Here is a 115419-nt window from a genome sequence, read left to right as displayed (position 1 = left end):
TTTTCGCAAAGGAGCTGATAAGAGATCGGGAAGGAAAATCCCGCCATTGAACTTCTGGATTTTTTTTCTTTTTTTTTCAGGAAGAGTCAGTCATTAAGGGATTACAGTAACGGCGTCATGACGCTTTATTAAAAAGCCCATAAAACATGTCTGTTCAATGCCTCCCGCCTACACACCTAATCCCTCTGTTCATAAAAACCAGTTTGATCTTTCATTAAATCACATTCAGCGTTGATCATAATATTCACTCTTTGTAATAACTCATCATATTGACCCTCAGGGTTTAGCGTTCCTTGAGGGAAATCACAGAAAAATTAACATCACGAATATGAAAATGTTCCAGTTCAAGGAAGCGGACCTGAACGATATTAATACGGACATTTATACCACCGTTTTTTTATAATAGGACATTCAAACTGCAGTGCAGACTCCAAATGAGATGCTAATGTGAGCCTCTACTACCCTGTTCTGTGAAAGTTAGCAAGTTCAAAATTTAGATTACTATGTACTGAATTTGTATACCATCATTTCCAGGAAGCATTTTTTCCCTCAAATTACCACCCAAAACGTTTTTCCTGAAAAGTCATTTCTGGGAATACAAGGTTTCCGACCGACGCTAGAAATATGTAAAAACTAAATATTCAATTCAGAATCTAATGCTAACACCAGCATGTAGCCATGTGAAGTGAACGTTAGCAAGTTCAAAAGTGTCATTAGCATGCATTTATTTTACTAGATTGTATGCTAATGCTAATGTTAGCAAGCGCCAAAGAGCTGCATTACCGTTTACTGCATCTTCTTAGCTGGTATGGCATGTAGATTTCCAAGCTCCATTTTGTCCCTGAAGTAGTACTACTTATAAAAAAGTATCCAAATTCCAAACGTAATGCTAATGTTAGCATCTATCCCAGTTTCTTCTTCTTCTTCTTCTTCTTCTTCTTCGTCTTCTTCTTCTTCATGAAAGTTAGCAAGCTTAAGAGAGCTACAGGACATTAGCTTTTACGCCATCTCATTAGCTTGTATGACATGTAGATTGGTGTAAATATGTACATTTTCATTCCCAAGGTCGATTTTGTCCCTGAAGTAGTACTACTTATAAAATGTATCCAGATTCCAAACATAATGCTAACGTTAGCATCTAGCCCAGTTTCATGAACGTTAGCAAGCTTCAGAGAGCTACAGTACATTAGCTTTTACGCCATCTCATTAGCTTGTATGACGTGTAGATGTCTGTAAATATGTACATTTTCATGCCCAAGTTTGATTTGGTCCACGAAGTACTAGAAAATAAGGTATCCAGACGCCAGACGTACCGGTATTGCTAATGTTAGCATATAGCAAGTTGTTTCCTCAATTGCTCCTCTCGTGTTATGTAAGAAGACGTTAACCTGTGTGTTTTGGCCGCGTGTCTGTGTGCGGTGCGGCCGCTCAACTGCTCCATTTAACTTGCGGTCGTAAATTCGCCCGGCGTGTCACTCTCCTTCCGAGCAGTTAAACGTCTTCTAGGAAAGAAGGAAACGGTTATAGAAAGAAAGAACCAAGTTCTGTGGGCAAAAGAACATGTCGCAAGCAAGCGTACGCAGCCTGCTAGCCTCGTTAGCCAGTTTGCCATCTTTTCGCTGGGGGATGAGGACCGATCCGTGCCACAAGTAGCAAAAAAATCGCGGGTAATTAAAATAGCACACTAAAATCTTTAGAATTGCCGGAATTAATAGTTTAAAACTGTGTTTCTCAAAGTGCGGTTCGTGTACCACCAGTGATACATGGGCTCCCATAAGTGGTACGCGAATGAATCATTGAATTAAATGTTCAAACTATGCATAATGTTATAATGACTTGAATGTTTGTTTGTTTTTTAATTCTGTATAGTACGTTTGTGAAGTGCTGTTGAGTTGTAGTTAACTTTTTTAAGTACAATGCCTTTGCATTTAATCTCTCAGAATAGTTTGTTACCATCACATTTTTTTAGGTACAACCCATGTCCAATACATTTTACTGCATTTGAATCATTTAAGTAGTTTCTTATTTTCTTAAATGTAAGCAAAATATTGATTTTCAAAGTGTGCGTGTAACAGCGGCTTAAAATAAATATATCTTTTACTTCATTTTTGATAAACTCATAGGTCCACTGCACTACTGTATTTTAGTGTCGATTCATTATGCCGATACTTGAAGAGCAAAGTATTTTTTGAGGTAGTAAAAGTTTACTTGGTGTAAAACGTTTGAGAGCCACTGGTTTAAAACACAAATGTACCAACCGCCTTAATGTCATTAAAAAGACTTGAAATAAATGGCAAATGACTATTTGATTTTGGGAAAAATGCACTGGAAGTTGCATATACATGCTCATTCAGTGAAGCTTCTGTGTAATTTCCACTAACAACCCTGGCGAAACCGACTACTCCCCAACATACATTAAAGAACTGGTGTTTATAAAGTGTAATGACATACGTACTGTGGTATTTTTGTGTGCCTTTAAGGAGCTGGAGTCTGGTTGGGTTAGTTTGTATCTGAGCGTGAGGTGTTTGGTACAGCTTTGCGAGTGTTGTCATTTTGTGTATTTGTGTGTTTGACTTTTCGTCTCGTCCAATAAAGTGCCTCGGTGACTGCGGCTCTCCTTGCCCACGTGCGAGGGCATTACTGTACCCTAATTGCTCCGTTTTTCTCACTTCACTCGGCAGCGTTACGCGGGGGATTACTGTATATTGCGTATCTCAGAGCGAATTGGCTATGCCAGTGGTTCTCTAACTGGGGATCCGCAAGCTGTAACTTTGGGTGTACTAAATAATTTGCAAGAAATGACAATGTCATATCATTTTTAAAGGGTTTGGGCTAAGCTCTGATATCATTATGATGGATCACATAAATCTGCATGCATGCAGCGTTGCCTTCCACTGGGCTCCTTTCTCAGAAAACAATGTGAAAATGATTCCGCTCATGCTGTGTGTATTTCCTAAAGGGAATTAAAATGGCTCTTGGCTTGTTGAAAAAATAGTCACGAGAGTAGTCGGGAAAAGTCGCAACCATATCGCTAAATGCGAGCTTTTGAAAACTAGGTTTCTCTCAGTTCACAGTCACATTGCTCGTGTAAGTGGTGCACGTCAGAAAATCCTAAATATAAGTGAATTGATTTCCCTTTCGATTAAACAGGTCATGACCATTTTGATTGAAACGATCCATAAAATAATTCCTATAGTATTTAGGGGTGCACTAGCTGTTTAATTGGTGTAAGGATTATGAAAAGGGTCAACGGGGGGTAAAAATATCCCCTTTACCAAAAAGTTTGAGAAACTATGCTTCATCCTGAGGCTGCGTTTATCTGGGTTAGTTTTGGAGTAACGTGTACCGTGTGACGCTCCGTCACAAGTGTGGGTCACGTTGTTTTGGCCATAAGACTTTTAGAGTCTATAAATGCTGGCTCTTGTTGCACACAGACTTGTCCTGCATTGACATAAAGTCAACGTATAGGGGGGAAGGGAAAAAAAAAACTGTAATATTTGTTTTTGCATGGCAAGATGGAGGCCGCATATGGCTTTGTAAATGGGTCACTTCCCATTTTTTGCTCAAGCTGCTCAGGAAACTGTGACCTGTGAGGTGCTGCTGTGGCTTGGCAGACCTCTAGAGGTGGTAGTTAAGGGGATAGGGGGGGGTCTACCCGGGGTATACTGAGAGGGGGCTTCTGTTTCGGGAAGGGAACGGTCCCTTAACAGATGGCTGCCACGATGACGCCGGTGCGAAAACCACGACAAGCCGCCTGATCTGTGAACGAGTGATTGGAAGGCACGTTTAATGCAGTTGGGAACAGTGTTACGAAGATTACTTTGGAAAAGTATGTAATAGTCGTGTCACTATTTCAATTACTTTCTCAAAGTAATTTAACTAATTGCATTTGATTACATTTTAATTACTTTTCGTAATTTTGACTGAATGCGTCAATAGGACCTTTGGATGTTTCCTCCCCCAAAAAAGTGCATTAAAAGCATAGATCATTATTTTGGAATTAACCACATATTTGTTCATTACACAAATAATGAACAGATAAAAAAACGTGAGGAAGTGTTAAATACATAATGAAAAATGTATTTGTTGCATGTGGAAATTTTTCACCTAATGACAAGTGAGCACAGTTTGTACAATTTAGACAATTTCGCTTCATGTGACAACCCAGATAAGTGAATGTTCCATTAAAAAGTCCAAAATTATAAAGATGAAACACTTTATAAGTAATGTTCCTTCATGTGTTCAAAGTATAACAATGATAAATGTTATTGTTTACTAGCTATCATTCATTCTCATTTAAAGTTTCATTTTGCCCTGAAAACTGTTTACATTTTGTTTGTTGAAAAGTAGTGCAATAAAAACACAGATGTTTTCCCTAACATGAGGAATAATCATGATTAATAATCATCATTACAATATTGATCAAAAATAATTGCGATTATCATTTTGTCCAGAAATATGCAAGCCTACTTTGGGTCATGAGCTTTTCACTTCAATAGATAAATGTCTGATACATGATGTGGTATGATTTGGGCTCATAGATAGATAGATAGTTGCCATTCAGTTTTTTTGTTTTGTTTGTTTTTTTTTGTTTTGTTTTTTTTTGCATTTGTAACAATTCTCAAATTTAGATCTGAGATTACAATCATTGTTTTTAGTGGAGACATTTTTCCCACTCAGGCTTGTGCAAAGTAGCCTACCTGTATATTGCCCGGACGGAAATTAACAACAGCGTGCATGTGGAGCTCACTGAGTTCTATTGTGGTGTGCACATACAAAGAAACCGGAGATTAAAAAAAAAAAAAAAAAAAGAACTGGATACCTCCACGCTCAGCCTCAATATTTGATGAGTGGACAGGACAGGACAGGTGATAGCCTCTTGTCCAGTGGAAATTGCCTCAAGGGACACACTGACCCCAGGGCATGGCTTGTGCTGATGAGTCAAAGTCGTTCCATTAAAGAAAGTTCTACACTGTTTTTCCAGTACACATGATACATATGCAACATATCAACACTATAAATTATATTCCCAACAAATATGCATCGCAAGCGAGGGGCGAGGAGGGAAGCCCACTCTCGTGTTTTTCATATTTGACTGTAATTGAATGCCAATTGAAAAATGCATGACCGTTGCTGGCTTTTTCAAACGCATGATTTGTAAAAACGTACGGTAATAACATGATTGCTTTCAATTAAAAATTACCCATTTTTGTCACACATTTCTCATTCAATTCAATGCACATTGTGCTGTTCATTCTAGTGCGTGCACATGTATGAAAGCAAATTCATACTTACTTCATGCTCACTTTGTTGTCTGGATACAGCAGCCAATCATATTGCAGCGGGCTGTGTCCTGCCTAGAACTCAAGTGGAATTCATGTCGTCGTTCTTCGTAGAGGTTTAAAAAAATACAGTAGATGACTGAGCACTGTTAAATTGTATGTCTACTTGTCGCTGCACTGTTTATGTTCAAATATCCGTTGTGCTATAACATAACCGCATAAATGCTAATGAGTGCCTATGTTAGCGTTAGCCTTAAGCTAGCAGACTAAAGGCATGGTACTACCATTCATTTCAATGGGAAAATTTGCTTTGAGATGTGAGTGATTTGTGTTGTGAGCGTGGAACGAATCAAACTCCTGCGTGAAGGCGAACAGGAAAGTGAACTGACTGAGCACCGGTGAAACGAGAGCAGTCGTGCGTGTCGTTTGTCCCCTAAGTCGCGGACGGCTCGCGGCAGGGTCGCTCGGCCTCTTCTTCGCATATGGTGCGAATGAACGAGTCAGCGGGGAGCAATGCGTCACGGACGTGTGAGGAAGATCTACTTTGGTCCAGATACACGCCAGAGCGACCCGGGCCCTTAAACTCCACACCGTAATGCAATTATGGCGTTATTTTTTTTACTAATCCCAGTCGCTCGCCTCGCTTGTTTGGCTGATGTTGGCCTGAAGGAAGTGACTTGGAAAAACAAGTTAGGGAATGAAATTGAACTGAACTGCATAGTGATTACGTGCATGCGTGCTTATTTGAACGTGAGCTGTAGTTTAACCCTTTAGAAGGCATTGCTCGCCCTTTTCATACTGCCAGTAAAAGTATCTATCTATCTATCTATCTATCTAAGGTCATAAACCAAGCCATACCACATCCCATGTCATACATGAATGGGAAAATCGCATGATCTTCTATCTCTATGCAGGTGTGTCAAAAGAAAATTTGGTTAGAGGCCACAATGCAGTTACGGTTTTCCTCAGAGAGTTTTACTCATTGTGATTCTGAACTCATATAAATTTTCTCTCGCATCATATTATTACACAACAAATTGATGGATACCTAGTTTTGACTATTGCTCAAGTTAATGGTTAAAGGTGTTTGGAAACAAAAAATGCTTGCAATTCTTATTATTATCCATCCACCAGGATGAAACCTCTTCAAAAAATATATTTGCGTTTATGAGTATGGAAAATCCCTCAATGAATGGTAAAAAGTCATTTCAACAGGGTCTTGGCACTGCATGTTCGGGCCCTTATTGTTGACACAAACATGAAGAATTAGATCATGGATTGGATGCTCGGGTTGTGGATGGCGTGCGTCTCAGTGTCTGATTCCAGCCACGTCTCCCCAGTCTTCTTAAGGCTTTTCCCTAATCCGGCCGTTGACCTCCACTCGAGGCTGCATGCCAATCCCACTTTGATGAAGGTTATTAGGAGGGATTTCTCAATGGGATTACAATGAGATTTCATTTAATAAAGGAGACATGCACCATCGAATTAAGTTGCAAAAGGTTAATTATACTGTCACAATGCAATTCAATTGTAGTGATTAATCTACTGACAATTGCATGGTTGGGAGAGTGTTCTTTTCTTGTGTTTTATTGCGTCCTGTGATGTTATGCAACAATGTCACTCTAAATGATGTCACACTTTGACGTCATACATGATGTCACTATGAGGTTGCGCTATGTCACTTGATGTTGAGCAATAGATGTTGAGCTATAATGTCGCTCTCTGATGTTCTGCTATGATGTTATAACATGATCTGATGCTTTATTCTCGATAAGATGTCACGTGATGATGTCACACTGTCATTCTGTGAGTTTGTGCTATGTCAGTATATGATGTCATGTTATGGTGTCGTGCTATAGTGTCATTCTATGATGTCACACTATGGTGTCACACTATGATGTCACTGTGAGGTTTTGCTGTCACTTGATGATGTCACTCTATTAGTTTGTGCTATGATAGCACTCTTTGTTGTGATATGATGTCACTATAATGTTACATTATGATGTCATGCTACAGGCTTAATGTCACTCTATGATGTCACAAAACAATCTCATGCTACAATGTCACGATGATGTCACACTGTGATATCACACTGTCATTCTGAGGTCATTTTATAATGTCACTGTAGGCAATGCTGTGGTATACTATAGTGTCACACTATGATATTGTGCTATGTAATTCCTCTAAAATGGTAGATTAAAACCATACATCATTATTTTGGAATTAACCACATATTTGTTCTTTATACAAATAATAAACTGATAACAAATATAATATAGGTTTGTCATGAAAATATTGCTGCATTATATGTGTATAGCACCACCGTAACATGTTGACCTAATGACAAATGTGCACAATTTAGAGAATAGCGCTACATATGACCACCCAGATAAGTGCAAGCTACATTAAAAAAGTCCAAAATTATGATGAAACTGTTCAAACGTCAATGTTCTTTTATGGCTTCAAAAGTGTAACTATGAGAAGTTGTCAAAATCTCAAACTAATGCATCAAGGTGGCACTTCGAGTTCATAGTTGGAAAAATATGTCATGTTTGAGACTACAGCAGAATTGCACATGACCTGAGAGGGCCAATCACAAGCGTCGGCTTCAGAAGGAGGACGCGGAAAATGTAACAAAAATTGTTATCTTGGAAATTTCCAAAAGTAACAGTCATTTAATGACACATTTTCTCTCAGTCATGTAATGGATTACAATGACATAAGTGTTGTAATGAAATAAAATAATGTAATTTGTTACTGAGCAACACTGACTTGTCTATTGATGTCACGCCATTGCCACACTACGATCTTACACTATGATGTCACGCAATGATACAATATTTAAGTTATGGTGTTCTTTTAGGATGTCACGCTATAATGTCATTCATTCTGTGATGTCACACGCCATTAAAGAGCGATCCAATGGAACATGTGCTGATTTGCCCTAATTTGATCATGGTCATTTAGTTTTCCACTTGTCCTTTGTCCTTGTGCTGCTGTCGTCATTTGAGCGCGCACGCACACACACACACACACATTAGACGGCCACACAGGCTGCGACCTAATGACGTCCTGTGCCGAGCAGCGATAACGTGAGAGGTTTTCTGACTTCCTGTCCAGCTGCACTTGACCAGCATGACAACAACAACACGCACGCAGGAATTAATTATTCATCACAGCCGGTGACATACACCCACTAGCCACGCCATTAGGTACACCTGCACCACTAACATCAGTAGAGGGACACCTTTGGGGGTCAAGGGCCGCATTTGATATACACCGGCTGAAATAAGTATTTAACACGTCACCGTTTGTCTCGCTAAATATATTTCCAAAGGTGCGATTGACATAGGTGTTGGGAACAACCCTCGTAATCCGTATAGACAAAGAAAGTAGAATAAATAAGATCAGAAATAAAGTCGTGTGTCATGATGTGAACTGACTGACTGTGAACAGGGAAAAAATATTGAACATATGAAGAAAGGGAGGCGCAAGAAGGCATGGAAAGCCAAGACCGCACCTAAAATCTATCAAACAGCAATCCAGCCCCTTGTCAGTGCAAATGAATATCAGCCGGTTCAGTCCTAATTGATGGCCTCCAAAAAGGTCTCATTGCCAAGGTGTGAGTCAAGACATATCGCATGATGGGTAAGAGCAAAGAGATGTCTCAGGATCATCGCAAACTAATTGTTGCGAAACATAAGGCGGGCATTGATTACAGGTGCATATTTAAGCTTTTGAAAGTTCCAGTGAGCACGGTCGGGGCCATAATACGTAAGTGGAAAGCCAATCCTATTATTGGATTGGCAATAAAGAACCAAATGTTAAATTTACTGTATATGTGAAATTGTTAACTGATATTTAGATTTTTTTCTTTGATGGGATTAATGAATAAACCATCTAAATAATGAACAAATACAATTCATCAAACAATTTGAGGAGCGAAAACAACTCTTGACTATGTAAATACTCAGTGAACTGGATTAAATAAACTTTGCCTGCCCCTGAGGTAAGTCATTTATTTCATGTTCATTATTGTGTACACCACACCAGGCTGTAAGTAGAAATGTAGAAGTAGTCGTAAGAGAATTAAGTGTGTAACTGTTTATGCATTTTTGAGTAAGAAAAAGCTGTCCAAATTATTTTGTACCAAATTTGGTCCAAGAATAATACGAACTACGAAGTAATTTCAAGAGGTCCTCCTAACGCCCTGCTAAAATGTCCACGTCGTGCGTCTTTTGGGGCATTGGTTTGTGGTTGTACTTACGATAGATATTTCTACCAAATTTCATGTTGCTACATCAAAATGGCTGTGGGGGGCTGAGTTTTCAAAGAAATGTTGAAAAAGTGTCATTTTAGATACATACACTATGCTGAGCGCCGTTTTTAATATTTTGGTGACATCATTTCGCTACATGAGAGAAGAACGGCTCAGTATCCAGAATAATTGGAAGATACTTGGTGGTACACACTGGTCATTACAACCATGCATTTCTAGATACAGTGCAGTATTTGTGAATTTTTGCAACAGTATTGAATGTGCGTGTGTATTTAATTGCATTTCTAGTGGATTCAATGAGGTGTTTACCATACGTTGAAGCCAATCAATTTAAAAATGATCATATAGCACCGTAAAGTACCACCTTAAAAAATACTTAGCTCTCCAAATACCACCATCATGACCAACATAAAAAAAGCAGCATGGTAGGCCTAGATGTTCATCAAAACCAAGGCAGAGGTCTTATTCCTAAAATGTTAAAATTGCTCAAATTATTGTAGTAGTCCACTGTAACATAAAACGCCTCGTATAATCTTTTGTTTTTGATGCAAGGATAAGAAAGTTGACTGTGTTCCTCTGTCTCTGATATTCATCACTTGTCTGTGGATGGGGGAAGCGGCGCCAGTTGCGCGAGACAGATGATAACTGCCTTTCGTAAGACATTGCCGAAGGAGAAATAGCCAGACACTCCTTAAAGCAATCACTTTTTTATTTATTGGCTCTGTCTCTTTGGATGCATGTTTTTATTGAATTGTATCTCTCGTTATTCTCACAGTGCTTGTCCTGTCTCGTCTACTAAAGGGTTAACATTTTCCCCCCGACAACATGAAAATGCAAAAACGACTTATATCATGATGACAATTAAAATCTGTTGCACATACTGAGTAAATGTTTAAACACAAGGAATTGGAGTTCTTATTGAGATTAAATGCAAATGAATTGGACTTAAAAGTTAAATACAACTGAACTGTACATTAAAAATGCACTGAACACGAAAAGTAAAACATGTACTGTAGTGGATTTTTATTATTTTTTTTTTTTTTAAAAAGAATTTCAAACATGTACTGCTGGAGAGAGCCAATAGGAAACCCAATTGCCTCCATTGAATTTCTATGGATTACCATGACCTGCCCTGGATGTCTAACAATTTTCACATTATCAGAGAACCTTGTAACCAATGCTAAATACTGCGCTCGTCCACATCTATTTATATCTCCTGATTTATATTGGTGGGAATCAAGTTTTGGGATGTTCGGCTTCCTTTCCAAGCTGAGACGGAATCTCTGTTCAGTGAGGCGTATCGCCGCTCGCCTCCACCCATCACACACCTGTCTCCATCCCACTGACAGGTTAACATCATCACCTTTGCGTCACAGCATCAGAGCCGCTCATTAGTCATCCGTCGTGTTGTTTGTGGCAGGAAGAGGGCGGAACGACGCAAGTCAATCACTCAGTTGGCGTGAGATAGCGAGGAGATGGGAGGCGTCCCGATGACAGACAGCCATGACGGGTGTCTGGTGACGCCTGTGCACACCTGTAAGGTTAAACTACCTCCGTAATCAGCACTTCTTTTACTCTTCCAACCCTGATTTACGTCTATGAAGAAGGGTTGGAATACAAGCCCACGTGCCACAACATAAGATTCACCTGCGGAATCAAACACAAGGGCGTTTTGAAAATTCAGCCCCCGAACCCAGTTGCACTTAGTAACATGAAATTTGGTAGGAATGTCTATCTTGAGTGGACTCACGAAATAGTCTCAAGAATCAAGTCGCAAAAGGACTCGGGAAGCAAATGGCAGTGAATTTACTTAACTGGCCTTAATCCACAAAATTGATATGCCCGTTTCTTGTTTTGGTGGCAAGTCATCAAATTTGTCCGCCGTGCACAATGTCAAAAAAAATTATCTAATTCTTTCCAATTTAGTGTTTATTACAGGGGCTTTGGGGGCTGAATTTTCAAGAAAAAATGATGACTCTAAATTACAACCACAGTAGAATGCGTATGTTGTACAGGCTGTCCATCATGGAACCTGTTGGAGCTGGAATTGCTCTGCAGTCACCGAGGACTCTCACACCAGAACACTTTAAGTGGCGGTCACGGCGTGACGAACGTGTACATGCTAACCCTTGCGTGTGCTCGGCAATCTTGATGTGTGTGTGTGTGTGTGTGTGTGTGTGTCTGTGTGTGTGTGAAGAAAAAAAAACAGAAACATGAACTGCATTGTATTGAATTTGGTCACACTTTCCCATGGCGCTTTTCACCAGCCCACACTTTGTTAGTCGTGAGAGGAAATAAACAAAGTGGGCCAACATTGTTTTTGCACAGCAAAAACATGTGCAGCTGCATCGACGTAATAATGTGCGTGTCCGTGTGTTGATGTTGCACAATTAGTTATTATTATGTGATACACCAAAGCAGGAAGCGCCGGCCACAACGTCCATTCACAAATTTCTTGCCGGGGTCACGCAACTGTCAGGATGTCATGACCACACTGATTGGTTTCTGTTACTGAAAAACATTTTCTTTTTTAATTCCAAAGATAATGACACTAAATTCTGTATTTAATCAATTGTGGTTATTTTGCTACATAAGAGGATCAATGTTGTCAGAAGACCTAAAGGAGCCGTGTTAAGGAATGGGTAGTGGTACTACCACCACTGATGGAAACCCCCAACTCCTACAGCAGGCATTTGCGCGAAGCAAAGGAAAGTCTATCCGGAGAACTGCTCTGGAATTCAGCATCAACGAAAACTCGATTTAGCAGATGCTTCGGAAAGCGATGAATCTTTACCTGTACGGACTTCAGGTTGCCGAAGCGTCATAACCTTGCGCTTGAAGCCCCAAACGCCTGCTCTGGGAGTTCAGTGATTTCATCTGTGCTGGTAGTAGCAGGTCTTCCGCTGTGTGGTTTGTCAAGTACAGATCCCGTTTCAGGAAATTTGCCATGGAAAACGTAAATTGTGCTGCACGTCAGAGCAGTGTTAAAAGCTTCTTAAACTGGTGCCGAATTGCAATCGAGGGTGGAAAAACGGCAATTTTGCATTGCTGCTCTGTGCTTACGAAAGCTCCGAAAACTAAGCTGTCAAATACAACTGATTTCCCGTCTATCTAAATGATACCTATAACAATACATGCAATGACAATAAAGAGCTGTTGCCGTATCATACGGACCAGTTCATTTCTGGTTCTATGTTTTTTGTAAAAACATTCAATGGGGACAAAAATCCAAAGAATAAGCATTATTAATCCAACATTTGAAACGAGCTGTTTCATTGGTGTTTACAGTAGATTCCATTTGGGAGAGAGTCACATGTGTCTTTGAACCCATCACGGGCGCCGACACGATCGCTAAAGTGTTAGCTACGAACGTCAGCCTACCGACTGACTGGCTGACAGGCTTGTACTAGCGACCTTTACATGACAAATTGAGATAAGGCAGCCGGGGGGGGGGCTGCAGCACACCTGTCAATCAAATCTGTGTTCATGCGTATGTGTGTGCTTTTGTTTTTCTATGTTCGTCCGGAACAACCATAAATGTCATTAGCATAATAGCATACATATTTGAATGTTTTTGTAAAACGAGTTTTTTTTTATTTTATTTTATTTATATTTTTTGTTACTATGCATATTGTATGTTTTAATTATTTGGTAACCAGAAAAAAAGTTTACAAAAAAAAAAATACTAAGGTATTTACGCTATTAGGATAGCGATGTGTGTATGTTTTCTCGTCTTTCTACCTTCATGCGCCACAACCCACCTTTATTGCATACATTTGAAGTGTGTGCGTGTGTTTGTGCATGCGTGCTCTCGTCTTACTATGTTCATGCGGCACAACCCTTCAAATACAGACGTGAGCGTGTGTGTCCTTGTCTTTCTTTACAACCCTTGCATGTGTGTATGTGCATTCTTTCGTCGTGTACCAGCCCTCCCGTCCCCACCCCTTCTTCCAGCGTAGATTCATCATCACTCATTTTCTTCCAGGATTAGGAGACATCCTCTTTCCAATATCCCAGATTTTTTATCTCGTGAGTGGCAACCCGCCACCGCCGCCTTGGCCGTCTGACGACCTAACAAGACGGCTGACAGCTGCAGGTGTGCGTTTGCCTGTCAGTGTGTCTACGTACGTGCATGCAGATATGTCAGTGATGTGATCAGACAGGTGAGTGGAAAGAGCAGAGTGACGGTGCACCGCGTGATCCAGCAAGACACTCAAAAGCTTGGAACCTTACGACGGGGCGGTGCCCCGACAAGGTTTTGACAGCAAAATACCTGAACCATCCCTCGGAAAAATTGCCCGTAATTATCCTGACGTTACATTTATGTTGGTTGTTCTTTGATGCACACAAAGGAGCTCCTCCAGCAAAAGGGAGGCAATTATAGCCGCCTGAAAAGTCGCTGTAAACGTTGCATATGCCACGATACAGATCACTGTCATCACTTCCGAGGATACACGGCTGGAAATTAAATAGAATTTACCGAGGAGATCAATTTTTATCTGAGAGGAGACTGTGGGCAGAGAGAAACCAGAGCAGGACAGCGAAGTGGAGACTGTGGAGTGTCCCAATTTACTAAGGAGACAAATTTTATCCGAAAGGAGACTGAGGGCAGCGAGAAAACGGCCCGCTGCAGTAAATTGAAGACTGTGGACTATTATTTGTTAATGATATACATTTTATCAGAGAGGAGACTGAGGGCAGCGATAAAACAGATGAAATGTGTATTGATAGTAAATACAGGTGCTCCACGGTCTCCGCTTTGCTTCACCATGCTGTTTTCTTGCCACCCTCTGTTTCTTCTAAGATGAAATGAATCTATATCAACAATACAGGTACTCCACAGTCTCCAATTTGCTGCACCACTCTGTTTTCTTGCTGTCCTCAGTCTCTTCTCAGATACAATTAGTGTCCTTAGTAAATACAGGCACGGCAGTCTCCACTTTGTTGCAGCACTCCATTTACTCACTGCCCTCAGTCTCCTCTCTGTTTCCTTGGAAATCTTGGGTCAAAGTGCTCCACTGCCTCATAAAAGCAGATAAAGGGCAAGGAGATCTGGCTGGAACAGGATGTTAGACAGACACGCACTAAAAGGAAACACCAAAAAAACGACACCACAACGGCAACTTTCTTGAATCACTTCTTTGCGTGTGAATGTAACGCACTTTTTTTTTTTTTTACCACACCTCCATCTTCTGGATTTAGGGGGACACTGCACCTCGTGCCCTACTTCATGTGTGACCGCCATTATATCATGACTGTCATGATATTATCTTTCTGTTGTTTTTCTCCCCCTTCATTTTGAACATTGTTTTTTTTTTTTTTGTAAATTTCTTAGTAATTTTTCCTCCGGGGATTGGCATTTCACCTTTAGCGACTTTTAGCAATGGGTGTCAAAGAACGCTTTTGAAATGATAAAAGATTCGGTTTGTTGGCTTAATTCAGTTCGTATGTTTCTACATTTACTCATGTTGTTTTTTCACTCCAATTTCCACGTTCTTGTTTTTGTTATAATTTTTTTTTTTTATTTATTTATGCTTTTTGGGACTTTGACCGAAATGTATTCATTTATTTATTTATTTATTCACAACTATTACTTTTAATGTAGTGGATTAAAGAACGTTTTGATGCATGACAAGCAGCCCTTAACACCCAAAAAACAATGAGAACAAATGCAGTTTCTTAACTTTATTCTTTTTATTCTGAAGTAGGACGTTGGCTTATGTCATTATATATATATATATATATATATATATATATATATATATATATATATATATATATTTTTTTTTTTTTTTTTTTTTTTTTTTTTTACAGGAGGCAGAATATAGGGATTTGATGTTTTTCCGCTCAGATATTTAAATATGAAATATTCAACCCTTTAGTGTTGTAATCCTCACCGAGGGATGTCCTCCATGTGATGACATCCTTTGTACCACAGAGGGCAGTCTTGCTTTTCACTGCGTGACAAGTTGCTGTCGTTTTCGTTTTCTCTCTTAACATTCAGGTTGATTTTCTCCAACCATTCGCACTAAAATTTTGTGCTATGTATTCTTAATTCAGGTATGTATGTATAACCATAAAATTGCCCAAAGCACACTGAATACAATTAAAGGCCCTGGTTTCTGGTGTTAATGTCTTCATTATTAGTGTCACACACAATAAAATGATATGTAAGACAGTAATATTACATGGGGGGAAAAAAAGTTATTCCATTACATAACTATCATTCTGCAACTGTAGTGCTACTTTGTGGCAAATCATACATGTCGACGCACGTAAAGGGCTTCTTAAAAAATCTAGGGAGAGTGTTTAAGTATGTGTGCGTGTCTGTGTGTGTGTTTGAGGTTGTCCTAAATTATGTTGCTGACAGTCTCTAGTAGTACGACGTGCTATAATTAGCAGTGTTTCGTTGTATGAGATGGCAGACAAAACGCACTAGTGGCACGTTCCCACGCGCCTTCGTCCCTCGTCAGCCGCTCAAAGGCTGAGAGGCGACGTCAACGCTCATTCTTACAAGGCGGGTTTGTTGAAAAGGGTCAGGCTGTGTTGACATGATGTTCCTGGCAACCGGGGGCAGCCAGCCGCGTTTTAGCCCACCGTGAACGAAAAACGGGATGACGGGCCGCGATTGCCGCGCCATTCGGGATGACGACGAGAAACCTACTCGGCCGTGGTAAGACGGGGTGCGTGCAACTCAATTTGGCAGTACGTAAAAGGGTGAACTCAACTCACTTCAACACAAGCAGCACTTTGGCAAATAGTGAGCAAGGCTTCGAGCTGTTTAATGCCACTCGCAGTTGACATTTACAGTCAAACTAAACAGAAAACCAAGACAATTACACCTTGCACCCCGCGAACTTAATGCTAACATGTAATAGAAAACACCATCGATATGCTAGGAATTAGCATCGACAGCATTTTTTTTTTTTCATCTTCTGCGAATATTTTATTATTATTATTATTATTATTATTGCACCTTTATGAGTCACTGAGAGTAGTGATGACTCTTCTTTGTTTGTCTGTATCAATGTATTATACTGCCCTGTGGTGGCCCAAGCGGGCACACCAGAAGGAGCAGCACAATGAATTGAATTGAAGCATTAAATCGTGATACACAAACTGTTTAATTCTTTACATTATTTTTACTGATGTTCTTACTCTATGTTTTTATAAAGTATAGCATTATAGAGTGCTGTTTTCCTTATTTACATATGCCTCAGATCAAACAGGAAGTTAGCGAAGTTTGTCAGAAGCAATCGTTTTGGGTTCGTAGCATCCAAGCTTGGCATCGAAGTTCGATGATTCTCGGAAGGTTAGTAAAGATTAGCCGCTGACACAAGTTTGACGTATATCGACGCCAGATTTTAAGGACATTCATATCATAACAGGACACACGAACAAGTCTCAAGAACCCATGGTCAAAATCAAACAGGAAGTTGGCTATTTTGGTGTGACGCAGCCATTTCAGGCCAATTGCAGGCCTCCCACTGAGAGAATGGTAAAATGTCACTGAAATAGAATCAATCTGGATTATCCGCTTTTTGTTATTTATTTTAATGTCCAACACTTTATTAGTGGGAAAACCCCAATGAGTTCATTTTACAAAACTAGTTACATGAATTCTCTGGATAGCATATATACTGTAATTGCGGGTACGAATAAGCGACTGTACCCAAAGAAGAGAACTGCCTCCAGTGCCAAACAAAAGCATTCCGTGTACTGACGTCACAATCTCCAAAATCTGCGGCGACGTTTCCTGCCGTACAGGAAGCGAGCGCTCCCGTTAGCTTACTGGGTAAACACGATAGCCGGGATAGTTTACACCCTCTCGTCAGTCAACCCTCATTTTTGTTCCGGTTGATTTACGACGCCAACAACAACAACACTGCAGCGCTACTTATTGTTCAACATAACACTGTACAAGACCGGATGGTTCCGAGGGTCAGACGGGCGGCGTGCTGTAGCGGATCTCCGCGCCAAACTTGGGCACGGAAAGCACAGGAGAAGGCTTCTGCTTCTTCAGGAACATGCTGTGCTTGACAATGGCCTCCTCGTTGGCGTAGACCGGCGCGTCGGCGTCGTCCGAGTGGTAGCCCGACTGGTAGCCGCTCGTCTGGTTGGACGATTCGGACGCCAGCGACTCTTTGCTTTTGCAGCGTAGAAGCTGGCTGGTTGTGAGGAAACCACATGACATGCTGTTGATCAGTCACAAATCTTGAGAAAGCGAAGCCCTGTTTCTCCCGGGGGATTTGTTCCAGACCCACGCGCAATACATGAAAATCCACGATATAGAGGGACATGTTTTTATTATTATTTTTTTTAAACATCGGAACGTATCCTCCGCAATAAACTGACGTTCACTACGCTGGTAACTTTGAGACTTTTAGGACTCAATCTCCTAAAATATTTTTCAGGTAATATTTTGAGAGAGTCACAGTGTTTCAGTAGTGTGTGACTGAAAAAAAATCTGCTGAGGATGTGAGAGCATTTTAGTAGTGGGTGTGAGATTCAATTCAGTATTGCATATGAGTGGGAAATTTGTAATGTGTGAAAATATTTCTGTAGTGTGCACGAGAGCACTTCAGGTGTGTGAATGAGAGCGTTTCAGTAGTGTGTGAGCGAAAAAACAGTTGCGCCTGTGAGAACATTTTAGTAGTGTGTGTGTGAGAGCGATTCAGAATTGTATCTGAATGGGGGGAAAAATCTGTGATGTGTGAGAGTATTTCAATTGTCAGTGTGAGAGCATTTTATTTGCGTGTATGAGAACGTTTTAGTGGTGTGTGGGTGAGTATTTCAGTAGTGTGAGAGAGCATTTCAATAATGTGTGTGTGAGTGAAAACAAATCTGCAGGTATGAGAGCATTTCAGTTGTATGTGTGAGAACGTTTCGGTAGTGTATGTGAGCAAACAAGATTTCAGTAGTGTGTGTGAGAGCGTTTTAGTCGTGGGTGACAACTTTGTTCCTAAAAAAGAAAATTCTCATAATATTGCGACTTTATTCTCATAACTTTGCTACATCTTTCTCATAAAATAAAAATTGTATGCATCGCAACCTTTTCCGGCGAATATTAGCACTGAATCTCTTTTAGACATTTTTCATCCACGCAAAATACATAGGATCGCAAACTATTTTTTGTTGTTGTTATATCACCATTTGTAGTATCACAAAAAAACAAAAACAAAATCCCATCATTTTCAACCGCGTTCTTGACTTTGCGACTTTCCGTTCGTAATTTCATGACTTTTATGACGTTTATTCTTGTGACGTTTTTTTCGAATCAATTTGGAAGCAGTGGGTGGTAGATTGTCGTACTCACCTCAAGCTGGGCGTCGTTAGGAGCTGTGGACTCAAACGTTTTGCTTCATCGGGTGAACAGTCCAGGTGACCCTCCTGTAGGAATCATTAAAAAAAATATATATATATATTTTTTTTTTTGCTCCAGTAACCTGGATTATTTTCAATACGTACATAAAATATTTTTTTTCAAATAAGTAATATTACGACTGTATTCTGGTATCTTTAAGACCTTTTTCATCTGATATCCCAACTTGATTTTCGTAGCAACATGATTTAATTCTCGTAACTGTGACTTTTTTTTTTTTTTTCCTAACTTTATGCTCAAAACATTGGGACATTTTTCATGTACTATTATGACTTTATGGGGAACATTATGATGTTATTTTCATTATTTTACAATTTTATTTTCGTATACATTGGGACTTTTTTCATGTAATATTACGACTGTTCTAAAAATATCCACCACTTTATTCTCAGACTTCATTTAGTAAAATCACAACTTTTTCTAATCATATTACCGTTTGAATTTATTTCTTCATATTTAAAAAATGTAATTTATAGACTTTATTCTTTTTTTTTTACTTTGAAATTTGTTACTTCTCTGCTAATTTTAATAATTTATTCTCAGAAATTTGAAACATTTTTCCTTTTCAATATTTTGTCATGTTCCAACTTAATTTCTTGTAGGATTAAAAATTAATTAATAATAATTTAATTTTTTTTAAATTTATATTTAATTTAATTTTTTTAATTTACAACTTCATTCTCCTGTTTTTGTGACTTTTTCGTCCAAGTTTTACAACTTTATTCTTGTAACTTCAAGACGTTTTTAATGGAAGATTAAGAAATTCTTTTGTGAATATTACAGCTTCATTAGTTGTAATATTACAAATTTATTTGAAAAAACTGTATTCTTGTAATTCATTTCACGACAACACAACCTGCTCTCGTCACATTCATTTATTAATGTTAATGATTTATTTATTTCATTGTTGACTCTAGGATGTTTTTCAATCTGTAACATGACAACTTTTTCTTGTCACATTACAATGTTATTACATTTATTTATATTAGTAATTTATTTATACATTTGTTGACCTTATTATCATAACTGTAAGACATTTCTCATTAAATAGGAACATTTTGGCGAAACACTCCAACACTCCACTCAGCACAACATTTCCATGTAATATTACAATGTCTTACTTGTAATACTGCAATAAAAGTTGGTTCCCAGAACACTACAACTCTTTTTCTCAGAATATTCCTATTTATTTCTCATAAAATTAGGACTACATTTATTAAAACAAATTCCCTAGTATTTATAATTTATATGTATCAGTGATAGGAAGACTCCCACCATGACACTGCTGTGCTCCACGGGGACGTCGTCAAACGTCTTCACGCTGAGCCTCCGGCTGCAGATTTCGCCCTGCCTGGACCCCGAAGACACACCCTGACGTCAGCAGACGAGCACGCGCACCACGGAGGGATTGGAGGATTTCGAGGATACATTACGCTGACCCGAGAGACAGAGCGTTGTCGTAGTGCGGCTGAGCTTCCAGGATGTCTCTGCTCTGAGGCGTGGCGTAACCCGGAGCTCCCGCCACGTCGCCTCCTGCCGTCAGCGGGATGTAGTCCTTGCCGTCCTGGAGGGGAGAACGCCTTATGTTATGCTGAATGCGAAAAAGTTGTAAACAGCCGGGGAAATGACGACCGGTGTTAGGCTAGGTGCGTCAAACGTACGGCCTGCGGGCCGAAACTGCCCTGTCCAGGAGTCCCAATCCCGCTCGTGGGGATAGAGATTTTTAGAGATTTTTCAACAAAAGTAACTGTTGTTGGTAATTTTGTCCACTAGAGGTCGCCCTGATGACCATTTGAATGACCACTTACCACTTAAATGACAATCGGAAATTGGCCGGTACTCAGGATTTGTTGACACCTGATGTTGACGCAGTTGTGAAGGCAAAACAATTTCAGGCGCGAAGTAAGCTTACTTCATATAAAATTCTGTTCCACATTCGCACTACAGTTCTGTGAACATGAATCCCTCCTGTAGAAATATTTTAAGACACTGAATGTTGCAAAATGTCAGTCAACAGTTTCAGTTTAAAAGAGGTTGGTTTGGTAAAACTTGTTTTTTCATGCACTGTAACAACTTGCATGTATAAACCCAATTCCAATGAAGTTGGGACGTTTTGTTAAACACAAATAAAAACAGAATACAATCATTTGCAAATCATGTTCAACCTATATTTAATTGAATACACTACAAAGACACGATATTTAATGTTCAAACTGATCAACTTGATTGTTTTTAGCAAATAATAATTTACTTGGAATTTTATGGCTCCAACACGTTCCAAAAAAACTGAGACAGGCGGTAAAAAAAGACTGCGAAAGTTGAGGAATGCTGATCAAACACCTGTTTGGAACATCCCACAGGTGAACCGGCGAATTGGGAACAGGTGGGTGCCATGATTGGGTATAAAAGGAGCTTCCCTGAATTGCTCAAGTCATTCACAAGCAAAGATGGGGCGAGGTTCACCTCTTTGTGAACAAGTGCGTGAAAAAATAGTCGAACAGTTTAAGGACAATGTTCCTCAACGTACAATTGCAAGGAATTTAGGGATTTCATCATTTACGGTCCATAATATCATCAAAAGGTCACGGACATTCAATGTCCGTGACCTTCGATCCCTCGGGCGGCACTGCATCAAAAACAAACATCAATGTGTAAAGGATATCACCACACGGGCTCAGGAACACTTCAGAAAACCAATGCCAGTAAATCCAGTTGGGCGCTACATCCGTAAGTGCAACTTGAAACTCTACTATGCAAAGCAAAAGCCATTTATCACCAACACCCAGAAACGCCGCCGGCTTCTCTGGGCCCAAGCTCATCTAAGATGGATTGATGCAAAGTGGAAAAGTGTTCTGTGGTCCGACGAGTCTACATTTCAAATTGTTTTTGGAAATTGTGGACGTCGTGTCCTCCGGGCCAAAGAGGAAAGGAACCATCCGGACTGTTATGGACGCAAAGTTCAAAAGCCAGCATCTGTGATGGTATGGGGCTGCGTTAGTGCCAATGGCATGGGTAACTTACACATCTATGAAGGCACCATTAATGCTGAAAGGTACATACAGGTTTTGGAGAAACATATGCTGCCATCCAAGCAACGTCTTTTTCATGGACGCCTCTGCTTATTTCACCAAGACAATGCCAAACTACATTCTGCACGTGTTACAACAGCGTGGCTTCGTAGTAAAAGAGTGCGGGTACAAGACTGGCCTGCCTGCATTCCAGACCTGTCTCCCATTGAAAAGGTGTGGCGCATTATGAACCGTAACATACGACAAAGGAGACCCCAGACTGTTTAACAGCTGAAACTGTACATCAAGCAAGAATGGGAAAGAATTCCACCTACAAAGCTTCAACAATTAATGTCCTCAGTTCCCAAATGTTTATTGAAAGTTGTTTAAAGAAAAGGTGATGTAACACTGTGGTAAACATGAGCCTGTCCCAGCTTTTTTGGAACGTGTTGCAGCCATAAAATTCTAAGTTCATGATTATTTGCTAAAAACAATAAAGTTTGAACGTTAAATATCTCGTCTTGTGTATTCAATTAAATATAGGTCGAACATGATTTGCAAATTATTGTATTCTGTTTGGCGGCACGGTGGGCGACTGGTTTGAGTGTCTGCCTCACAGTTCGAAGGACCGGGGTTCAATCCCCGGCCACGCCTGTGTGGAGTTTACATGTTCTCCCCGTGCCTGTGTGGGTTTTCTCCGGGCACTCCGGTTTCCTCCCACATCCTAAAAACATGCGTGGTAGATTGATTGAAGACTCTAAATTGCCCGTAGGTGTGAATGTGAGTGCGAATGATTGTTTGTTTATGTGTGCCCTGCGATTGGCTGGCAACCAGTTCAGGGTGTACCCCGCCTCCTGCCCGAAGATAGTTGGGTTAGACTCCAGCACTCCTGCGACCCTAGTGAGGATAAGCAGCTCAGAAAATGGATGGATGTATTCTGTTTTTATTTATGTTTAACACAACATCCCAACTTCATTTGAATTGGGGTTGTACTTTTATGTATTCATTTACAAGGCAAGGGAACAACTGCACCCTCATTGTGAAAAGTTTCCACTTTAGTTTGTATGGTGTATGATGAGTCAGTTGAGGTTGTCAAGATTTCCAGTTGGATGTGGAAATGAATGTAAATTTAAAACAATATCTAGATCTTAACAAGCTATTTTATAAAAGGTACACACATTATATAGATCCACTGTGATCTGAAAGTTGGACGCGTAAATGAAAATGCTGATTCATAATATTGTTGAAATTGCATTAAAAAAAATGTCAGCAAATTTCATATTTTCAACAAGCTAATAATCAATAAATGTTTCAAATTAATTTTCAAATTAATTATTTATTATATTTATTAATTTTCCAAATTAATTTTTCCCACCAAAATGATGGGAGAAAAACTCAAATTTTGTAAAGACTTTTCTAAAAAGAAAAATATGACAGTACTAGAGTTATTGTTTTTATCTGGTACAGTATTATTACTGGTTTTTTTTTTGTAATTTTACAACTTTATTCAAACATTTGTCATATAATTATACTAGAAAAATAAGTTAAAAAACAGAAGTTAGATGAAAAGCCAGTTTGTCTAATTATTTCTATTTTTTAACTAAGCATAATTGAGGGAAAATGACGATTCAAGTAAAATTTGTGTGAGTGGGACAACATGTTCATATTTCATCCATCCGTATCGATCCTGTACGGTAAGGGCGAACATGCATACCTGACGAGCGCTGGCCTGCAGCAGGTTGCCCAAATGCTCTACCAGTTCGGCGAAGGTGGGCCTGTCCGTGGGACGGTCCAGCCAGCAGTCCAACATGGTCTGATATCTGCCAACGCAAGTGGTTTTGCGCGTGTCTCAGCGTGACAAACAGATGTGAGCTGGTAATAACCATCTCCTCGTCACTCACATCTCCGAGGTGGCGTACTCTGGCGGTCTCATCCTGGTGCCTTCTTTAAGCCTTCGGCAGAACGTCTCGTCGATGCAGACGCCGGGATAGGGCGACGCTCCTGGGGACCGGATAAAAATTTTTTTCCAACAATAACATATACACTTTTTCGAGTTACGAGGCGTCGTGGATTTATTTGCAATGTGACTAGCCGGCCGACCTCACTCTAGTTCCTGATGTCACTCACTAGGCCACGCCCCTTAAAGGCACACATCCAACACATGAATACAACAGTATGTACGGTATTTAAAAACTTTATATTCATTCCCTGACTCCGACGACCCTCAACAGGTGTCACACGCATACAGTCACGGATACAGTACTGTAGAACATGAGGATGGCAATCCCAAGTGGACAAAATTAATACCTGGACCTCACACACATATTGGATTGGTATAATGCATAAATCTATATGCAAAGAGTAAAATATACGGTTGCCACTTAACGGATTTTGTCTATCGCGGGCGTGGTCTGGAACGTACTCCCAGCAATAGGCGAGAGATTATTACATACACAAAGCTTAATCAAGTGATGTGAAGAGACGCGCCTCCCGGGCACGCAGTAATCCGTCTTGTGTCACGTGAACTAGTTGGTTTACCCAGTGAGAAGATCTCCCAGAGAAGGACCCCGAAGGACCAGACATCACTCTGGGTGGTGTACACCCGGTCGAAGATGGTCTCCGGAGCCATCCACTTCAAAGGGAGTCGTGCCTACAGGGAAACCACAAAGATGTCAGTACCCACGTGTTTATCAGTGACGTGAGTAATACATCGGTGATAGTGACGAATTAAAGTTGATTTTGTCCGGACAATTTTGATACTTCTTAGTGGTTCAAAATGGGTTCCCGCTTACTTAACACTGCTTATGCTAACAAGATAATTGCAAACAGAGAGGAGATCAGAGTTATTCAACCGGTGATACATTGCATCATCCTCTCTCGAGGATTGAATTTAATATCTTGACAAACAGCCAGCACAAACGAGTCAACCTGACAGGGATAAGATTTGTCTAACGTGCCCAGATGAGGTGCAACAATTAATCGATTAATCGACGACTAATCGACGATCAAATTAATCGACAACTATTTCGATAATCGGTTAATCGTTCAGAGACATTGTTTAACTTAAAATTGCAATAAATATTCTATTTCTGACATCCTTCATGAAAGCAGACTGATTATCTCTGCGTTGAATCAAAATAAGACATGTTCTGCTTTTACTTTGGAAAAGAATGATCAAAGTGTTTGCTTATTTTCTTACGTTATGGACCAACCCGGTAACTGAATCATAATCACTTTACGTTTGTGTAATTTCTGCAGTCAATTTGAAATAATGTCCTGTTTTTTTTTAATAGAGGATGGAAATTAAAAACTTTTCGGATTCATCGAAAACATTTGTGACAGATGAATTTATTACTAAAATAATTGTTAGTTGCAGCCCTTAGTGCCCGATTATGCCTTACAAAAGCAGTAATTGATCCACATGTTGGAAACTTTTGTACACGTCGCCTTACCGCACTTGTACAACTATACATGAGAAAAAGCCAAACGAATGCTGGAGGCGATGTGAGACAGCAGGTATCCGGTTTGATGGCTCATTTTATTTTATGGATCGTGTTTGCATAAGAGGTGTGTCAGAAAGGCCCCAGGACTGTTGTCACAAAAGTTGACCGTTGTCACCCTCTTGAGCTTGGGAAACATGAAAAATGACCCAGAGCCAGGTCCAGTGAGTAGGGAGGTTGATCCAGCACGGCAATGTTCTTCTCAGCCAGGAACTGTTGGATGCCCAATGAATGAAGAATCTCTTTGTGGACGTGCTGGTTGATCGCCTGCCCCCCATTGAAGTGGAAAACTCATAGCTTCGGTTAGGAACTTTTCTGACACACCTCGTACATGTGAGTGACCGAAGGAGGAACTTACATCTCCCTTACGGACGTAGTCGGGGTCCTTGTAGACGTCCCTGGCCAGACCAAAGTCACAGATCTTCACCACATTGCTCTCAGAAAGCAGGATGTTCCTGGCGGCCAGATCTCTGTGGATGCACTGAAAGCACATGGAACCAGTTAGTTCTGATGTGGACAGAATCCGGATGGACATCCACAATGCTGGATGGTTCTTTCACCTTGCGAGAGGACAGGAACTCCATGCCTTTGGCCACCTGGAAACTGTAGCAGATCAGGTCTTCCATGGTCAGGTGGTCTTCGTCTGTGCTCTCTGCAATGCATGGTGGGTGTTAGGAACGGCAAAACCCAGGTGGAAGAGAAGACCAAATGGACATTCGTACCGTCCTGAGGATTCAGGTGGCAGCCTGAAGCTCTGTCGGCCGTTCCCGTGCAGATGTCCAGCTTTGCGATCTTCCCCAGGCCGAGATCTCCTTCGGTCACGTCGTCTTCCTCTGCAGACGTCCACCTCTGGCTGTCCATTCTCTTTCTCTGAGGACCACAGAAGAACAAGAATGAATATCTATTTTCAATCCTGTGCTATTTATGATCCATCTACCTTATATGGACTGTATTCTCCTCGCTTGCTCTTCAGGTAGCTGGACAGGTTTCCATGTTTGCAGTACTCCACGATGACCATGAGAGGGCCTAAAGCGGCGATGAAGCAAAGCAGAGCAACGGGTGTAGAGTTATTGCATATGTACCTTTCTCCTTGTAGCGTGCACCAATGAATCGCTTCATTTGGTCAAGCTATAACCATGTGGAGTTGATTTATTCATTGAGCTTGCCCACTATTCTCCACCCATGCCCAATCATGAAAACTAAATTATTTTGCAATTTATCATCGCCCATCTTTTTATAGATGGGTCAAATTTGGTCTCAATTGGACAAAATCTCATGGACAAGTTTTTTTTTTTGAAGGACTTTTGGAAATGGTAAAACAAAAAAAAATGACACTAAAATGGCTGTTTTAAAGTAAAATGGCAGACTGTCTGTGTCTTTTCAGGTATGGGTTCTTGAGACTTTTTTTGTGGAGCTACTCCTGATAGACATACCTACCAAATTTCATGTTGCTAAGTGTAATCGGCTTAGGAGGCTGAATTTCCCAAACAATTCCAGGTGGCACGACCAAGGCAATAGTTGGGGTTCACGAAAATTCCTCAAAATGATGATCTACCTTGCCTTAGATACGACACAACTTTAGGTTTGCACACTGCTAAAAATAGTTGCTTCCTTAGTTTTTTGGGGGCATGGGTTCTGGAGATTTTTTTGTAGGTTTAGTCATGACAGACAGCCCAACCAAATTTCATGTTGCCAATTGAAACTGGCTTCAGCTACTGAGTTTTTAAGTGCTACCAAGCCAATTTTGAGAATTTTTCACTTTATGGGCGCTTCAAACCGAAACGGCTGACTTCTTGTGTCTTGGACATGGATTCCTTAGACTTTTTTTTTTGGTCTCCTCACATTAGACACGTCTCACAAATTTCATGTTGCTAAGTTAAACTGACTCCAGGGGCTGAATTTGAATGATTATTGGATTCGGTGGTCATCAGTGGTGCTGCTGTAACCCTTGACGTCTGTTTCATCCAAAGTAACTTTGACCGTGTCTGAAAAGCCCGCCAATGACGGCACAATCAAACTGCACGGGAAGCCGAGACTTGAGCGGAAACCAATGTCACGGAGGGAGGTGTAATATATGCAGACTGAGTGAATGGACTGGTTACATTATAATATTATTAGAATATGAGTTAAATGTTTTTAGTGGTGCCTTATGCTACACAAAAGCAATAGTAATTCATTCATTGGTACTTGTGCTACCCCTGTAGCGCATTACTTCCATCGGTGGTATGCAACTACTCACCACCAGGCTTGGTGCAGGCTCCCAGTAGGTTGACCACATTGAGGTGATGTCCGATGTGGATGAGGATCTTCAGTTCCGACATCAAAGCTCGGTACTCGCTGGACGTGGCTCCCTCTGCCACGCCAGATCGGACCAACGTTTGACTTGCGTCTTTTACTGTATGCACCGTACGTCTGGGGAAAGACTCACCTTTAAGCATCTTGACGGCAACGGTGGTGCAGGTGGCGATTTTCTCGATGCCGAAGGCGGCGGCTTCCACAACCTGGCCGAACGCGCCTCGTCCCAGCGGATCGCCTTGAAATGCGTAACATTTATATTCACCTGTTTGTTTGATTGATGCTGTGTTCAAAAATGCTGGGAAATGTCACACTTCGAGCTTATAAGTCGACAAAAAAAATGACTGATGACCATCGTTGACTAGAATTTTATAGTCTGCAAGAAAATTTGATATCCTGACTCACTCATTTCTTTGCTTGACCCTGGCGAACATACTGTCTAATTTCTGTGGTTGATTATGGGAACATCCTGACTGATTTCTTTGGACGACCATGGGAGCTTTCCTGTCTCATTTGTTTGGTCGACTATGAGGAATATCCTAACACATTTGGCCAAACATAGGTGATATTAACCATCAAATAATTTATGTAAATCTGAGATCCTGACTAATTGCTTTGGTTGACCACAGGGAAATTCATTTCTTTGGTCAACTGTGGGGAATATTGATAATCAATTAATTGATTAAGCCGGCACGGTGGACAAACTGCCTCACAGTTCTGGAGACCGGGGTTCAAATCCCGGCCCCGCCTGTGTGGAGTTTGCACATTCTCCCCGTGCCTGGGTGGGTTTTCTCCGGGCACTCCGGTTTCCTTCCACATCTCAAAAACATGCGTGGTAGGTTGATTGAAGAGTCTAAATTGCCCGTAGGGTGTGAATGTGAGTGCAACTGGTTGTTTGTTTCTATGTGCCCTGCGATTGGCTGGCGACCAGTTCACGGTGTACCCCTCCTCCCGCCCTAAAATAGCTGGGATAGGCTCCAGCAGCCCACGACCCTAGTGAGGATAAGCAGTAATGAAAATGGATGGATGGATCAATTAATTGATTAAATCATGACATTATGGCTAATCTTTTTTGTCAACCATTGGAAATGTCCTGACTCATTTCTGAAAGTCGACCATGGCAAACAGGGAAAGTCCTGACTCATTTCTTTGGTCAACTCTGGTGAATGTCCTGATTAATTTCTGTGGTCAACTATGAGGAATGTCCCAACAGATTTCTTTGGTCAAACATGGAAAATTTTAACAATCAAAGAATTCATCAATATATGAGATCCTGACTGATTTCATTGTCAACCATGGGGAATGAGGTGATTCATTTCTTTGGTCAACCATAGGAATAAATCATTAATAATCAATTAATTGATGAAAATGTGACATTATGGCTAATTTTTTATCAACATAACCATCAAATAAATACATTTTTAAATTTCAATAATGTCTGTTCATATACCGAGCTTCAGCCTGTCCCGAGGGAATTCCCACTTGTTAGCATCATAAGTGAGCCGCTCACACTGCTCGTCCATGGGCACGTCTTCTGAGTCCAGGATCATGGAGAGGTAGCCCGTCTTTAGATCGCCACCGTTGGACTGGAACAGAACATAATTTGCATTACACTGCGACAGTGTGGCGTGTTTCCAGTGAAGCTCCCTTCCAGTAAAAAAAAAAGGAGGCCCATTGGGTGTACGTGACTTAGAACGTGTACGTGACGCAGAAAGTGACCCTGTTGTTCTTGGACACAAAAGACAGCGGTCGCTTCTAATCAGTCATACTGGTTTTATGTAAGTCTGTGTGTGCGTGCATGTTGTTTTCAACCATGTCCTCCAAGTGTGTGGGCTGAGGATATGATGAAGGGGCCACTTGGGACGTAAGATTACCTCTGACTGAAATGCTGTTATACATAGAACTGGAACACATATTCTATATCAGTATATGTTATGCATGTATTATGTGTGAAAAACAATGTGTAGCGTTTGTGAGAGCATTTCGGTAGCGCGTGAGAGAGAAAATCCTGAATTATGACAGCTCCGTAAAGGAGGAACTGCTTACTCTCTTTCTCCCGCGGATGACAAAGACGATCAGGAGCCAGAAAAACATGGCGATGACCACAGATCCGATGGGAATGATCAGCTCCACGTTGGTCTTTTCCTCCGCGCCTGAAAGCAGCGCAATCACACCACAAAAGTGTGTGGTACATTTGCTTATTTCACAACACCCCCGTTGCGTCGATGATGGGGAACATCCTGGCTCATTTCTTTGGTCGACCGTGGAGAATATACTCACTCATTTATTTGGTCGACAATTATTTTGGGTCAATATGACTGATTTTGAAAATAAAAATCAATGACTTGCTAAAAATACGACATCCTAACTTGTTTCTCTGGATGACTATGGGGAATATTAACATTAACAATCAATACATTTGACAAAAATATGACATCCTGACTCATTTCTTTGGTCGACATTGGGGAACATCCAGACTCCTTTCTTTGGTCAATCGTGGAGAATTTTACCAATCAATTAACTGATAAAAATGTGCCATCCTCGCTCATTTCATTGGTCGACTGTGGTTAACTTTCCAAATAGTTTCTTTGGTCAAATAAGAGGAGGCCCATAACGCATTTCTTTGGTTGACTAGAGAAAACATCCTAACTCATTTCTTTGGTCGACCATGGGAAATTTTAAAAAATAAAAAATAAATCAGTTAATGGATGAAAATATTACTGCACATTTTGACTCCATGCTTTGGTCAACTATGGTAAACGTCCCGACTCATTACCTTGGTCGACTATGAGGAATGTCCAGACTAATTTCTTTCGTCTACTATGAGGTACATCCTATTTAATTTCATGCAGTCTTTGTGTACAATTTCAGATCAATGCCCCTGTTCGCAATTGCCCTGTGATGAACTAATGATTATTTCAGGGTGTAGTCTTAATCCCCTTTCACATCTAAGCCCATCTAAGCCATCTTTTTTCCTGGCTCACTGCAATTATAGGTTGAAGCAGGTCAACAAAATTGACGGCTTCCGACATAGTAGCAGAGGCGGAACACCCACAACTCACTGCTCAGGTGCCTTTGTGCCGAAGCAATTGTGGCCGACGCAGCGGCAATTTACACTTTGTGGAGTTCTGTCTGAAAGGCGCAAGCTAACACATGCCGATACTACTATTTTTCCAGGATGGCCATGTGAAAAGGGGTTCGGCAACCGATTCAGCCTGAACGGGATACGTAGTGCAGAAAATGAAGGAATGGCGTTCCCTTTCTCATTGTGTTTGTCTCGTGCGTGTGTTTATGTCGGAATATTTCACATTTTCGCCAGCCGAAGTTAATTGTACAAAGAGCTGAGTATTGTTTTAAACGAGGTCTCTCTCTCTTTCACTAATTTGCGGTGTCTAACTCGTTAGCAGCAGCGGCGACCCCGTTCTATCTGGGCCCGCATTCTGCTGGCGAGGCCCGGGTCACGTAGACGGGTTTGTTTTTGTGATTCCCGGTGGTCGGCTTGGACAGGAGAGCTGAAGCGAGGCCCGCCAAAACCCCTCGTACACCCACCGCCCCTCTTTGTCCCCAAGTCCTTCTATTGTTTTGCATTTAGAAACTCCCGGGAGGATGTGCACAAACTGAGCCGGCTTCCTGTCATGCGGAAGTTGTCCTCTGTTTAAATCTTTGATATTCAACAAAAGTTAGCCTTGAGGCTAAATATAAATGAGATAGTTTAGCCAGGAGGTTTCGAGCTCAACAACAAATTCTTATTAATATCAGCAAACAGGAAATGGTGCATCCCAATCTGGAATGCTGGAGATACAATTATTCCCCCCAAAGCATTAAATGGGAGTAAATAGCGTGACACCATAGCAGCACAACATAGTGTTCCTTTTACAATCCACTTTTTGTATTATGTTTGTTTTTTTATTTTTGTCAGATTTGCTGAATATGTTTTGGTCATATTTAGACCTTTTTTGCCAGTATTCTCAGATTTTTTTTGTCACTTTTCTGACCAATTGTTGTTGCTTTTCTAGACTAAGATTTCTATCCATTTTTTTTTATCAGTTTTTGTCAGTTTTCTGCCACATTTTTGTCTGATCTATGCCAATTTTTGTCATATTTTGTCCATTTTTGTTTGTTTTTTGTTTTTTGTTTAACTTTTGTCTGATTTGTTCTGCTTTTTCCATATATTTTTTTTGTTTGGTCTATTTTCTTCCCAGATTTTTGTGTTGTTTTTTTTCTTTCAGTTTCTGCCATGTAAAAAAAAAAAGAAATCATTATTTTATTAAATTAGTCTTTGTCATATTCTGTCAGTTTTTTGCCAGATGATAATCTAATATTTGTCCGTTTTATCATATAGTTTTCCACGTTTTGTCAGATTTTTGTTCATTTTCTTTCTTTGTCATATTTCTGGACAATATTGTCATATTTTTGCCAAACTTATGGGGATTTTTCCAGTTTTTAAGTTCACGATCCCTATCTTAACATGACAAAAACATAAAACATTGAAATAGAATAAGTAATATTATATATATTATATAATATAATAATATTATTAAAAGTATTCATGTGTGCAGATCATTACACAGATCATTTGCTCTGTCCAACCAATCACAGAAAGGGTCAATGTTGATGTCATCAAGGGCCAGCACTCTGGCCCTATGAGGACCAATTTAGAAATCTGATTGGTTAATATATTAGCAATGGTTCCCATTGCTAATATAGTTGAAGTTACTCCGGCCACCGCTACTGATTCTGAAGGCCCTGGGCAGATTACTGTAGATTGATATGGCAACAATTTGAGGATAAAATCTGTTTGGACAAAACATTTATAAAATCAAACCCGTATTAGACGCAGTGCAGCCAAGAGAAGTTGACCAAAGGTTGAGCTTGCACACTGACCTTCAGTAGTCAAGAAGGCCTGTGAGGTGTCGCATCCGCGGCTGTTGCAAGCAGTGCAGCCATACAAGCCGCCGTCGTCCTTCTTGACGCGCTGGATGGTCAGCACGTGACCGCGCCGGCTCAAGATCACGCCTGGACAGATGTGCCCGATATAAGTCGAAAACGACTGAAATAATTCACAGAGTCAAAATGAACGCATGTCTTACCGGAGCCCTCCACCAACGTGTGGTTGTTTTTGGTCCACACCACGGTTGGGTCGGGCGTGCCGGCGGCGTCACACAGGAGCGTGACGGTGGCGCTCACGTTGACTCTTTGGTCGGTGAGATTGTTGAGGATGCTCGGAGCCTCGAGACCTGCAAAACATTTGCAATGCAGTGAACTGAAACTCCGTTCTTTTTTAGACAGCCACCCAAAAAGCCCTGTAATTCGCACTATAGGCCACAAGATGACGACAAAGCATTTTTTTGATTCTATTTTCTATTTTTTTCCTGACAAATCAAAGCTCCTCCCCTCAGTTCAACTGTTGAACAAAAACAGATGGCGCCAAAGCTTTGATATTAGACATGGCTTTGGCCTGAGCACAAAAACATACAGTGGAAAGTTCCATCCATCCAATATTTTTTTACTGCTTACGTTTTTAATTGCTTGTATACAAATACAGCAGCAATGTAACCCAAATTTGTTGTAACGCGATCATTGGAGGGTTTATTTGATTATGTCACTTTTTGTCATATTTTTGTTCAAGTATTGCCTGATTTTTGTCAGTTTGTGGAATTTTATTGTCACATTATTGTCCAAATCTTATTTGTTTTTCCAGTTTTGGGCGTTTTTGTCAGTTTTGTCAAATTTTTGTCCACGTTTTGTCAGATTTGTGTCAGGGTTTTTTTTTTTTTTATTTGCCTGCTTTTTGTATTTTTGTCATGTTTTTGACCAATTTCTGTTGGGTTTTTTTTCAGTTTTTGTAATTTTTTGTATTTTTGTTTAATCAGTTGTAGTCATATTTGATCAGTTTTTGACAGATTTTTGTCAGATTTGTCATGTTTTTGTCACAGTCTTATTCACAAATCAGATGTCTATAAGACAAAACTTTTTTGCCAGATTCGTGTATTTTTAAAAAATTATTATTTGTTCCATTTCAGTAATTTTTTAGTGTGTCAGATTTGTTTAAAATTACTTTTTGTCATATTTTGTCAGTTCTTGCTAGATTTGTTTGGGTTTTTTTGTTTTCAGTTTGACAAATGTAAATGCAGGATTGGTAGGACCATAAATTCAAATGATAGTGGCAATCATTTAAAAAAAAAAAAAAAAAAGGTCACAAAATGTCAAAAAAAAGGTCACAAAAGGTCATTCCACCTCTAAGCGACAGCAGGCGCAGCAGGCAACTCCTCTCCTTGGTCTTGATGTTTTCCACCTGGCAGGCGTACAGGCCCTCGTCCCGGTGGGAAGCGTTGGGCAACAGCAGCTCCAAACTCACGTTGGTGCCGTGCCCGCCGTTCGACCCGCCGAGGCGCAGCAGCGGCGTCGGCGGCAGCTCCAACGAGCGGCACGGCTGCACGGCCACAGCCCGCTCCCACCCGGACGCGTTGGTCACGCGGAACAAGGCCAGGTTGCCGTACATCAGCCCGTCGGCCTTACAGCGCAGGGTCACGCGTTCCTCCTCCAGGGGCTCGCTGGACGGCGACACGCTCAGCTCCAGGCCGCCTGTAGACAGAAGTTTTAAAAAATTATATATTATATATTTTTTTTAAGGTAAAAAGCTGCATATTTTTAAGGGGAAAAAAAAGTCAAAATATTACAAGCATAATATTGTCTTGTGTTTTTGTATTTTTTTTCAAGATATAAATGTTGATCAAAAGAGGTATTACAAGAATTAAGTCAGATATTGTGGAAATAAAAAGTGCTATACAGTATACAGTATTTAATTTAAAAAGAAAAGTTGTAATCAAGAATAAAATCATGTTTGTTTCATAAGAAGCTGTATATTTTTGTGGAAAAAAACAGTTGCAAAGTCTGACTTTTTAAAAAATAAAATGTGGTGTATTCTCAATGAAAAAAAATGTCATTTTACAAGAACAAAATTCCATTTTTTTTTAATATAAAGTTGTACATTTTCAATAAAAAAATACAATATTACAAGAATGATGTCAGATGTTTTGGAAATGAGGTCAATTTTAGGGTCAATTAAAACTTAGCTAATGCTAACAACTGGAAAAAAAAAATACACCAACTCACATAAAGTACAGATACCTAAAAACTACTTGAGTACAGTAACGTCGTATTTTGTACATCGTTACTTCCCATCACAGCCTGCGGACGATGGATGCCGAAATGTATCGTCATGACGATAATAGCGATGTCACCAAGCGAAAACTCACGAGTGACGTGGAAGAAAATGACCCGGGAATCCTTTCCCACTTTGTTGGCAGCCGTGCATCGGTACAGGGCGTGGACCTCGGCTTTCCGGAACTTCAAGGAGCTCACCATTTTCTGCCAACCAAAAAACATTCTTGTGGGTTTTTTTTCCTTGGCCCATGTGTCAATTGAGAGTACTGTGAAGATAAATCTTAATCTGGATCTTTATCGAAGATTCTTGCCCAAATTTAACTCAAAGGTTTTGCGGCGGTGTAAAAGCGGAGAGCGATTGTACCTTCTGGCCGTGATTGACATTAGTGGAGATCCGCTCCACGGGGTTGTGCGTGGTCCCATTGCCGATGTCGCGCCACGCTTTGCAGGAGACTATTTGCGCCTCAGACTTCGACAGTCCCGGCCTGTGTGACGAAAAACATGTAGGAGCAGGTGAGACGCTACAACACAAACTATTAGAAGTAAAACAAACAAAAAATTGGCCAGAAAAACTGACAAAAATTGGCCAGAAAAACACACAAATGTATACCAGAAAAATGACAAATAAGGTAATGATGAGTTAGACAGAACTTCAGCATCAACCAACCAACTGTAATTATGATTATACTACTGTGTTCGGTTTCGGTTAGTAACCAAGTACGAATTTGGGTTATGTCGGCCAAAAATTGCTGCCAACATTTTTTTTTAAATGGGCGGAGAAAAGCAGACATAAATGTGACAAAAAGCTGACCAAAAATACAAAACTGGCAGAAAAATAATTTGAAAAAAACATTAAGGAAAAAAGTGGGAAAACCTGACAGAAATTGGGGGACAAAACAGATTAATCGATTTGCCCCACCCGCCCCCAAAAAAAAAAGAACCTAAAAAATAAACTAAAGGAAAAAACTAACACTGCGATTGGCTGGCAACCAGTTCAGGGTGTACCCCGCCTCCTGCCCGATGACAGCTGGGATAGGCTCCGGCACGCCCGCGACCCGAGTGAGGAGAAGCGGCTCACAAAACGGATGGATGGATGGAAAAAACTAACAATAATGTGACAGAAAATGATCAAAAAGGATTAAAAAAGAATTTAAAAAAAGAAATCTGACAAAAAATATATCCCAACATTCAAAGAAAATAGAAAAAAAAGCTCAATTCTAGCACAGAAAAATAGACAAACATACATTCAGTGCAAAACTGAGGAACATAAAACTTTGGGCAAAAAAAATAATAATGTGACAAAAATAACTAGAAGGAAAGAAAACTGACAAAAAAGTAACAAAACATTATAAAAAAATTATTTAAATCTGACAAATGACAAAAAAGATAAAACAAACTCAAATTTAGCAAAACGAAAAATCTAGCAAAAAAATAAGCAACGATCTGGCCAAAATAGGGTGGGGGAAACTAAGAAACCTGACATAACACTCACCAAATTAATAATATGACAAGAACTGACAGCCGTGTGACACAACTTGGGCAAAAATTTTGAATATACTGATGAAATCTGACAACTGAAGTAAAAACAAAGGGGGGAAAAAACTAAACAATGCCTGAAAGTTGACAAGGTTTTTTTGGTTTGGCCCTCGTGTCAACCTTTTTGCAAGCCCCTAAAAAGAAGACATCAACAACCGACTGCTGCTTCCGTTCGATTTCATTTGAGTTCCTCGATTTCCTTGTTTTGCTACTTTGCATTTTCAGCTGAATGCGTCGCTTCAAGTTAAATCGGGTCCTCAAGGACGACCGAAAAAGAACACAACAGGAAAATTTAGCGCGGGACGGACACGAGGAAGCGGCGGGATGTGCGGACAGCAGATAAGGAGCGCTCTTCCCCGAGCTGTTGCGTAACCGCTTTCTATCGGATGACTGCTGGTCAAATCAAAATGGACGAGGTGCGGCGGTCATCTGCTCATTGTCTCCGACTACAGGTATGTTTTGTCAACATTCCCTCTCCCGGTGGTGGGAAGTAACAAAGTACACCGAACACAAGTGTACTTCTGCTTAAGTACACAGAGCGAGTAGTTTTTCTCCCCTCAAAGCAAACTCACACGAAGGCCTGCGGGCAGTCGCCCGTGGACATCCACTGCCATTGGATGTGCGTGGGTGTGGGGAAGCCCCGGGCGGTGCATCGCAGGACGGGGCTGCTGCCGAACAGGAACACGTCGGCGTCCACCACCACCACCTCCTTCTCGATGATATGAGGAGGAACTGAAAAAAAGTGAGAAAAGCGCAATTATGGACGCCGCCGCCGCCAACAGGATCGACTCTATCAAAGATTCTGATGACGACGTGCCATTGACCAGAAGCTGGAAAGATCTCCTCTGCTCGTCTTTGGTGATCTTGTTGCTGAGGACGATGGTGTAGTTCCCCGCGTCCGTTTCGGCGACGCCGCGTAAGATGAGGGCGTCGCTTCTCTGCTTGATCCGGTGCTCCTCCTTCAGGGGGAGGCCGTTTTTTAACCTGCAATGACGAACGCCCTCAGCATGAGTCCTCAAGAGGGGACTTGAGACATCTTGTTCCAGAAAATGTTGCATTCATCAAAGTTTTGTTCGACTTTTCAGGCTTATTGTTCCAGAAAACGTTGTTGCAACTCAAAAGTGTGTTTGGGTTTTCAGGTATATTGTTCAAGAATATTTGAGGTGAACGACAAGTTTTCTTTGCTTTTAAGGCATCATTTTTTTTTGGGGGGGGGGGGGGGGGGGGGGGCTTATGGGGCATATTTTTCAGAGAACATTTTTGTGAATTTCTGAATTTTGTTTGATTTATGAGACCTATTTTTTCCAGAAAATCTTGGTTGAACTCCAAGGTATATTTCAGAAAATGTTGCTTTTTTGTCTTTTGGGACTAATTGTTCAAGAATAATTTCTACTCCAAATTTTGTTTGACTCTTGAGGCCTATTTGTTCAGAAAATCCTGGTTGAAATCTAAATTGTTTGAGTTTTGAGACATAACATCTTCAGGATATCTTGACTGAACTCCAAGTTTTGAGGCAGATTGTTCCAGAACATTTCGGTTGAATTCCAAGTTTGGTTTGACTTTTGAGGAATAATTTCACAGGCTGAATTCAAAGTTATATGTTTGGTTTTTGAGGCACAATTTTCCAATACCATTTTGGTTGAACTGTACCACTTTTGGGGCATTAAACATTATAAAATAGGCAAGTTTTAATGACATCACACATGAAGATTGTTTCAACTCCCAAGTTCAGTTTGACTTTTGAGGCCTGTTTTTCCAGGTTGAACTCCAAATTGACTACTTTTTCGGGCGTTCCTGTGTCTTCTCCTCATTAACGTGGCATCAGTGTCATTGATTTTGTTTAGTAAAGCCTTTTTTTATTGGCCGGAGACTTAACTTACCATTTAAAGTCTGGTTCTGGGTAGGCCGAGTACTTGACGGGTATGGAAGTGGACATCAAGCCTCCCACATTTACCTCCCACACCTTAGTCCATGGCTCCTTTATGTCGATGAACGGCTTCTCTGGAAATGCTCACAAATTCAGCGCGGGAATCCTTTTCGTCGTTTTTTCGTTTGGAACAAACGTACCGTGGACCTTGAGAAAAGCCGAGGCGCTCTTCTCCATGGCTCCGCTGGAGGCGGTGCAGGTGTATTCGCCGGTGTGCTCCACCGTCACATTGTCCACCACCAGCTTGTTGGACAGCTCCAGCGAGTCCCAGTGCTTTTTCTTGTGCGGCGTCATGTGAGCCGCCCTCGAACCGTTGCCTGACGTCTGAAGGAAAGACACGTTGTCGACAGAAATAAGAAACGAGCTACGTGCATTCGTGAGAAACCAAACCACTAGCAGAGAGATTTGTTTCTAAATAACGTGTTTGAAGATAATTGCTGTCTATGTCATACTCAACAGCAAAGATATTCAGCTGTTTTTTACCATTTCAATTTTGCAGTTAGCTAACTACTTATGTTTGCACTCCGAAGATGTGGATAGTCCTCCTCTGGCGTGGCCACTTTAGAGTGCCCCATTGTAGGCTGTGAGTGCACGCATGTGCCGGAGAGAAGCCGGAAGAGTGAGGTTAAAAAAAATAAAATAAAGGAAAAGCCCGACATGACAGCCAGCGTGCCTGTGGACAGGGGCACTGCGCTCGCGTGGCCTTTTTAGCGCACCTAGTTGTCGTGGTGTGGAAAAGCCCGGCATCCTACTGTATTGTAATCTACTTTCATGAAAGTGAAAAAATGTAAAGTTGAGAATAAATTTTTCTATATTTTGACTGTGGAGAAAATCATTTTGAGTTACATCATCTGTAAAGGGGATACATTTGACAATTGTTTTAGTTACTGGGTTACTATTAGCCATTGGTAGTGGAGTGGTTCACATAGCAGTACAGAAAGCGCGTTTTGGTTGCTGACCAAAGGCAGGCCGGCGTGAGTCCAGTTGAACTCGATGCCCACGTTGAGTTCAGTGTACGCGGTACAGCTGAGCTCCAGTCGCTCCCCGACCGACAGCCTGAGTTGCCCGGGGATCAGGGTGAGGTCATAGATCTTGTATCCTGCGGAAGAGGGTGGGTGGGGTGTTAGGCTACATGCGAGCAGTCGGCGGGCTCGCCCCTTCCATTGTTCTCCCGGGACTTCAGACGCTTTATTTTTCTCACCGACGACAGCCACCACGTAGAGGGGGGACTCGAACGCCTCGTCGCCGATGCGAGTCTGGCAGGACACGATGCCGGCGTAGCTGATCAGATGGCTGGGAATAGTGAAGCCGGTCCTGGCGTCCCACATGGCATCTTTCCCGTCGGGATGGAACTCTTTGTTTGGATATTTCTAACACACAGGGGGGCGTAGAGTTTGAACAGAGAATAGATGAGGAAATAAAACAGAAATCCTAGTTGTCATATTTTGCAAATGGACAGCCAAGAATTAATAGTTACAAATAGTTAATAGTTACGGCACACAATGAAAAGCCTGTGTCACCGGTATTGCACAGTCTTTTTTTATATACATCAATGTGTGCTTTTCATTTGTTTTTTGTTTTGTTCAAATTTTTAAAAAATGTGAGGAACTCTTGCTACTCATTGGAACGCATTGAAAATCTATTATTATAATAATGATTAATTATTAATATATATTAATAATAATAATATATTAATTAATATATGACAAGAACTGACACCAGTCTGACAAATATATATATATATATATATATATATAAGTTTACTGTTAAAAACCACCCATCAGAACGGATTGGTTGGGGTGGGGGGTACTATATATATATATATATATATATATATATCCTAGCTTTCTTATTTAATATTTATTCACAATTTGTATTACCTTTTATATTTCATTTGCCTTCGGCTAGCTTATTGCTAACGCATGATACAAAACACCATAGACGGGCTAATGAACAGCATCGACAGTTGTTTTGTTTTAACATTTTAAGCAACAGATATTTGAACACAAATTGTGCAGCAACACACGGAGACAAACAATATACCAACACTCACAGGCCTATTTTCTTTATACTCTCTGGAAAACAACTAATATTATTGCAGTTTACTGAGTCACAGTAGTTGTGAAAGTCTTCTTCTTTTGTGTCTTCATGACTGTATCTTACGGCCCCCGGTGCCCGTGTCGCCCACACCAGAGTGTGTCACAATTATTGACTTGATTATTTACATTCTTTTTAATTATGTTATTACTATAAGTAAATATGTACAGTGCTCTTTTCCTTATTAAAACACATCACGAAAATCATTGTTTTTGGGGGGGGGAAGGAATGCATTAATGGCATTTCCATTCATTTCAATGGTGAAAATCATTTGAGATAGTTTTGAGTTAAGAGCCTGGCCACGGAATAAATTTTATTCCTATCTTAAGGCACCACTGTACAAAAATGTAAATGTTAGTGCCCCCTCAAATGACAAGAGAAGCAATCTCCTTACAATATGAAGTGTCACATTGAGGTTTTCCAGAGATCCTCGACACGGGATGACCACCCGCTCGCCTTCCCGGATAAACACCGGCTCGTACGCCTTCTCGGACGGAACAAACGGCACCCTGTCATCTGCAACCACAAACAGCTTGTCTCAAATGTTACGTTCAAGTACCCCCGGCCCGTCTTGAACCGGCAACCGTACCGTGAACAAAAACGTGAACCGCCACCGACGTCTTGCCGCTTTCGGCTTTGAGATCACGGTAGGAACACCGGTACTGTCCCGTCTCATTGACGGTGGCGTTGGTGATCCGCAGCTCCGTGCAAAAGAGTCCCGATCCGCTACAGTCGATGATGGAAACGCGAGCGCTGGTGGGAGGGGTGGTCCATCGCAGGTACTGCCGGCCCCTGTGGAAGACCCATAGAGTTTCATGGGACGGCGTTTCATGGGGTGACATTGGAGGGGGGCGGCAGAAAAAGGCGGACGTACCTGCATGTGAGCTCCAGGTTGTCGGATTTGTTCATCCTGTGGACGCCGTGGACGTTCAGCGTTGGGGGGTCGGACGTGAAGCGCAGCTCGATAGCTTTAGGGGGATAAAGTAGGAGTACTGACCACAGTGAATAGTATAGCGCTGATTTTTTTGGAATGTCGACCAACTTGATGGCGACCAACGACGAGGAGGTCTTCCTTGTAGAATCTGCAACCTGATCACTAACACCAATTTCAAAACCTGTTGTTTTGTTCTCAAATGAAGACATCTGGGTTTCAGATCAAAAGATGAATATGAGACAAAAGTTCAGATAACCAGCTTTTATTTCATGGTATTTACATCTTGTACTGAGCAACAGACATCGAACAGTTCACCCGAGGGTATCAACAGAACTTGATGACTGAAACATTGTGAGAGCTGTGAAGAAAGACCCAAAGACAACAGGCAGTGACATCACTGCCGACCTCCACATGCCAGGGGTGAAGGTATCACCACTGCCCGAAGACTTCGAGAGAAGAAATATACAGACCGTACCACAAGATGCAAACCAATCATCAGCAAAAAGAATCAGAATGCCTGATTTTACAGAGCGGTACAGAGTGGCGCTACAAAGGTTTTGGAGCAAAGTTTTTATGGACTTATGAGTCCAAGATTAACCTCTACCAAAGTGATGGAAAGGCAAAAGTATGCAGAAAGAAAGGATCTGCTGATGATCCAAAACACACAAGCTCATCTGTGAAGCATAGTGGTGGTAATGTCATGGCTTGGGCTTGCATGGCTGCTTCTGGAACGGGCTCACTCGTCTTTGTTGATGATGTAACTCATGATGGTAGCAGCAGAATGAATTCTGAAGTCTATAAAACCATTTTGTCTGACAATTTACAGAAAAATGCATCCAAACCTATTGGGAGACGCGTCATCGTGCAACAAGACAATGACCCAAAACACACTGCCAACACAACAAAGGACTTCATGAGGGGGGGAAATGGAAGGTCTCAGACTGCCCAAGTCAATCAACGGACCTTAATCCAATAGAGCATGCATTTTACCTCCTGAAGAGAAGACTGAAGGGAGAAATCCCCACAAACAAACAAGAACTGAAAGAGCCTGCAGTAAAGGCCTGGAAAAGCATTTCAAATGAAGAATGCAACAGTCTGGTGAAGTAAATGGGTCACAGGCTTGATGGTTAAAAATGGACTGTTAAAGATTCCTGCTGACACTAGTTTCACCAACTGACATGAAATTGGGTAGACACATCTGTCATGAGAGAATGCACAAAAAAAGTGTGAACAACCCACGGCTGCAAACAAACAGGAAGACTGATATTTTGGTTTGTAGCGGCCGGTCATTTTGGGAAAATTCAGAACGGACGAATGAATGGATCCGCCTTTTGGGAGGGCCTCAACATGCCTAAAAATGCACCAATTTTGGTAAAGCCATGCAACTTAGTGAAAATTAATGTATTTCAGGGGTCCCGAACACAATCGCCCAGAACTCACGCTATTTCATCTCCTGGAAAGTTAATCAAATTAGCCCCCGACACCAGGTTTGCCAATCAATACGAAATTGGGTGGACATGTCTATCGTAACAGGGCGCACAAAAAAGTCTCAAGGACCCGTGCCCGAAATTGAACAGGGAGTGGGCCATTTTAGTTTTAATCAGCCATTTCTTACTCAGTAACACCAATTGGAAAATTTGAAAGAAAAAAGAACACCTTCCAACACTCGTTTCACCGACCGATACAAAATTGGATGGACAAGTGCCACAAATTGAAAAAGAGGTTGACCATTTTGGCTTAAAAGCGGACTCGTGCTCTGAGTAACTCATACTCGAGTATTCACCCTCATGAGCACCAGTTGGAAGCAGATATACTTGGGTCTGTGGGATGTGTGTACATATGTGAGGTCTTGAAGCATTTAATGGGCTTCTTCAACGGCAAACCCATCCAAGCATGCCTTTATACAGTAGACCATGCTGAAATGCAATACAGCCATCCCCAAATGGCTGCCGCCAAGTCAAAAGCATACAATTGTCCAAATTGTCTTGATCAGGGTAATAATCCATCCTTTATTATGCCCCAATAGTTTTATCCTTATAGTGCATTAATGATCATTACAACAGTCATTTCAGCAATTGCCATCACTAATCAATCAACTCATAGGTTTTTAACTTCATGTTTTTGTGAGACTGTGGCAACAAGTTTCCAGTGCGGCAACAAAATGGCGGAGCTGTGTCAAAACAGGAAGCCGGGAAAGATGGGCCGGGTCAGGCTCAATAGGCCCGGGCCCTGGCTCGGCCTAGGTGGGGTTCCTGTTTCGGAGGATAAGGGCTGACCCCCACCCACCCCACGTCAGCAGACATTGTGTGGAAAAAAACAAGTCACAGGGAAACACAATAGAACCTTACTGGAACTATTTTATATCTGAAACAAATGGAATAGACAATAAATCCCATTCAAACAGTCTCTAAAGACAATTAAATGTTCTTACCAGCAACATAGCAAAGTTCCAGACTGAAAAAAACAATAAAAGACACCCTAGCCATTATTCCACAAACGAACTCCAGGTATAATTTTGGAAAAAGTTGACAGAGGCAAAAAAAAAAAAAAAAAAAAAAATCCGTTCAACACCAATCCATCAAACCAAGGGTGCTGTAGAACCAGCGACCGGTGCTCAGCAGCAGGTCCCCATGGAGGTGGATGTGCTTCTGAGAGAGGGCAGAGGGAAGGCGCACTGAAGCTGGGCAGCCTGCAGGGGAGGAGCAACCCGGACTGAGTGGACACCTCCACTTGCAGGACCATCATTTGCATTTCAAACAGAAATCCCGCAAAATAGACACGTCAGACCTGGCATTTGTCCCCCTTTGCCTTTCACATAGTGATACCGTAAAATAGCTGTAAAAAAACTGGCATTTGTCCTGCTTTTCCCTTTCACACATTTCCCGCAAAATTGTAACATATAATATTTTCACACAGAGATCCAGAAAAAATAGCCAGGTCAGACCCCCCAGAAAACATTCCTTGGCAAGAACCCAACCACTGCGCTCTCTGCTCATCGTGCATACCACCACCCGCACCCTCCGTTCCAGTAGTTTATTTACCACTTCATTCCCAAAGTATGCACCACTTTTGGTCGATCTTCCTTTCCATTGTCTTCCCCAAACTTCTGGAACACTCAAAAAAAAAATTAAACACACCTCATTCCTCCAATATCATTGTTTAAAAAGTCAGGTGGAGGTACTGGACATGATCGCTACACCTGTTCTTAGCCTGCTTTAAACCTTTTTTTCACCATGTGCTATGATGTAATGTAAAATATTATGCAACTATATCACACTGAACACTTTATTGTCTATGTATTTGTATTTGCTTTTATTTTTTTGCTTTGTTTGTACGCTGCCAGGTCTTCGTTGCAAATGAGAATCTGAACTTAATTGTCTAACCTGGATAAATAATTGTTAAATAAATAAATAGCCCATCTAGACTAATAACAGTTATCCCCCTTTTGCTTTCACACAGAGATCCCGCAGGATAGCCGCATGAGATTTTCATGCCATGTGAGTGTTTTTAATTGTTTTTAAGGATGTTTTAACAACCATATGCATCACTATGGGGGGTATTCTGTGCAACAAACCATCAGCGTGAGTGCCAACTATTTCCGAAAAATTCGGGAGTGGGGGCCCAGTGAGGGTGCTGCTTGGCACTGTCAACAAGAAGAGGACACTGGCTCCGACTGGGAGGGAGGGGAAGAAGGAAACAGTCCACACTTCCTCAGACAGGATGTTGCGCTCCTCAAAAAGGCATCCTGGAATCCAGAATCTCAAAGGCCTCGTTCCTTAGATGTTGACTCGCCAAAGTACAGAGAAGGAGAGAGAGCTCAGCAAAAAAGGAAACATGATGACTGACGTGTGAAGGCCGGCGTGGTAAATGAGCCTGGCCTTGTGTCAAATAAGTGTGTGTGTGTGTGTGTGTGTGTGTGTCTATGTGTCTATGTGTGTGAGAGAGTCTGTTTATTTATTTATTTACATTTTAAAATATATGGTCCATTTGTGGTTTGTAAATGTTCCCCTGTGGCAAACAGGTTGAACTATCTTATGTATTTTTAATCCATCAAACAAATAAATCACGTTTATAGAGAGAGAGAGAGAGAGAGAGAGAGAGAGAGAGAGAGAGAAAAAAAAATCTATATAACCAGGTAGCGGTGTTACAAATTAATTTCCGTGACGATTACTTGCACCCAGAACCGTTGTACTGGACTATTTTCCCTCCGGAAATATTTCTTTGCGTCTCTATCGTCAGACGGGCCGTTTTCGGTGTTACACAAAACAATCACAGGTGGTTTAAAAATGACTTGGAGCGGTTTCGGCTTTCGTCTGATAGATTTCGTGTGGTTAGTTTTGTCTTTTTCTTTTTTCGCTGCCCTTTGGGCGCGCAAGATAGCAAAGCGCTTGCCCCCAAAATACCAAACGTGTCGTGTTAACGTCTTGTTCCAGGATCTGATTCGATACGGAAAAACCAAACAGAATCTCGTACGAGACGACTGGTTGTGCGTATTTGACGTCCCAAAGAGGTAAACTACTTGCACAAAACATTGTTGAAACTGTATAGATATTCTTATCAAGCTGTAAAAAATAATAATAATAATTTTACCTCGTCATTTAGGTGGTTCTGGCACTTCTACGCCACGTCGCTTGTTTGGAATGGTCTTCTATTGGCTTTCAGCTTGAACGTGACTCTACGACACCATTTATATCCCAATTGGCTGACAGACTTAATAAATGTTCTATCTGGCTCATTACACACGGGAAATCAAGGTAAGCTGATTAATACTTGCAGTTTTGTGTCCAACGTCCGCTGTGCAGCTTGATAGATAGCGTATGATGTGGTATGCTTTGGAGCCTATAGACAGCACACGATGTGTTATGCTTTGGAGCATGAAGTGTACTCTTTGTGCAAAGTTTGGCACTTGATGTGGTAGGGTTTGAATCTATGAGATTTTCATTTAATTTCTTAGCGGTATGGACGGACGCATGAACGGGATGTGTTGTGGTATACTTTTCTTGTGTGTTGTCTCTTCCTCACGTAGGTCTGCATGTTAGCACGGTGTTGCTGCAGCTGCTGCTGTGGTCGCATTCTCTCCGGAGGCTTGCGGAGTGTCTCTGCGTCAGCGTTTTCTCCGACGCCGTCATCCACCTGCTGCAGTATGTCTTCGGCCTGGCTTACTACCTCCTGCTGGGGTTGACTGTGCTCTGCTCGGACCACCAAACAAAAGGTGGAATTGACCCTATCTACGTGTCTTGCCCGATACTCTGCTTCTTGTTCATGTAGGATGCTCTTTTTTTTTTATTTTTTATTTTTTTTTATAGCAAGTGGGTCTCTCTTATCCCAACTGAAGTGGTTTCACCTGGTTGGGATTGCACTTTTCGTTGCGGCCTCTGTGCTGCAGCATCAGTCCTTAGTGCTTCTGGCTGGACTCCGTACTGGAAAGTCAGGTGAGCTTGTGTCACTACTCGACTGGCCACATTCACACCTTAGCGTAATTTTTAGTGATGGGTGAGTACCGATACCAGGTAATGGTTTTGTGCCGAAACTTTATTTCAAGGTATCGGGTACTGGTGAAGGCTGCAGATACCAGCCACCGATACTTTTGGGGGGAAAAAAATCTGACATCACTAGTAGTTAGTGCAACACCGCAGCGGTTTGACACATCGTAAATTCATCATGTGCGTCAGGAAAAAAAAGAGAGAGAAAGAGAGGTATTTAATCACAATTTTATGTATACAAACTACTAGTATCGCGGTCGGTGAGTACGCAAGAGGGAATACTCGTAATGGTATCGGTCTGCAAAAAAAAAAGTGGTATTGAATGTCACTAATAATTTTGGTTAATTTGAACACAGCCACATAGCCAGTTATATGAGGGTGTGCACACTTGTGCAACCACATTATCTCAGTTGTTTATTTAGTCGGTGGAAAAAGTTTTGAAATAATTCATGCAGGTTATGTAGGTAGGTGGGTATGTATGGTTCATATTAAAAAAAAAAAAAACATTTGGGAAAAGAGAGCCACAGTCGCGATACACTTTTGAGCCGTTTATTGAAGGCTGAGACAAAAGTAAAACAAAGTGAGCGACACACACATACTCGTGAAGGTCACAGCCACAGGCCAACCCACCTGACCCCGCCTATTAAAGGCACATGCATGTACTTAGACGTTACTTGTACAATATGTACAGTATTTTCAATACATTTCATGATTGCAGATTTTGTTTGTGTGCAAATATGTTTACGATGTATTTAAAAATGTAAATGTGTTTGAAGTCAATCTTCCATGATATGTCCCCTGTAAGGTTGCTAACTGTAAATAGACTAGTAAACGTGTGTTTCTCATGTTTTGTCGGTCCAGGAAGGGTGGAAACGCTGGCTCACCGGATGCCAAAGGGCGGCTGCTTTGAGCTGGTGTCGTGCCCGCACTACTTGGCCGAGCTGCTCATTTACGTCTCGCTGAGCCTGGTCGCCGGTGGTCTTTCGCTCACCTGGTGGCTGGTGGTCCTGTATGTACTCTTCAACCAGGCGCTGGCCGCGCTTCTCTGCCACGACCACTACGTGGGCAAATATCCGTCCTACCCGGCACGCAGAAAAGCATTTATACCTTTTGTGATGTGATTGTGGCATCTAGTGTGTGTATAATGTATATTATGATCAATTCAATTGTATGTATTTATTTTGTGCTTTTTCAGTAAGTGTTGTCAATGATAACAGCCAAACAAATTTTAAATACAGTCTGGTTATTGCTTTGGTCATTTTTACGAACTACTGACGCAAGTGTGCTGATCATGTGATATGAATCATTCCTTTGAATGAAAGCTTATTGTGTATTTTTATGGAATAAAATAATTGTACAAGCTAGACCTAATAACATGAGCACTTTGAGGAGAGATTGGCAGTGTGCCTGCATTGTGTTAAAGTGAGAACCATTCCTAATATTTGGATATTGGAATATTTTATTGCTCTTACAAGTGAAATGTGTGTTTTCGTGAATAGTGGTGTGCTTTGGAACATGAGCTGTTCCTTTCGATGTTTGACACATGATGCGGTATGCTTTGGATCACACGTGTCAAACTCAAGGCCCCGGGGCCACATCCGGCCCGCCACACTATTTTATGTGAGCAATTCATTTACGTCAACTTCCATAATTCTTGCTCAAATCTGTACCCACATTTCAAAGCGTCATATGTAATACCCCCTTGATGCCTATTTAAATTACTAAATGAGATATTGCAAGCATTTTGGGGGGGTTACCAAACCCCTTTTTACAGTAACTTGAACTTACCCTTGACTTCTGATTTAAAAAGTAGTTAACCATCAATTTGTTGTGTATATGTAATACTATGATGAGGCCATGAAACTTTATATAGTTTCATAAATTTATATGATTTCAAAGTCATAACAGCCCTCTGGTGAAAACCGTACATACAATGTGGCCCATGACAAAAATGAGTTTTGACACCCATGATGTGGTACGGTTTGGATAGTTAGATGTTCCTACAGATGGGTCGGTAGCTAAATAGGACGTGGTGTGGTATGCTTTGGATCATGAACACTTCCTATAGAGACAGACGCATAGATGGGTGTACCTATTGAAGTGTCCCTCTCCTGTCTATTTTAGAACTTCACAAACTACCGGAATATTGTGCTTAACGGGTTTACATTTTCGTATTTTGTGATTGGCGTTTGAGACCATCCAATCAGTGAGCCCTCAACCAAATAAGACCCGCCCGCTTAATGGTGCCTCATAATAAGACTGACCAATCATAGCGGCCATTTCTCCTCCATGCGGCAGTTAGAGGAGAACAACTTCCTCCGACTACAGTCTGTCTGTTTGTGACATTAGATGACTCGACGGCTAAGATGAAGTTGGGTTGTTCGGCTGCCATCGGCGGGCTCTAGGGACTCGCAGAAGGGTGAAAGTAAAGCGAGAGGGCGGCTAAGAAGCCATTAAAAAAAGCATAAGAATACGAACAAGAATGCCTGTCAGGGTCGGCGGAGGTGATGGACGGGCAGCTGGGAGCTTCTTTCTCCCGCTCGCAGCTTCGGTCTTCTTCGTGTTGCTGGTCGAAGTCGCTGCTATCCCCGAGGAACCAAACTCCGTCAAGGAACAGGCTCCCGTCGAGGTAACTTATCACAAATGTTAAGTTATCGCGAGTGAACTCGTTTTTAAGCGACGTTTCCTGCTTTAGCATTCGAGCTAGCCGCTACATGCTAACTGAGACGTGTCATGCATAGGGGACTCTGCTAGCAAACCAAAACACGTAAAGTGAGTGTTTCCATTCGACAATAGATGAACAAGTGTATGTAGCACACAAATATATCATTATAAGAGTACATATTTGATGAAGGGGGTTAATTGCATGCGAAGTAGACATACCAGCTCGTGCCGTGCTATTTTTACACACTCGACGGACATAACATTAGGAACATTCTCCCAATGTAATGCAATTCAATATACCATTCCCCTCATATTCGCGTCTTACAAATTCACCTTTTCGGGGTTTATTTCTGTGGAACATGTACCAAGCTAGAAGCTGAAAAACTTTAGCATTCCCCCTCCCCCTTTCTGAAACGCCCTCAGATGCCATCAAAGCCCTGCTTAAATGGCAGTGGTACTGTAATTGGTATCAAGGAAGTACATTGTTCCATTTTTGGAGACTGTCCTCCGTTTTATGCTGAAATACTTATCTATTTTGCTGTGTTTGGGCTTTGCGCTGTCTGGTATAAAAGTATTGTTTTGGCACGGTCTTGAGGCATCTTGCTGTGAGGGGAGGAGCTTTAATTGGACAGCCCAGTGCCCTGTCTAATAGAAAAGTACTACTTTGCTGACAGCCTGTGGCATTTACAGGCAATTATAAAACGTTTTGGGAGGTGATGGTGTCAATTACTCGCAGATTTTAGCTATTTGTGGCAGGGCTCGGTCCATAGGGGTTACCAGCTCTTCCAGCTCCTTCCCTCAGGTAGGCGCTTCCGATCAATGCGAAATAGAACTAGCAGACATTCCAACAGCTTCTTCCCTCTTGCAATCAACTTCTTAAACACCTAACCTACAATTCCATTGCATCATGCTGGCAATTTTTTGTCTTTTTGTCTTGAGTTTGTTGTCACATTTCTGTCGGGCCACTTATATAGTACTCATGCACTCACAGTAGTAGTCACACCACGCTGCACTATTTGCATATCTGTTGTTGACCAATACTGGCCACTCATGCCAGAGTAGCATCTGCCCCATTTGCACACTGACTGAGGAGTATCTGCAACATTTGCACAACCAACATTGTCCCAGATTATCGTACTACTTGCTTGAAGTCTCGACGCCCTTTGCACAATGGTCATTGCACCGGACTATTGCAATATTAGTCATTCGAACTGCTCTAAGTGCTAGAGGACCCTGCATCTTTTTTGCAAAATTGTCCAAAAAAAAAAAAATGTACCGACATTACCAGATAACTAGCAACCCTTTATTGCTCAGTGACTTTTTTTCTCAATGTCTTTGTCTCAAAAGTGTTCTGTCAATTGACTGTCTGTTGCCGTACTAGAGCAATTCCAATTACCGGAGACAAATTCCTTGTGTTTTTTGGACATACTTGGCAAATAAAGATGATTCTGATAATGGCTAATTGGCTTTATTGGCCACACAACGAAATTGTCTGCAGTAGTTGGCGCAACTCTAGTATAACAACAAACAGTTACTATGATGAAATATACATTTAGGACATAAAAGCATGAGTGTGGAAAGTCATTGAGCAATGAAAGTGTACCACCAGTGTGGCAATAGTGATATGATGGCAAATGATGCAGTGTCCTTAAGCAATTTAGAGCAGTTTAAAGTAACTAATAGTGAAATGATCTGGTAGACTGGCGATTGTGAAAATGGTGCAGAGTTCTCAAACAAGAATGGCCAGATCAACAACAGAATGTAAATAGTGCAGTGTGATAAAACGGTGCGTGTACAAATAAGTGTCCTGACAGATATGTGCAATATTGGCAGCATGTTGCCATGAAATTGTAAATTAACTTTTTAAGAAGTTAATAGCAAGGGGAAAGAGCTGTTGGAATGTCTGCTGTTTTTTTGTTTGTATTGTTTGATAGCGCCTACCGGAGGGAAGGAGCTGGAATAGGTGATGACCAGGGTCCAAGAGGATTTTGCGTGCCCTTGTTTTAGTCCTGGCAGTGTGCAAGTCCTCGAGAGGGTAGCGCAATTTTTTTCAGCAGCCTTGACTGTCCATTGCAGTGTGATTTTGTCTTTTTATGTGGCAGCATCAAACCAGATTGTGATGGATGAGCACAGAACCGATTCAATGACCGCTGTGTAGAACTGCCTCAACAGCTTCTGTGGCAGGCCATGCTTCCTCAGAAACCGGATGAAGTACATCCACTGCTGGGCCTTTTTCAGGATAGAGTTGGTGTTGGTATCTCATCTCAGGTCCCAAGAAACTGTAATTCCCAGGAATTTGAAGGTCTCGACGGTTGACACAGGGAAAGTTGGACAGCGTGAGGGGCAGCTGTGGCGAAGGATGTTTCCGGAAGTCCACGATCATCCCTACCTTCTTGAGTGTGTTCGTTAAGTGTCCTCTATAGCCTGGCGGCATTGGCGAAGTTCGGCTTGTTATTGAAACCGTGAAATGTCTTGGTTGGTACACACACGTCTTCATAGAAGTTGATGTAGTATGTAATAGTGTCCGTATATTCATCCAAGCTGCCAGTTGAAGTTTCAAAGGCACTCCAATCTTTGCAGTCAAAACAGTCTTGAAGTTCCATTTTAGCTTCATTACTCCACTTCTTCACCACAGTCTTTGCACATTTGTTTGTTTCCTGTATGTTGGTATTAAGTGAATTAAATCGTGATCAGACAAGCCCAAAGCTGCACGGGGAATAGCACGATACGCGTAGTATAGCAGTGGTGTAGTGATGCAGCTCGAGTGAGAGACAAGTTTTGTCTGTTGTGGAGAACCTAAGTTTAACCTACGTTTTTAGCAAAGTTATGGCGAGTGTTTGTTGCGTAATTCCGGTGCATTTCTTTTAAATCAAAGCAGCTGTTTATTTTTTTTGAGAGTTATGTTTTAAGATGAGTTTCAAATGATAGTGAAGTGTTTTCGGATTAAAGTTGGTTATATACTTACTGTTCAAACTATTTATATAGCCAATTCAAAACTTTTTTGGGGGGGGGGGGGGGGGTTCAGTTGGTTTTTAACTATTCATGGCAGGGCTTGGTCGCTGTAATCCCCCAAAATGGGTAATACCCATGAATCATGAGGGGATTATTGTACAAGAGTTAAATGAATAAAACTCCCTTTGTAAAGATTATAATGCTGATATATCTTTACAGAAAGCACCCAGTGCCCCTTCCTTGCTGCTAGTGGTGAAGGAAGATGACTCCGGCAAAGGAAACCTGGGATTCATCCACGCCTTCGTTGCCTCCATCTCTGTCATCATCGTGTCCGAGTTGGGCGACAAAACCTTCTTCATCGCTGCCATCATGGCCATGCGGTACAACCGGCTCACCGTGCTGGCCGGCGCCATGCTGGCCCTGGGCCTCATGACATGCTTGTCAGGTGAGTGATATAGTGGAAGCTCTAACACAGGGGTGTCAAGCTCATTTTCGGCGTGGGCCACATCGTAGTTATAGTTTCCCTCAAGAGGGCTGTAATTAGTGTGAAAACCATATACAGTGGGTACAAAAGTATTCAGACCCCCTTACATTTTTCACCCTTTTTTTATATTGCAGCCATTTGTTAAAATCATTTTAGTTCATTTTTTCCTCATTAATGCAGACAAAACACCCCATATTGACAGGAAAAAACTGAATTGTTGCAGATCCTTTCCAGTTCTGTCAGGTTGGATGGTGAACGTTGGTGGGCAGCCATTTTCAGGTCTTTCCATTGATGCTCAATTGGGTTTAAGTCAGGGTTCTGGCTGGGCCATTCAAAAACTGTTACGGAATTGTTCTGAAGCCACTCCTTTGGTATTTTAGTTGTGTGTTTAGGGTCATTGTCTTTTTTAAAGGTGAACCTTCGGCCCAGTCTGAGCTTCTGAGAAGGTTTTCATCCAGGATATCACTGTACTTAGTCGTATTTGTCTTTTCTTCGTTTGCAACCAATCTCCCTGTCCCTCCAACTGAAAATCACCCCCACAGCATGATGCTGCCACCACCATGCTTCACTGTTGGGACTGTATTGGACAGGTGATGAGCAGTGCCTGTTTTTCTCCACACATGCCACTTAGAATTAAGGCCAACAATTTCTATCTTGGTCTCAGCAGACCAGAGAGTCTTATTTCTGACCATCTTGGAGTCCTTCAGGTGTTTTTTTTTAGCAGGCTTTCATGTGTCTGCACTGAGGAGAGGCTTCTGTCGGGCCACTCTCCCATAAAGCCCCGACTGGTGGAGGGCTGCAGTGACGGTTGACTTTTTACAACTTTCTCCCATCTCCTGACTGCATCTCTGGAGCTCAGCCACACTGATCTTTGCATTCTTCTTTACCTCTCTCGCCAAGGCTCTTCTCCCCCAATTGCTCAGTTTGGCCGGACCATTTTAAGGATCATTATAAGAAATGGACTGCATCTGAGTTCAATATGAGTGTCACATCAAAGGGTCTGAATACTTATGGCTGTGTGATATTTCAGTTTTTATTTTTTAATAAATCAGCAAAAAATTCAACAATTTGTTTTATTTCTGTCAATATGGGGTGCTATGTGTACATATTAATGAGGAAAAAAATTAACTGAAATGATTTTAACAAATGGCTGCAATATAACAGGGAAAAATATAAGGGGGTCTGAAAACCCACTGTACAGTGAACCGTAACAATAAAGCGTCAACACCATGCATCTAGCATGTACATAAACATTAACCCATGTTACATGTGAAAACAACTGTATTCAGTAGTTGAATTATTCAACACAAATTGCAACAGTTCGTCTTGGAATTGTCGCAAAAAAAAAACATTAAAAGAAAAAGCAAAATGCATGCATACAGGACTTTGTCCTGTGATGCTTGAACTGGTTTTGTCTAACTTCACATTGGATTAACATAGCTGTATGATTATGTCATAGACTTTTGATTCCTCTTGCACCCCTCGCTCCACAGTGCTGTTCGGCTACGCCACCACTATCATCCCCAGACTCTACACCTACTATGTATCCACCGGCCTTTTTGCCATCTTCGGCGTGCGCATGCTGCGCGAGGGCCTGAAGATGAGTCCCGATGAGGGCCAGGAGGAGCTGGAGGAGGTGCAGGCTGAGATAAAAAAGAAGGACGAAGAGGTAAGATTAGAGTCCAAAGGCTGCGGTTTTTGCTTTGTTTGATTTTTATTTTTTTAACCGAAGGAAATATAATTGTATACATCCCAACAATAAAACCAAGGTTTTAAATTAAAGGTGAAGCACAAAAGTGTAAGTAAAAAAATGTCTCAGATATTAATCCATCCATCCATTTTCTAGAGTCCTCATTACAGTCACGAGTGACCTGCAGCATATCCCAGCTGACTTTGGGCGAGAGGTGGGATCCACCCTGGCCTGGTTAGCAGCCAATCGCAGGGCTAACTAAAACTAAGGTAGACTGTCGGTACGACAGTGATGTCCTCCTCTCTCATGACTATCTAGATGTGAATAGAGTCCAATCGTTGATTTACAGATCCTTCCACAGGAGGGACAGGTAAATGATTTTGTGAAGGGCTGTGTTTGATGTCGGTCGGACTCTTCGATCCAGATAGTGTTGAATTCCCTCTTCTTCAAATGTGTTTGTCTGAACTTGTACTAGGTGTCTTTTGGATGTTATAGTGTCCTTGCATTTGGCCAAGTGGGGCAGTGATCCATCAGCTCTGTTGAAACTAGTTGGATTCTCAGGGATTCCTGAGAATTAAATGACCTGGATGAATGAGTGTTCGCGGACAAACTAGGTGGATGTTTTTGACTGTTGGCATCCATTTTGTTATGCACATTTCCGCCACTTATGGGACTGGTGTGGAACTGCATCACCTGGTATGATGTCAAGTGTTTTTAGTTGGCAAGTTTTTGCAATAACGAAATAATTTATATTAAACTTTTGTGCAGATCTTTCTAATTGAAGTTCTTCAACTGATGGCAATCTACTGGTTTTGTCTTAATGAAGCTTCACTCACTTCAACATACTTCCTTGGCAGCAAAGCAAAACTTCTCTGAATAAAGCGCCTCAACTCACCTGAACATAGTTCCTTGGCATCAAAATATCACATGATGGTGACAAAGCACTGCTTATGTCTAAATGAAGCACGTCAACGCACCTCGACACTGTTCCTTGGCACAAAGCAATACTTGTTGTCGAAATGAAGCTTCAACTCCAAGATAGTTCCTGGGCAGCAAAGCCATATTTTTATCTGAATGAAGGTTCTCTACTCACTTGACCATAGTTCCTTGATGGCAAAGAACTACCTTTGTGTGAATCAAGCTCCTCAACTCATTTCAACATGGTTCCTTGGCACCAAGGGGGCACAAGATGGTTAAAAAGCACTACTTTTGTCAAAATGAAGCTTCTTAACTCACTTAAACATAGTTTCTTGGCACCAACTAGGTTCCACAGCAATAATTATATTTCGAAGTGCTTTGGGCTTAGCACAAAAACATCGAATCGGTGAGTTGTTCAGTGACTAATCAAAAATTGGTCCCACCCAAAAATTGCAAACAGGTGACTGCGAATAAACAGGGGAACATTGTACATTACAGTGAAACTCCCTCTTTTTAAATCTGCTTAGTTACAACGTTCCAAAATGGGCAACGGCGTGCCAGACGTGGAGGCGGGATCTGGCTCGTTATCGCCACCGTCGTCGTCCAGGTGGCACAGCGTCATCTCGCCCATCTTCATCCAAGCGCTGACCCTCACCTTCCTCGCAGAGTGGGGAGACCGCTCCCAGCTCACCACCATCATCCTGGCTGCCCGTGAGGTGCGTCATGTGACACAGAGCACAACACTTTTTAATGGATTGTATACAAGTAGTTGGGTCATTGGAGTGCCTGCCCACCCGTTAAGTGTGAAATTACACAAGTCAATCTTTTGTGAGGGAACCCTTAAGATTCTTGTCGGATTGTGATGTCATTGTGTGGCAAAGTTACATAACACTGCCCCCGCACAGTTTCTCCCCCCCCCCCCCCCCCCCCCCCCCATGAAGAGGCAGAGCCGCCACTTTCAAGCAACGGCCGGGCAAAACGGAAACGCTGTCATGTCAAAGCCAAAAAGCTGAGCGAAGTTACCAGCTTTGGCTTCTGATAAGCGACACATACAGAGATACCTTGACTTATGACTGCCCCATCTTAACAGTATTTCGAGTTACGAACCATCGCTTGGTTGATTTTGATTGATTTTTATTTTTAAAAATTATTTGTATTTTTTTCGCTGCTCAAGTTTAGTGTGATGGATGGAGCAAATGGAGCAATTAATGTACTAAAATTCCCTCCCATGTGGGTACGGGGATCCACAGTCCTCGATGCACTATCAATCGATTATTGAAACAGGACAGTCAAACACACAAACGAAAAAAAATTAGAACATTCACAGGAAACTGCTATAGGCCACAACTCGCTCTCACTCGTAAACTAACCGACCAACCCGATGCCTGCTCCTTACATCACTCACCAAGCTATGCCCTTTAAAGGCACTCATCCAACACACAAATACTACACTAAGTACAGTAATTAGACTTTATAAAAAAAAAAATATATATATTTACATAATTTAGTTTTTATACAGTACAGTGCTATTCTTTTTACAACAAAATTGTGGGTTTTTTGAGGATCTGGAATGGATTAATTCATAGGCGGGTACGTTTTACTTCACACGCTGTCCTCTCTAGTCATGGTAATGAGGAAAAAAAAAAACGTGGTAGGCATTGGCTCATTTGCATGAGACATGACCACCCCCTTAAAACAGGGTCATTTCAGCAAGGTTAAAAAAGGTGAAAAGCATCCTGTAATTATTGTGATATTTTGACAAAAGCATGTCACAGACCTATTATGAAGACACTTGAAACTGTTTTTTAAATTGTGAAAAATGCATATTATTTCTACTTTCCAACCAAACCAGGATCCGTTTGGTGTGGCTGTGGGCGGCACGCTGGGACACTGCTTGTGTACGGGCCTGGCCGTGATTGGAGGCCGGATGATTGCCCAGAAAATATCCGTCAGAACAGGTGCGACCACTCGCATGGGAATTGAATTGAATTGAATTGAATATAACATAACAGCAACACCGTGACCGAGTTGTTAGCACGTCTGCCTCACAGTTCTAAGGTTCAGGATACAATTGTCACTGCTCTTCTCACCTTTCAGTCACAATCATTGGCGGAATCGTCTTCCTGGCGTTTGCCCTCTCCGCCCTCTTCATCAAGCCTGATGGTGGACTGTGAGAGTGTCGCTGAAGGACTCTTTTGAGTGTACATACTGTATTTGATAGTCGCTGTAAGAGATTGTACCATGTTGGCTGCGTGTCGGTAAGCCCAGGGTCTCCTCCACTGCAGCCTGTCTAGCTCCAAGGCATTATGGTAGGTGTAGTTTGAAGACGACAAGGATGTTACTGAACTTGAAGATGCACAGTTATTTCCTCACAACCTTTTATTTTGAATTGATTTTCTTTTTTTAAAATGTGTTACTCAACATGCGGCAATTGCTTCTTTGGTGATCTTTTAATTCAGGAATACATGTAATCCATTTCCTTTATTGATACTGTATGTTGTTCTTTTTTCTTTTTTTTTTTTTCTGATGTATTGGGGTGCAAAGCCTTTATGGTCGCTGTCACTCCACAATGTATTTTCTCTACAATCTATTTATTTAGTTTCATGTTCCAGAAATAGGTGGCCAGGAAATATTTTTGTAAATGTTTGACAAGTCTGGTGTGAACTATGTAATACGCCGCAATAAATTAAGCATTCGATTGAATGCCTTTTAAAATCGAATTGCTCATTAAAAAAAGTTTTCCTCTGAGTGAGCCAAAGAAATTGTTACACTTTGACCTGACAAAATCACCACCCCAACTAGAAATTCTGTAGAAATTGCGTGTGGATGCCTAAGAGCTGTCTCCATTATTTTGAAATGTTATCATGGGAAATTGAATTTGAAAATTGAAAAATAATAACAGTACTAATAATAATAAGAAGAAGAATAATTATAAAGTGGCGTATTAGTAGTTGACTATTTAAAAGTTAGAATGGTATGAATCTCTTGAGAAATTGTGATTCGTGTCCATGTGGGAATAACTATGGTACTCTTTAAAAAGTATAAATTTGGGTCATTAAGATGGTTTGACTCAGTTGAGAAATGTGTAATGTAATTTGGTAAATTTTTAATGGAAGCTATTGAATTCCTCAAAAATGTTTTTTTAAAAGGAAGATTAGAAATGGTAAAAAGAAAATGGTGATTTTTTTTTTTATTTTTTCTCCATTTGGGAATTATATCATGGAAATTATAATTTATGGAAGTTAGGGTGGTTTCTATCAGTTTTGAAATTGTGAATTAGTAAATGTTTTCAACTTCTCAGGGACTATGTGGAATTTATCCAAAAGTATATTTATTTATTTGGGCGGGAGGGTGTTGGAATGGTTTTAATCTGGAGAAATTGGGAATTTAGAAAATGTGTATTGATTTGGGAATGTTCGCATGGAAAATTGAATTATTTCCAAAAACGATAAACTGTACAGAAATTGGATTGATTGGACAATAGGATTTTGGGAAGTTGCGAGAGAAAATTGGTGAATTTGTAAAATGTAGTAATTAATCTGGGTCTCGTAGAGTGCTCCTGGGAGAATGTGGAATTATTCAAAAAGATGTCCTGTTCACTTAACAGAAGGTGTAATCTTTTTGGGTGAATGATAAGGATTGACAAAAATGTATTTTAAATTAGCATACTTGTCAAACATGTTATTTACAACCATGTGTGGACACCAGATGGCATCACAGTTCAGCATATATATTCATTACTTTATACAGGTCTGTGAACAATAATTTACATACTAGTGAACTGTAATATTCATAGTAGGATAAGCGGTACAGAAAATTGATGGATGCATTTACTTTCCCGTTCTCCTAACGCTGTTATTAAGTAAGAGCGATGTAACATTTAAATACCACTTTTGTATTTTACCATATGTAAAATACTTAATTTTTTTTTAGTGTGGCTTTCCACATTTTGTTGTGTTCTGTTTGACAAGCTGGGTCGCACACCCATTGGAGCCACTTTGGCACCTGTTACAAGTGATCCAACTAAAGTGCCCGCCATCGCTTCCCTCTCTCCGGGCATGTGCGTGCCTTTTCCCCGCTGCATGTATCCACTTCCATCCAGCCGGGCTGCGTCGTCACCGGCGGCCAGCCAGGAGCTCCACCAAGCCGGTTAAGAGTGGACTGACTGACTGTCAGTAGGGGTAAGTGCAACACCGCTGGACGCTTTGTTCCAGTGTCTGCATCACAGCCCCCAGCCGGAACCGCGTCTCCTTGCCGGGTTTGGGCTCTTGCCAAAGGCCCGCTGACCCACATTCTTATCTAACGCGGCGGTAGCTAAGCTAACAAGCAAGCCGACTAGCTTTGGCAAAAGTAGGTTGATGCTCGCTTCTCTGGAGATTGACGCGTCGCTTTTTTTTTTTTAACTACTTCGTTTAACCGGGACGAGAAAATGTAAGAGTTTTTACCTTCTTGACACCGTACGAGAGGTGCCCTGGAAAGTTCCCTTCAAATGTAACGGTAAGCGGCGGCACACTCAAGCGGTGTTGTTTTTCGCCAAAGTGCTGTAAAATAAACCGGCGTTTGTTGGTTAGCATGCGGGCTACGTGCCGTTAGCCTAGTGGTGAATCGCGGGGCAACGTTGCCGGCCGGCGTCACCTCCGAGCCGGCTACGTGCGGGTGAAGGAGACGTGCCCAGGGGCTCCATTCTGGGGGGATATTATGTTCTACTCGGGGGGCCACAGTTAAATAACCCTCTGCTTATATGTATTAATATTTTACTTCTTTTTGTCATCTCGTTTTAAAAGTTAAGGTTTAAAATAGTATGTTCCCACACATCTTTAAATAGAGCTGTTTTGAAATTTGGATTAGTATTCTAAAATGTTGTATAATTTGGTGAATTATATACGTGGAAAAAAAACCTGTTTATTGAATGGAGCCTTGGAACATAATGAAATTGTTCCAGATTGAGTAATTGCACTAATTTGGCTTTTTAAGTTTTGATCAATTTTCTTCTTTGCCTTTTTAAAAGCTTGAAAGCGGAAGCGTGGTGCACTAGTTGTTTTGTATGAAGACTTAATTTTCCAGAGATGCGAATGCTTGTTTGTTGATGTGCCCCAAAATTGAGTGGCAAGAGACCAGGGTGTCCTCCACTTCTTGCTCAAAGTCATAGAAAAAGATGTAATGGCAAATTCATGACAAAGCAATCAATCCACAAACCAGAAGAAAGTCACTACTGGAAAATGGGCAAGAAAATCTGGTTTTGCATGGTCAGTCTGTCCAAGTCATTTGATTGAACATGCTCCTGCTATTCCACTCCAGTCCTTTACGTGGCAGTAATTGGGGGCCAACTGCCACACACCGCAAGCTTCTTCTTTTTTCTCACTGCAGGTTCATATGCTGGGCATGGTGGGTAGCTGCCCCCCTGTGACTGTGACAGTTTGGCATTTTTGCATGAACTGTGATCAAAATAAGAAAAGTAAGCGCTTTCTACTTGTTTGTACATGGCAGAGGAAAAAAATATGATAAGGAGACAAAACCTCATCTGAAAGCAACGAAAACCACCCATAATGAAAAGTGCACTCACTTTGCACTCACTTTTCATTATCACTTATTATCATTCATTTTTTAAATTCTAAAAATAGTTGAACAAGTCAGCTGTGTAATGTCTTCATAAGCAATTGATATGATCAAATGCCTAAATGTCTTAAAATAAATGAATGCAAGAAAAATAAATATTGCATATGCATGGAAAAAGTACACTAATAAGGTAAAATATAAAAATACATGATTGCTTATTTCTATTAGACTAGCACCCAATTTAAGTTTTATGCCACAGCTGCTCTAATTTAATAAGATGGGTAAAGACCAACATCTTTTTAAGTGTTTCTAATAGAAATGTAAGAAAGGCATATATTCTTTATCCTCTGTGAAGAATGAGTACTATTACAGCGATTTACTGAGAAGCTGTAACCATCTTCATGTATATCCGTATTGTATGGCTGTATTATACTGACCTCAGGTCGCCTTGGTACGCACGACAGAAGGAGCAGCACAATGTCCATCAAATTGAAGCAAGAAATGTGATAAAAATGGTTTAATTCTTTACGTTCTTTTTAATTATGTCATGAAGGTATGTTTTTATAGAGTACATTATTATAGAGTGCTATTTTTCTTATTAAAAACCCATTACAAGCATTTTTGTTGGGTTATTTGGGGAGGCTGGAACAGATTATTGGTATTCCCATTAATTTCAATGGGGAAAGATGGTTTGAGATTTTGTTTATTTATTTGTTTTTATTATTTACATTTTAGCAGTTGAGTAATTATGCCTAATTCTTTTCTGACTTGGGTATTAAAAAAAAGGTGAATTCAGTTCAAAAATGTCTGATTCCTGTTCAACATGGTAAAAATTGCAAGAGCTCACTGAAAGTGAAAGAGTCCGTGTAATTGTCACACTGCAAGCACCTCTATAATGGGGACGATTGTTTGGAGGATTCCTATGCTTTCCCTGCGTAACCATGCGTGGGTTCGTGCTTTGGATTTATGCAATGTATACATTCTCCACTACTACTATGCCGGCCAATTGGTGGAGAAATTTCAAATGCTACAAACATCCACAGATATTCAACTAATAGAAACCTTCCATCAAGTGATCTTGTGTTTTGCCATCAGGCATGATCTCATGGCATCAATGATGTCAAAATGACTCTGCTATTTATGTTTCCTGATGTGTCAGCTGCCTGCGCCACATGCAAAGATAAGCAGCAAGTAGAAATTTTCCACAGGTGAAGATACTGAAGATCTCTTCGCAGATTGTATCACGTGGTTCTAGATGTGATAAAAGCAAGCTTGTAAACAGTGGCGTGCACTGAAAACATTAGCGTAGCTGTCGCCATAGCAGCAGTTTTATCGTAACTGCATCAGCTTGACGTGTGCGAGTGCAAAGGTTCCATCAACCTTTTCTTGGGCCTCTTCAAGACACTGGTTGCACATCATGGTTGACAAATCTGTTCATATTTGACAGTTTTCAAATTATGGGGCTGGAATAGAAAAATAATGCCTCAGCTTTGCGATGAACCCCTTCCCTGCGGAGTTGGCCTTCCCTATTTTTGGTCTTATTGGACTTACTAGATGTTTTGAAAGCATATATTTTTTGACAGAATTGTTTGCCCATGGATTTCATTGCAGCAAGTTATTACCATGGCCAAGTTCTGCAAAATCCACCCAGTTGTTTGGTTGGCACCAGTTTCTGCTTCATGCTAGCACCACCTGAATTACCTAAAAAAGTGAAATGTTGTGAGCCTTAGTACAAAAATAGTCTGCCCATGAAATTCACTTAACAATACCCGTCGGGGAATTCCATGGGCCGACATCCATGTTCACACCACGCCCATTTCCATCAGAATCACTGCCCAGGAAGAAACTCTTCAAGGGATGCTGGTTTAATGCCTTAACTGTTTATTTCAAACATAAAATGCATGGACAACTCATGAGAAATTCCTTTTTAACCCTTTTAGGCGGAGCTTTTATCAAAATGAGCGCATGTAAATGTACAGTACATGAAATAGACACATAATGTACACAGTGTTTCCCCTACATAGGCTTTACTTGGGCGGGCCGCTGAAGAAGATGAAACTAGAATTCCCCACCGCCCCGAAAAAAAAGAAGTGCACTCATACTGTACAGATACACAGGCAGTGGAAAGCTCTACTCTGTCTGTCTGCTTGTCTGTCTGCGCTGGGCTGCGCCTCAGATTTTGACGCCACGCTCCGCGTCGCCAATTTGTTCAGGATTTGCCAGCTTCTGATTGGGGCTCATTTGGGCAAATTCCCTAGCTGGAATTGGTCACTGTATGAGCTCTGAAATTAGACCAAAATAGCTGTCCTTCTTGAGAGAGACTTGAGTTTTCGCATGTCCTCGGATCATAGACACGTGCACCTAAGTTTATGTCGATTGGTGAAACTTTGGCTCCCTTTGCATTTACAAGTACCCAAGAACTAGCTCCCAGTTTCAACCTTCAGTTTTGTAAAATCTTGGTTTATTCTAATCAATCCTTTTTAATTCTCATTGAAGGCTTCCAATTTTGAAAATCCACCGAATTTTGCGACCCTACCCCTGACTGAAGCGTGGCGTAGAGACGCAAAAGTACTTCATGCATAGACACAAGAACCAGCAGCACACGTGCGTCACAGAAGCCAGTATCAGCTTGAGTTTTTATCTCAACACAAGTAGTTCCCAACGTACACACACAAGCTCACACACACGATAGACACAGCTGAACACTGTGACGCCATTTCGCAGCAGTTCAAGCTACATTCATGTAGGCGCACACTATGCCAAAGAGATACCCGATTCATCCTAAATACAAAACATATGATGTCAATGATTCATATTCTGATGAAAGCATGTTTTTAAGACACACGGGGAACTCTTTGTTGAATTCTGAAAAAATGCCTAAAGACGCCAAACACAGTGGATATAAAAAGTCTACACACCCTTGTTCGAATGCCAGGCTTTTGTGATATAAAAAATTTGATCAGATTAAATAATTTAAAAACCGCCACTAATGGGACCCCATTACCTGTACAATTGAAAACATAATAAAACTCATTTTGAGAGTCGAAACAAAAATAAACAACTGAGATAGTGGTTGCAAAAGTGTACACACCCTCCTATAAATGGGGATGTGGCTGTGTTCAGAATTAGCCAATCAGATTCAGACCCATGCTAAATGGGAGTCACCACACATTTAAGTCGCCATAAAAAAAACTCTTCTGACAAACCTCACAATTTAGATGTTCAAGTGGGCTTTCCCTGGCTTTTTTTGTTTTTCTCTCTAGCAGAATCCTGAAGTTTTGTGCTAACCCTCCACATGCACTGAACACATCCACACCCCCAGTATGTAAGAGGGCATGTATTTATTTTTTACTTCCCTTCTCTAAAATAGTTATCTTTTTTATGAAGTTGTATAGGTTATAGTTTGATAAAGGGTTTAAAATGATCTTGGTTTCATATTTTTATATAAATAAAAAAAACCTGGCATTTGGACAAGGTATGTAGACTTTTTTTATCCACTGAGTTGTTAGATTAAAAAAACGGAAAGTGGGTTTAGCTTAAAAATTTTTAACTATTCTTTTTTAAATAGTGTCTTTGAGTCCGTCATACTTGGCCTCATAACCATGGTGGTTTGTCAACAATCTCGTCTATTGACCAATTGACGGCATTATTCCAAACACTTTCTACTCCCTGTTCCCCCAAATCCCCAATATGGATTTGTAAAGAAGAAAAAAAATCCACCTGGTTTCTGAGGTTACGGGTTAGGACAGGAGCCTATTTATAGACAATTTAAGAGATACACCTGCTTCAACGTTTTACTGGAGAAGTATGACAAGAAGCTAGTACAGGTATAGTCTAGGTATGTTAGGAATGATCTGTAAGCATAGCAGCAGTCTTTCTAAGCACGACACCAATTAAAAAACAGGTTCCATCCATGCTCTTCCAAGAACACATGCTCGTATTTACCTTTCTTGGAAGTGCCAGCTCAAGGGCGGCTTGTTCATGAATGAACTACCAGGATATATGTGTTTGCATGCCTGTGTATGTGTGTGTGCGTGTGTTCTCATATTGCAGCCGTGCTGACGGTGACCCAGATGTTCGGATTCACTAGTGTGAGCTCCTCGCCTCTGTTAATGTTGCCTTTCTTGTCTTGTCAGATGAAGACTTGACACGAGATCTGGACCGCCGCAATAAGCTGCCGTGACGGGAGGAGGTCAAAGGTAAGCCCTTCTAATAAGCACATCAGCACAAAGACTCGGAGCTGAACTTGAATGAATGAACTATTTCAAAATTCAATTGTTGTTACAGAGCCATTGCTGGCACGTGGGGTAATATCTCATCCTGATTCTAAATGGCTGGGGCTTTTTCGTTGCTTGTTTCCATGGAGACTAAATCAAGTCGCCAGATTATATCATTTGTCTCAAATTCAACTGTAATATGAATAAAATATACACTGCACACCTTAGCTGGTTTTTTGTAAAGATGGAATATTAGGCTTTGACATTTCCATTAGGCAACGTGTTTTTGTTGGTGAAACTCACCACTGATGGATTATTTCATTTTCCACCACAAATCGGTGTCAGAAGTGGGATCCCTGGTGTTATAGTCCCAGCATTTTTCTCATTCTGATGTTGTATCAGAGCCATAGCAAAGTTGAGATTGCCCTTGAATTGATTTTTATGTAGATTAGATTTTCCTACGTAGTTTGGTGTCAGAAGTGGGATCACTCATGTGATGGTCCCGTGAATTGTCTCACTTGTGGTGGTATCGGAGCCATAACAAAGTCATGATCGTGCGGGGATTGATATTTGCATGTAGTTTAGATTTTCCAACACAGTTTGGTGTGAGAAGTGGAGTCCCTCATGTGATTGTTCCACACATCTTCCAGCTTCTGAGGTCATATCATAGGCATTAAGGCGGGAGGGTGCCTGGACTAATATTTGGATTAGACCTTAATTTGGTGTTAGAAGTGGGATCCTTCATGTGATCGCCCCCACAAACCTTTGGAAGTAGTATCAGAGCCACAATAAAGGTGGTATGATGACTGAACTGATATTTATATGTCAATTAGATTTTCCACCATAAATTGGTGTCAGAAATGGGATGCCTGGTGGGATCGTCCCAGCAATGATCTTCCTTCTAATATTTTGTCAGAGCCATAACAAAGGCAGAGTGGTCACTGGACTTATTTATGTCATTAAGATGTTCCACCACAATTTGGTGTCAGATGTTGGATTCTTCATGTGATCATCCTACAAATGTTCCTGGCTTGATGACACTTGGACTGATTTTTTGCAAATGTAGATTATTAAAAATTTTCCACCACAATTTGGGGTCAGAAGTGAGGCCCCTCGTATGAATGCGGAACGGGCTGCAAACTTTCCGATTTAGCTGGGGCCAACTCGTTTCTGACTGTCTGTTTAGCCCTCAAAGCATTTACATCCTAGATTTAGTTTTAGGTAGTCACATGGGGGTCCTATTTGGAACCGTAGCGTGTGGTCTTTACGTGGCTCGCAGCCACAGTCATTCAACACGGGTACTCTCATACCGCTGGTTGTCACTCTGAGTTCCAACGACCCACTTGGTTCCCTACGCAGCCGAGACGCAAGGCCAAGGCGTCGCGGGGCGCCTGCCAACCGTCATCACCGCCGCTGCCGCCGCCGCCGCCGCCGCTGCTACTGGCCTCAGACATTCCTGTCTGCTAGGTGAAAACAAAGAACCTCTTTGTGCTGCCGGGCCTATGGATCGGTGCACTCTTGCACTGGAAAACCGTCTCGGAGACTAGGAAAGGGTTTAGTTTGGTGGCTTTTCTTGTGGCTGGTCAGGGGTCGTAATTGTATTAATTTTCTTTCTTCTTTTGTTCTGGCCTGTAGGGTGGATCTGTGACCCCTTCTATTGTACACGGTCTGTAAAAGACAGCATTTTTACATTTTTGGACATGTCGACCCGCCAATTCGGTATCAAAGCCGGAACTGAGGTGGCTGAGGTGTAGTATGAGGGTATTCAGGAATGCCAGGACCATAGTGTGTTGAATTATTATTTTCCACAGATTTGGTGTCAGAAGTGGGATCGCTCATGTGACCATAGGTCAAATGTTCCGGGTTTGACGTAGTATGGAAAGCCGCAACAGAGGCGAGATGGTGCCTGTTTGTAAGGGCATTCGGTACTGCCAGAACAATGGTGTGATGGATTATCATTTCCCGTGATGATTTGGTGTTTAGAAGCAGGACCCCTCAAGTAATCACCCCACAAATGTTCCTCCTTCTGAGGTAGTATAGAAGCCACAAAAGACCCAGGACACCTGCCGTGTGTAAGGGGATTATTTTGCAGTGCCAAGACTGGAGTGCGACGGATTATTTTCCACCAAGTTACATGACAATTTGCTGTCAGAACAGGGATCCCTCATGTAATGGTCTCGCAAATTTTCCTCCTTCTGTGGCAGTATCAAAGCTGTAGCAGAGGCGGGAGACTGTCTGTGTATAAGGGGATTCCGCAGATGTGATGAAGGATTATTGACACATTTTGTCTGGTTCTGTCTAAAAGGCAGTGGCAGAAAAATCCCGTACCTATTTATAAAAGGCTTGTGTTTCCGCCACTTGTGGTGCAGTCCATCGTAAAGGGTCTCAAAATATCCAACCTGAACCATCCCACTTTTTACTACCCCTTGGCAGCCGACGGTGTTCACTACTAGTGTTTTATTCACGCTCGACTAAGCTGCAGTCTGCGTTTTGACAGCGAGGACCTTTTGAGTGATCGCAAATGTTCCAGTCTCGGGTGTCAGCGCATGACACAGATGATGAAAAAGGCAACAAGGGGTTGCTATGACACCGGGGGTTTACCTAACCGTGTGTCAAAGCAGTCATCTTTGATTAACATGCATCAATGATTACTTATTTACCTGCACAAGTTTATGATTACTTATCAAGAGCAGAATCCTAACCGATCAACTCTTTTAAAACAAGGAAGACTCAGAGACGTCCGCCAAGGCTCCAACAGTGGTTATGTTACACCAGGGATGTCAAACTACTTTGTTCTGCAGGCCACGTTGTACAGTATTTATGGATTCCCTCAGTAGGCTGTTATGACTGTAAAACTATTTTGTCTCATCTAACGTCATCATATTATTACACAATGTATACAGACCAATATGCTTTAGGTGAAAAACCATGCTATATCGAGACCATATAAAAAAAAATGTAAATATAATTTGACCCCTCCTACAGATTTTGAACTCATTTAAACTTAATAAAACACACTTTCTAAATGCAATGGTGGTGCAACGTTATTAAGAGTGAATACAATTTCCTATTTTAGTACAGGTTTTTGCAAGAAACCTGAAGTAGACTCACATGATTTGCTCTAGCAGGCCACGTAAAAGGATGCAACGAGGCGGATCTTGCCCTCGGCCCTTGAGTTTGACACCTGTGCGCTACACAATCAGAAGCACTGACTCACAATTACAACCTAAATTTGAATATTTGTTCCATGCAGTTCTATCTATTTTCTACATTTTGTTGCGTTTCTGTTGGCTGCACTGTTTTCAGTATGTATATATTTTTTGTCCAGCCCGATGTAATTTAAACTATATGAGCGATGGCGCTGCTTATTCCATCAATCAGATTTCAAATTCGTCCTCACAAGGCTCGATAGTAGGATGTGTTATATTTATTTATTTATTGTCATGTTATTTTATAGATATCGATTCTGAACTGCTCCAGATTATGTCTGTGGCTAGGCATGAACCGGTTACCAATGTTAAGGTATACTGTGGTTTTTAAAAAGTCACGGTTTCGAAAAAAACATTTCCATTCCTGCATGATAAACATCTGAAAGTCTGATAAATCCCACCAGTCGGCATTGAATTCACACTATCTGCTGCTCACATAAATAGTAGTGACAGCCCGCAACGTTTGCGTTAAGTGGTTTAGTTGTCCAAGTTTAAACTTTCAGTGTATGTTAAACATACCATAAGGCATGAGTCTCATTTTGTAATGTTAAGTACTGTCGCTAGTATGATAATAAACTGCATTTGCTCTTGCTCTACCTGAAGTAGGCTAAATGTAAAATATAAGACATTTTAGGCTGTAGGTGAAAAGCTTTCATACTTTTTTTATTTATTTATTTCAAGTTAAAGTATTTGTCATTATTGTTGAGTTGCAGTTTTTGTTTTTCTCATTTCAGAGACTGCATTAATTTTGATTTTATTTATTTAAACTTAACATGGTACACATTTACTAATGTAATGTCAATGGGAAAAGGTTGTTAATGACTCTATTTTAAAATAATACATTTTAGAGCTGCAATTGTAATCCCACAATGCCATGAAACCGCAATATTTTTACTCAAGGTTGTCATACTGTCGCAATCTGATTCCAGCCCAGGCCTGCACCTGGGACAGTTGCGTGTTGTTACATTGTGTTTTCGTATCGCTTTGATGTTTTTTATAAGTGCAACATGATAGCGGCAGTATTTAAAGGTGGATTAAGTCGCATACGTCCCCAGTTCCCACTGAAGGTCCAGGTACCAAATGCACTGGAAAATACCTACCCATTATCAACGTTATCCTGCTTGATCTAACTGTATTTGCAGCAGTTGCCAGGAAGTCTCACACACAAACAACAGCTAAACCCACGCAAATCAACGCATAATCTCCTTGGTGGAGGTCTCCTAAAGACAGGAGTGCTTGTATATGTGTGATGGGCTTCCATCCTGATGACAGCCGTCAGGCTGAGGAACAATGGGTGTCTCTTTCTGGGAAGCCTCGCGGTAGCTGTGGAGGAAAGCAGGTTTATTTTTACACCACACGGTTGCTATGGCACACTGCCGGTGCCAGCCTGAAGCGTGGCAAGATGCGTCACTCAAGATCCACCACGGATTGACTCACGTCCTCAGACAGTTGATGGCCTACATGAGTGATTCCCAACCAGCGTGCTGTGAAAGATCATCTGGTGCACCGTGGGAAATTATCCTACTTCCTATACAGTGAACCCTTGTGTATTTGCGATATCTCAAATCTTTGCTCGCACGTCTCCACACAAAACAAATTGGCCAAGGAACGGGTCAATTCTCGAAAAATTCGTAAGGAGCGTCATTTAGTCAGGCAAAGAGCAAAAAAAAGTGCTTTGTCGCCATCTTGTGCCATCTATACGCAATTACGAGCCTTTTGGGGTGGACGTCAGTTACTCGCGGATTTTCGCTATTCCTGACAGGGCTCGGTCCCTTTGCCCCCAATAACGAGGGGTTCACTGTAAATGGTCATTAAAAAACATTTATGTACGACAAATAATGTATCTTTGTTAATTTATCGATGCCAATGACATATATTGACAGGCAGAACAATTAAAAGCTCTTCCACTCGATAGCAGAAGGTACACAGTTAACCTGTGCATGTACTTTTTGTGACATTTTTGTTTGGTGGTAAGCTGGGAGAGTTAATTATTATTATTTTTTTTATAAAATACAATTTGTTCCTTGGCTGAATCAAGGTTGGGAAACACTGGCCTACATCTAGAGTGTACACACACGCATTCATGATTATGAGTGTTGATGTTGGTTTGGCTCTGTTGTCAGGAAAGCATTTTTGCATAGCGTGTCTGCGAGTTTCTGGACCCGCCTGTGCTGAGGGGGGCATCCTCTGTAAGGTGGAATGAATTTGACAGGGTGGTGCCGGCAAGAGTGGGTTGGTGTTACCCGTAGTGCTGTGACTAAGTTTGGAGGATGTAGGAGGGGGAAAGTAGGTCATTGGGACAGCAGGTCAGTGAAGCAGCGGTGACATAGCAGTTACACAACCTCTGCTCTCCCGGTTATAAAACGCTCGCTCTGCAGCTTTGGATTCCTCAGGCTGACGGAGTAAAGCCGGGCTGCCTTCTTTTGTGCACATGACATACCGCCGTTGCTTTTCTGTTGCCGCCACCACTCACTGTTGACAAGAAGCACAGCCACGAGGAGCAAAGAGGAACCCAACCCGAAGTCACGCGAGTCTTATGCAGGGAGTGGGCCAATTTCACCGCAAAGGCTAAAGTCACTCAGTCGTTATGACACCACCGTATTTGTCCTCACATGAAAGTGTCACTATTTGTGATCACGCACAAGCAGACCCTCCAAATCCTAACCGTTATCATTGACACTAACCCTACCCCAAGTCATGACCATTAACCCATTAAGTCCTAACTCTAACGATAACCCCTGACACCAATATGATCCCAAGCCCTGCCTATTAACCCTAAACATAACCCTACTCTAACTGTAATTCTAAGCACCTGACCCATCCGCCCTTGACTGATCCCTAACCTTAACACTTACCGTTACCTACAACCTAACCCTGCCACTAATGCCAAACCACTGACCTCTAACCCTTACACACACATAACTCGGAGCTAATCCCATACTCTACCCCACCCAAACCGTACCCGCTTACGTTTCTTGCAAATATACAAGTAAATAATAGCAAGAGACGTGAAAGCCAAACAGGTACTGACAGTTGTGAGTTCATGATGTAACTGGGTCAAATATTTAGCTGAGAGACCCAACAGGCATCCTCTTCTTTTCTTTTTTAACAATTTGGCAATCTATCATGGGCTACATAAACGGGATAATAACCCCAAGCAACAACCACTATAATAAAATATTGTTGAAGGATTTTTTTTTTTCTTTTCTTTTTTCTATCATACAAGTGTACCTAATGACATGGTTAGTGAGTTCTAATCTGCGGTATATCCTAGACAAAGATGTCATGGTTTCAAGTTGGGACACGTCAAACGTATGTGTTTTTTTTTCTTTTCTAATATTGTAGATTCCGATGTCGCTGCCATGTGTCGGGTTCCCACGGCGAGTCGAGGCCAAGACTTTTCGGCAGCTCTTGACGTGCTGATCCAGGACGCCGCCGGTGACCACGTCCACCTCGACTCAACCTTCTTCCGCTCTCCTCCTCCTCGCCCTCTCTCCTGACGGGCTCGGCTCTCCTGTCCGTAAGGTAAGACGGAATGAGTTTACAAGTTGTCATGCTGTATTGTGTTACTATTCATTTTCCTTGAAGGTTGACTCACAAATGTCTTCTCGCTATTGAAGGACCTCCATCTGACATGGTAACCCTGAAAAGGATCAAAATGACCTCAAGCATCGATCAGTGAGTCACTCTGCAAGAGAACATTTCTCAATTCCAATTCCCTCAAATTGTGGCCTACGCTCTAATAGATGCTGTGTCGCAGTTAATTGCAAAAATAAATTACTCAACTTTGATGGATGCCTTTTTTTTTTAATTTAATGGTACCGTGTAACTTTTCTGTGACTGCTATAAACATTCTTTACGTGCCATCTGTAAAGCTGATATTAACAGTAGCATTTACTAAATACAAAAAAAAAAACATTAAAAAATACCCCCCAAAAATATTTTACAGAATTTGTTTATGTTGTATCATTGTTTGTGAAAATAAATAACTTTACAACTTTTTAAAAATGCTTTAGAAAAAGTGAAGGCCTTCTCCCTAATGAATGCATCTGTAAAGCTGATGGAAAGCAGGAGTTTTTCCAATACTATAACAAAATAAATGCCTAAAAAAAAAATCCTCAGTGCTGACTTTTGTTTACATGTAGTGCCACTAGGTACCTTTACTCTGACTACTACCAGCAGTGTAATTTAAAGAGAATGTACTCAGAATTGTGATTTTTTTTTTTTTTTTTTTTTTGCTGTGACCTACAGGGATGACGGTAGCATCTTTGGTTTAATGGACGACGATGACAAGGACAAAGCGAAACGGTGAGAAAACATACCCGAGATGGCTTTTTTTTCTTCCTCTCTCCAAGAGATGGTCTTGACCCGAGCGAATGTCCATCCAGTGTGTCCCGCAACAAGTCGGAGAAGAAGCGGCGAGATCACTTCAATGTCCTCATCAAGGAGCTGGGCACCATGTTGCCGGGCAACACCCGCAAGATGGACAAGTCCACCATTTTGCAGAAGAGCATCGACCTCCTGCAGAAACAACAAGGTAACCCAAGGCTGGGCATGAACGACTGACTGTAGGGCTGGGTTACATGCGCTTTCAATAAAATATATATTTAAATATATATTCACAAAAATCAGGTTTCTGATTTCATTTTTTTCCCCACCTTCGCTTATAGAAAAAGCAAATGACAATGAGATTATTATCTGATGTATTTGCAACGTGCAAAGTGAGCTAACTAGCTATGAAAAACACCCCAAAAAGGCATCTTCTCACCAAATAGTCCACTGGCATGGCCGGTTTTAGAGCGCCTCATAGTCAGCCGTGGGTGCACGCATTTCATGGAGAGAAGGCGAAGTTGGCGAGTGGGGAATCAATTTTGAGGCAAAGCAAAACAATCGTCCTGAGCAATAAACTTGAATTTATTGATAAAATCGGTTAACGGCCCAGCCACTACTAACGGCAACTTTTTTCATTTCTTTCATCAGAAATCTCCACCCAGTCCGAGTCGACGGAGATCAGGCAGGACTGGAAGCCTCCGTTTCTTAGCAACGAGGAATTTACGCAGCTGATGTTGGAGGTGAGACGCCCGCTACTGAAATGGAAACCCACGCTATTTGCAGGCGGTACGAACTGAACCCTGCCGTGAATAGCGTGAAAATGTGAATAATTGACCCCCTTCACAAAAATGTTTATAATTGTCTATATTAACAGTTTCAACCAGAAATAAACTACGAACTACGATCCCAAAACACCTTGATATTATTTGAAATTAATCTTACAACATTAACCTTAAGTGCGTGTGTATGTCGCCTTCGTAACTCATACAAAATAGCAATTATCAAGCAATAACGAGCCCTCTTGTCCTTTATTATCTTGAGCTTTTTTTTATAGCCACTCAACAAAGCAAAAAACATACACATGCATCAAGCTAGCACTGTACAGCCTTCACGCCGAATACTTCCTATTAGGGCTTTGCGACATCTTGTGGCATTTTAGTGACATAACAGCTGATGATAAGATTTAAACTTGCGCACAACCTGATGGTCTGTTTCGTCCCAGGCGTTGGACGGCTTTTTCCTCGCCATCACGACTGACGGGAACATCATCTACGCCTCGGAGAGCGTCACGTCGCTGTTGGAGCACCTCCCTGTGAGTTTTCCTGTTCCAAATGAGCATCATCTTTAACAACATTCATTTTAAAAGACACGCAATGTGTTCCAGTGCGATCTTGTGGATCAGAACCTGTTGAAATTCCTGCCCAGGGGGGAACACTCGGACATCTACAAGCTGCTATCCTCGCACGTCTCCGAGGGCGAGACGCTGACGCCCGAATATCTGAAGAGTAATCTGCATTTTTTTTTTCTCCCCTGGGATTTGAGCTCAATGGTGAGTGTATATGCTGTTTCAGCATTTAGTCACCTCCATTTTTTTCTCCCCCAATCAATAGCCAAGAACCAGTTGGAGTTCTGCTGCCACATGCTCCGAGGGACGATGGACCCCAAAGAGCCGCCCATGTACGAATACGTCAAGTTCATTGGAAACTTCAAGTCCCTCAACAATGGTGAGTAATTAACATTAAAAACAATCTCTTTATTTTCGTAAGACTGCATATATAAAAGGAGACTTCATCGCAGTAAGGCTAAGCTTATTTATATACCTACAAGTCAATCGATTTTACATAAATAAAAGAGCATATTGAGAACTTATTGTTAAAAAAGCTATAAATAAATGAAATAAATACATTTATATGTAATGTAATAATGAAAATCATATTTCGTATTGGAGTGATAAAAGTATTGCAGCGATTCAATGTGAATTAATAAATGTAATTACTGACATTCAATGTATAAAAGAGCAAAACAAGTGGGGAACAAAAGTTTAAAATGGCATACAAACGTGATATATGTCATTTAATAACAAAAAAATTATATTTAATATTGAAAATGTAGTTTAAAAATGCAATTACTTGCATTCAATGTATTTTGCGTTAATAAAAGAGCAAAAATAACAACAAATCGTTTTTAAAATGCCCTACAAAAATATATAACTTACATGAATTAAAGAGGAAAAATACAAAAACATGTTTTTAAGATTTACAAAAATGTATTGTCATTTAGTAACATAAAATCGTCTTTATTGAAATAAATAAAACAAGAATAAAAGATAAATGCCGTACAACAAATCTAAGTCAAGGTAGTATCATAGAATCATGTTAATAATAATACTAATATTGAAGTAACAATAAAAATTTATAAATTGCAGGGATTCTTACATAAATCTTAGATCAATTAAACCGCAAACTAAGAATTTTTTTTTTTTTTCAAGATGTACATATTTAATGTTGACTAAAATGAGCAGCTCATTAAATATTTACTGGCTTTGTAAATTAACACCTGATGGGTGTACGGAGACTCCAGAGACTATTTGTATATAAGCCATTCAAAATTTCCCATTATACTGTATCTCCCATTTCTCTCTGCGGCTAACATGTCTGTTTGGAGTCCTAACTGGAATTTTCCCCTCTAGTGCCTAACTGTGCTCACAATGGCTTCACGGAGGCCGTCATTCAGCGAACGCTCCACTCGGCCTTTGAGGAGCAGCGGTGTCTCATAGCCACTGTGAGGCTCGCCAAAACCCAATTTATTAAGGTACACACTCAATGTGCACTTGTTACACTTACAATGAGGTCTGTGTAGTAGATCACATACATGGGATCCCACTTCTGACACCACATTGTCGTGGAAGAAATAAGTCATCATCCCACCTCTGTTCATTTTTGCGATACTACTTTACAAGGGAGGAAAAGGACCCCACTTCTGACACCAAATGTTCACGGTGTAAAATACAATAATTTATACACATAAAAAATAGTCATGTGTCTGATGGTGGTTATATTTCCTCCACAGGAGATGTGCACTGTGGAGGAGCCCAATGAAGAATTCACCTCCAGACACAGTTTAGAGTGGAAGTTTCTCTTCTTGGACCACAGGTAGACATGAGTACTTTATTAGGAACACCTGTATCAACACTCCTTCATCTTCTGCCTTTACAGATAGTAATGCTATGACGTATTAATTTAACACTATATAAAATCGCTTTTGAATTGGGGGGGGGGGGGGGTGTGTCCAGAGCTTCACCTATTATAGGTTACCTGCCGTTCGAGGTCCTGGGCACATCCGGTTATGACTACTACCACGTGGACGACCTGGATACGTTGGCCAAATGCCACGAGCACCGTGAGTCCGCCTCTGTTAAGAACTGTGACAGGGTGTGTTATACCGTCCACCTTTTACCGTCTTCCTCATTGCGCATTTGCAGTCATGCAGTACGGCAAAGGAAAGTCCTGCTACTACCGATTCCTCACCAAAGGGCAGCAGTGGATTTGGCTACAGACTCACTACTACATCACCTACCACCAGTGGAACTCTCGGCCGGAGTTCATCGTCTGCACTCACACTGTTGTCAGGTACAGAAAACAGTCTCAAACGCTGTCTACAATGTCCTGTAAAGCATGGGAAATCACGGAAATTGTAATTAGTTCAAACCTTTAATAATGGAACAGGGTTTCTTTAAGTCAAATTTTAAGTGTCAAAAAGACGACGGTTGAAAGTTGTGAGCCTTTGGTTTGTCAAGATCACCATTGATAGATTATTTCCACCAGATTCTCTGCCACAATTTGGTGTCAGAAGTGGGATCCCTCATGTGAGCATACCACAAATCTTCCTCATTCTGAGGTTTCGGAGCTATGACCTTAAAATTTGTTTTTTTTTTAAATTAGATTTTCCATGACACGATCCTTGTGAGGGTAAGCGGTTCAGTAAATGAATGAATGGATGGATGGATTTTCCAAGACAATTTGGTGTCAGAAGCAGGATTTGTGTGATTGTCACACAAATTTTCTGTCTATCTTAAAAAAAAAAGTACTTAATTTTATGTCAAATTGGGATCCCTCAAGTGATCATTCCCCAATTTTTTTTCACCTCTTGAGTTACTATTTCTATGGTAATTTAGTTTCAGAAGGCGACCAGTTCAGGGTGTTCCCTGCCTCTCGCCCGCGACCCTAGTGAGGAGAAGCGGTACGGAAAATGGATGGATGGAATTTGGGTCCCTCGCCTGATCATCTCTCAGCCATAACATTGGCAGGATGATTTTAAAAGAAGTAGAACAGAGTAAATGAAAACCTCGGGAAAAACTAGATTAGATTTTTCCTGACAATTTGGTGTCAGAAGTGGGATCTCTCGTGCACGTCCATGATCCATGGCTGAGGAGGGATTCTGCAATAACAAGGAAACCACTGTAAATGTAATAAATAAATATGTAAATAGAATTGTCTACCTTATTTTATTGTTAGATTTTTTTATGACACTTATGTGTCAGAAATGGGATCCTTGATGTGATCGTCAATCAGCCATGGCACAGGCGGGACCGTGTAAAAAGAAGAAAAACACTCAAAAGGTTAAAAAGATAAAAATGGCTCAATCATAAAACAGGCTAGTTTGAAAAACGAGATTAGATTTTCCATGACAATTTGGTATTAGAAGCGGGATCCCTTGAGTCAATAAAACGGTCTACCTAAAGTAAAACTAGATGATTACATTCCCCGTGACAATGTGGTGTCAGAAGTGGGATCCAACGTGTACGCGCCCATGAGTCATGGCTGAGGCGTGATGGACAGTTCAAACTTTAGGGGATTTTTAGGACGGTTTTTGTCCAATTTCGAATTGGATATCCTCAGGTTCTTTTGATTTCATATTTGTGATTGTTGCGTAATTCATCATCCATCAGCTACGGTGAGGTGAGATCGGAACAGCGGAGAGAGTTCGGATTGAAAGCGTCGCCGCCGGAGATGACGGGAGACAAGGTGGGCACCGCGATCCGTCCGCGTTGTCTGGCACGTTGGCGTTCCACTCCGCTGACAAACAACCACCCACCCCCACCCCCGCCTCGCACCTCAGCAGTCGCAGGACTCCGGCCTGGAGTCGCAGCCTAACGCCTCAAGCATCAAGGAGGCGCTGGAGCGCTTTGGCCACAGCGGGACCCCCTCTGCATCGTCACGCAGCTCGCCCAAATCCTCGCACACAGCGCTGTCGGACGTGAAGCTCCAAGGAGACCAGGGCACGCCGGGTCGCCAGTCAGGATCTTACGCAGGCGTCGCGTCGCAAAGAAGATCGTCAGTCGGCAGTCGGGTTGGTCCAGTGTAAACTCATAAGATTAGATTTGACAATTTGGTGTCAGAAGTGGGCTCCCTTGGTGATCGTCCATAGGAGGTTCTAAGGTTGGTCCTTGCAAGAAGAAAGGCCTGGATATGTCCATGTTTGTCAATATCACCATTGGCGCTGTAGGTTCATTCGGTTTTCCAAGACAAGTTGGTGTCAGAAGTGATTTTTACCACAGATGTTCCTCCTTTTCAGATTTATGCCTTGAGCTAGGGTTAGGGTTAAATTGATCCAGATCACCATTCATTTCCCAAAACAATTTGGTGTCAGAATTGGGATCCCTCGTGTGATCATCGCATAAATATTCCCCCTTCTGAGATTCATATGTTGAGCTACTTGACAGACTGTTCTTTGCTAGAATAAAGGCTGGGCATTTCCATCGGGCAAAGTGTCAAGATCACCCTTGATCGATTGAGATTTTCTACACCAACTTGGTGTCAGAAGTGGGATCCCCCATGTGAATCATCCCACAAATTTGACTATTTCTGAGATTTTCTCTCCATCAAAATGTCATCAAAAGGATTTGATTTTCCGCAACAATTTGGCATCAGAAGCGGGATCGCAATCACGCATATCACTGTACTTAAGTCTGTGTTTGAGCTTACGTTATACATAATAAGAAATATTGTATTTTGTGGTTGTCTCCAGCAGTCCGTGAGCTCCCAAAGCACAGTACGGACAACATCTATGGTTTCGCAACAACCGCAACAACAACAAGTTCAGACCAGTTCCCAAGTAAGATTTAACTCATTCTTTTATGTACAAATGGCAACAAATATGAATCAAACTATGATGTTCATTGTCGTTCCAAATCAACATAACAACAGGGTATGGAACTCCATACCAATTTTTGGGAATGTTCAAATGCGCTTCCAATGCAATTAAAAAGTGTGTTGAAATATTTTGAAAACCCCAAATGTCATCAAACAGATGTCTGATTTTGTGCGTTTGTGTTTCCACGCGGCAGGCGTCGGCGGCGCAGTTCTCCGGCCAGCTGGACACCGTGCAGCACATGAAGGAGCAGCTGGAGCAGCGCACCCACGCCATCGAGACCAACATTCAGCGGCAGCTCGACGAGCTGTGGAGGATCCAGCAGGAGCTGCAGAAGGTGCAGGAGCAGAGCCTACAGATGCTCGTGCAGAAAGGAGCCGTCAATATGACCGCGGTGCAGGTGGCCCCCTCGCTCAGCATGCAGGGGCCGGTGGTCTCCGCGGGCCCTCTGCAGACCACCATCCAACAACAACAACATGCTGTCCAGCCCCAACAGAACATGGCACAGGTAAGACACTTTATTTATTTATTTATTTATATCTCCTTGCAGCAGAACTGGACAATCGCAAACAAATTAGTAACTCGCACGCCAGGCAGCTTGCTGCAACGGAAATACTGCGCCTCCTGGTGTTCTTATCGGGAAACAGTATTTTGAGATGCCCTGTATACAGTACTGTACTGTATTATTTTATATTGAACCATAAACAACAATGTGCCATTTTCAAGGAATACGCTGATCGCCCAAGCCGCTTTAACTATATTATGATATAAAAAGAGGAAACGGGCAAGAAATAAAGGAAAATGCAGATATTTTGATATATTTGATTATATTATTATTATTATCGTCAGGTAAGATACATTTGAGTAAGCCTGATTTGTTAAAAATGGGTCACTGTAATGCTTTGGCGCAGAAGGAACTGGTCACAGCCGGTCAGTCAGGTCAAGTCATACAATCTTTTACTCAATCACAACATATATTCGCACATTAGCCACTGCGGCATCAGAATCGGGATCCCTTTCTCAACGTCGGTTTCCTCTGCAGCCTCCGCTGGCGCCGTCGCTGTACAACACCGTAATGATCCCGCAGCAAAACGCCGGCAACGTGCTCCAGATCGCCAGCAGCCTGCCGCCCAACACGGGCGCCCACGCTCCCACTGTGGCCACCTTCACGCAGGACCGCACTGCCCAAATTAGGTTGGTGCCTTCTTCCTTTGGACGGGGTAACCTAATATGGAAGACTGTGTGGTATTTCTGCACACTGGTAGGACAGTTTTGGCACACTGCATGTTACGACTGAGGCAAAACTGTACTAGTTGTCCACAGGGCACAACTTAAAAGTGTTTTTGTGGTTTCCCCGGGGCAGGTTTCCGGCCGCCCGCCAGCTGCTCACCAAGCTGGTGACGGGCCAGATGGCGTGCGGGGCGGTCATGTTGCCGTCCACCATGTTCATGGGTCAAGTGGTGACGGCGTTCGCCCCCCAGCCGGCCCCCACGCAGACCATCGGCATTACCCAGCAGCCAACGCAGCAACAGGAGCAGCAGGTACACAACTGGCAATGGGAATGAGCAATTGATTTCATTTTTTTTATTTATTGTTTCAGTCATACAAGCTTTGATCAATTTCATCTTTCAGTGAGACTATGTTAGTGTAATGAACTATTTTTGCTGCCTAAATGGGGTTGAGAGGAAATTGAAACCAGAAATAGCAAAACACTATGGAAAATCATGCTTTCAAATAATTAGATTATTATTTTTTTTAATTAAGACAATATTTTGAGTTCATATTTGCTATTATTGATATTTTTAAACAAGTGCATTCACTGTGGGAAGTCCAGCTTTTAAATTTTTTCTTCAAGCCACTGTTTTCTTTTTTATTAAGAAAATGTTCAAATGGATATGTTTTTAATTTTAAATAAAAACATATTCTTATAAATAATATAATATTTTTTTTTAAATAGGAATTGTTTTTCATCACTACATGTACTGTATTTTAAAATATATATATACATATTTTTAAAATATATTTTTAAATAGAGAAAATTAATGTTTTTAAATATGTATTATATTTTAAATCTTATATTTAAAATATTCTAATTTAAAATGAAAACATTTTACAAATGTATAAAATATATTGGAAGACCATGTTTTATGAAATCCGTTTTATCTAGATGTATTTAAAATATTTTTAATCAATTACGTAATTTAAAAAAATTAACATTTAAAAAAATATATTATTTCTATCATTATATATTCATGATTTAGCACAATTCAGTGAATATCGCATTTTATTTTTCATAAAGTCCGGTGACAGCATACTATGTTTTTACATATATTGATAGAAATTAAAAAATGTATAATTTAATACAAAACCATAAAATACAATGAACATGCTTTAAATACTAAATTAATTTGAATTATGATTATATTAATTCATTATAATTATAATATAATAATATATATTTTTTTAAATTAATTCACTTTAAATATTAGATTTAAAATGAATATGAATATTAATTCCATTATTAACGTTCGCAATTTATCATTTCTGTGATGTTGTTATGCGCATACGTGTTTTATGACTTCTCAAAATACAAAATCGAATAATGCAAACATGTTGCTTGACGCTCAAGGGTCCGCGGATGCTTCACGGAAGTCAGCTGATCCTGCCGGCGGGGGCGTTCCCGTTGCAGCAGACGGCCGCTTTCGCCACAGCCAACCAGCAGAAACAACAGCAGCACCCCCACAGGATGGACACTTAGACCAATCGCATGGTCTCACAGCCGCAGTAGCTGCTTCAAGCCACCAGGGGGATGCGGGGGGGGCGTACTGGGATGAACCCTCAAAAGATCCCCCTTTGCACTGAAGGCCGCAATGGCGCCTGCGTGTGGCCCGCAGTTTGCGTCACTTTCATCACTTTACGTCAAGGTTTCTCCAAACTGATTCACCTCGATCAAATACACACTTCATTGCCATAACATCTGCATACAATACTCCCAAAATGTTCAGGATATTTGGTTTTCAGGTGAAATTTTGAAATTCTAAGATGCACTTTGGCCTTTACAGTTGAACTGTGACAGTGGTGTTTTGTGCTCATATTTTCTGTATTTGCAGGTTATGTGGAGACCAAATGTTATTAATGTGTTTTTATACAGTACAGTACTGTGTGTGTGTGCAATTTTTTAATTGTGAATAACAAAAAAATCTTGCTATTTGTGGGAGACTGGAACAGATTAATGGCATTTCCATTCATTTCAATGGGGAAAGATGATTTGAGATCTGAGTGCTTTTAGTTACGAGCACGGTCATGGAAGAAAATGAACTCATAAGTCAAGGCACTGCTGCATTATTGAACCAGGACATTTACCGGGAGACACTAGAAGATTCACAGAAAGGCACTCATGTGAAGAAATTTACATGGATCAATACACCTGTTGTGAATTTTGCCATTCATCTCCTTGTTGGCAAAAACCTCTGAAACATTGAACAGTTGGACTTGTGCATTCAAAGGTTTATACAAGGTTCATCCTGAAATTTCACCCAAAAGCAATACTGTATATTTCTTTAATTTATTACAACAAACCCAATAAAAACGAATCCACGGCCCTTTTTCAGGCCCCCAACCCACAGTTTGGGGAACACTGATTTAAGTAAAAGCTCTCGGAAACACTTTTTTACCCCCTATGAACTATTTTTATAAGAAGAATGTGCTCTCGTTTTGACTTTTAACTCTCCTGAGGGTCACACACACACACACACACACACATACATATATATATATATATATATATATATATATATATATAGTGGGTACGGAAACTATTCAGACCCGCTTAAATTTTTCACTCTTTATATTGCAGACATTTACTAAAATCATTTAAGTTTTTTTCCCCTCATTAATGTATACACATCACCCCATATTGACAGAAGGAAAAACTGAATTGTTTAAAGTTTTGCATATTTATTAAAAAAGAAAAACTGAAATATCACACGACCATAAATATTCAGACCCTTTGCTCGGTATTTTTGGGAATGATGCAGTTTTTCACACCTAGATTTGGGGATCCTCTGCCATTCCTCCTTGCAGATCCTCTCCAGTTCTGTCAGGTTGGAAGGTGAACATTGGTGGGCAGCCATTTTGAAGTCTTTCCAGAGATGCTCAATTGGGTTTATGTCAGGGCTCTGGTTGGGCCATTCAAAAACAGTCACAGAGTTGTTATTTTACCTGTGTGCTTAGGGGTCATTGTCTTGTTGGAAGGTGAACCTTTGGCCCAAAAAAAGTTCTATCTTAGTCTCATCAGACCATAGAATCTTATTTCTCACCATCTTGGAGTCCTTTAGGTGTTTTTTTAGCAAACTCCATGCAGGCTTTCATGTGTCTTGCACCGAGGAAAGGCTTTAGTCGGGCCACTCTGCCATAAAGCCCTGACTGTTGGAGGGCTGCAGTGATGGTTGACTTTCTAGAAGGTTCTCCCATCTCCTGACTGCATCTCTGGAGCTCAGCCACAGTGATCTTTGGATTCTTCTTTACTTCTCTCACCAAGGCTCTTCTCCCCCAATTGCTGAGTTTGGCCAGACGGCCAGCTCTAGGAAGGGTTCTGGTCGTCCCAAATGTTTTCCATTTCAGGATTATGGAGGCCACTGTGCTCTTCGGAACCTTAAGTGCAGCAGACATTTTTTTTTTTTTTGTATCCTTGGCCAGATCTGTGCCTTGCCACAATTCTGTCTCGGAGCTCTTCAGGCAGTTCCTTCGACCTCATGTTTCTCATTTGCTCTGACATGCACTGTGAGCTGTAAGGTCTTCTATAGCTAGGGGTGTGGCTTCCCTAAGCAAGTCCAATCAGCATAATCAAACACAGCTGGACTCCAATGAAAGTGTAGAACCATATCAAGGATGATCAGAAGACATGGAAAGCACCAGAGTTAAATATATGAGTGTCACAGCAAAGGAGCTGAATACTTATGGCTGTGTACACCTCAGCAGGGAGGCGTCCGGGAGGCATCTGAATCAGATGCCCCAGCCACCTCATCTGGCGCCTCTCGATGTGGAGGAGCAGCGACTCTACTCTAAGATCCTCCCGGATGACCGAGCTTCTCACCTTATCTCTAAGGGAGAGCCCGGACACCCTGCGGAGGAAACTCGTTTCGGCCGCTTGTATCCGGGATCTCGTTCTTTCGTTCACGAGCCACAGCTCGTGACCATAGGTGAGGCCAGGAACGTAAATCGAGAGCTTTGCCTTTCAGCTTAGCTCCTTCTTCACCACCACGGACCGATACAAAAATCCGCATCACTGCAGACGCTGCACTGATCATGATGACAATCCTTCCTTTTTTTGTGTTATTTTTTTTGTAATGTCCTGACAATAACAAGCCTCATATGCCCTACCTGCTTTTTTATGATTATTTTTTCTTCTCTTTCTCTACCCACAGCCAACATATGCTACTTCTGGTTATCTAAACACTGTTACACTCCCGCTTTAACATTTTTTTAATTTTTTTTTTTTTTTAATGATTGTACAGCTTCTCCATCATGATTTTAAATAAAGATACCATGTCACTGAAAATATAATTTTTTGTATGTCTTTCTTTGAAATCACAAACTGTCACAATTATTTCCAAGTCTGCTTTACGGAAAGCCTTTTGCACATTTATTCCATATCCTAGATATCCAGGTTAAGAAGTACGCTCTTCGTCCTCACTAGTAAGGCAATTCCGTGCACTATTAGATGTGTCTTACTAGTAGCATTTTCCCACTGCTCGTGCCACTTTTGGGCTCCTAGTAATAATAATAATTAATTTTGTTTATAAGCATTTTTGTACGGTGACCACCAGCGGCTTGAAAGGCCGCTGGTGGTCACCGCACCAAAATAGTTCCAAAAAAATTAAGCAATACAATACAAATAACAGAATTGCACTAGTAGCACTATCAGACCGAACTAGAAGACGTGTCACGCATTAGTAGCCTCCCGGACCCTACTAGTAGCACCAAAATTCCCACTTGTAGTTTTGGCTTGCTTGTAACGTAGTTGTCCTACTAGTGTGCAGAAATGTCATACAATAATGGAAACAAACGTTACTAGTACGACAAAGTTGTTCTACTAGTGCACCCTAGTCTTTCTACGAGTGTCCTGAATTGTCTTACTAGTGAGGAGTGTACTAGTTCATGGACATAATAATAACTGTTCAAACGTCTTTATGGAAATATTTTCCAGCTTACTAGTACATTCTTTGTCTTCACTAGTAGGACAGCTTTGGCCTACTAATATGACAACTACGTTACTAGTGACTCAGTGAGGCGAAACTGTGCACCAGTAGTTGACAACAGCGTGCTACTCGTACTACTAGTGACATAAAATTGTATTAGTTCACATCTCGCAACTTCACTAATAAAACTAGTAGCGCACAGATGTCAAGTAGTGCACAGTTTTGTCTCACGGGTTGTCCTACTTGAATGTGGTGTTGTTACTCTGAATGCAATTGTTTATTCTATGGTGGCGACCTCTAGCGGTTGGAAGCATACTTACATTTAGAGTCAAGTTATACAAGCATTTTCTTATTAATTGCTCGGAGGGAAAAGTAATTCTTCAAAATAAATAAATTTCTGATCATAATGAATTAGGCCTGTAATATTAATTAGCATAAATACTTTGAAAATAAAATGGGAAGACATTTTTTTTATTACTAAATTCATTAAAAACATATGTATTTTCATTATTTTTAATAAATACAATAAACAACTTGAGAAAGAATGTAATTTAAAAATATATTTTATTTTTTAAATAATTGATGAATAATGGTTAGCAATTATTTCTTGTCACGATTTGGGATCGTTGTTGATCGGCAAAAATTGAAACTTTACCTTAACGCCTATTGGCGTCGCACAGGACAGCGTTCAAGTCAACACTGCTACTAAATGTTTGGAAATATACTGCACATGTTAAATATTTCTTCCCAGAATATGATAACTCCCAATAAAGATAATGCAAGCAAGTCTGATAGCACTTTTAATGCAAAGTACGTGTATATATACAGTACATATACACATTGCAGAAAATAAAATCTGGACAAAGCAGTAGTATTTTTTTTTTATATATATATATAATTTTCTTGATGTGCATTCAGTAAATTGTGTCGTCGACTCGGTGGTCCAGTGCAGCGGCTGTGTGGGCGGCTGCCGAGGGGTCAAGAGGTCAAGTGTTACCTTTTGGCTACTCGTACTCTAATGCTCTTCTTCCATTTCGAGGCTGCGAAAAACAAAACGAGGAAAAAAATCACTTTATTCATTATCTTTATGTTGGTTGTATTTTCTCTCTTACCCGATAGAGGAAGTAGCCTCTGCTCTGTATCCCGCCGGGTCCCTCCAGTTCCGCCTGTGGTGACACAACCCAAAGTAAGTCCACAAAACTAACCAAACCAACAACAACTGAAAAAGTGCTATCGTCCTTACCATTTTGTCAACATTAACACGCGTGCGGTTGTTTTAAATACACAATGTGTAATTCTCTTTGTTTTATGTTTAGTTTGACAGTAAACTTCAACTGGGGCAATAAGCAGGCTGAAGCCTCTTTCGTGAAGACCCGCTATCTACTATTCCTGTCAAGTGAGTTGAGTTCACTGCCACTACACACCACGAAGCACTTGTATGTCAAATTTCCGCTCGCAAATCAAAGGCATAAAATCGGCCAAACCACGGCTTGTATCTCGAAAAACTCATTCGTATCTCAAGGCACCAGTGCATTTCATATCAATGAAATGTAATCATAATACATGTCTCGGTTACTCGATTTCTTTCGCAGTGGTACATACTTGCACCGAGATTCCTCTCTCTCGCCGGGTATGCAGGTGGGACACCAAACGCAGGAGGGGCTGCAATGCGACGCTCTGGTCGACACAAAAACAAAGACCAGAGCTACCGTGAGAAATAGGAAGTCAACAGTAAGGCAAAATATGAATCCGAATCTGAATGAATCTGGCAATATTTTCTATATTTCTGTAATGAACATTGGAAATCACCAAGAGTTGCCATTTTGAGGGGGCTGGTATATCCCTGGATCCAATTTCTGACACCAAAGGCTGTGACAATATTTTCCATAGTACTGTAATAAACATTGGACAACACCAAGAGATTACCTTTTGTGGGATTTGTCAATACTTGGATCCCACTTCTGAAAATGGAAATGTTTTCTTTTGTAATAAAGAATAATAATAAAGGAGGGGGGAAACTAATAGATGTTTTATGGGACCTTGGATTCCATTTCTGATGTCACTTGTTATGGTAAAATGTATTTTTTTCCGATAGTAAACACTGGAAACTATTATGAGTTGTCTTTTTATGGGACTGAATGATCTTGGATCCCATTTTTGACACCAATAGTTGTGGCAATATTTTTCATTTTACTGTAATAAACACGGAAAACACCCAAAAATGTTGTTTTGGGGAACTGGTCGATCCTTGGATCCCACTTCTGACATCAGGTTTTATGGCAATATTTTATTTTTTCATGTAAGAAACACTGGGAATCACCAGTGATTGTCCTTTTTTGGGGATTGCCATCCTGTTCTTGATCCTGTTTCTTACACCAACTTCTATGGCAATATTTTCTATGAAAGTATTTGGAATTGAAAGACTTGTCGTTTTGTTTTCATTGGGCTCGCTTGGTGAGCTGGAGCCTATCTCGTCTGACTTTTGGCGGGAGAAGCAGGGTACACTCTGGACTGATCGCTGAGCAATCGCAGAGCACATGTAGACAAACAACCATTCACACTCACATTCACACCTACGGACAATTTAGTCTCGAATGAACCTAACATTTTGTGTGGTAGGAAGTCAGGATAACATGTGAACCCCACACTTGAAGGCCTCAGATTCTAACCCAGAACTTTATGACTGTGAGGCAGATTACCACTAATCCACCTAAATATTATCTGTGTCAAGGAATAATTTTTTGATACAGTTTGTATTGGATCACAGCACAGGTTCAGCCTGATGTTGTGGCCATGGGTGTGTTTTTACAGGTTTTGGACCGTACTGTTGCAAATTGCCCTCACCTTTTTATTATTTTCTTGTCCTTTGAGCTCCTAAGAAGAAAGAAGACAATCATCTTTTTTATATAAATGTTGTTTTTATACTTAATGAATACTTGTTTGTATACCTTTGACTTCTGGACTAGCATCAAGAAGCAAATTTCCCCCAAGACGTCGGAAGCCTGGAAAAGACGATTGTTTTCTTCGCATTTGGATGCACTGTTCAAGACTTAGGGCTCTATTTTCATAAAACGGCGCATCTGCGACGGGGCGCAAATGCCGGAGTGACAATTTGGTGGTAGAAAGTCGGTCTAAACTTACTCCTGCTTCGACCACCTCGGTGCAGACTAGACGTCTGGTCTAACGCAATTTTGGTGAGTTTGATCGAGGTGCAGGCAGACAGTTACTGAGCTCCACGGACATATCACCGCTCATTCTGTATTTAATAAGGGTACACATTGCGCTCACATTGTCAGTTGCACCACGTTTAAGGGAATGAGAGGAGCCGCTTTGAATGACGGTGACTGAAACCAGTTGTAAACCCTCCCCTCCAGTAGTGCTGCCCGCCCACTCTCAGACCCGCCAGGCTATGCTCGTCTACGAAATTACAGACACCGGTGTAACCCACCTCTGGCGCATAGTTTTGCCACCCACTGCGCAGGGTTTATGCCGTTCGAGAAAATAAAGCCCTTAGTGTTCATAATAGTGCTATAAAGTATATTGGGATGGATGGATGGATGGATCGAAGGATGTGGATTTTACAGGCACCTGAAAGTGTACGCTTGTGGAGAAGAAGGAGGAGCAAGCTGTGTCTATCTGTGGATGTTCACCATACAGCAGATGATAAGGAGAACAGGAAGAAAGCAGCACAAAGTGATAGTCCTTACCTGGCTGAGAAGCTGCCTCCTGTCCTCTGTGGTTTGCCAAGGTTTTACCGGAGCACCTTTTTGTGTGAGCGCAAAACAAATGGTTAATTTAGTACGAACAAAAACATCTTGAAGCAAAACAGCCTCCCACCAACATTAACAGAAGATGCGTAATGATAGTGTAAAAGCTCAGAGCTTCCCCCGTGTTTTGTAGCTTGCCATCCACATGATTACCGTCGGTGTCCATTAGTCGCATAAAAGCTGTTCTGTAGCACAGCTGCTCTTATCGTGTTCATGTATAATTAGTTTACCTGCCACGGACGGAAATATTTGAGGCCAAAATTCCGCTGAACACAAACATCACATTGATCGAATCAGTCTAAATCCAACTTTATGAACCACCGAGAGAGGACTGTGTCTGGCATTATGGCAAGGATGGATGGATGGTGTTGTCTTTTGGATGATGGATGGTTGGATGATGGATGGATGGATGGATAGTGTTGTCTTTTGGATTGATTGATGTGTGGATGGATGGATGGATGAATGATGGATGGATAGTGTTGTCTTTTGGATGGATGGATGGATGCATGGATGAATGGTGTTGTCTTTTGGATGATGGATGGATGGTTGGATGATGGATGGATGGATAGTGTTGTCTTTTGGATGGATGGATGGATATTGGTGTCTTTTGGATGGATGGATGGTGTTGTCTTTTGGATGATGGATGGATGGATGGATGGATGATGGATGGATGGATAGTGGTGTCTTTTGAATGGATGGATGGATTGATGGATGGATGGATGGTGTTGTCTTTTGGATGGTGGATGGATGGATGGATGGGTGATGGATGAATGGATAGTGTTGTCTTTTAGATGGATGGATGGATGGATGGATGGATGGATGGATAGTGGTGTCTTTTGGATGGATGGATGGTGTTGTCTTTGGGATGGATGGATGGAGAGTGTTGTCTTTTGGATGGATGGATGGATGATGGATGGATTGATGGATAGTGGTGTCTTTTGGATGGATGGATGGATGGATTGATGGATGGATGGTGTTGTCTTTTGGATGGTGGATGGATGGATGGATGGGTGATGGATGAATGGATAGTGTTGTCTTTTAGATGGATGGATGGATGGTGTTGTCTTTTGGATGATGGATGGATGGATGGATGATGGATGGATGGATAGTGGTGTCTTTTGAATGGATGGATGGATTGATGGATGGATGGATGGTGTTGTCTTTTGGATGGTGGATGGATGGATGGATGGGTGATGGATGAATGGATAGTGTTGTCTTTTAGATGGATGGATGGATGGATGGATGGATAGTGGTGTCTTTTGGATGGATGGATGGTGTTGTCTTTGGGATGGATGGATGGAGAGTGTTGTCTTTTGGATGGATGGATGGATGATGGATGGATTGATGGATAGTGGTGTCTTTTGGATGGATGGATGGATGATGGATGGATTGATGGATAGTGGTGTCTTTTGGATGGATGGATGGATGGATGGTGTTACCTATAGGGGAGATAGATGAGCGGTGTTATCATGGATGTTGCGATCTAGTAAATGGATGAATAGCGTTATCATTCAATGGATGAATGATGGTCACGCATGCAACGCAACGTCATGCATTAAAAGTATCTGTATTTATTTAATATTTTTAATGTATAGAATTCTAAATATAAAATTGCGTAATTATTTATTTTATTTTTTGAATGATGAAAAAATTTAGACAGATTTAGGGTTCAATTCTGAAAAAGATGCAATATACATTGTATTTTATGATTTCTTTCTAGCAATTAACATTTTTAGGCATATTGATAATAATACAATACAATTATATTAATTATTTTTGAATAATGTGTTATATACATAATAATATGAAATTCAAATGAATAACTTCAGAAGGAAAGAAGTGAATATATATGTCGGATACATCACCAACAAAAATAAAACGCTAATTACATTGCAAACATAGATACAACATTCCAATACAAAAAAAAATAATCGAAGTAACTCAAGGAAATTTTTGGGATTTTGATTTAACAACAAATAGAACAAAAAAAGTTTGTTTTTGTTTCAAAGTCGGTCTTACTGTGTGTGAGTGGAACCGCGGCGAGGACCAGGATGGCGGCGAGGCTGACGGCGGCCGCGCGGAGTGAACTCACGCTTCCTCGGCTAAGCTTCGTCGAGCTGCTGCTGCTGCTGCTGGAGGAGGAGGCTGCGCGCTGCTGCTTCGTGGGCATGTTTTCCCCTGCTGCTGCGTGGAGTCCACTATGCGTGTGTGACTTGTGAGTGAGCATAGAGTTGGGATTATATGAAGGCGGGTGTCACTCACGCACTTTCTACTGGACTGCGTCACTGGAGGAGGCCCGCGTGTGGAAGAGGCTGGGATTGGACATCCTCATCATATCATCACAGTACACAATATTGCGTACAGTTTTACAATACAATGCAGGGCTTCTCAAACTTTTTGGGCCATTTAAACACAACTACCATGGACATACGCACCCCTAAAAACCATTGGCGGGAAGTAATAAAGCACAAATACATTACTGCTCTGTAATGTTCTGAGGATGCTTTGTTACATACGGAACACAATTGTCTTGAATCTGTGCAAGGTGAAATGAAATCTCAAGACTATTGAGGGATTCTGGAGCAAAATGTGCTGCCCAGCGACAGAAAGCTTGTTCTCAGCTGCAGGTTATCGGTTCTCCAACTGCATGAAGACCAAAAACACACAACTAAAACACCCAAGAATCTCTAAGAACAACACATTACATTGGACTATTTTGAAGTCTCCGATGTTTTGTTCTTAGACATTCTTGGGGATTTTCACCTGTGTGTTTTGTGGGTTCATGCTGTCAGAGGACACATGACCAGCAGCTGAAAATGTCTTGATAGTCTTGAGATTTCATTGATTTCAGTTTCGATTATGTTCTGGGTCTGCTTAATTACATCCGGCAGTGAGACATTCTGGAGCGAAATGTGCCACCCAGTGTCAGAAAGATCAATCTCAGCTGCGGGTCATGGGTCCTCCGACTGCATAAAGACCAAAAACCCACAGATGAAAATACCCAACAATGTCTAATACCAAAACATTGGAGACTCCAGAATTGTCCAATGTTTTGTTGTTAGACATGATTGTGTCCTTTAGCTGTGTGTTTTGGGTCGTTACCCAATTCATTGACCCATGACCTGCAGCTGAGACCAAGCTTTCTGACACTGACATGGATACATGACAACCCTGTGAAGATTTAGCAAAGCAGCCCCAGAACATAACCAAGCCTCCTTCATGTTTCACTATAGGTATTACCCTGTGAAGGACTCCTACGCTTGCACCTGGGGATGACTTGATAGTCTTGAAATGTCTTTGTGCCTTTGTACCCTGCATGGATTCAAGAAACCTTGTGCTGGATGTAACAAAGCAGCCCCAGAACTTACATTGTCTCTTAATACACTCCAGCTGCCTAAGGTTTGAAGGGTGTCTTCTCCAGACTGCGGATTTTACCTCCTACCATGCATATTCAATAGGATTTAGATCAGGGTTCTTCGAGATAGTCTTATGTTTTGTTCTTAGCCATTCTTGGATGTTGTTTAGCTGTGTGTTTTGGGTTTTATCCTATTGGAGGACGCATGACGTACAGCTGAGAATGTCTTGATAGTCTTGAGACTTCATTTCACCACCATGCATACTGTCGATGAAAGAATTCAGATTGACTCTGAGCAGGGTGCAATGAAATCTTTAAGACGTGCAAAGCAAAAATAAAGCAACGCCTGAATTTCATGTTTGAATTGTCAGACGACGGAGCAATTCCGAGGAGTTGTCGTGGTCCCCACCCATGTCCGTCCTCCTACGCTCATCTCCACATCCATCCTCTTCCTCCTTTCCCAGTCAGCAACATCATAACGGCGAGGCTCACAACTAAGCTTGCGTTCAAATTAATTTGCAACGTGACTTCAACGTAGCAGCGTTTTCATCGCCAGGCAACGCTCCTCCCGGCGTGGCCCCGGTGTTTTCGCGGCGCTGCCGAAATGTCAAGACCTTTGAAATGAGTTGGTTTTGATTATGACTGGGACTTGGACGCCCCTTTCTAAAAAGGCCTCAGAGGAGCTGAGGGAGGATAAATTACAACGTCGGTGAATCAACACAAACTGTCACATGTTAGATGGCAGTCGTGTTTGTCTGACCCATTCTTTGCTGGTCTAAACTATCAGAAGCACTGAGCTAAAGTATATTTACGACCTAAATGCTAATATTTGCTTCATTAAATTGCATTCATTTATTCCCAACAGTCTATTGCCCTCAATACATAGCGTTTCGCTTGGTTGCACATCTTCCGGTACGCATGGATTTTATTTTATATTTTTTGTCCAATCAGATTTCAGTTCACTCTAATCTGTCCAGGGCCTTCCATTCAGTTCTGCTAACCGACTGCTTCTTCACCCAATCAGATTTCAAATTCATCCTCGCAGGGACAGAGCGCAGGCCCTCGATGACGTCGGTATTTATCCGTCCTCTGATAGGTTGGTCAGAGCAAAACTTGTTACGGCGAACTTCGATGAGCCAAACACATCTGTACACATTAATACATTTAATAATCAACATATGTATGATGTATTTTTTTTGGTCATGTTATTAGATAATACAGTTGTGTGCTGTTATGTTACGTTTTTTTGTATAGTATTGATTGGTTTGATACCGCCCAAAAAAAAAAAATAATAATAATCCTTTCATCTATTTTAACCAAAGGGAATAATGTAGGGCAGCATTGCTACCTTGTGGCTTGCATGTCTGCCTCACAGCCACATCCAGATTCCAATTTCCGTTGTAGCATCTGTGGGGAATTTGCATCCTAATTGTCCATAGGTCTGGAAATAATCACTGCCTAAATAGAGTTCAGTTGTATTTAACTTTTAAGTCCAATACATTTGCATTTAATCTTGAAGAACTGTTTGTATATTTATGATATTTATTTAGGTGCAATCCTTGTTTTACTTTTATGTTCAACACATTTAAATTGAATCATTATTTACGTACGTTTTATTTTATTTTTTTTATGGTAGTTCTTGGAAAGTTTTTGAGATGGTACTTGGTGTAAAAAAGTTTGTGAACCACTTCTCTAGGAGACCATTTTTGCCTTGCAACGATGTTCAACTTTTGCGCTTTGGTGATAACTGAAGAAGAAAACCACAAGAGACGGACGTGTTTCCAAATTAAAAGAATAATAAGGAGAAATAGCGCGCCGTTCCTCTCATAAACAAAAACACTTCACATTGTTTCTACTGCGGCCGTTAAGCGGAATTCGCTGGCTCCCCTCCTCATTCCCACTATAATACTCTCTAATGTTCTACGGCGCGAGATTGGATTCACGTTATGAATTCATATATACAGTATATTCATGCAATTATATATGGATTGTCTCACGTCGTCGTAATTGGACTTGTGGAATCTCTATCAGACGTATCACTGACGTAAATGTGACCCTATTCGCTAATTGTCACACAAAACCCGCTTAGACTCGTTTTACATGCGCCACGTGCAAAATAATATATCACCGTGTGAGAAGCGTGTTTTTAATCGTCACACAAAGTATCGCAGTGGATCCAACCCAACAGTCCCAATTTCCTGCCTCCTAAACACATTAATTAGCCTTCCCATTCTTACGGCTTGCTGTGACCGATGTGAAATGATCCGCTCCCTAGGGCGCACTTAATACGCTAGAAGTGCTGTATAGTGCTGCCTTGAGCTACAAGTTTAAGTCAAAATATCTGTGTCTCTAATCATCTGAAATGTTTTCAATGAAGAAAAATAACACTCGATAATGTTGCACTTTATAAAAACATAGCAGTAATTACATAATTAAATAGAATGTAAAGACAAACTGTTTTTGTCACATTTTTTGCTTCACTTCAATGGAGATTGTGCTGCTCCTTCTGATATGGGCGCCTTAGCCACCTGGGGGTAGTATAATACAGACATACAAATGTGCTGGTCATGGAGCCGGTCAAAACGCCTGAGTAAGCCGCAGCAATATTAGTTGTTTTTTGCACCAAGTAAAGAATATATGCCTGTGAGAATTGCTATAATATCTGTCTACATGTGTTGCTCCACTGTTTGTGTTAGAATACCCGTTACTTAAGGGTTATATCACTGCGACGCTGTTGCTATTTGTGCAACGATCAAGAATTACAGCATTCTTTTAACCCTCTTTTTTTTATGCCTAGCTAAAATTGTCTCATGGGAATGAGCCACTGCTCATCCCGCCCATTCGTGCTCATTCTGGAGGCAGAACTTCAAACCGTCAAATTACACTTTTCGATGAGGATCTGAGCCCGTGGCGCATGCAGTGGACTAAACGCAGATAACTCACCACTTTGTCAACTTTGAAGAAAATACGCTAATGCTAATCTGGGCATCAAGCAGCAATGCAGCTCTGCTTACTTTTTGACTTTGACATTAGAGTGCTTCCGTGAAGTCCAGCGGCCGGTAGCTTGATACTGTCGGATCTTCAGCCAGTTTAGCTGCCAAGTCACGGGAGGAGAAACACTTAGTGCGGGTGGTATTATGTATGTAAGCCCCGCTGTTACGTCACAATCCGGCATTGTTCAAAATCGCTCACTCACAGACACATTTTTGGAAATAAATGTGTTGAGAGAACATTTGCCGTTCATTGGAAACAAACCAGTTTCCTACTGTATACAAAGTCAGTTGTGTACATCTACAATCTGTTGCATAAAAATAAACCCTAATTGTAATACACTGAAAAAGCACACACTTAGTCTTTGGAAAATGGAAAAAAAAAAGACTAAATTGGAAGTAAAAGCTTTAGATGTTTTATTGGGATAATAACAGTATACTGTAGAGGAAAAAAAATCCCTTTGCACTGAGTCAAATGTTCACTTCTAATTGAATTTCGCTCACAAACATCCACAATGACAGCAATCTGCCTTGTATTCCACTTTTTTACAGAAAGGGAGCAGAGGCGCTCTTTGCGAGGTCACACACTTAGAAATTACATGATTGCTTTAAAACAAAATGGCACACATGTTCAACCCCCCCCCCACTCCCCACCCCATAACAAGCGAATAGCATAATAGGCACGCTCATGTTCGCTCAGCTCTGGAGGACCGGGGAACGCGCTCTTGTTTGACGCGCAATTTGGCCAGAGGCCCAGCCTCACCGCGAGGTTACCAAGCCACGGCCTTCACACTGATGACTACAGCCCTCTCGAGTGGCAACGAGTCTGAGGCGCGGGGGATGGGGGGGAGGGGGAAGGGGGGGGGGGGGTCACCCGATGCAAACGCTTGGACTGTATGACAGTGGCGCCTGAATAACGGTAAAGCACCTTTGAAGTGGTGCCAGCGGCGTGCAAAGAGGATGGGGTCGAACTGGGTGGTGGTCATCAAACTGGATAATTTTGTTGTTGAGAAACAACAATCCCTGTTGGCAATTGTGTATTTTGTGAAATACCGTAATTTTTCATGTCTAATGTGCACTTTTTCCCCCGGAAAATTGTCAAAAGTAAATAGTGCGCATCATACATAGGTATCCATCCATCCATTTTCTGAGCCGCTTCTCCTCACTAGGGTCGCAGGCGTGCTGGAGCCTATCCCAGCTATCATCGGGCAGGAGGCGGGGTACACCCTGAACTGGTTGCCAGCCAATCGCAGGGCACATACAAACCAACAACCATTCGCACTCACAGTCATGCCTACGGGCAATTTAGAGTCTCCAATTAATGCATGTTTTTGGGATGTGGGAGGAAACCGGAGTGCCCGGAGAAAACCCACACAGGAACGGGGAGAATATGCAAACTCCACACAGGCGGGACCTGGGATTGAACCCGGGTCCTCAGAACTGTGAGGCTGACGCTCTAACCAGTCGGCCACCGTGCCGCCTCATACATAGGTATAGGAGAAAATGAAAAAAGATTTTCACATTTTAAAAATGTATGCCACCGTCTAGAGGTTAGGAAAAAGCTGCACACTTTCATTCCAATATGCCACCGCCCATAGAGGTTATGAAAAAGTTGTACACTTTCATTCTAGTATGCCACCTAGAGGTGATGAAAATGTTGTACACTTTCATTCTTGTTTGCCACCTAGTGGTTATGAAAAAAGTGTAGCCTACACTTTCATTCCAATCTGACAGGGGTACATATGACTGCATATATGTACAATTGTGCTCATAAGTTTACATACCATGGCAGAATTTGTGAAATATTGTTGTTGTTTTTTTTTTAATACGATTGATGAGTGAACAACAACCATCTTTAATTAATGTTCATGCTTTCCTGAAATGCTTGACCGTTTAATTTGAATCTCATTAAAATAAAATTCATGTTCCTTCATGTTTTCTTTAAAGAATTGTACACAGCTTACAAATTCTGCCTGGGTAATCAAACATATGAGCACAACTGTGTGTTTTCTCATTTACTAAATAAAAGTAGGGCTATGAATTTCAGAACAAGAAAGAAAAGTAAAGAAGAAAAAGAAAGTATTATGTGTTCAGATAAAGTGCTTAACTTCAGAATAATTCTTTGAAAAAAAACTAAGAAAATACAGATAAGACTTCATGTTTTGATAAGGGTAGAAGCAAAATCATGCATTGTAAAAACGCATTATACATAGGTTGAAGGGTTTTCCCGAATTTTCAGGTCAACTTTGGGGCTGCGCATTATACACGAGAAATTACGGTACATCGCTGTGCCCCGGGCAGCACTGAATTGTTTCACTTTCCAACAGCATTTCTGCTAGCATGATGCTACGTTGCAACCGTGGCGTTTTTTCCGGCATGTGTGACTCTAAAACTAAATGGCACGTGAATTCGTTTTCTGTTGGCATCATGAAATGTAAATCATTGTTGTAGCCCAATTTTAGTTGGGGGCGTGGACATGTGTTTTCCGTTTCTTTTTTTCTGTTCATTTGTTCAAATAAAGCAATTCAGTCAATCAGTCATCACCCACTTTGTAATGTGCAATACTGCCAACTAGAGGACAGCAGTGGAACGCCCATGATTTTCGTTTCGTGTGCTTTGGCCTTGGAGGAGAATGTAGTTTCCATCTTTTTCATGTAATCGGGCGCCCTCCAAAGTCTGCAACGAAGCCCAATGACTCATTCTGCACACATGAAAAAGTATTCACGTGCATATCAAGGTGACTGATGTTGTCCCCTTAAAGGGCTGCACCAAATACCATCCAGATAGAAACTCCAAGCTGGTTTTGATAAGAAAAGCTATCTGCCGCTCATCGGCAGTGTGAATGTCAAATGTAGGTTGCAGCGATGGAATCGGCGCGCGCCCGTGCGGTTGAGGAGTCGCCGTTTTCTCACCTGAGCTTCACCTGTCACGTGTCTGACCCGTTCAAAATGAAGCTCTTGCACCTCGTGTCGAGGGCGGGGCCGGACCCGCGCGCTTTGACCGATACTCCATCTCAACGAGCTTCCTCTTTCATTCCAATTTGGAACTTTTTTTGCCGGGCGGGTCGACGTCAGCGCTGGCCTTTTGACATTGAGTAGATGAAATTGTCAGAAGTGCACATCAGGGTAAATGAGTCATGACTGCGTGAAAAAAAAAAAAGTGGCAAATGCTCCAAACGCCAGGGGAGAAAACAGTGACGTGCGTTTGTTCACTTGCTAAATTGTTTTACAGTCATGTTGACCCAAACGCATTCATTGTGACATCGCTCTGGGATGAAATATTGTAAAAAAAAACAACTAAAAAAACATAATGCAATACATAACATAGTGTGTCTTATATTTAGAAAAGTGGAACGTCAGTTCTTCATCTTTTTTTTGTTGTTGTTGTTGTTAAGGAAAGTGCAACATCAACACTTGGTCTTCCTATTAGGAAAGTCTAACATGAGTAGTTTGCCTCATTTTTGGTCGTACAACATCAATACTTTGTTTCCTTTTTCGCAAAGTGCAACATCCATAGTTTGTCTTCTCTTTCTGTAAGTGCAACATCAAAAGTTTTTTTTTCTTTTTAAGAAAAGTCAACATCAATAGATTGTCTTCTGTTTCGGAAAGTGCAACATCATTTGTGTGTCTTCTTTTCAGGAAAGTGTAACAGCAGCTGATTGTTTCATTTCTTGGTAAGTGCAACATCGATAGTTTATTTTCTTCTTAGGAAAGGGCTGCATCAATAGTTTATAGTATGACGCTTCATTTTAACAGCACACAGTAAAGCAGCATATTGCCGTAACTGTGTGCAAGTGTTAAACCTTTGCACCATTGTCCCACCATTTCAGAATACTTTTAAAAACAGGCCCCCTCCCACCGCGCTTCCCTCTCTACTAATGCAGTGAAATAACGCTAGGCTGACTTTGTCCACTTATTTTATGTCATAGTGGGGAAAGAAAGTACTGGCTTTTACAGGCACTTAAATTAACACCTTTATTTGTGCTACATCTTTGTTTTTCTGTGTCAAAAAATTATTGCTGTCGGTGGTTTTATTTGTTTTTAGCATTGCATGACGGGCTGAGCAATGTGTCAACAAAATTGAACACGTTTGTCAAGGTATACAAACCAGTGAGTGTATTTTATCACAAAATGTTCATCCGCACGGGGGCGGTGACAAAAACACAAGACTGCGCACGTCACATTCACAGTGTGGGGAATGCAGTGTTGTCACCTCAATATAACACAAAGTCGGGGAATGGTACCGCCAGGCATTTTCTGCAGATCACTAGGTAAAGATCCCTCCATCATGTCTGACTGATGGCATTCTGTGTCAATCTCCTCTGTGCATAAGGGAAATAATAACATGTAAAGTACAATTTCCATCCATCCAATTTCTGAGCCGCTTCTCCTCACTAGGGTCGCGGGCGTGCTGGAGCCTATCCCAGCTGTCATCGGGCAGGAGGCGGGGTACACCCTGAACTGGTTGCCAGCCAATCGCAGGGCACACAGAAACAAACAACCATTTGCACTCACAGTCATGCCTACGGGCAATTTAGAGTCTCCAATTAATGCATGTTTTTGGGATGTGGGAGGAAACCGGAGTGCCCGGAGAAAAGTCGTCCACCGTGCCGCTACAGTACAATTACATTTTTAAAAAAGCTTGAAAGTAAGAGTTAGAGAGTCAAATTCAGTGTTTTATGTCCAAACAGTTAATTTAACCCTCCTGGTCCACCAAAAATGTACATGGTTCGCTATGACCCACTGCATGTTGGCATACCAGGGCCCCCAAAATGCTGATCGAAGCCCCTGCTGGTACGCTTATATTGCTCAATGACTCTCCGTACTTGTGTTTTTATGTCCTAAATGTATATTTTGCCATATGCTTGTTTGCTGTAGTACTAGAGGGACTACAACTACCGGAGACAAATTCCTTATGTGTCTTAAAACCACTAAAAGATGATTCTGATTCAGATTCGGAATCGAGCGTTCACGCTCATATTCGCAACATCACTGAGTGGGAACTCAACACATCGAAGTCACGCGAATGTACCACTACACGATCAGCGACATGAATAAATAAGTAAAATAAAATAATCAGCAACATAAGTGTGGGCTTCATTACTGTTGTTGCGCTGCTGTAGAACTACACTGCATCACACTCGGAGCTGCTTCTAATGATTTGACCCTCTCATCTAGTGCTATAACCCAATAGGCCTTATATTAATTACTGATTCATAATCAAATAAATATATCCCTGGCAGCATTTGATAAAAACATTGCTATTGACCCGTGAGCCAAGGAAAAAAATACCACTGTGCAATGAAAATAAAATTTTAATTCTAATTCTATTATGCAATATATGAGATAGGCTTATGGCACTATTTTCACTTTTGGCTGTATTTTCATGCTAAAATTGAACCCGTATTATATGGAGTGTATATTTTATATTGTATTTTATTTTATATATTCTATTTCATCTAGAGTGTTAATAGTTAAGTATTTTAGTTGATTTTACAATAACTAAGTCTCCCACGTAGACTGAATGATTGACACGTTTTATGAATGAAAAAAATTATCATATATTCTCTCCTAAAATGTCTTTTATGTCTGGATTTTCGTCTCAATGTATACAATGGGTCGCAGGACCGTCCTGTAGTGCGCATGCGTAAATATCGGCCGCTGTAATCAGGTGACGTAGATCTGAAACCCGGAAGTGAGTGGGGGCGGGGCTTAGTTGACGGACGGCTGTGGTGGCCTCTGTCAACCCCAAAAAGGTAAGGACTTTCTTTTATGTCCTCCATTTACCTCTGGATTTAGACCTCCATTCGAGACCGAAGCATCTTATTAACGCAGTGTTGCTCTCGCTCTCAACGTATTATCATATTATCGTATTATGTTATCGTTTTGACGGATGTCGTTAGCGCGTTCCGGCTAGCATTAGCTTGAGCCAGTGCGGGTGTCGTCATGAGCAGCAATGTCTTCACCGCTGTCGTTCACAAGAAGAGCTTTAATATTAAAATTTTTGCAGCTCATAAACGCGTTGTCAGTCACGAAATAAATTGTCTCAGTTGCTTCTGAAGTCCTCTGGAGGCGTGGACACTTGTAAAAATTATGTCTTTTTTTATTTATTGATTTTAACTTGATGCTACTGATGATGAGTGCTGTTAAATACACTGTCTTAAAGTATAATGCAGTACCTTACCCTTATATCAAATCAATTTTCACCATTAGAATTAATTACAGCCCTACAAAAAAAAAACAATCGTCTTGATTTTAATACACCGCTGTATAGTATTAAAACACAATAAAAGGGAATAGAAAGAAACAAAACATTTTTTAAAGTGTCATTTATGTACGAGCCCAGTTGGGTAGTTAAGTGTGAGCGTCTGGATGTGAGTCGTTCCTACGGCAGCTCCCTTTGAATTCTTATTTTGTTTTTGTTTTTTGTGTGTGATTGCCTGTTCCGTTCAATAAATGGTTGAAAGTGCATCGTTTACTGTGGCTCTTGAAAATAATTTTAATAATGTTCTACAGCACGTTTTTTCAAGTAGGTGAATTTGGGAATGGTGGGTCGGGTTTGTACGTGTAGTCTTTGTTCAGCCATGAATAATGAATGTGTTTTACAGCATCCGCCATGACGGCCATCAAGCACGCCCTCCAGAGGGACATCTTCACGCCCAATGACGAGCGTCTGCTGGGCATCGTCAACGTCTGCAAGGCGGGGAAGAAGAAGAAAAACTGCTTCTTGTGCGCCACGGGTACGTAGCGTGTGACAACAAACATTTTTGTTGTTGTTGTTGTTCATCACATTCCACTGTGTAAACTAAGAGCAGAATGGGTGGAAGTTGCTAATGGAATCCACTTTGTTGTTGTTGTTGTTCTTCCAGTCACCACCGAGCGGCCCGTGCAGGTCAAAGTGGTCAAAGTGAAAAAATCTGACAAAGGAGACTTTTACAAACGACAACTGACGTGGGAGCTCCGCGATCTGACCGAAGTGGACGCCAAAGATGCGAGCAAGGTCGGGGAAGTGACACGCTTGAGGCTGCACCACATAACACATTTTTGGGTAATATTAAACAATGTAGCAGGTAGAGTACAATGAATGTCAAGTGAAACTAGTTTTAAAACAAAATTCAAGAAGATATTATGGAGAAATGTAGACCCGCTTCCAGACCACCAGTTGAAAAACGCTCTTGACGTATATCTACGCCGGTGGCGGTAAACGGTTGGATTCCAGTTGACCACTATAAACGTCCAAGGCATTGAATGAGTTGACACCTTTGCTTTGTGTGCTTCAGGAGAACCCAGAGTTTGACCTTCACTTTGAGAAGGTCTACCGCTGGGTGGCCAGCAGCACGGCTGAGAAGAACTCGTTTATCTCGTGCCTTTGGAAACTGAACCAGCGCTACCTGAGGAAGAAGGTGGAGTTTGTCAATGTCAGTTCTCAGCTGCTGGAAGGTGCGTTAACTTGCCACTCCCCTGTCTCTCTCTCTCTCTCTCTCTCTCATTTGCTTCTCTTATATGTTGAAATTAGACGTCACTTGCGTGCATCTGTGTTTATTTGAAGCATGTTTGTAAACTGACTATTCAACCCTTTTTCTCTGTATTTTTTGCTTTCTAGTACGGCTCTCTGTGTTAAAATTCTTCTTTCTCTCTTAAACTTTCTCTGGCCAGAACTTCCTAAAGCGGAAGGTTGGTAGGACTTAACTCCCCCCACCGCCCCCCCTTCCATCCTCGAATTCCTCTCCATTACTCTTCACGACATCACCAATCACCATTATTAGACTTTCACCCGCATAAACGTGCCACCAAATTAAGATAGTGGTGCCATAACTCATTATACACGTCCGGACCATGTTGTTATACTCCTTTATTTTCCATTTGTGTTTGTTTATTCTCCCCTTACCTAATTGAACCAAAAATCTGGTGTCCATGTTTTTTTGTTTTTGTTTTTGTTTTTAGTTTAGCGGACCATAGGAACAATTTTAGCTGTACAAAGTAGTATTGAGGCCACAATGAAGAAGAAGAAAAAAAAAGTTACAGTACCAAGTTGTATATTTTCGAAATTAAACTTGTAATATTACAATAAAGTTGTATATTTTTTAGATTAAAGTCATAATATTACAAGAATAAAGTTGTTGATTTTTTTGGACAAATTATGTATATTTTTTAGAAAATTGTGCATATTTTGAATTGTTTAAAAAAATATGTTTTAAAGAAAATAAATAACATTTTCAACATTTAAGGAACAAGCCGTGAGCTCCAACTCTCACTGGAGCAGTTCGCAGCCGAGTGTGAAGCGGCTGGGATGAGAATCAGCACCTCCAAATCTGAGACCATGGTCCTCAGTCGGAAAAGGGTGGCATGCCCTCTCCAGGTCGGGGATGAGATCCTGCCCCAAGTGGAGGAGTTCAAGTATCTTGGGATCTTGTTCACGAGTGAGGGAAGAATGGAACGGGAGATCGACAGACGGATCGGTGCAGCGTCTGCAGTGATGCGGACTTTGTATCGGTCCGTTGTGGTAAAGAAGGAGCTAAGCCGAAAGGCGAAGCTCTCAATTTACCGGTCGATCTTCGTTCCTACCCTCACCTATGGTCATGAGCTGTGGGTCGTGACCGAAAGAACGAGATCCCGGATACAGAGCGGCCGAAATTAGTTATTTTTGAGGGGAAAAAAAACTTTATGAGAGAAGATGTGTATATTTGTGCGATAAAAACTTTTTCTCTATTATTTGGGTTGTAATATTCAGTTAATAAGCTGTATATTTTTTAGAGAAAGACAGGAAAAATAAATGTTTTATATTGAAGTCACAATATTATGAGATTAAAGTTGTATATTTTTGAGAAGGTTTAATAAATTTAGTGATAGATTTTTAAAATTAAAGTCGTAATATTAAGAGAATAAAGTCGTACTATGAGAGAAGTAAACAAAGGATATCGTTTGTTGAAAATATACAACTTTATTATTGTAAGATTATTACTTTAATCCAGTAGGGTGGCCCTAATACTCCGTCATAGATAAGAGATATTTTTTTTGTGGGGGGTATTGTACGTATGACCTCATACTTGTGCTGGATGCTCATAACTGCTGGTCAATGACTAACTGGTGGTAAATGAGTACATTTGTATCATGTTATCATTCTGAAACGGAACTTTTCATGAGATCAGTGTATGGAAATGTCCATTCCCTGTCACTGAATGTCTTCACCTGTCAGTAAAATGTGCCACATTGTGTTTTGAGCAGAGCTTAATATTTGCTCATGTTTTGCCTGTTCTTGTCCCTTTCTGTGTTTATTTTTTATTTTTTATTTTAATTTTGTCAATAGAGTCGGTGCCAAGTGGTGAGAGCCAGAGTGTCGCCGGCGGGGACGAGGACGCTCTGGATGACTACCAAGAGCTGAGCACCCGCGAGGAGCAGGACATCGAGGGCATGATGGAGGTGTGCGAGTACGCCATATCCAACGCCGAGGCCTTTGCCGAGCAGCTCTCCAGGGAGCTGCAAGTGCTAGATGGGGTGAGTGGAACAATAATGTCAAACAGACACTAAAAGCATTTTAGCTCAAGGTGCAAGCAGTTCTTCCTGAGTTGCCAATGTTTTTAGCCATGACTCTATAAAAAGAAACCTAATGCTTTCTTTTCCTGATTGACATAAAATCAGACTCAACTTTTCCTGTTTTAGGTCAATTAGGATTAACAAAATTATTTCTACTTGCTAAATACCAGAATAATGAAATATATGTTTTTAGAATATATCTAATAGACAGTTACGTTATGGCTAAATGTAGCCAATGTTTTTGAGTGTGACTGTATAAAAAAAAAAAAGAACATGGTTTTTTACCTGACTGTGTGACACAAAATCAAACTAATCTTCTCCTATTTTAGGTCAATTAGATTACCAAAATTATTTCTATTTGCTAAATGCCAGAATAACGAAAGAAGGATTTTTTGGGGAGGTAAATATATGTAATAGACAATACAGTTATGGCTGAAAACATCGGGACCCATGGGGTGCCAATGTTTTTGAGCATTACTTTATATTTTGAAATATTTGTATTTTATTATTTCACATTTATTAAATTTTTAAGGCCAACATCCAGTCCATCATGGCGTCGGAGAAGCAGGTCAACATCCTGATGCAGCTGCTGGACGAGGCGCTGGGCGAGGTGGACACCATCGAGGGCAAGCTGAGCAGCTACGAGGAGATGCTGCAGAGCGTCAAGGACCAGATGGACCAAATCTCGCAGAGCAACCGCCTCATCCAGATCAGCAACACCAATAACGGCAAGCTGCTGGACGAGATCCAGTTCCTCGTGGTGAGGAACAAATACACAGATGACCTTGGCGTGTATTTTTAAAGGGTTTATTCGGAGTATGAAACTTAGCCATGTTACAGTTGAGAGTGATTGGCTAAGGGCGGGTGCGGGCAGTGGATATGGTAACTGGAAACTATGTTTTGCTAGTCCAAGTTGGCTGTAGCAAGTTTCGCTCAGACCAACCCATCAGAGGATGGAAAAATGCTGACGTTGTCGGTCAAAGAAACAGTCCCGTTGCCAATATCGTTTCAATTGCATCAGCCAGCACTACTGATTCTGAAGGCTTTGGGCAAATTAGATTGACATGGCAACACGACGAGCCTGACATATGATTGGACAAAAAAATCTTAACATCCACATACATGTATCGGAAAGAGTGCAGCCAAGAGAAACACGATGAAATGAAGAGAATGAATTCTTGGGAATGAATTATTAAAGTTTCATAGAATACATACAGTGGTGCCTTGAGATGCGAGTGACCCAGCTCACAGGTTTCTGAGATACAACCTGTCGATCGGAAGGCTTTTTGCTTAACCTTGAGAAACAAGCGCTGTATGGTGGCACATGACCCAACTCACTTCACAACAAGCGGCAGTTTGGCAGGCATAATAAGTAAATATTCTTCAAAAAAGAGGCTTCAAGCTGTTTATTGGGTGACTGTCAAACTAAAAACTAAGCAACTATATGCCCTCCACTACTTGAATGCTAACATACAATGGGAAACTCTAAAGACATACAGGCTACCAATTAGCATTTATGTGGCTGTGTTGTTACCCTTTAAGCAACGTATATCTGAACACAAACGTTGCTAGAACACATGTAGACAGACCATATAACAATACCCACATGCATATATTTGTAATTCTTTGCGAAAAACGACAAATATTAGTGCCGTACTGATGAAATGTTGGGAGATGAGACGTCTCGTTGAACAGTATATCCGTCTGTCTTTTACTGCTCCCAAGTGGCCAAGACATGCACACTAGAATGAGCAACACAATTAAAGTAGAAAGTGTGACAAAAACTGTGTAATTCTATTTGTTTGTCTTTATAAAGTATAGTATTTATGTGCTATTTTTGTTGTATTTCAAGGCACCATTACAATTGAGGTTGTAAATGTAATTCAGTGCTTCTGTAGTGTTTAGGCCAGTAAACAAGGCCTTGCCAAAGGAAACCTGAAACATGCTTTGATTAAATTATTTTGAAAGACTGTGGATATCCTCATGGAATTGCTGCTAATTTCAGCACCGCCACCTGTTGCCTAGCGACCGTGTCATGTGTCCCCGCATAGCACAACATGGACTTGTCCAAGGGCCACATCAGAGCCCTACAAGACGGAGACCTGACCTCTCCTAAAGGCATCGAGGCTTGCATCAACGCCGCCGAAGCCCTTTTGCAGTGCATGAATGTGGCCCTCTTTCCAGGTATTTAAAAAAAAATTTTTGCTCGCCACCCAAATGATAAAAGACGTCTTCGAGTGACGTCCATTTTTTTCCCCGCGTAGGCCACGACAAGCTGATGGCCATGAAGCAGCAGCAGCACCTGTTCACCGAGCTGAGGGATACGTTTGCGCGCCGACTCACCAATCATCTCAACAACGTGTTTGTGCACCAGGTAATGCCATGTTGTTGCTGTGCAGTGTGAGCAACTCCTGTGTTAGTCATTTTGTTAAAGGAGCCCATTATGCCTTTTTTTTTTTTCATAATTCAAAAGTGGTTCCCAAATGTCTTAATAACGTGTGTGACATGCTTTCATCAAACTACCCCTCACTCTGCTTCGTTTGTCTGCATGCATGTGTTATACTGTCTCCGGTGGCCATGTCACACACACCGGGAGGGGCTGCAATCAATTATTCATGAGCCACAAACTTTAATTCTTTACACTCTATTTAATTGTTATTACTATAAGTTTTTATTAATTCAAATATTACTGATTGCCATTTTCCTTAAATTAAGAGGTTTTTTTTCTTTTTTTTGTGCAATGGTAGGGGGTGTCACACCCATTGGGAATGTGGTTGTTTCTGCATGATACAGCGTAGTTTGGCCGTTGCTTGAAAGTGCCTCTGGATCTTCACCCATCTTAATTTCCAAGTCATGGGCAGAGAAATTAGGAGGAGGGGGGGTATTATGTAAATTAGCCGCATTGTTACGTCAGTAACAGAGCTGTATGGCTCACTCATAGAAATATCTTGGGAAATAGGCAGATTTATTAAATATTTTTTGAGTTTTGTAATTACATAATTACTTCTGAGCCCTCGTTATTTGTACACGAGCAGTTAAAAAGTCAATTTTCGACAATGTTTACCCTTATTGTTTGCCTTAACTGCAGAAGCTGCTCTAGATTGGTGGATAGCCAATCTACCTAGTCTACCTCATAAAGTGACCAATGAGTGCATTTAACAAAAGGTACAGTAAGTAACAAAAATGAGCAACCAACTCAAGAGTTCTGGCTCTGCCCCAACGTGGACTTCCTGTTTGGCTCTTCTGACTCGATTTCCTAGAGCTCCTCATTTCCTTCCTCCCTCACCCCCGTATCCTCTTATTGATTGTCAGTGTTTCTCACTTTCAATCGTCCCGCTCTGCTCTCTCTGTCTCCGTCAGTTCAACCACTTCAGTCACTTCAAAATGACCATCCCTCACTTGTATAGGTCTTCCTGTCTGTCACTTCCAGTGAGTAGCCTCACCTCATCCGCAGAACTACCCCTCCTTACAGACAAGGTGTGCATGGGATTTGTCTCTAACCACCACCTAACGGCCCCTCGGCTCAAAAATGGAGAGGCCCTCATGGAGTGTCTTGGTGCTAACGCGGTGTTATTTTTGTCACTGAAGGACTCACGTTCACCTTAACAATTCTGCATGTGTTTCAGTACAACCAACATGCATAACACAAGAGAAGTGCAAATAACAGTAGTAATGGTTTCTGATGGAAAATACCTTATAAGTGGTGTGCGTATGTCAGTTATTTAGCATACTCGTACTGTGGGGATACATTCCAGACCCACCCATAATAAGTGAAAAGCTGTGATATAAAGACTTAACAAAAACGTTTTAAAAGAAAAAAAAAAAATGTTTTAGCCCTTCCACAGGCTTTGAACACATTAAAACACACATTTTCACTTCATTGCAAAAGTATTTGAACACAAAAAATAAATTGCCGGCATAAAATATGTAGAAAATACTGTCTATTGTAGTGTATGTGTACATGCATGTGCCTTAAAGAGACGGGGTATGTGACGGCGGTGTGTGTGAGTGTCTTGGTGTGAGCTGTGGTCGACAGCAGCTACTGAGTGATTGGGGTTTGTGTGTTTTACTGTTCCTTGGCGTTGAGTACATGGCTGAAAAGTGCATCGGCGACTCTGACTCTCCTCTCCCAGGTTCTCCCTTCATATGCCTAAAACATGCATGTTAGCGTAATTGAAGACTACAAATTGTCCATAGGGGTGAATGGTTGTTTGTCTGTATGTGCCTTCCAAGAGTGTGTGTGTGTGTTGTGAGTCAGTCAGTCAGTTATTTGTTACTGTCCTAATGTTCCTGTTTGTGCCGTCTAGGGCCACGACCAGAGCTCCACCTTGTCCCAGCACACCATGGAGCTGACCCTGCCCAAGCACAGTCCCCTCCACCGGGATCTGCTGCGCTACGCCAAGCTCATGGACTGGCTGAAGGTCACCCACCGGGAGAAGTACGAGGGCCTGTCAAGGGTCAGTGCTCTTACCATGATGTGACGACTCACCCCTCACTGGCGCAAGAGTCCTTCTTGAGCTTGTTGAATTACTTAGTAATGTCTTTCGAAAGCTTCTGATAGGTTTATTGACATCATCTGAGTTAATTACAGACACACCTGTTGATGTATTTGAAGGCACACCTGAACACGCTTGCATTGTTCGTATTCAACGACATAATAATAGAACAGAAAACTATTTCCCCCCCCTCCCTGTGTCCAGACCTATGTTGACTACATGAGCCGACTGTATGAACGAGAAATCAAAGACTTCTTTGAGATTGCCAAAATCAAGATGGCGGGAACGAGCAAGGAGGCGAAGGGCAAGTTTGGTAAGGAGTCGGATTCTTAGTCTTGCGACTGAGTTTGCAATGTGGCTTTTTAAAATGTCTCCTGTACTTAACCTGAGCCCAGTTACGTTATTTAAGTGTTTAAACCAGATGATCCCACATTAGCTTTGGGTGCAGTTTAGGCGGCTATTCAGGTATCGGGATGAAACCAATCTTATTTCAAAGTTGGCTGTTTTGGTTCGAATCAGTCAATTCTCACTCGGTTATAATGCCCCCTGGAAAGTTGGAAAGAAATAATACAAAATAGCCCCTGAAACCAGTTCCACCAATTGAAAACCAACATGAAATTGAGTGGACAAAAAAGGATGGGCCTTACCAGAAATTGAACAGCAAGTCAACCATTTTGGTTTGTAGCAGCTATTTTGGGTGAATTCCAGGGCTCATTCTTTGATGAACTCCTACTTGGTGATTCGCCCTAATTAGATGTTTATTATCCCGAATTCTCATGATCATTTCAAGATAGCCACATTGTACTAAGCAGCCAGGAGAGTTTCATTTTCCTGTTGTCGGACATGGTAATTGGACACATTTTGTGGCACCACAAAAAAATCCAGAAAAAACAAAAGACACCTCTTTGTTAATCCTTGAAATGCTCAATGAGCTGAAGTCTCACAAAGATATGCTGAAGCTTTATGGGATTTGTATGTACTACATTAGGTGTGTTCATCTTGAGCGGTCCCACTGTCGTCGTTTACAGTTGAAACCAGAAGTTTACGTACACTATTTAGAAAGACACATACACTTTTTTTTTTTCCATTGTCTGACATCCAATCAAGAGTATCTTTTCTGATCTGTATGATGATGTTTATACTTGCATATAATTGTTTGAACAGATGAACGTGGCACTTTCCGGCATTTCGAAATTCCACCCAAGGATGAGCCAGATTTGTGCAAGTCCATGATTCTCTTGCTGATATCTTGGCAGATTTGTATTTTTTTATTTTTATTTTTTTACTTTCCCGTGATGGTACACAAAGAAACAGGGTGTTTCAGGTGTGCCTTCAAATACATCAACATTTGTGTCTGTAATTAACTCAGATGTTGTCAATAAAGCTGTCAGAAGCTTTCGAAAGACATGACATCATCGTCTTGGTTTCTCCCCCCCCCCCCCCCCCCCCCCCAAAATTTAAAGGCAATCTTATTGTATGTACATTTCTGATGTTGAAAAAAGCGTTGAAAAATTCTCTCATCATTCTGGCATTTAGCAAATAGAAAAGATTTTGGGAATTCTAAATGACCTAAAACAGGGACGTTAATTCTGATTTCATGTCAGACAGGGAGAAAAAAAAAATCTTTTTATATAGTGTATGTAAATTTCTGGTTTCAACTCTATATTACATAACATAACCAAATGAGCTATTTAACACCTTTACACCTGAATCCTTACGCTGCGAAGACTTGGGTTCGACTTTTATCAACACAAGCTTAAAACGTGTGGAAAGCACTGCTTCTCATCAGCTGTGGTGATAGTGATGCCTTTCACTTTCTCGACTTGTTCACCCGTTTCATATCTCTCGACGGCCAAATCTGCTTTCTGCATTCTGTGTTAGCTTTTCTGTTGAAAGCAGCAGTGAGGAGGTTTGTCCAGTGCAGTGCGTGTCAGCTTACGCCAAGTGGCCTGTCTTAACACCCGTGCTTGCATGTTACTAAGCCTAACCTCTCTGTGTCTTTGATGCTCGCCCTTTCTAACTGGCCCGCAGCCACGCTTCCGCGGAAAGAGAGCGCGCTCAAGCAGGAAACGGAAAGTAAGTGAGACAGGAGGAGACAACCTCCCCACCCTGCTTTCCTACTGCAATGCTTTCCATGTAACTGCCCTGAAAACAACCTCAGTATTGAGTGAAGCTTATTTCATGCTTATGTTACAACAACACATCATCATATAGTCTACTGACCTAGATAGGCTTGTGTGTGCTGGTCCCTGCTTGTGTATCCCTGTCTGTTGTGTGTCCCATGTGTGTCTGTAAATGTGTTGTTGTTTACGTCTGTGAGTGTGACCGTGTACTGTATGTGTTTGTGTGCCCATCCTCATTTGCCTCTCCCCCTATGTGTGTGCGTGTGTTTCCTGGTGTGTATGTGTGTGTATTTGTGTAATCTCACTTAGACACGTCCATGTTGAAATCAGGCCTTCACGGCAGCTCCGGAAAGCTGGCGGGCTCCACGTCCAGCCTCAACAAGCTGAGCGTGCAGGGCTCCAACAGCCGGCGCTCGCAGTCGTCCTCACTGCTGGACATGGGCAACATGTCGGCCTCCGACCTGGACGTGGCCGACCGCACCAAGTTTGACAAGGTATCCCCGGCAGAGAAGGTCGGATGAAGGTTAACGAAAATGAAGTCTGTGCGTGTGTTCATGAAACGGAGTGGATGTTTGCAGATTTTCGAGCAGGTCCTCAGTGAGCTGGAACCCCTGTGCCTCGCGGAACAAGACTTCATCAGCAAGTTCTTCAAGCTGCAGCAGCAACCGACCGTCTTTCCTCCTCTAGCTCAGGTGACTTCAATTACAATTGCTCGGAATTTAACGGGCCTGTGGACAGCACGCTCGACTAGTGGTTAGTACATCTGCCTCTCAGTCACCAGTTGTAGACAACTTTATGAAAGTTTTGGCAAGTGGTTCCAAGGGTTTACAAACTAATTTACCAACTTCCACTTTTGGAACAGAAAATACACTGGAATTATATCGTAATTGGACTGCAATGCAAAAATCCAGTCGACTATGTTATGAAAATGTGTCTTGTTTGTTTGCCACACATTAAAACAATAATGTAGGCTGTTTATCACCCGTGTTACCATTTTTAAAACACGGCATAGCGTCTCTTGGTTATCCAACGATGCACTCATGTTCCTTCTCCTTTCCAGAAAACATAAACTTGCGAAGCAATAACAGACGCTGACATGCTTTTATCCCTCAAAAGCGTCCGTAATGTCTGGCAAGAGTTTTCATGTTTTATTTCCGCTGCTTTGTCAGCCTGAAGCGGAGGAGGCGAATGGCAGCTTGCCGTCAAGAATGCCTCCCCAGGCGGAACACAGACACTCCTTGTCGTCAGAGTGAGTGCTCAAATTAACATAGATGGCGAAAGTCAACCATCCTCACACATTTCCTCATTTTTGTTGTTGTTGTCGTCGTCGTCGTCCCCCCCCCCCACCGCCATCTTCCTCACCTTCAAAGCAAAGACATGGTGCGGCTGATGATGAACAAAGTCTTCCAGAGCATCGAGACGGAGCTCAACAGCCTCATTGCTCTGGGCGACAAGATCGACAGCTTCCACTCGCTGTACATGCTGGTGAAGATGAGCCACCACGTGTGGACAGCCGAGAATGTGGACCCGGCCTCCTTCCTCAGCACCACGCTGGGAAACGTGCTGGTCACCGTCAAGAGAAACTTTGACAAATGCATTGTGAGTCATGTGTATTATTCTCATGGCTATGGGTATGCTTGTGCCCACTCCTGATATTGAATCTTCATTCAAGATTGGATATTATGTATATTAACATACATACTACAGTGACAAAGTCCAAGCTTTGCCACAAATAGCGAAAATGTGCAACATTTTGTCAGCCACTAAAAAGATTTGCAATTGCATTTACAACCCCAATTCCAATACAGTTGGGACGTTGTGTTAAACATAAATACAAACAGAATACAATGATTTGCAAATCATGTTCAACCTATATTTAATTAAATACACTACTACTCTCCGTTGTCGTATTTTACGCTTCATAATGCGCCACACGTTTTCAATGGGAGACAGGTCTGGACTGCAGGCAGGCTAGTCCAGCACCCGCACTCTTTTACTACGAAGCCACACTGTTGTAACGTGCAGAATGTGGTTTGGCATTGTCTTGCTGAAATAAGAAGACGTTGGTTGGATGGCAGCATATGTTTCTCCAAAACCTGTATGTACCTTTCAGCATTAATGGTGCCTTCACAGATGTGTAAGTTACCCATGCCATTGGCACTAACGCAGCCCCATACCACCACAGATGCTGGCTTTTGAACTTTGCGTCCATAACAGTCCGGATGGTTCTTTTCCTCTTTGGCCCAGAGGACACGACGTCCACAATTTCTCAAAACAATTTGAAACAATTTGAAATATGGACCTGTCGGACCACACAACACTTTTCCACTTTGCATCAGTCCATCTTAGATGAGCTCGGGCCCAGAGAAGCTGGCAGCATTTTTTGGCTTTGCATAGTCGAGTTTCCAGTTGCACTTACGGATGTAGCGCCCAACTGTATTTACTGACATTGGTTTTCTGTAGTGTTCCTGAGCCCATGTGGTGATATCCTTTACACATTGATGTCGGTTTTTGATGCAGTGCCGCCCGAGGGATCGAAGGTCACGGGCATTCAGTGTTGGTTTTCGGCCTTGCCGCTTACAAGCAGTGATTTCTCCAGATTCTCTGAACCTTTTGATGATATTATGGATCGCAGATGATGAAATCACTAAATTGCTTGCAATTGTACGTTGAGGAACATTGAGGACTATTTTCTCACGCACTTGTTCACAAAGAGGTGAACCTCACCCCACCTTTGCTTGTGAATGACTGAGCAATTCAGGGAAGCTCCTTTTATACCCAATCATGGCACCCACCTGTTCCCAAGTAGCCTGTTTACCTGTGGGATGTTCCAAACAGGTGTTTGATGAGCATTCCTCAACTTTCTCAGTCTTTTTTGCCACCTGTCCCAGCTTTTTTGGAACGTGTTGCAGCCATAAAATTCCAAGTTAATGATTATTTGTTTAAAACAATAACGTTTATCAGTTTGAACATTAACTATCTTGTCTTTGTAGTGTATTCAATTAAATATAGGTTGAACATGATTTGCAAATCATTGTATTCTGTTTTTATTTATGTTCAGCACAACGTCCCAACTTCAATTGGGGTTGAATTGGGGTTGTAAATGTCACAAAATGGTGCTAAAGTATTTTCTTTTCCCAATAGGACAAGACAACGGCCTGACTAAGTGAAGCTCTTCCCCTGAGTTCAACATAGTTGATTGGCACACAGAGGGCGCCAAAGCAATATTCTTAGATTAGATTACATTTTTATATGGTTTTGGCCTTAAAACTGCAGATGTGGTTGGTTACGTCAGACCATAACACATTTTTCCCACGTACGTTTGGGAGATTTCAAGTGTATTTTAGCAAAATATAGAAACAAAGGTTACATTTTTTGGCCCAAATTCTAAAAGGTATTTTTGGTGCAAACACAACAGCTCATTACCAGAAAACTGCTTTTCTTCAGCTAGAACTGGCGCCTTAGTCAAGGAGGAGTGAAAGAAAACATATATCAGGAAAAGCCTACTAGAACATCAGCACTTTATTTGGGGTTAATCAGAGGCACTTTAAATGGTGGCAGGTGTGTGCTGACTCCCATTTAACACGAGTTTCAATGTGACTGGTTAATTCTGAACACGACCACACCTCCAATTAGAAGAGAGTGTGCACACTTCTGCAACCACATCTCCTTTGTTTATGTATATTCAATCTATAAGATTTTTTTTTAAATCAAATGAGTTGTACAGGTTATAAGTTTAGAAATCATTTCTCCAGGCTCATTTTCCTGGATCATAAAAACCTGGAATTTGAACAGGGGTGTGTAGAATTTTTATATCTATTTTATCCAGTCCATCTAATAATAGGCTGTGTCTTTCCTCCTCACAGTCTGGCCAGATCAGACAGATGGAGGAA

The 115419-nt window shown here is 41.4% G+C and overlaps 5 protein-coding genes across 17 annotated transcripts in view; 4 read left to right on the top strand and 1 right to left on the bottom strand.

Annotated features, from left to right (window-relative positions):
• Positions 1 to 15406: 15406 nt before the first annotated feature.
• kdr (kinase insert domain receptor (a type III receptor tyrosine kinase)) lies at positions 15407 to 44084 on the bottom strand. The gene is made up of 30 exons (XM_061683237.1): positions 43839 to 44084; positions 41348 to 41441; positions 41063 to 41265; positions 40868 to 40989; positions 39578 to 39746; positions 39336 to 39475; positions 38517 to 38700; positions 38330 to 38450; positions 37267 to 37433; positions 37022 to 37181; positions 35278 to 35398; positions 35006 to 35117; positions 33984 to 34331; positions 32837 to 32983; positions 32631 to 32762; positions 29793 to 29899; positions 29197 to 29332; positions 27880 to 27984; positions 27691 to 27804; positions 26389 to 26477; positions 26174 to 26321; positions 26012 to 26103; positions 25810 to 25932; positions 24490 to 24601; positions 23853 to 23952; positions 23666 to 23771; positions 20383 to 20507; positions 20219 to 20294; positions 18878 to 18951; positions 15407 to 17729 (listed from the first exon to the last, which is right to left on the bottom strand). Exons 1-30 carry the CDS (start codon positions 43891 to 43893, stop codon positions 17504 to 17506), a joined length of 4008 nt encoding a protein of 1335 aa, XP_061539221.1. The 5' UTR covers positions 43894 to 44084; the 3' UTR covers positions 15407 to 17503.
• Positions 44085 to 44946: 862 nt separating this feature from the next.
• srd5a3 (steroid 5 alpha-reductase 3) lies at positions 44947 to 48293 on the top strand. Its single transcript, XM_061684207.1, has 7 exons — positions 44947 to 45203; positions 45647 to 45737; positions 45841 to 45917; positions 46010 to 46161; positions 46434 to 46619; positions 46714 to 46839; positions 47752 to 48293. Exons 1-7 carry the CDS (start codon positions 44947 to 44949, stop codon positions 48009 to 48011), a joined length of 1149 nt encoding a protein of 382 aa, XP_061540191.1. The 3' UTR covers positions 48012 to 48293.
• Positions 48294 to 49175: 882 nt separating this feature from the next.
• Positions 49176 to 58792, top strand: tmem165 (transmembrane protein 165). The gene is made up of 6 exons (XM_061683305.1): positions 49176 to 49519; positions 52726 to 52951; positions 54484 to 54659; positions 56126 to 56314; positions 57451 to 57556; positions 57696 to 58792. Exons 1-6 carry the CDS (start codon positions 49373 to 49375, stop codon positions 57770 to 57772), a joined length of 921 nt encoding a protein of 306 aa, XP_061539289.1. The 5' UTR covers positions 49176 to 49372; the 3' UTR covers positions 57773 to 58792.
• A 535-nt stretch (positions 58793 to 59327) lies between these two features.
• clocka (clock circadian regulator a) lies at positions 59328 to 84542 on the top strand. 7 transcript variants are annotated; one of them, XM_061683298.1, is made up of 22 exons: positions 59328 to 59779; positions 60966 to 61053; positions 65291 to 65353; positions 71926 to 72105; positions 72201 to 72258; positions 72832 to 72888; positions 72969 to 73117; positions 73561 to 73652; positions 74135 to 74224; positions 74297 to 74417; positions 74523 to 74636; positions 75602 to 75723; positions 75982 to 76064; positions 76205 to 76311; positions 76394 to 76541; positions 77861 to 77936; positions 78031 to 78261; positions 78940 to 79026; positions 79259 to 79570; positions 80105 to 80256; positions 80426 to 80603; positions 81692 to 84542. In XM_061683298.1, exons 5-22 carry the CDS (start codon positions 72215 to 72217, stop codon positions 81818 to 81820), a joined length of 2292 nt encoding a protein of 763 aa, XP_061539282.1. In that variant the 5' UTR covers positions 59328 to 59779; positions 60966 to 61053; positions 65291 to 65353; positions 71926 to 72105; positions 72201 to 72214; the 3' UTR covers positions 81821 to 84542. The 7 variants fall into 7 exon arrangements, with proteins under 7 accessions (XP_061539282.1, XP_061539283.1, XP_061539288.1 ...); XM_061683299.1 differs by lacking the exon at positions 60966 to 61053; XM_061683304.1 differs by lacking the exons at positions 59328 to 59779; positions 60966 to 61053 and adding an exon at positions 59835 to 60095 and having other exon boundaries at positions 78034 to 78261; positions 78943 to 79026.
• A 16526-nt stretch (positions 84543 to 101068) lies between these two features.
• Positions 101069 to 115419, top strand: part of exoc1 (exocyst complex component 1) — a 16202-nt gene continuing 1851 nt past the window's right edge. Inside the window, exons 1-17 of one of the 7 annotated variants that reach the window (XM_061684297.1) lie at positions 101069 to 101129; positions 101982 to 102113; positions 102243 to 102373; positions 102654 to 102813; positions 103030 to 103047; positions 104681 to 104868; positions 105440 to 105667; positions 106959 to 107091; positions 107172 to 107281; positions 109215 to 109364; positions 109608 to 109716; positions 111435 to 111479; positions 111857 to 112020; positions 112105 to 112218; positions 112696 to 112775; positions 112897 to 113125; positions 115393 to 115419. The exon at positions 115393 to 115419 is cut by the window's right edge and continues 157 nt beyond it. In XM_061684297.1, coding sequence (XP_061540281.1) covers positions 101990 to 102113; positions 102243 to 102373; positions 102654 to 102813; positions 103030 to 103047; positions 104681 to 104868; positions 105440 to 105667; positions 106959 to 107091; positions 107172 to 107281; positions 109215 to 109364; positions 109608 to 109716; positions 111435 to 111479; positions 111857 to 112020; positions 112105 to 112218; positions 112696 to 112775; positions 112897 to 113125; positions 115393 to 115419 — 2010 coding nt within the window. In that variant the 5' untranslated portion in view covers positions 101069 to 101129; positions 101982 to 101989. Of the gene's footprint in view, positions 101130 to 101981; positions 102114 to 102242; positions 102374 to 102653; positions 102814 to 103029; positions 103048 to 104680; positions 104869 to 105439; positions 105668 to 106958; positions 107092 to 107171; positions 107282 to 109214; positions 109365 to 109607; positions 109717 to 111434; positions 111480 to 111835; positions 112021 to 112104; positions 112219 to 112695; positions 112776 to 112896; positions 113126 to 115392 lie in introns of all 7 variants that reach the window. The other 6 variants (XM_061684295.1, XM_061684298.1, XM_061684296.1 and 3 more) reach the window with 6 other exon arrangements.

The sequence above is a fragment of the Phycodurus eques genome, chromosome 8 (genome assembly GCF_024500275.1).
Source record: "Phycodurus eques isolate BA_2022a chromosome 8, UOR_Pequ_1.1, whole genome shotgun sequence".
Classification (NCBI taxonomy): Eukaryota; Metazoa; Chordata; class Actinopteri; order Syngnathiformes; family Syngnathidae; genus Phycodurus; species Phycodurus eques.
This window is presented reverse-complemented; position numbering and strand designations above follow the sequence as displayed.

Excerpts from the sequence above, each read along its gene's own strand:
- kdr (XM_061683237.1), bottom strand. The coding sequence starts at position 43,893 with ATGGCTAGGGTGTCTTTTATTGTTTTTTTCAGTCTGGAACTTTGCTAT. Across the intron at positions 39,747-40,867 it reads TCAATGTGACACTTCATATT|AAATATCCAAACAAAGAGTT; the intron begins GTAAGGAGATTG and ends CCTGTGTGTTAG. Across the intron at positions 26,478-27,690 it reads AGCCTGCACCAAGCCTGGTG|GCCCTCTCATGGTCATCGTG; the intron begins GTGAGTAGTTGC and ends TCGCCGCTTTAG.
- srd5a3 (XM_061684207.1), top strand. The coding sequence starts at position 44,947 with ATGCATCACTATGGGGGGTATTCTGTGCAACAAACCATCAGCGTGAGT. Across the intron at positions 45,918-46,009 it reads GTATTTGACGTCCCAAAGAG|GTGGTTCTGGCACTTCTACG; the intron begins GTAAACTACTTG and ends CTCGTCATTTAG. Across the intron at positions 46,620-46,713 it reads CTCGGACCACCAAACAAAAG|CAAGTGGGTCTCTCTTATCC; the intron begins GTGGAATTGACC and ends TTTTTTTTATAG.
- tmem165 (XM_061683305.1), top strand. The coding sequence starts at position 49,373 with ATGCCTGTCAGGGTCGGCGGAGGTGATGGACGGGCAGCTGGGAGCTTC. Across the intron at positions 56,315-57,450 it reads TCATCCTGGCTGCCCGTGAG|GATCCGTTTGGTGTGGCTGT; the intron begins GTGCGTCATGTG and ends CAACCAAACCAG. Across the intron at positions 57,557-57,695 it reads GAAAATATCCGTCAGAACAG|TCACAATCATTGGCGGAATC; the intron begins GTGCGACCACTC and ends CTCACCTTTCAG.
- clocka (XM_061683299.1), top strand. The coding sequence starts at position 72,215 with ATGGTAACCCTGAAAAGGATCAAAATGACCTCAAGCATCGATCA. Across the intron at positions 74,637-75,601 it reads CTTCAAGTCCCTCAACAATG|TGCCTAACTGTGCTCACAAT; the intron begins GTGAGTAATTAA and ends TTTCCCCTCTAG. Across the intron at positions 80,257-80,425 it reads GACCGCACTGCCCAAATTAG|GTTTCCGGCCGCCCGCCAGC; the intron begins GTTGGTGCCTTC and ends TCCCCGGGGCAG.